The sequence below is a fragment of the Acomys russatus genome, chromosome 9 (assembly GCF_903995435.1).
Source record: "Acomys russatus chromosome 9, mAcoRus1.1, whole genome shotgun sequence".
In the NCBI taxonomy this organism is placed as follows: Eukaryota; Metazoa; Chordata; class Mammalia; order Rodentia; family Muridae; genus Acomys; species Acomys russatus.
Genome location: NC_067145.1, coordinates 10,036,910 through 10,181,088, shown reverse-complemented (window position 1 = coordinate 10,181,088; position 144,179 = coordinate 10,036,910).

The following is a 144,179-nucleotide window of genomic DNA, read 5'->3' as shown; positions in this document are numbered from 1 at the left end:
AGGGATAATTTGACTTCTTTCTTTCCCATTTGGATACCCTTAATCTCCTTTTGTTGTCTTATTGCTCTGGCTAGAACTTCGAGTACTATATTGAAGAGATGTGGAAAGAGTGGGCAGGCTTGCCTTGTTCCCGATTTTAGAGGAATTTCCTTCAGTGTCTCACCATTTACTTTGATTTTGGCTATTGGCTTGCTGTATACAGCCTTTGTTATGTTGAGGAAAGTGCCTTGTATCCCCGATCTCTCCAAAACTTTAAACATGAATGGGTGTTGGATTTTATCAAATGCTTTCTCTGCATCTAAGAAGATGATCATGTGGTTTTCTATTTTCAGTTTGTTTATATGGTGGATTACATTGATGGATTTCCATATATTAAACCATCCCTGCATGCCTGAAATGAAGCCTACCTGGTCATGGTGAATGATATCTTTGAAGTGTTCTTGTATTCGTTTTGCAAGTATTTTAGTGAGTATTTTTGCATCAATATAGTACTTATCTTACTTGATTGCTAATATATCATTATGGTTTTTAGGCACATAGTGGGTACATTAGACAGTAAGTTTATTTATAGCACATTAAATTAACAATCTATCACAACAAGAATATATTAAATCATAACATATGACCAAGGTGCCAGGACATTCTCAATATCACAAATAAATCTGAAGACATTTTGCTCGCTAACAAATAATGACAGAGACAAGAGCTAAAATAAGTGATACCCTACTTTGCTCTCTGTGTAAACTTATTTGCAGTGCATTCTTATTAAAATAATACTTCTGTCTTCCTCTTTCATGAACTTCCAGTGAACCTCTCAAACTCATTTCAAATGTCATTTCCTCCGGGAAAGAATATTTTGATTGTTCTAGACAAAGTTAATTATCCTTTTAGTACTTATGTGCACCAGCTAATAGTGTCTCTAAACACACTTACAACAGCCACTTGCTTGCTATATGTTAAGGAGAAAATTTACATACCATTTACCTTTTTATACTTTCCCCCTTATAAAGCTATACTCAACACAGGCTTGTTGAATTAATATACAGAATACAAGTAGAAGAATTAGTTCCATTTTAAAGCATGAATTATGTATTAGATACCATGTAAAAGAGCAAAAAAAGATTTAATTATCAACAATTTTGAAAATTATTGTTATTTAGAAGCCTTCAGTTTTGTGCTTCTGGACAGCAACATTTTTAAATGTGGTTATCATTGGTGTCTTCTTATGTTAAACTCTGGATTACTCTTTTAATCCCAAAGTCATCATTGAATAGGGCTCATTTACATGCCGTTGTTTGTATATTCCAAGAATTCCATGTTCTCCATTGTACTGTGCTCACTCCATATCATCATATTAACAACTATTCCTTAAATTACACTTACAATTATCTGAAGAATATATTTTTTTTCTCTTTTATGATATCAATTTTTTGTTAATAAAAGGAGGCCATGAACATATTCAGTGTTTTACATATTGTGAATGATTAAGGATTTATAGGAGAAAAATGGGTTCTCCAATAACCACATTTTATGGGTACCGCTCTTGGTTTCCTCATATTTTAGCTGGGTATCTGTTTACAGTGTACTTTCCAATAAAGTCATGAAAGCTAAAATTTAAATGAAATGAGCAACCTAGTTAATGTCACATAACACCATGCTAAATATATGTTTCTATAGTTTTATGGTCTTAATTTACAAAGTGATTTAAAAATTTTTTATTAATTTATTCACATTACAACTCAATTGTTCTCCCATCACTCATATCGTCCCGTTCCTTTTATCCTCCCACCCTCACCCTCTTACCCTCCCTTAGGTCCATTTCTGAGGAGAGATCTTCTCCCCCATTTATGGTTACTGGCTAACAAGTCTCATCTTGGTAGTCTGCCTATTTTTTCTTTAATGCCACCAGGGCTCCCCACCAAGGTGAGGTCATCAAATATGGGGCATCAGAGCTCATGTCAGAGTTAGTTCCTGCTCTCCTCATAACTATGGAGGATGTCCTGTCCATTGGCTAGATCAGAGTAGGGGTTCGGTGTTTACTTTTTGTATTGTTCTTGGTTAGTGCAACAGTTTGAGCAGACACCCCTGGGCCCTGATCCACCCATTACGATGTTCTTCTTATATGTTTCTAAGATCCTCTGGATCCTTCTATTTCCCCATCTCTTATAGTTCTCTTCTTAGAGTAACACAATTACTCTATGGATTACTATGCAGCTATAAAAAAAATAAGGAAATACAAAGTGATTTTAGGTTATTGTTCTTAATCATTGTATTTGCTAATAATTCCTACATTTTATACTTTTATGTTTATCATATTCCTTTTGAGGCAGGCAACACCTAGGGCCTTCATTTAGTAAGAGACTATAGCTATAGGACCCAGAAGAACATGCATGGCATATACTCACTAATAAGCAGATATTAGCTATATAATACAGAATATTTATACTATGATCCACACATCTAAAGAAGCTAAGTAACAAGGAGGACCCTATGGAGGATGCTTAATTCTCATTCAGAAGGAAAAATAGAATAGACCCTGAAAGCATTTGAAGAGAGGGAACAAGACAGTAGCCTACCAAAGATGTCCTCTGAAAGTCTCTACCCCATAAGGGATTCAAGCAGGTGCTGAGACTCATAGCCAAACTTTTGTCGGAGCACAGGGATACTCAAGGAAGAGTCAGGCACAGGAGGGGACAGGAGAGCATAGGAGCTTCACCAGAAGACCAATAAAGGCAAAAAACCTGGGTCCAAGGTGTTCTGCAGAGGATGACGCACCAACAAATGACCATACATGAAGAGAACCTACCTCCCCTGCTCAGATGTAGCCAATAGGCAGCTCAGTCTCCATGTAGGATCAGTAGTAATGGGAGCAGGGGCTTTATCCAATATGGACTCTGTTGCCTCCTCTTAGATCACCTCCCCTTCCCAGGCCACAAATGAGACTTGATAGGCAAGGACCAGTTAGTAGGGAGAGGGAGGGCTCCCCTTTTTTGAGGACTAGGGGAGGGACATGGTGGAGGAAGGGAGGGAGGGTGGTTCCAGGATGAGACTAGGGAGAGGACTAAGATTGGGATGTAAAGCAAATATTTTTTTGAATAAATTTAAATTAAAAACAAGAGAGAGACTACAACACTAACACTACAAAGGATCTCCAGGCAATGCTTCTAGGTACAGAATTCTTGCTGAAGGGGAAGCAGCCAAGGTCAATGGAATAAAGACCTTGGTGCTTCTTCCTTCATGGGCCCATGGAGATCACATTTGAGGTTCTGGAGAAAAGACCTGCCTCATACTGAAACGTAAAAGAAAAGAATTCTCATCTCTAGTACTTCGGATAAAATTAGAAATGAAACCATGGACCTCACACTTGCTGTAAAAAGACAAATCTTCATTTTCCTTTAGGCCCACAGGGTATATTTTGCTTGAACTGTACTTATAATGCCTACTGTTAAATATTTATATGGCCCTCTAATTATCTTATGAAAAAGTACAGTGACATATTTATAATCTATGAGCAAGTAGTATCATCCTGTGAAATAAAAACAAAGTGTAATTATATTCAAGAATGCCAGCAGAGTCATCTGGATCTGATGTGCCTTGTGGCAGCCTCATGTGATACATCCTATGTGAGGCTTAGTCAGTGCTGTAAGCACTCTTGGCCACACAGAGCTAAAATATGTTATGGAAATGAAAGTCACTACTCTTTATGTGCCATACCACTGCTGACCCTGGGCTAGAAGGAGTGGGGAATCTACATGGTTGCTGAATAATGATGGTTTCTTCTTTAGTTATCAAGGGTAGTTAACTTCAAATAACCAAGTTAGAAACTGGGTCATGGTCAGTTCTTACTAGAGAAATAACTACCATTGCCCTAACTAATAATAAAAATTCATAACAAATAACACTATGAAAATATACCTAAGAGAAGTTATGAAGTCATGAAGAACACACACACACACACACACACACACACACACACACACACACACACTCACACACACACCTGTCAGAGTGGCAAGCATGGCCACTACTTGTAGTGAACTAAATACAAGAAGGATTTTCAGATCCATGGACAGAGAAGCATGTGTATAGATTTCTAATTACATAAGTTTATGTATCTGCATGTCATTTCTCTAGTACTCCCTATAGGCAAATCTTGAAGTGCCAAAGCAGGGAAGCACACAGAATGCACCCACAAGTCTGTCTGCTTTGCACAGTGTAAACACTGCCCATTGTGGGGTAGAGAAATTTCCATGGACTGATGCTTGGGGTTTTTGCTACCACAAGAGATTTTTCACCCAAATTATAATTCTATGAATAAATACAAAAATTCTCTGGTATGTATTTCTAAGCTTTAAAAATAAGTGTCTAAACAGGATTTTACACATGCAGTGACGCTAAACGTTAAAGGATTCAGCGCAGTAGAGTTGATTGAAGAGTCTTGTTGACATTATAAGCATGTGAGGAAAGGTCTGTGTAGACTTGTGCAGATGAATAAACACTGAAGATGATGGTGAGATGCAAAATAACATGTACACAGTTATACCACTGGTGACCAGCAAGCTTAGAAATAATAATAAGACACTGTGATTTCAGAAGATTCCACGAGTTTTTGTATTGAAAGCTTCATAACCACACACTCCTTTTTTTCTTTTGCCCTAAACTGTATATCGGCTACACTGAAGACGACTATTATTTTTTTTATTTTTTGGATTTAGTTCAGAGCTTGTAGAATAATGAAAAGCAACATGTGATCTAAATCAGAGAACAGAAGCTGAAAACTGAAATTTGCAGACAATGTTGCTTAGTCATTGAACACAAGATGTGGTGGGCTAGGAGTTTTTCAAGATGACAATGGACTAGTGTCTGAAATGTGGATGCCTGTAGGAGGAAGATTTTCTTATTTAAATATATACAACTATATTTATTCTAGTTTTCTTGTCTAAAATCCTACCAAGCTGAAATATTTTCAATGTATAAAATGATATTTAAGAGCAAGTCCAAAATAACAGAGGTTGGAATTCCATTGTCAGCCAAGAAGATTTGTTTGTGTTATAAAATAAAGGAGGAAAAGAGAAGTAAAGTATATCCACTAATATTCACATGGAGGATTATTTCTCTGTGCTATAAAATATAAGAGGCATATTCAGCGCATTAACTATTATAATTAATTACAAAGCAATATTCAGTTCATTATTATGTAAATAGTAATGACTACAATACTACTGTGTTGAGGGCACAGGATCTCTGCTTGACTCATCTTTTCTCTTTATCCTATTGGGAAGCTCCTTGAGGCAAAAGTATTTGTCTCAAGGCTGTAGAATGTTTCTCTTTACAAATAACAATCATTCCCTTGGTATTTATGAGAAAATTGTAAAAATATTTCCTTTTAAACTATTTGGTACTTATGGAAACCAGGAATCAACATTGTTCTCTCATCTCTCTTCCCTCTGCTCCCACCATACCTGCCATGAAAAAACACAAAAAGGCAACAAAACTCCAAAATAATCTCCCACTTTTTCCAAAGGGAATCACACCATTTTTTTTTAACATGGAAGATTTGCTATTTTTGATATAGACATCAGGATTCCCTCAAGAAAAGGAGCTTGCTCTTTATCCACAAACCAATAGTGATTAGTGAATCCTAACACTAGGGTGTGCTAGAATGTTCTAGATAACTGATACTGTAAAATACAGCAATAGATGATTTCTACTTTTGGGAATTCTAAATCAGATGTTTAGAGTAAAATATGAGAATCAATATTTTGTATTTTTCAGATAATTTCAAAGTCCACCCAAGGTTTGGAATCACAGCAAAATAGTTACTCAGAGGAATTCCTTCTTGCTTTCTCTTTTTTTCCTTTAAACGTATTTTGCGTTTGTCTGCTCAATGCTTCTGTCCAGAGAGAATCCAGCAACTACTTCAACTACTGCACTTGGTCCACGGGCTGTGCTCTGTAGTTCCAGCAAGTAGATTTGAGGCCATCCAAAGACCGCAAATTCTTTCTTTCTTATGTCTATGACCACACCATACACCACGGGTGGCCCCTTTGAGCGAATAAGAACAAAATGAAGCAGCTTCCAGAAAACAAGTTCACAGGCCCTTGGTAATATAGTGTTCCTGTTGAGTTTAAGTTTAAGGAACTGAGGATTTAGCAGAGAAGATCTCAACCTGTCAGTTGTCACCCCTTTAAGGATCAAATGACACTTTCACAGGGGTCACCTGAGACCATCAGAAGCCACTGATATCTATTTACGTTATGATTCATAATGCTAGCAAAATTACAGTTATGAAGTCACAGGAAAATGATTGTAGGGTTGTGAATCACCACAACAAAAGGAATCATATTAAAACTTCTTAACTTTAGGAAGGTTGAGAATTGCTGAATTAAATGAAGAACTTAATAGCTTCTCTCTGACAGGCTGGAGCCTACAACAGGCTTCTTGGTTGGGTGAGTGTGACTCTAACTGAGACTCCTAGCAGCAGGTTCCACTCCTGAAGCAGATACCCTCTAACTAGACATGGCTCCTAATGAAAGGAGGGGAACACCAGTCCTCCTACAAGAAATTCCACCCAAAACTTAACCGGCCTACAAGATGTACAGTGGCAAAAATAAAGCAAAGATTGAGGAAATGTCCAACCAATGCCTGACCCAACCAGAGAGCCACATTATGGAAGACAAACAATTCCAGACACTATTTTTTATTTTAAGTAAAAAGAATTTAATAGCCTCCTGTGGTGGTTTGAATGAGCTGTCCCACTATTAAGTCTCAGGCATTTAAAGTAGGTGGCAGGTGGCTTTTATGGGAAGAATAAGAGACATGGCTTTGCCTGAGAAATAGGAATTATGTCTTCAAGGGCAGCCTTTGAGATTTCAAAGGATCCATAGAGTTTTGACTTCCTTCTTTCACTACCTCTTGCTTACCTTGTGAGATGTGAGCTCTTAATGTTTCTACTGTTTTTTTTCTTTGCTGTCATGCACTTTACACCTCTGTAACCCCTAAGCCATATTAAGCACCTTCTTTTTAAGTTGCTTGGTCATGATGTTGTAAGGAAGCAATAGAAAATTAACTGATACACCCTCTAATTGGAGGACTAAAGTAGATTTCTTTTTATATATTTTTTTTACTTTTTTATTAATTTATTCAGATTACATCTCAATTGTTATGCCCTCACTTGTATTCTCTTGTTCCTCCCTCCCTCCTGCTTTCACCCTATTCCCTTCCCCTAGGTCTGTGACTGAGGGGGACCTCCTCCCCCATTATATAGTCATAAGCTATCAAGTCTCATCTTGGTATCCTGTTTATTCTTTCTTTGAGTTCAACCAGGCCTCCCCACCAAGGGGAAGTGGTCAAGTATCGGGCACCAGAGTTCATGTCAGAGTTAGCCCCCGCTCGACACACAACTGTGAAGAATGTCCTGTCCATTGGCTAGATCAGAGTTGGGGTTCAATGTTTACTACTTGTATTGACCTTGTTTAGTGCAATAGTTTGAGAAGACCCCCTTGGGCGCCAATCCACCCTTCATGAAGGATCCAGAGGGTCCTAAAGTAGACTTCTTCAGGAAAGCTTTGAATCAGACGAAAGCATAAGATATCAGGCCCCTTCTGTTATCATAACTTTGCTCTGTGAAGCCTCCTTGTTCAGATAGGCATGTCCTTCATAGTTTTACATTGTTTGCCCAAGCATTACAGTCCCTTAGAAACTGTAGAGAACCCTACAGAAACTGTAGAAAGAAAAGAGTTGTTTCTATCTGGTATTCCTCCCTCCAGTCCCAGTATTCCTTTGCTCAAATTTGACCCCTATGGTCAGGCTCTATCCATACACTTTGACTAGGATAGCCTGAATACTGTTGCCTGGAGCTGTCTCACATGAATCTACACTGACTTTATCATTACCAAATGGAATACTACTTTGTGTGTGTGAGTGTTTATTATATTTCTTTCTTAACATATATATTTATATTATTATACATAAATAAAATAAACTACATACAGCAGAAAGAATTATGAAACAATCAGGAACTATATACATTTTACATTCATAGTGATTTGGCCATTTGTATTTGACAAACTTGAAGTAAACTTCTTTCCTGTCTTGGTGAATCTAAAATTCTGAATGGAAATCAATATCTATCATATCACATCTCTATCAACTTAAAACATCTATCTAGGCGTAACAACTTAAGTTCTAACGAGTTAAGATTAATTGTAAGAGTAAACCATCTGGTCTTCAACCCCATCAGAACTTTGAGAAGGAAAAGAATCTTAATTACCTGAGTGAACCAGAAGTACAGGTTAGCTGCTTCCAAAACGAAAGAAAAAAAAATGGCAGGGACAGTTTACTGCCTGAAAAATCATCCAAAACTCTTTATACCATTGGAGCACCGTCTTCAGCCTTCTGGCCCAATATATTAACAGACCTATTTACACGGCAGGAACTACTGAGGATTTGCTTACCCTGTGTCAGCAGAGTGTGGCCATCAGCTCTGCCTGCATCCAAGCTTGCCCATTTTTAGGCAGAATTCTGTCTGTGGCAGAAACGAGGACATTTTCCCCAATGGCTAGTTTGTCACACTTAAAGCTATCTCCATAACACGGTTCTTTGATGCTCATCATCTTCTTCGGGGTAGGTTTGGTGTCTGGTATTGCAGGCTGTTTAGGATAATTAAGTAATACAAGCTGATTGTTAGTTGATCAAAGCATGGTCATGACAATTACTAGTCTATTTTTATCCAAGAATATATATTCTAGGTCTAACAGATAGTATGACTGTATAGACATATAAAGTCAAGTAGTTAAAGAAGGGCCTTCAAAAGCCTCAGAGAGCTACAGAATATGGCATTTAAAGCTGTTTTTCTTATCCTGAAGATTCTTTGACAAACCCAAATTTTTATGCATGATATAAGCAAGTACATGGCTACTGAGCTTCAACTAAAACTTAAATCTGTTTAATTTTTATAACAGATATATTGGGATTAAGTAGGTTAGAAACCATTTCTTTGTGTTTATATATACCAAGGAAACATGTAAATTTCTTTCAATAAATATATTAACACATTTTAGTAAAGCATTCAGGTTTTCATAACCTATTTTTATATGCCTGATTTTGAGTATTATTTTACATTAAACAAACTTTTAAGTTTACTTTAAACTTATTTTGCTTTACTTGTTTTAGGATTAACTTGAACACCAAATACAGATTATATAATGGGAGAAAAATTTGTCTTTTTGTCTCTGTAAGTGAATTACATTTATACTGAGTACAGCTAAAAACATAGTTCTGATAACATTAAGTAATTTGATCATGTATGATTGACCATTAACTTCTATATCTTAATTACCTTTAACAGGTTAGAGTAGTTAAAAACTTTCTCATAAAATTAAATTTTTTACAATTTTAATACCAGTTAAATTTGAGCATTGAAAATATAATAATTGAATTAAAGACCCTTTCGTATGAAAATAAACTTTAAACCATAAAAATAGAAATTTCAAGTGGATATAGCTTTTTAAGATTGGGGTACTCCTGACTATTTACTATTAGAACTCCATCTGGTTTGGCCCTGTGCAGGATATCATAGTCTCTGTGAATTTATATGTGTCAATAGTGCTGTGCCTGAAAGACAGTATTTTCTTGATATTGCACTTACCCTCTGGCTATTATAATCTAACTGGCTTCTCTTCCATGGAGTTTTCTGAGTCTTGAGGCTTGATAAAGTCATCTCATTTGCAACAGAATGTTCCAAGGACTCTCATTCTTCATATTGTGTGTCGCTGTCTTCCTTCCAATATATCTCAGGGAGGAACTTTTCTGGTGATGACTTAGTGAGACACTGAACTTTATTAAGAGGAATGTAAAACACACATAAAGGCAGGTCCCAATCCAGGCAGCAGATGACCAACACAAAAAGAACTCAAAGAGATTTAGTCTGTCTCACTGTGCTTTGTTTGCATGTTTTAGTTTTCTAACTCAGTGGCCTTTTGTTTATATTTTAGTTCTCAACAGTGGTTTTGTGTGTGTGTGTGTGTGTGTGTGTGTGTGTGTGTGTGTGTGTGCTCGCATGTGTGTGTGTGTATTTATGTGAGCATGCATTTTATGTGCTCCTTTTTCTTTGTCTGTTCATTTTGTTCTTTGCCTGTTGTTTTCGTAAAAGACTAAGAGGGATTTAAGTTGGAAAGGTGGGGAGAAGGAAGACTTGAGGGAGGGGAAACTATCACCAAAATATACAAAATATATTGTGAGAAAATTCAAATATACCACTCCTGGTCATATAAACAAAGGCTACTCAATCCTATCACAAGGACACTTGCTCAACCATTTTTGTTGCTGCATTATTCACAGTAGCTGAAAATTGGACCCAGCCTAGATGCCCACCAACAAAATAACAAACAAAGAAAATGCAATGCCTTTACTCAATGGAGTATTTTATTAGTAAGATATTTAAAAATGGAATCATGAAAATTTCAGGCAGATGGAAGAAATTAGAAAAAATTCATCCTGAGTAACTAAGCCCAGAGAAAGAAAGACAAATATGGCATGTATTAATTTATATTTAGATTTTAAGCATTAAGTATATGATAATCAAGATGCACTCCATAGGACCTAGAGAGATTTTGTATAAAGAGAGGTCTGTGGGGAACATTTGGGTATCCCTGGGATGGAGAAATAGAATCAATTTTGGGGGTAGATTGGAGACATGGGTGTGACAAGAATGAGAAGATCAGTTATGAAGGAGGTGAGATGGCTTGAAAGATAGAATGCAGGGAGCAACAGCTATAACTGAAGGGCATTTGAGGGATGTGTGTTAACCTAGTGTCTTGAAAACGTTCTAAAATATAGGTGATCCTAATGAAGTCTACAAATACTGAGGGGCAAGCAGAGTCCCAACTGCTCATCTCTTTTAACCAAACACAGTTTCTAGTATAGAGACTTTTATATTCAATTGAGTGATAACCAACAAGGTCACAAAAAATTCCCCAAACAAGACACACTGATGCCAAAACAATATTGCTCTCCAAAAACTGATGACAATGCCCCATTACTGAAGACAACACCTGTGCAATTTATGGAGCACAAAGATGTGAAGTTGGTGCTGACATATAATTTTCACCCCCATGTTCTAATGTCTTTTGTTTTTAAGGTACTCTGCAGGCTACCAAAAGAAAAATGTAAGCCCCACACTATTAAACTTTTTGACAAATAGTGCTGTTCTTACTGCATAATATTGTCAGACAATGATAGTACAAAGCTTATGGCAGTAACCAAGCAACATCTGATTTGAATTCAGCTCCACTAGGTTAGACCCATACATGACTCTGCTTGGGTAAACAAGAAACAGAGACTAGATAACACAGAGATCTAAAATAAAATAAAATATGGCTGGTCTAAAAAAAAAGCAAGAAGTGATAAAATGATTCCTAATGATAGTCCTCTATACTAAAACTCAGTGCCTAATTCAACCATCATCGGAGATGATTCTTCCTGCTGCCAATAAGAACATATGTGGTAACTCAGAACCAGACATTAGAATGAGAGAGAGGATAGAGTGAGAGGATGTGTGGAGAGAGGGGAAGAGAGACAGAGAGAGAGAAAGAGAGAGAGAGAGACAGACAGAGAGACAGAGACAGAGACAGAGAGAGAGAGAGACAGAGAGACAGAGAGACAGAGACAGAGAGACAGAGACAGAGACAGAAAGACAGAGAGACAGAGAGAGAGACAGAGACAGAAACAGAGAGAAACAGAGAGAGATTTTCAACACAGAACTCTAAAATGAGATGTCTCCATTGAATCCCTCCCCTTGGAGCTCAGAGAGCCACATGGAAGGGGAAGATGAATGATTTTTAAGACCCAACGGGAATGAAGAACACTAGGAGAGCAGGACCCTCTAAATCAACTGAGCAAAGTTCATATGACCATACAGAGAATGAATCAGCAGGCACAAGAGCTGAACAGGTTTACAACAGTTCCTCTAGGTGTATATTATAGCTTTCAGATTAGTATTTTTTTATTAATTTATTCTTGTTACATCTCAATGTTTATCCCATCCCTTGTATCCTCCCATTCTTCCCTCCCTCCCATTTTCCCATTATTCCCCGCCCCTATGACTGGTCCTGAGGGGGATTACCTACCCCTGTATATGCTCATAGGGTATCAAGTCTCTTCTTGGCAACCTGCTGTCCTTCCTCTGAGTGCCACCAGGTCTCCCCCTCCAGGGGACACGGTCAAATGTGAGGCACCAGAGTACGTGAGAAAGACATATCCCACTCTCCACTCACATGTGGAGAATGTTCTGACCATTGGCTAGATTAGATTAGTAATTTTTAAGATTATATTTTTGCTATTCTCCCATACTTCTTTCATCTAGAGTCCCAATACAATGTCCTCCCCTTTGTCCCAGTTGCCTGGTAAGTGAAGACTTTCATGGGGCATGCCCCTTGGGCTAGTATGCAGAACATTCTCTACAGTTGAGTGGAGAGTGAGGTATGACTCTCACATGAACTTTGGTGCCTCATATTTGACCATGTCCCCTGAAGGGGGAGACCTGGTGACACTCAGAGGAAGGATAGCAGCTCACCAAGAAGAGACTTGATACCCTATGAGCATATACCGGGGGGAGGAAATCCCTCTAAGGAACTGTCATAGGGGAGGGGAATAAGGGGAAAATGGAAGGGAGGGAAGAATGGGAGGATACAAGGGATGGGATAACCATTGAGATGTAACAAGAATAAATTAATAAAAAATTTAAAAAGAAGATTATATTTTTGCCTACACATTTATATAATTACACATAAGTAGAAAAATTACATATAGCAGGAAGAACCATGAAACAATCAGAGGTCATATGAATGTTACATTCAATGTATCTTAGTTAATTGCATTTGGCAACCATGTAGAGAACATCTTTCCTATCATATCTCATCTGTGCCAACCTAAAACCTCTATCTAGACCTAAAAGCATCTTAACCTCTAAACAGCTAAGGTTAATTATAAGACTATAAAATATTTGGTCTTCAACCCCATCAGAGACATGAGAAGGAATGAAACTCAATTACTTGAGTGAACCAGAAGTGCAGGTTAGCAGCTTCCCAAATGAGAAGGAAAAAAAAATGAGAGACAGTTTGCTGCATGATCAGTCACCCAAATCTCTATTACCATTGGAGCACCATCTTCAAGCTTCTGACCCAATATAGCTGGCAAACATGTTTGTGATGCAGGAAGTATTGAGAACTTGCTTACTCTGTCTTGGCAGACTTTGGTTGTCAACTCTGCCTGTATCAAAGCTTTCCCATTTTTAGGCAGGATTCTGTTTGTGGCAGAAAAGAGGATGTTCTGCCCAGTGGCTGGTTTGCCACTTTGAAACCATCTCCATAAGGAGAATCTTTGATGCTCATCATCTTCTTTGTGATAGGCTGGATGATGTCAGAAGTTAACCTGCCTTTTCAAAGAAACGTTATGATATTAAAAGCTTCTTAAATGTTATATTCTGTAGGCCTCTAAGGATTTGAAGACCTTATCTAACTATTTAATCTTATCTATCTATAGAATCATATCTATCAGTTAAACCTAGAGTGTATATTCTTTTGATTAAAAATAGACTGTTAGTTGACATGACCATAATTTGATCAACTAACAATTGGCTTGTATTACTTAATTATCCTAATCTGCCTGCAATAGCACTTTCCAGGTATTAGAAGTAAGCTTTTTATTATAACTGAGTTGTACTGGTTCAATACCTCAAATTAGAGTAGAAATAAATATATTGTGTGTGGATAATAGTCTTAAATATAAATTCTGTATCAATGTACCAAAGTTAATCTAGTATTCTTATGTGTCTCCTGAGTGTGAAAATGAGTGTGCCTCTAATTTTGTGCTTTCTTTGGGGCGTTTTTCTTCTTTGGATTTGCTTTATCCAAATTAAATATTATTGTTTTTGTTTTACTTTATTATATTTTATTTTCTTATGTTTTATTGTCATCTCTTAGACGCTAGTTCTCTGCTAATGAGCGACAGAAAGAAGTTGATTTGGACGGGAAAGGAGGCAGGAAGAAACTGGAAGGAGGAGAAGGAAGGGAAAGTAAAACCGGTATATACTGTATGAGAAAGGAACATATTTTCAATGAAAGGGAAGGAGAATATTCACACATATTAAAAAATAATCAAAGAAAAACAAGATCATCTATTTGAGAGTGAAGTGAGTTCATGTGAGATGTTGGAGGGAGGGGACATTAACTAGATTTTAATAAAAATAAATTACTAAAATGAAAAAATAAAAGTATTTAAATATATAAATATGTTTATATTTTAAAATGCTTAAATATATTTAAAATGTATCATTATGGTCTTAATATCTAAAGGTACATGATATTTTTGAATTCCTGATATTTGACAATTTTCCCTGTTTATTATTAAGTTGATTGTACTAACCATTATTGAACTACACTTGTTATTCCAATCAGTGAATTATATGGGGGAGCCTGGAGTTTTAGTAATGAGGTATAATCTACTTTGGTTTATGTTTTAAGTTATCAATCCCTATTCTCCATGTAATGTTTTCCTTATAACTTGACTATAATCTCCTGTAATTTAACCATTTTAAGATTCAAACTTAAATCAATAATAATTTCTTTTTATGTTCTAATTAGATATAAAAATACTTTAATTGCCAGTTAGTAGCATTCCACAACAATGCTGCTGATCATTCATTGCCATGCACTGTGTTATATAATATACATTGTAATTTCATTTATAACATCTTACTTACTTGGTTTATCATAATGTTATGAAGTAAGTTCATTATCTTAATAAATTAATTATTGTCTTCTCATTTAATTGCACTGTAATGATAATATTATCACATGTGTTTTGATGTCACATTCCAGGGTATAAATGAATTCTGTTTTCATAAGTAATCCATGAGTTTTAAAAAAAATACTGAATTCTCTTGCATTTTAATACTATGTTTATATGATTCAACAGTATTTTCTTTACCATTTGTGTTGGCTCCTTTTATCTCTAGGAGTTATCAGTATTTTAGTTGTAATCTGTATACATGTTTTTGTGGTTGCTTCTATTTTTATTTTTTAGCTAAAACATGACAATTTCAGTTTAAGTCTGGCTCACTCCACTAGTAGCTAGCATCTATTATCATTTTCCTTTGTTGATAGCTTATCAGACAGTTGAACTTAAATTGTCTTATAGGTGGAGCACTATTTCACTTGCAAGATCTTGCCTTTTATTTTTATGTCATATTGATTTCACATTTTCTGTTTTGGTTGGCTTCCTTTTATTGATTTTGATTACACTTTATTGTTCTTCATGAATCTGAAGTTACTGCCATTCAGATATTCTAACACTCTCTACTAGCACTTTGAATTTTTGTGCTTACTTTTGTACATGATTTCTAAATTCTTAATGAATGGTTCTATTTTAAGTACATTCTTTTTCTGAAATAGTCACAAAATTATCCTATTCAGTGTATTATATTTGGAGTATTTTATTAGTTCAATTTTATCAATTGTGCGCTATGAATTATATAGACTTCTCTATGTTATGTGATGTATAATCACATCCCTTATTATGATTATGATCCCATATACAATCTTTGAATACTACTATTAGTGGTTTTCATGAATTAGCCTGACTTGAGTTTTTCTAAGCACCCCCGAGTTTGTTTATTTAGCTCATTTCTCCTCAATGTTTTTTTTGTGTATGTTGTATGAAATCCAGAAATCAGTGAGACCCATTTCTTGAATAGCTTATTTTCTCTTATCCACCAGAAATAATAGTTGAGGGATGGTCTGATTTATTTTGATACTGATTATTGCTTCTTGTCTCTTCTTAATAAAAAGCCACCCCACTGGGGCAGGGCAAAAGAGATAGATGGGGCTAGGAGACAGAGGAATTCTGAAAAGAAGAAAGACTACCCCAAAGAGAAAGGAGAGAGATCTGAGGAGTAGAGGGAGGCCGCCATGGCTTAGATGAAGGAGAAGCACATGGCCGGCATGGATGGAGAATCCGGCCCAGAAGAAGAACATTAAGAAGTATTTGGGATTATGGATTGGGGTAGCTTGATAAAAGTTATTAAAACAGATGGCATGGGATTGAAGCAGGGATCCTATGCCTGCCCCACTTTGGTAGGTAGTTTAGAGGATTGATATATGCTCTACCCCAGGTTAACTAAGGCTATTTTAAAATATAACAGGAATCTGTGTCTTGATGGATTGATAGCCGGGCCTACTGGTAATACAAATAAAACAGATAGATTAAAAACAATAAGTGGCACCCAACCTCGGGCCCAGTGGGTTCTGTAATTTGTAATGGTATGAGGGAAGATTCAAAATTCAAATATACAAAAATGTTGTTCCAGAGTATCAACAAAATCACAACTACTGTATATACACAAATATATATATATATATATATATATATATATATATATATATATATATATATATATATATACATACATATATGCATCAGGTATCAAATACATAACCCTGTCCTTTTGTATTTAATAACCTTGATTAATTATGGTCAAATTCTTTCTCTCTCTCTCTCATGTGTAATGCCTGTTCACATGTGTCCCCAACACAAGTCACATAGATATACTTGCTTCAGCAAGGCAAGGCAGAAAGCCACAGACTAATGGAGCTAGTATAATACAGAGGGCCATAGGATCTGTTATAATCAAACATCTCTATTAAAATTTGTTTTGAATATTTATTTTAATTCTATTTCTCATCTTATATCAGCTCCCCAATTAATTTTGTTTAACCATTTGTTTGTTGTTGTTTTTTGTTTATATTTTATTTTCCTGGGGGCTGATCTCAGGCCCTAAAGCATTATAGGTACAAGATTTATGCCTGATCTCATAAGTGGATCAGGTAAGCTATTCATCACAATTACCTATTATCTACTACTAGATTAAATCTTATCTTCAATTAATTAATGATATTAGAGATACTCATCTTTATTGTGTATTTTATAACTATAGTGTCTGAGCTACATGAATGCATTTCTATGCTATCTTTTAAAATAGTTTTTGCTTTTATGCTGTTTATTCTTTGTATTTTTACCTTCAAATTTTTATTTTATTATGAGTAACTTTTTGGATTCATATCCCAACTTAAGGCTACTGTTTATTTTCATTTATTTTCTATAGGTGTAAAACCTTTTTATTTCCATTAACATGGATTTTATTCCCACATTTTAAGAACCAATCCAATCAACTTCGATTAGTTTAAACACTGATGCAGAGCACCCATAGTCTTAAGGCTTAATGTAGTGGATAACCCCTAATGCTATCATACCCTCACAAGAAGAACATGCTTGAAATCTTCTTGGCTTCATTTTGTTTGTGAGAAGTAAACACTTTGATATCTTTAGCAAAAGTAGATAATAATTTATTTATTTCATGGCTATAATAGGATAAAAATCCCTTTCTTAACCTATTATCCCTAATTCAAATTCTGCCTCACATCATGAAACGTGGCAGCTAGCTTTGTCTGTCTAAAGCAGGAGACTGACTCTGCAGACTCCATGAAAGAAGGGTCATATTCTCAGCTGTCTTATCTATGATAATTTTGCCATGAATTGAAACCCGACCCCAAACAAAGGATTTTGATTTTCAAGTACAAAATCAAAAAACACTTAAACTTCTGTTTTTCTTTTTGTTATATTTGAACCCTTTTTGGCCTAATTTTGTTACCAGATACAGGATAGAAGGAGCAATGTACCACAGCCCATCAGAAGGGAGGTAGAATAACATGAATGAGAGTAAAGTTGAAGTCTTGCTCACTATCTTCTCCTGCATAATTTTGGTTTTGATTTAGATAGAGAATAACCAGATTTTTTTCTAGAAGACTGTCACTGTGCATGCAGATCATCTCTATTAGGTACTTCTTCTAACATTCTATTGCTGTGACAATCACCATAACTAAGGCAGCGGAGAGGAGGATTAGGTTTATTTCAGTGAACAAGTTACAATCCATCCTTGAAAGATAGGTGCAGGAATTTAAGTAGGAACTTGAAACAAACACCATGGAAAAGCAATGCTTCCTGGCTCACGTACCGGCTTATGCCTAATAGGTTTGGGGCAATTCTACCAGAAAATCTGAAGAATAGACTCATTTCCCCTATTTGTTTTGAAAACATTTGACTCATCATCTGGAAGACAAACCAGATGTCGGTCATATCATTCCTGGCCAGGAAAAAGAACAATCCAAGAACAAGAGTTGAGTATAGCCCACGTTACATATCCAGGGCCTGGAGACTGACACCCATCAGCTGGGGTCTACATCCTTGAGATTGCATGTTCTCCCAAATATCAACACTAGCTAGTGCGTAACTGTTAGTATATAGAACTGTTTAGAACATTTCAGATTCAAACCACAGCTTTACACTTGGGTCATTAATCTCCTGCTCCTCTCTTAATACAAAATTATTGAATATAACTTCAAATTCTTAATACTTCTAACTCTTGAAAGTAAGCTTTGATATTAAGTGTAAATTCCTTCTTTATTTTTTTAGGAAATGAAGTTTAATATTCCTTCCATTCTGATATGGAAAACACATAAAAAACAAAGGTTGAACTCAATATCTGCACATGTCCAAATTCTGTTTTGAACATCCAGTAGAAGGCTATTACTGTAGTCATGTTAACTCCCAGCTAAGATGCCCGAATTAATCATGAATTTCAACAATGTACACTAATTGCCATAAGTTTATGACTTTCATTAATATATTTGTGTTTTCTTCTTTTTTAAAATTTTTTGCCAAGACAGGGTAAACAAGTCTTCAATAGCTCCTGCTTCACAAATATGTCTGTCAGATATCCTGGGCCAGAAGGCTAAAGATGATGCTCCAACGTTATAGTGACTATTGAGGTAGCAAACTGTCTCTGTCATCTTCTCATTTGGAAAGCTACTACCCTGCGCTCCTGGCATACTCAGGTAATCAAGTTTATTCTTTCTCAATTTTCTGACAGAGTTGAGCATCAGGTACAATTAAGTTTAGTTGTTTAGGGCTAATATGTTTTTAGGTCTAGGTAGAAGTTTTAAGTTGATAATGACAAGATGTGATGAAGATCGATTTACACTCAGAATTTTAGACACACCAAGATAGGAAAGATGTTTTCTTCAAGGGTGTCAAAAACAAATAGCCAAAACACTAAGATTGTAACATTTACATAATTCCTGATAGTCTCATGGTTCTTCTTGCTATATGTAGTTTATTGTATATAGTAATAATATAAATGTATATATTAAAATAAAAATATTTAATACAAAATGAAAGACTACAACTTTAAATGCTTTATTTAAAAAAGATTAGTATAACATATTTTTATTCTCATGAAGATTGTTACAAAGATAAAGAAAATTTTAATACAAACAAAATATGGATTCAGTTACTATCCTGATTTATTTGGGGAGAATTTCTTTAAACCATTATGGTCTTAAGAATTTCTTTCTTTCTTCCTTTCTTCCTTCCTTCCTTCCTTTCTTTCTTTTTTTGAGACAGGAATTTTCTGTGTAGCCTTGGCTGTCCTTGACTTACTTTGTGCGACAGGATGGCTTTAAATTCTTAGAGATTTGCCTGCCTCTGCCTCCCCTATTGTTGTGAGCTATTTCTTCCAGGTGTTCTTAATAATTTCAATGCAGACAAATCATATCACATGATTTATTATTTATCTATATCTGTGAAAACTTCAACTCAAGCTTTGTATAGAGGAATGTTGACATCAGTGATTTATTCATTTCTCAATATTTTAGTCTGTTAGCAATCAAATCTTTATCCATTTTCTTCAAGTTTCAGACAGAAAACCGTACCAGGTTATTTTCTATCTATGTGTTTACAATTTTTAATCTACCTATTTACAATTATGGTTTATGTCAGGCTACTGAAGTATCACATGTTAATGTGTGTGTATGAATTTATCTCTTTCAATTGGCAGATATACTAATTAGAACTGTTATAAGAAATTTCTATTGACCAGGTGCTTTCAACAAGCAGGAGTTATTTCTCTCAATTCTGGACATTGCAAGGCTAAGTTCAGTGTGCTATAAAGACCAGAGTCTATTGATTATCTGCTCATATCTACCAAGTGATTGTCCTCTTACTATGTCGTCACATTGAAAAGCCAAGCATTAAGAAGCAAGTGCTATTCAAACAGAGAAAGTGGAATATCTTTGAGTATCATGGAGGCTTTCTCACCTAAAGTTAGCATTACTCAGGTGACTAGGGTCCCAGATGATCAAAAGTCTTCAAAGCATCCCAGGTCAGCATCTTCCAGGTGTATTCACTCTCCAACATGAAGAATGGATTTAAACAAAAACAAAATTGGAGTGTTTTGTAAGGAGTTTTTCTATAGAAAAGAACTTAGGCAGGGAAGCATCAGAGATCCTATACACCTGGAGAAGATACTAAGAAAAATTGCCACAAAGAGTAACTTTTTAAAGGTTAATGAAACTATTGGCTAGAAGCTTGAAAATGTGAGCTGCTCAGTGTATTTGATCCACTGACTAGATGTTCATGTATCTTATCATCCCATTATTTGGACTGAAATTTCAGATATGTCTTCAAGTGCCAATAAATATCTAATCATATACACCATCCTTGCTGCTGATTGGGTTGCAATTAAGAGTAGATGAAAGCCAGACTGTTGTTTAAGAGCTGTGAGTTGTATGGAAGAGATGCGGGATGGAAGGAGAGCAGTGTGTCAGAAGCTCCGCAAGGAGACTATCAAGGCTGGTGGATCTGGACCCATGGGGGTCCTGCACAAACTGATTCACCAACCAAAGACATTGCAAGCAGAGAAACTAGACCATCTGTGCAACAGACAGCTCATTATTCACATGCAGAAGGGGAGGGGAGACCAGAGGACTGCCTCTCACATAAAATCTGGTGCCTGCAGTTTGATCACTGGAGAGGCTCTGTTGGAACACAGAGGAAGGGGATGCAGGCTATCCAGATGAGTCCGGATAGGCTGTGGTCAGATAGTGGAGGAGGAGCACCCCACCTGTTAAAGGTCCAGGGGAAAGGAATTGGGTGAAAGAGCAAGGGGAATGCAATCAGCATGTAATATAAATAAATTATAATAAAAAATTTGTATAAAAATAATAGAAGAAAGAAGAGACCAGAACATGACTCAGCACCCCTAAACCTTTCTTTTGTTTTGGTCTAATGCCAGGAGAGAATTGCCAGCGAATGGAAATAGGACATTTCTGGCTCTCTGTAAAGACGTACTTTAAGAATTGAAACTGCTCCTTTGGCACCATAGTCTCTGCCAAACTAAAGGGCTTGTTTTACTTTTCTCTTGTTATTAGTTTTATGTTGTTTAACAGCCGTTAAGATCATTATAAGAACTGCACTGAAACAGCCTACCTTGCCCCATGAGTAATGCTATTCTGTTAGGGGAGTCAGAATATGAATTTTTGTTGACACAACAATCACCAATCATGCAGCTTGTGAGAGTAGGATTTTAGTCATAATACTAATAAAAAAAGAATTGTATCACCCCTGAACATAATCTTGGCACTCACTCTCAAAATCTAAAAGTGTGCTAACTTTGTCCTATTAGATGCTGAATTCTATAAAGAAATCAATGTGTTGGTTTTCTCTTGAGTTCTATTTTTGCCCATTTAGTCTGGGAATCAGTTCAGTTTTATAATTATAATGTTATGATATAATGGTCCTGTATTCTTACTCTGCAGGAATTCATTCAGAGCTTGGACCATTTTGTGCTTCCTTACTGACATCCCTTTAGTGTAGCCACCTTTGTGAATTGAGCACAGAACAGCAGGATGCTGGCCTTGCTTCAAATTCATATCAATGCTGCCTGCCAGGTAGACAGTATGCAATCACACATTGTGCTGAATCTTGTGGTATTATTAAATTATAATATATAAAAACATTGGATTCTGTCTTTCTTTCATATCACAAACTCATAACATTTTCTTTAAGGCAATATTGCAGGAGATGTAATTAATAACAAAAATTTCCCAACTAAAATTTTTCTGAACAAAGATATGAGAAAAGGAAAACGCTTTTATTATTGAATAAGCCTCATATCAAAATGTGGTGTGCATCCCAGGAAAAAGTAATTCCAACCTTGTGTAGCAAGCAGGAACAACCTAATCTGCCCATAAATAATAACCCTAAAGATAGAGGACCGATAATATCAAATCTCACATACACTGCTTTTCAGATACAAGAGGCCGACAGAGTGACCCTGAGACTTAACCAATTATCTTCACATAGGAAAAGAAAATCATGTCTTATTTTTATTATAGAAACCTTTGTGACTAGATCCAGGTTTTTCATAAGCAATTTTCCTCCTACACACAGAAAAGACAAAGCTAGGGGACCTATCTCCTTTGATGCTTACATTTCAATGGATGGCTTCAGGTTGTTGTAATAGATGTCTCAGGGTCAAAAGGCAGGCCCAAAAAATGTAATATTCATGTTATGTTTTCACATATATGATATCAGAGAACAAGTGAGCTTATATTACACTATACTAAATACTGACAATAAAAGATAGATATTTCTCTAATATTTAATAATGAAAATCTTTTGATTTCTATTTTTATTTGTCATATAAAGTAGTATGATGGGTCCTTTGAATTTTCAACTTGGAAAAAAAAGTAGAATCACATATAAAGAGAGTCTCAGTTGAAAACTGCTTAGATAGGTTAACTTGTGGGCATGCCAGTGTAGAATTATGTTGATTCTAGTAATATATTTGGGAAGATCCAGACCACTGGGACTGATACATTTCCTAATTAGATTATTCTATGCTGTCAATGTATAAATAGAGAACTTATTATGATTGAAAATTCATGAATTTTTCTCTCTATTCTTGGCTATGGATATAATGTGGTCGTATGATAGCTACTTCAAGTCCTTGCCTTAATTTTCCTTCAGGAATGTGTTGTAATCTGGTATTGTAGATTTTTTTGTCAGAAAGAGAAACTAAAACAGAAATTAGTAATGGCCATGTGGCTTTTAGGATATGGAACATTTTGTGGGAATAACATGGAAGTATTTTGGTGTACTGGACTGGAAAATAATCCATTAAATGCTGGAAGCACAGATTCTCGGGACCACCTTCTGGGAGCTTGGAAAACAGGAGCATTGAGAGAGATGCACATAAGTACATAAGGTTTTCAGAGAAGCATGGATTCCTTTATAATTGGGCTAAAGGCCCTTGGTGTGGTAATTAAGAAGAGACTTGATACCCTATGAGAATATATAGGGGGACGTAATCCCCCTCAGGAACAGTCATAGGGGAGGGGAATAATGGGAAAATGTGGGGGGGGGAGGAATGGGAGGATACAAGGGATGGGATAAACATTGAGATGTAACAAGAATAAATTAATAAAAAAAAAATTTAAAAAAAAAAAAAAAAAAAAAAAAAAAAAAGACTTCCCTTTGCGAATGTCATGAAAACCTGAGGAAAGTTAAATGTAAAGATAACAGATCATGTACTGTGTAGTTTTATGTCAAAATGACACAAGCTAAAGTTATCTTAAAGAAGGGAAACTCAACTAAAAAAAATTCCTTCATAATAGCTGGCCTCAGGGCTTTTCTTAACTAGTGATTGATGGGCAAGAACCCAGGCCTTTGTGGGCTGTTGGTCCTGGTTTGTACAAGAAAGCAGGCTGAGTAAGATATGGCCACCAAAGCAATAAACAGCACCCCTCCATGGCCTCTGCATCAGTTCCTGCCTCTAGGTTCCTGCCCTGATTGAGTTCCATTCCTGACTTTCTCCCATGATGGACTATGATGTATAAGTGTAAGTCAAGTAAATTCTTTGCTCCCTAGCATGCTTTTTATCAGGTTATTTCATCACAGCAGTAGAAACACTAAGTAATCCAGACTTCTTTGTTTGACAAAAGAAATTTCTGGATTGGAGGTCAATCAGGGTGATGGCACTATGCAGCAGGCACCAACAAAATGCTTTCTCAAGGTTAGCACAGAGACTCTGATCACTGTGTGCTTCAGGTTGCTAAACCTCAAAGCAGAAGTTGTCACAGCTATAACCTTTATCCATGCAACACAGATTTTAGAGGCATGAAAGTTAAGTAGTTGCATGAATGTTGTCATGGAACTTGAAGAAGCAAAAATTCAGTGGTACTGATGCAGAATAGAGGACAAGGGAGAGGAAAAAAGGGCCCTCTCCCTCATCTCAACTTGATTTCTCAAGTGATGCATTTTAACAAAGCAGTCTAGATTATTAACCCATGATTTGTCTTAGCCATATTTCTACCCTACCCCATGTAATCAGTTAAGCTTTCAATTTCACCGATTTAAGAAAACAAATGTAGAATGTCAAGTTATTTAAATAAGATAAACCTAAAACTTGTATTAAATCACTTAAATGCAGTTGAATCACTTAGGTGCTTTCTTCTTACACTTTCTCCTCAAGCACGACTTTCATATGTCATGAACAATACACTCACTAACTGCCTCACTCCAGCTCTTCTGGAATTCTCATTTGCAATCTAACTTGTGAGTCCCCACAGAGGCTGCAAACAGACTCCTTACGCTCTGAGAGGAGCCTCAAATATCACAGCCAGCAAAAGAGCTGCTTTCTACACAGCTAATAACAGTGCTCCCCAGTCCAATTTAGAACACCCATGAACCATGGAAGACAATTTAGTGACACGCGTTTGGAAATTTGAAATCAGATATCTGGAAGCAAGGCATGGGCGATGAGTTAGTGGCTAGTTGCACTAGTTGGATAAGGGTGCTGACCCGAATTGAATGCTGTCAGCCAGTGTTCTGTTGCTGTGAAGAGATGCCATGACCATAGCAACTCAAATAAAGGAACATATTTATTTGGAGCTTGCTTACAATTTCATAGGTTTAGTCTATTTTCATCATGGCAATGAGAATGGTGATGGTGAAGTAGCTGAAACTTTTACCTCTGGATTCACAGCAAGCAGGGTGATATGGGGGAGGGAACGAGGGAGGGAGGGAGGGAGAGAGAGAGATGCTGCCTGGATTGAGCTTTTGAAACATTAAAGGGCAGCCCAGTGACTCACTTCCTCCATAAGGCCACATCTACTCCAACAAAGTCTCACCTCTTAATCTCAATAGTGTTGCTACCTGATGACCAAACATTCAAATATATAAGACTATGAAGTCACATTATGTTTCCAACCATCAAATTCCCAGAACCCAGAGTGGAGAGAAAGAAAGAACTAATTTAGAAACTTGTCCTCTGACTTCCACACATGACATGGCATATGCACTTCCTTGCCTAGATCTCTCTCTCTCTCTCTCTCTCTCTCTCTCTCTCTCTCTCTCTCTCTCTCTCTCTCTCTCTCTCTCTCTGTGTGTGTGTGTGTGTGGTGTGTGTGTGTGTGTGGTGTGTGGTATGTGTGTGTGTCTGTGTCTGTCTGTCTGTCTGTCTCTCTCTCTCTCTCACACACACACCTACATACACACAAATAGGCACACATAGGTATATCACATACATATTAAATACAGATAAACAGACACACTCTTACACACACAAATATCATATATAAATACAGATGAACATATGAGAAAGTACACACATCATACAAATATACATAGAGACACATAAGCACACATAGGTACATCATATCCACATTAAACACAGCACAACACAGATATCACATATAGACATGAGTGTACATATACAATACACACAAAACATATTTTTATAAAAATAAAATGTTAAATGAATGATATGGGAGACTGCTGACTTTACAGGCCAAAGAAGCTCAAATGCTAATTTTCAGGATCATGAAGAGAAGGGTATGTCAGTCCCCAAAAAATAAAATAAAACAGAAATTCCTTTCACCCCTTTGTTCCTTCTTTATTTCCTGTCAAATCTGGTGTTACCTATTGATGTTTAAGACACATCTCCTTCAATCAGCCTGCCAACTCTAATACAATATGTGTAGAAAAGAAGCGGCTTTCACTTCAGACTGCTCTCAAGAGAAAGTCAAGACCAAGCTCCATTTTTTTCCCCAAAAGAGCAAAAATCAACTTCTACCAATATGAGAAGAAAAGAACTTCTCTATTCAAGCTTCTAGATGACACAGACCTCTGTCCTGCCCACTTACTGGATTTAAGGCATTACTACAGAAGTGATACTGTTATAACTACTAGTTTGTGGTAATCCATCATATACCATAACACAATTAAAGCATGTACTTAATAAAATAATTTTTCATCATGATTGATTGACTGAAATGATATTAGCACATTTTAAAAATATATTGTCATAAAATATTGATGGTGATCATAAAAACATATATGTAATGTTCAGTGTTCTTTAAGATTCATTTGTTAGCTTTACAAAGAATATGTAAAAGTCAGTAGTAAATATATTTTCCTGAGCTGTAATATAACTAGGTACATCAACAGTTAGAAAAATAATTTAAGTAGGAGTTGAGAGATTCTCAAATTCTCAAAAGCCTCTAAAATTATATTGATTAATAATTAATAGTTTCTTCAGTTTTATAATTAAAGTTGACATTTAGTATAATTTTTCAGAAGTATCATTCTTGAGTATATAGGATTTAAATGTATGTAATCATTTAATTTGCATTATGTGATTTATATAATTTCACCTTTCCTCTTATAACAATAATTTCAAAAATAAAGAAATGATATCTAAATTATAACTGCTTTAACTTATCTATGGTTTCATGTTTCATTTATTATTATTTTTTTTTGCTTTTTAAAAATGAAAGATATTTTAAAATTCTGTTTTATTATTTTATTTTTAATTAGATGTATGTGTGTCTGTGTGTGGGTATGTATACTTGTCTCCCTGCATGTGTGTGCATGTGTTTTTCTGTATATGTGTGAGTATGTGTGTGTGTATGTGTATGTGTGTGTATGTAGATGTGTGTGTGTGTGTGTGTGTGTGTGTGTGTGTGTATCTATGTGTGGGTCTGTGTACATGGCTGTAAATTTCAGCGGAGATTTATCAGGTCATCAAGCTGTGGAGGTACATGTGGCTGTGAGCAAGTCCATGTGGATACTGGAAACTGTACATTCATCAAGAACAGAAAGGACTTTTAACCACTTAGACATCACTCCAGTCAATGTCTTACTATTTACTTTAATACTGTCGCAAGTTTATCAAAAACATATAAACGGATAGAAATATTTTACTTAATGTAATTTTGACTCTATGATTTGATTGGGTTCTAATAAACCTGAAAATCATCTGAATAAAAATATTTAAAGCATTGTTTCTATATCATTATAGATTTTTTAAAAGTATTTTAAAGTAAAACCTTCAATTATGTGAGATATTTATTACAGACTTGACTACGTATATGTGGGGAGACCAATTTAGGCAAGAGTAAAAAAACTTGTAATATATATTCATTAGAAATTGCCATGATATTATACAATATACATGTTGTATAAAGGTTGTAAAATATTCAGGAGACTTGAATAATTAATAGATGAATTGTATTCTAAGTCTTAATTTGTGTTTTCCTATGCTTTCTTTTTTTATACATGCGTCTAGCCCACCTCAAACTATTTTCTTTTTAGGGTCATGGGTTCAATGACTATGGCATTGTTGAAACTAGGTAAACAATTTAAAAGTCTACTATATTTAGAGATACTAGAAAAGAAGAAACTGGGGCAATGTCATAGTCTTATAGCAATATACAATTATTCTGGAGAGAAAAATACACCGCTATATTAAGAAGACAATGGATATTTTTCCAAATCTAAACATACATATATCGATATACATATTGTATTAAACATTGTCTCACATTGTAGAAATGCTTTCGTCCTTTGAATGGTTTTATCAATGCTGGTTTACATAAAATAAATGTTTATTAATTAGAAAATCAATTTTATTTTTTAATTATAGGTATGCATCATATTGACATGGGTAAAGAATGAAATAAACTAAGATTGCATATAAATAAAGGTGGCACCCTGAGTTTTTATTAAAATATAAAGGATGAATGATTAGTAATCTGAATGAACAACATAATATTACTAATAACAGAGGATTACCTTAATAGAACATTATTATTTTAAATACATACTTAAGTTTAATTAAAACTGTCATTTTATGTCAATATTTATAATTTGGAATTTGGGAATTTTTACTTTAAACCAGTATACATCTTTAAGTTTCTATTTATACAGCTTTCCACTGCATAATTAAGCTTCCTGGTTTTATTTTTATTAATTTATTTATTTATTCACTTTACATCCCAATCTTAGCCTTCTCTCTCCTCTCCTCCAAGTCCCACCCTCTTTTCCTCTTCTCCATAATCCACTTCCACTACTGTTCAGATAGGGGTCTTCCAGCTTTATTCTTATCTTTCCCTTTTTATTATTATGAAAAAAAATTTGTTTCAAATTAAGACAAGGTTTATTTAATCTCTCTATCTTAAATTTCCATACACTATATTTTGATCACACTCTTTCCCTGATCCTGAGTCCTCTTAAATGCACACACACACACACACACACACACACACACACACACACACACACACACACACACACACAAATAAAATAAAATAAAGCATACAGAAAACAACATGGAGTCTGTTTTGTGTTAGCCAACTACTCCTAAGAAGAAAGCCTGTCTTGGAGTATGGCTGATATCTATTGTGTTGCCCACCAGCAGAAACCTGATTTTCTCTATTTTAGCAACTATCAATTTCAAATAGATTTCAGCTTTATCTACTGCATATATCACAGAATTTTGAAGATACGAGTGTCATGAAGACATCATTGTTAGAGTTGAGTGCCCAAAGTTCCATAAACTCTGCAAATTTTCCAGAGTACATACTCTGTAAATTACCATCTAAAGTAAGAAAAATTTCTCTAATGAGAGTTCATCAATACCATGATCTATGGGTGTAGCAATATGTCACTATGAGTCATTTTATTGCTATGTGTATTCAGAAGAATTCCAGAAATAAGTTTCCCCTGAGACGCATAGCCTATTTGTTTTTAAGCTCTTGGCCTCGTTAACAGTATCAGGTGTGGGTTCTATTTCATGGAGTCAGCCCTAACTCCAAGCCAACAATGGTTGGTAACTCCCAGAGTATTTGTGTTGTTATTGCATCAGCATATGTTTTGGACAAGTTGCTATTATAGCTCTCAATATTGATAATTTAGGAATGACTAAAATATCCTTTATATAATATAATGTAAGTAATTTTAGGAAGTACCTGAAGCACTTATAGAAGAATTCTGGAAATTTTTATAAGAAACAGTTATGGATTGAGCTTTAAAGTATCATAAAATTTATTCAGACAAATGACATACAAGGCTTTTGTTTGGCAGTGCGGCGTTCAGAACGTAAAACAAAAGAGTAAAATTCTATATAGGGTACTTCTGTATTATCAGAGTACACATTTCCAGAGAAAGTATCAGGATACTGAACATAATGTTCAAGGAACAGATGTTTCAAAAATGTAGAGTGCAGTCCTGTAAATATCTGCAAAATCGTTCATAGTGGGGGAAGACATTTTAGCATAGGCTTACACAACTAGGTAATGATATTACACAACTATGTAATAATATTAGCTTCTTTTCATATATATAAGATTTTTGTCTCAAAATTTCTCTGAAAATCTGTGTCCAAAATAATCAGCACAAGGAGGATTCATATAATGATTTATTCTTTCTACATACCAGCATCATTTCAAACCCTATGCCAAGAGCCACTTTCTGTAAAGCCGGAAATATATATTGCATGAATATATGTGGAGTTATCAAACAATAGAAATAGATGCAAGGAGAGTAGCAACATGAGAAAAATAAAAGTAATAACATCCTAGTGGGAAGGAAAGATTGTGGGATGATTGTGTTTGCTGGCTAAATAAATGAGATTGTTTGGAATAGCATGAATGTGGGCTTTCTATAGGTGTTATTTTCTGTAACTTCACCAGGACATCTACAAATATTCTTATATTTTTTCCAGGAGGCTAAAATATTGTTATCCCAGCAAAGTCCATTCATACAAACTTAAATATGGCTCATAGTTTTTTCATTATTTGACCCTCTGTGGTCTTGTAATTTAAATAAATACTTACGCCACAAAACTTACTCAAAAATTAACTCTCAACACCTGAAATAAATAAAAACACTGTTTCTCTAGGACCTTAGATTATAGAAGCTGTGAAAATAAAGGTTTAGGCATTATCCAGGGTAATTCATACCAATAAAGCAATGGAGCCTTTTGAAGAGTTCTGGTACACTATTGGACTTGTATCTAAGTGAAGGCTTTCTCCTTATGGATGCAGACATGATGATGGAAAAAAGCTGCATAATTAGAAGGACAGGTTGGAAGAGGTTTAAGTGGACTGTTGATCTCTGGGAGTTGAAAAGTTACACTATATGGAATAACTAAGGAGTAAATGCAAATGATTGTTTGCTTTTCCCTTTGTTAATGGCATGCAGAAAGTCTATCTGCCTTCCCTACAGAGGAACCTGTGCTCATCTACCACTTCCTATGTGGTAGCCAGTATAGTCTACTACTTAAAAGAGAAAATTGTTAGGAAAAATTAAATATAACCACAAACAGATTTCTAGCATAAAGCACTGTTGCTGACATTTGCCTAATGAGGAAAATTCCCCTTGCTTTATTGCCTGCACCACTGAAATCCATGCTCTAAGAAGACCAGCTGCCGCTTTATACATAATAGCCAGAACATGGAAACAGCCTAAGTGTCCCTCAGTAGAAGAATGGACTAAGAAACTGTGGTACATTTACACTATGGAATATTACTCAGCTATTAAAAACAAAGAATTCCCGAAATTTGTGGACAAATGGATTGATCTAGAAATTATCATAATGAGGGAGTTAACCCATAAGCAAAAAGAGACAAACGGTATATACTCACTTACATCAAAACACTAGTCCAAGGGATACGTACCATGAAAAACTTTACTTTCCAAGAAAGTGGGTCGGAGGAGAGGACATCCTATTGAGACTTTAGGCAAGAGTAGCATGGAAGAATAGGGAAATAGTAGGACCCACAGGGTCCTGGAAACCTACAAGAAGAACTTTATGACAGGCAGATCTGGGTCCTGTGGTCCTCCTCAAACTAAGGCACCAGCCAAGGAGAATATAGGCATTAAACTTCGAACCCCTACCAAGACCTAGCCGACGATCATGGTATTCTCCACCGTTGAGTGGAGAGTGAGATCTGACTCTAACACGAACCCTGGTGCCCCTTTTCTGACCATGTCCCCTGGACGGGGAGGCCTGGCGGCACTCAGAGGAAGGATAGCAAGTTACCAAGAAGAGACTCGATATTCTAAAAGCATATATAGGGGGAGGAGGTCTCCCATAATCACAGACATAGGGGAGGGGAGAAGGGGGGGAAGTGGGAGGGAGGGAATAATGGGAGGAAACAGGGGAAGGGTTAACAATCGAGATGTAATATGAATAAATTAATAAAAAAAGAAAATAAAAGAAATAGTTTTAAAAATTAAAAAAAAAAAAAGAAGAAGAAGAAGAAGAAGAAGAAGAAGAAGAAGAAGACCAGCTACCAATGATCAAATAGAATGCAGTGGCTTCATGGATTGCTTCAGGAGCCAGATGCCGTTGATGGATAGGGACACTCATATGTAATGTATGGGAACAGAGAGAATACATTTTTATTTCTTAACAAATCAAGTAAGCCTAAAAGAATTACAAATACTGTTACATAGCTGCCACATCTTACAAATGAAAGAACAGTATTAAAATATGTATGCTCTTTACAAAGCCTGCTGGTTGTGAATCATTCCCTTCAGAAGCAGCCACATGCTCCATTAGGGAGCACAGTGGGAAAGTTGTTGCTGTATATGTAGTTATTTTTCAACACATCATCCACACAATGCAATGGAAGTACTATTTTGATTTGTACCTAAGACTTGTTTCATTCACCAACTTTTACGAAATTGAGACAATGTGATTAACATCCTGATGCACTAGAGATGGTTGGCCTGAGTAAATAATAGCACGAAGACAAAGATTGTACTGAGGGACAGATTGTTATTTACTACTTGTAAATGCTGCTGAGAAAAGAGTAGAAATTAATGTTCTTCCACATTGTCATTCAGGCACCTGGATGAACAGCATGGTGTCAGGTTAAAATGTGCATCCAGCACAGATAACGTATAATCCTTTAAATTTACTCCTTGTAGATATTTATCTTTTCTTTTCAACACTTAATCACTGTCATCTTGTGAATCCTTTTCCCCCATCTTAGGTCAGTCTTCAAATATAGGTGCAGTAAACCATTATACTTTCCTCAAGCTTAAAGCATACAAATTGAAAAAGGAGGTTTACTTCACTATATTAATTTATTCCTAAAAATCACATATTTATTACTGTAAATACTAGAAATGATTATTTTAAAAAGAATAATCATCTATTTAAAGTATTAATCCTTTTTTGAAAGTAAAAGAAAATTTGTGTGAATTGAGGAGTTCCTTTATATACTATCAGATCTTAAATAAGAAAATAAAATATGTAGGGTGAATACATACAAAGAAAGCACTTTTTTGTAATCTTTGGAGAATTGGGAGCTTTGTGACATATTAAAGTTTTATGCAAAAGGATTGTGATCTTTCAGACATATTCCCTTGAGTCTTGTGCAATCATATCAAATTGTCAACATGTTGACTTCATGACTGCGTTATACATACAAAGCATTTCTATTTGTAACTTAAATGTTAACATATTAAAAGTATCTCATATAGTGCATTTCAATAAAAATTTGACTTTCTATTGTATGGATAAACAAAAATACAGTATTAAAAACGTATGTTAGATGGACTGGATGATGTTTACCATAAAATATAGGTTCATAAAAAAAATCATTTAAAGTATTTATCTTTAAAATAATAATTAATAAAGTTTTTTATTACAAAAATATTTCTGGAATTAGAGTTGAAAATGACTAAAACTAGTCTTTACAAAATTTAGAGAAACAATAAGCATTCATTTATGAACAAAAGTATGTTGGGCAATCATTAGTTACTATGTTTCCAGAAAGAGAAATAAAGAGGTATTTCCTTCTTTTTTTATTGATTTATTCAGATTACATCTCAAATTGTTACCCCATCCCTTGAATCTTCCCATTCCTCCCTCCCTCCCACTTTCACCCTATTCCCTTCCCCTACATCTTTGACCAAGAGAGAATGCCTCCCCCATTATATGGTCACAGCCTATCATGTTTCATCTTGGTAACTTGTTTATCCTTCCTCTGAGTGCCACCAGGCCTCCTCACAAAGGGGAAGTACTCAAATATGGGGCACCAGAGTTAATGTCAGAGCCAGTATCTGCTCTCCACTCAACTATGGAGAATGCCCTGTCCATTGGCTAGATCTGAGTAGGGGTTCAATGTTTATTGCAGGTATTGTCCTTCCTTGGTTGGTGCAATAGTTAGAGCAGAACCCCTGGGCCCAGATTCGTACATCACAATGTTCTTCTTGTACCTTTCTAGGACCCTCTGGATCCTTATATTTCTGCATTCTCCCATACTTCTCTTACCTAGAGGCCCAATAGGATGTCCTCACATCTATCCCATTCTCCTGGTAAGGGAAGACTTTCATGGGACATGCCTCTTGTGCTAGTATCCAATTAGAAGTGAGTATATACCATGTGAGTCTTCCTGTTTCTGGATTAACTCATTCATTATGACCATTTCTAGTTCCATCCATTTGTCCATAAATTTTGTGATTTCCTTGTTTTTAATAGCTGAGTAGTATTCCATAGTGCAAATGTACCACAGTTTCATTATACGTTCTTCAACTGAGGGACACTTAGGTTGTTTCCACATTCTAGCTATTATGAATAAGGCCTCTATGAACATTGTTGAACATAAGTCCTTGTTGTGTGGTGGAGCATCTTCTGGGTGTGTTCCAAGAAGTGGAATAGCCCAGTTTTCTGAGATAGTGCCAGAAACATTTCCAATGTGGTTGTACAAGTTTGCATTCCTACCAGCAATGAAGGAGTATTCCCCTTTCTCCACATCCTCACCTCACTTGAGTTTTAGATCTTAGCGATTCTGATGGGAGTAAGATGGAATCTCAGAGTCCTTTTGGTTTGCATTTCTCTGATGACTACAGACGTTGAGCGTATAAGTGTTTCTCAGCCATTTGATATTCCTCTGTTGAGAATTCTCTCTTCAATTCTGAGCCCCATTTCTTAATTGGGTTATTGGGGTCGGTGGTGTTTAGTTTCTTGAGTTCTTTATATATTTTGGATATTAGACCTTTGTCAGATGTAGGGTTGGTGAAGAACTTTTCCCAGTCTGTAGGCTGTCACTTTGTTCTCTTGACAATATCTTCTGCCTTACCGAAGCTCCTCAGTCTCATGAGGTCCCATTTGTTAATTGTTGACCTTAAAGCCTGAGCTGTTACTCTTCTGCTCAGGAAGTTGTCTTCTATGCCAATGTGTTCCAGGCTCTTCCCTACTTTTTCTTCTAACTGATTTAGTGTCTCCGGTTTTATGTTGAGATCTTTAATCAGCTTGACCTGAGTTTTGTGTATGGTGATAAGTATGGACTATTTGCATATGTCTGCGGACATCCAGTTAACCAGCACCACCTGTTGAAGGTGCTATCCTTTTTCAATTGAATAGATTTGACTTTTTTGTCAAAAATCAAATGACCATATATGTGTTGGTTCATTTCTGTGTCCTCAATTTGATTCCATTAAGCAAGTAGCCTATTGCTGTGCCAGTACCTTGCTGTATTAATTACTGCTACTGTATAGTATAGCTTGAGATCAGGTATGGAAATCCCCTTGGAGAATCTTTTATTGTACAGGATTTTTTTTAGCTATTCTGGGTTTTTTGTTTTTCCATATGAAGTTCAGAATTGATCTCCCAATGTCTTTGAAAACTTGTGTAGGTATTTTGATAGGGATTGCATTCAATCTATAATTTGCTTTTGGTAAGATGGCCATTTTTAATATGTTAATTCTCCTGATCTATTAACAAGGGAGATCCTTCCATCTTCTACTAACATTCTCAATCTCTTTATTTAGAGATTTGAGTTTTTTTCAAACAAGTCCTTTACTTGCTTGGATAGAGTTACTTCTATATATTTTATATTGCTTGTGGCTATCGTAATGGCTGTATTTTGCCAAATTTCTTTCTCTGTGTGGTTGTCTTTTGTATGTAGGAAGGATACAGGCCTTTTTGAGTTAATTTTGTATCCAGCTAATTTGCTAAAGGTGTTTATCAGCTGTAGGAGTTCTCTGCTGGAATTTTGGGGGTCACTTACGTACACTATCATGTCATCTGCCAATAGGGATAATTTGACTTCCTCCTTTCCCATTTGGATCCTCTTGATCTCCTTCTGTTGTCTTATTGCTCTGGCTAGAACTTCATGCACTACATTGAAGAGATATGGATAGAGTGGGCAGCCTTGCTTGGTCCATGATTTCACAGGAATTTCTTTGAGTATTTCTTCGTTTAATTTGATTTTGCTCATGATGTGTTGTATATAGCCTTTATTATGTTGAGATATGTGCCTTATATCCCTGATCTCTCCAAAACTTTAAGCATGAATGGGTGTTGGATTTTATCAAATGCTATTTCTACATCCAAGGAGATGATCAGGTCATTTTTTTCTTTTAGATTGTTTATATGGTGGATTACATTGATGGATTTACATATGTTAAACTATCCCTGCATGCCAGAAATGAAGCCTTACCTGGTCATGATGAATGATATCTTTGATGTGTCTTGTATATGGTTTGAGAGTTATTTTATTGAGTATTTTTCATCAATGTTTATAAGAAAAATTGGTCTGAAATGCTCTTTATTTTGTCTTTGTGAGGTTTAGATATCAAAGTGACTGTGGCCTCATAGAATGAATTTGGTAATGGTCCATCCATTTCTATCTTTTGCAGTAGATTGAAGAGTATCAGTATTAGCTTCTCTTTGAAGGTGTGGTAGAATTCTGTGCTGAAACCATCAGGGCCTGGGCTTTTTTTGCTTGGGAGACTATCAATGATTGCTTCTGTTTCTGTAGGGGAACTGGGACTATTTAGTTTATCTGTTCTTGATTCAATTTTGGCAAGTGTACTTGATCAAGAAAATTGTCCATTTCTCTTAGATTTTCTAAATTTGTGGTATATATGCCTTTGAAGTAGTATATTAAATTTCTTTGTATTTTGTTTATTTGGATAGTGTTTCTTTGCCTTTAATTTAATTTGGCTAATGATTTATCTATCTTGTTGGTCTTCTCAAACAACCAGCTCCTGGTTTAGTTGATTCTCTCAATTGTCCTCTTTGTTTCTAAGTCATTAATTTCGGCCCTGAGATTAATTACTTCCAGACGTCTCTTCTTCTTGGGTATTTCTGCTTCTTTTTCTTCTAGGGCTTCCATATGTGTCGTTAAGTTGCTTATATGGGATGTTTCCAATTTTTTTATAGTCACTTAATGCTATGAATTTTCCTGTTAGCACTGTTTCCCATGTGTCCCAAAAATTTGGGTATGTTGTTCCTTCATTTTCATCGAATTTCAGGAAGTCCTTAATATCTTTATTTCTTCTGTGACCCAGGTGTGATTAAGTTGGGAGTTGTTTATTTTCCATGTATGTGTAGACTTTTTTTTCTTTCTGTCCTTGTTGAAGTCCAGCCTTAGACCGTAGTGATCTCATAGGATACACGGTATTTTTTCAATCTTCTTATATCTTTTGAGGCTTGCTTTGTGACCTTCTAGATGATCAATTTTGGAGAAGGTTCCTTGGGGTGCTGAGAAGAAGGTATAATCCTTTATGTTTGGGTGAAATTTTCTGTAGATACCTGTTAAATTCATTTGATTCATAACATTGGTTAACGACAGTATTTCTCAGCTTAGTTTCTACTTCGATGACCTATCCTTCAGTGAAAGTGGGGTGTGGAAGTCTCCCTCTATTAATGTGTGGGAACTGTTGTGTGGTTTAAGCTTTGTTAATAGTTCTCTTACAAATGTGGGAGCCTTTGTATTGGGAACATAGATGTTGAGGATTGTTATGTCATCTTCATTGAGTTTACCTTTGATAAGTATAAAGTGTAAGTCCTTGTCCCTTTTGATTAATTTTGGTTGAAAATCTATTTTATTAGATATTAAAATGATATGCCAGCTTGCTTCCTCTGAACATTAGCTTGGAAATTTTTTCTAGCCTTTTACCCTGAGGTAAGGTCTGTCCTTGTGGGTGAGATGTGTTTCTTGAATGCAGAAGAATGTCGGATCTTGCTTATGCATTCATTTAGTTAGTCTTTTTATTGGAGAATTGAGATCATTGATGGTAAGAGATATAATGACCACTGACTGTTAAGTCCCTTAATTTTTTATGTTTGTTACAGCAGAGAGTTTGTGTGGTTGTGTTTTTGTGATGGTGTAGGTATCTATTTCTTGTATAGTTTTTGTTGGAGCTTGTCCCTTTGAGATGGAGTTTTTCTTCTAGTACCTTCTGTAAAGCTGGATTTGTGGATAGGTACTGTTTGAATTTCGCTTTGTCATGGAATATTTTGTTTTCTCCATCAGTGGTTATTGGTAGTTTAACTGGGTATAGTAATCTGGTCTGGCATCTGTTGTCTCTTAGGGTTTGCAGGACCTCTGTCCAGGCCCTTCTGGTTTTTATGGTCTCTGCTGAGAACTGTAATTCTGACAGTTTTGCCATTGTATGTTACTTTTTCTCTTGCCACTTTTAATATTTTCTTTGTCCTGTATATTTTGTGTTTTTATTATTATGTGGCAGGAAGATTTTCTTTTCTGGTCTATTCTACCTGGTGTTCTGTAGGCCTCTTGTATGTTTATATGCATCTCTTTGTTTACATTGGGGAAATTTTCTTCTTTGATTTGTTGAAGATATTTTCTGGGTATTGGAGTCAGGTGTCTTCTTTTTCTTAAACACCTATTATTCTCAGGTTTCATCTTTACATGGTGTCCTTGATTTCTTATATGTTTTATGTAAGAAATTTTTCAGGTTTAGCATTTTCTTTGATGGTTGCTTCGAGTTCTGTGATTGTATCTTCTGGTCCCAAGATTCAATCCTCCACTTTTTGGATTCTTTTAGAGAAGCTCATCTATGTGTTGCTGGCTTTCTTCTCTAAGGCCTCTCATTCCTGTCTTTTTTTAAATTTTCCTTTCTGTTCCTTTATCATGCTTTCCATCTTCATAAATTGAACTGTTTTATTGATTTCTTTCATGTGGTTGTTTGTACCTCACTTTTTAAAAAAGGAACAAACTTAAATGTGTTGGCAGTGGGTGTTATTCTGGGAGAAGTTAGGACAGTGCAAAATATATTATATCAAAGTATTAAAGAATTAAAAAACATGATTTAGACCATGTCATAAAAGGCTCACTAACTCAACTTAGTTCTGCTCACATGCACATCAGCAGGAGCCATGCAGAACAGCAGAAGCATCTTACCAGTAGTCAAACTCTAAGAGAAGAATGATTTTTATTTCCCAACTATCTAGGGCCAATATGCCTTTAGTTAGGTATAGGCTTCACCAGTTCCAATCTCATTTATGCTGGAAATTTGTCTATCTTTGTGCTGGACAGATGTAGTACAGGTTATAACATCTGAATATTCCTTTTGTCAGCTTACAAATTATAAAACATATCATTTTACATAAAAGGTAACATATTGATATATAATGTAACACATACACACACACATTCTCTTTTTATAACCCAAATATTTAGTTCAAGTTCAAAATTCACAAGTCTAAGAAATCCCATGTTCATGATACTTTCCTTTGAAGTATTTACTTTGTTGAAAAGTCAAATAAGTTACATAAATATAAAAGTCATTAAAAAGAAAATAATCATGCCTCACGAGGTCTAAAGCAGTCTTTACTGGGACCCTGTAAATACACATAACCAGAAGGAAAATCAGCCTTTATTTAATATTTATATTGTATGCTAGTTCATATTAACCTAGACTCTGAGAAACCTAGAAAATCTAACTCTAAGATAGCAAATAGCCTAGGCTTCCTAGTTTCTACCCTTTTTATTCTATTCAAAAAATTAACTGTCTTTAATTTAAAACAAAAATGTGTGTCAAATTCAATGACTCTTAAAATGAATCCTTGATAGTCATCAGAAGTCATCACTGTCCCAATTTCTGTGACAAGTGAAAGTGAGATATCAGATATCACCCTTGATGGGATCACTTTTTAACTAGAAATATGGTCTTCTGTACAGGTTTGAATAAGAACAAAAATTGGCTCAGTTCAATAAGAATCCCTCAAGATTGCCCTCAAAGATCACTTCATCTTTTTATTACCATCCCTCATTGAGTCAGAGTTCCTGAAAAATGAAAGATCTAGATGTCTGTACATTGAAATATAATTATGATACCTAATTGAAACTGTAAATATTAATAGATTGATGTTGTTTTTTTATTAGTATGTACAGCACAAAAGATATGATTGGATTCAATCTCTATCTCTCACCTTCTTGATCCCTGTCAGATTATATAATGTAAGAGAGCACTTTCCCTATGCTAGTTGTTTTTGCATAGAGTTGTGATAAATTCTTATTCACTATGAATGTCATAGTCTATGTCACTTTCTGTGATAGTCCAAATAAACTAAACTGCAATATTAAATAGAATAAGGCACAATGGCATGGCAAACAACAAGAAAACATGATTGAACAACAATAAAAATAAGAATAGATGGAAAAAAACACTTATTCCACCTGTGTTCCTTTTCCTTTGTCCTCTACCAGTTATGCCATCACATACCAGCTCATATAAAGAAAATTTATTGGACTATATTGCAGCCTATTTGGAAAATAAATATTGTCTATAGATCATATCTATTGAGAAAAAATCTTACCAACAATTACTAATGGGTATGTAGAAATTCTGTCAATATCCAGCCAACAAAGATAACAACTTCATAAGAACTTAAATCTATACTATCTAATGATGTCCTCTTAAATGTATGACTCACAAGACCTGTAATGTGATAAATCTGCATAGTTTTAATAGTCATAATTTTGTTCATAATGTGGCATAGAGAACTGGTTAATGTATAACACGGTCTTTGTTCAGCTCATTGAGTCAAATGCTAAAAACATCAACAACAACCAACCAACCAAACAAACAAACAAAAGCCTCCTTTATAGCCCAGAGAGATATGTGAGTGACAAAAGAAATTAAGAAATCAGAAAGGGAAGAAACAGTGACAACTTTTGCCTTACAGTAAGTAGCACAGTGCTTGGCTTTAAAGGGTCATTCATTAGAATTTGTGAGGAGTGAAGAGCCTTCTCAGGCACTGTGGAAGAAGAGTGTCATGATAACAGGTCACAGGAGAGCCAACAACCATCAGGAGTGCAGTCTCTCCCTGGCTTTCTGTTGGAAGTGTGATTGCTCATTCTTACGCCTGAGATTGGCATAACAGGACACCATGACATTATCCTTGATCCAATATTCAACTTCCAGAACATCTTTTTTTTTCCAAAAACGTTAGTGTTCCAAAGGTATTTGTTCTAACAATAACAACAACAACAACAACAACATATTGCACAACATATAATAACATTCCTGTTTTTTAGACCAATAATCTTGCTGAATAATCAAATATGATGTTTTAGGTTGTAAATTTTAATTAAATGACTTAATCATTAAGATGTATATCCCAAATACTAAGCAATGGCACAATGAAACAGAGAGAATTGTATGTTATGAATATTAAGTATTAAAAAAGAATTAAGAATGGGAAATTATTAGAAGCACATATAAGTGTTAAGAGAACTTTTTTAAAAACTTGAAAAATCTCTAAATTTAAAAAATTCATTTAAAAGGCTAAATCTAATAAATATATTAATCTATAATTACAACTTTCCTATTACAAACATGAGAAAACATGAAATTTTAAAATCACCTATAAAGCTTGAGAGTGAAAATCAATGGGAGCCTGGAGAACATAAACTATCCCAGTCAGAACTGATTGTGTGTGTCAAAGTGATAACTCTGTCCTGAAATGCAGTGGAGCAGGTTCTTGAATCACTCTTAGGAACTGTAGAAATTGCTCAAGGAAATTTAATGAAAAATCTTTGAGAAACCATAGAATATGAGGTGTAATTGGTATTCTCAGGAAACATGCAAAGGAACTACATGGTAAGAGTTGGCCAGACCTGGAAACAACATAGATGTCCCTCAGTTGAAGAATGGATAAAGAAACTGTGGTACATTCACACTATGGCATAAAAACAAGGAAATCCTTATATTTGCCGGCAAATGAATGGAACTGGAGATGATCATTCTGAGTGAGTTACACAGACCCAGAAAGACTCACATGGCATATATTCACTTATAATTAGACACTAGACCAACAGAGATATCCCATGGAAGTCTTCATTTAGCCAGAGTTTGAGATGGGTACTGGGACTTCCTATTGGGACTATAGCTGGGAGAGGTAAAGAAGAAAGTAGAAATAGAAGGATCCAGAGGGTCCTAGAAACCTACAAGAAGACAGTAAGGCTGGAGGATCTGGACCCCAGCGGATCACCTCAAATTATGGTACCAACAAAGGACAATGCATGCAGTAAACCTAGAACTCCTATCCAGATCTAGCCAATGAACAGCACAATCTCTACAATTGTGCAGAGAGCCAGGACTGACTCTGACATGAACTCTGGTGCCACCTATTTGATCACTTCCCCTTAGTGGTGAGACATGGTGACACTCAGAGGAAGAGTAATCAGGCTACCAAGAAGAGACCTGATAGGCCATGATCTTATAGTGGGGGACAATGTCTCTTCTGTCACAGACCTAGTGGAGGAGAATGAATGAAAGGGAGCGAGGGGGAATTGGAAGACACAAGTAAGAGGATAACAAATAAGATGTAATCTGAATAAATTACTTAAATATAAAAAGAGCTGGGGAACAAGTATGAGAGCCTTTGATTAGGGGAACAATAGAGATGTGAGGAATATATCTCAAAAAGCTGGGCATCAAGAATGGCAATTTTAAAAAATAAGGATGCTGACAAAGCTTTTAAAAGTTTATGGGAATTTATTATCTGAGAAATACTGACTGAAGTATTTTTATAATCTTGATAATTTAAGAAATTATAAGAAATATTACTTGACTCTAGTAAAGTTAAAAAAGTAACTACATAATAGACATAATAGGAATAAATCAAAATCATTACATCATAGAGATACTTGCATTGCCATATTTATTGTAACAGTATTTACAGTATTGAAACTCTCAGTGACAACATAAAACAGTGAAGCCATTATAGAAATTGGTATGGGGCTCCCTCAACAAATTAAATATAGGCCTACTATGTGATCCATCTATAAAATAACTAGATATACAGGATTTTAAGCCAATACATCACAGAGAAAGCACAATACAAACAGTTCCCAAATCATCGACATGACCTTCTAAGGTTGATGAACGTGAAAAAATAAATACAGTAGCATATATTTACTTCTTTTATTGAATCATATAAAGATATTTACTGTGACATATACCATATGAATCATGATGAAGTGAAACAGTAAAATACCATACATTTGATTCTTAATATTATCTGGTTCTGAAATGTTGGTATGCTAGTTTTACTTATTATGCAATTTTAATATGAGTAGTTATTTTCTGGATTGAGAGATTTAAGCCTAATGAAATCTTTTTGAGTAAAGAAATCCCAAATGCAAGCCATATACTGTTCAATACTGTGGAACTTTGACAAGATTTTTTGTCTGTTACTTGTAAATCTGAAAGATAGAAGCAAAACTGTGTTTCAAAACTAATTGAAAAAATCAAAATACCTCTGAGAATGAAAAATGAATACTACCAAAAGTCAACCAAACTAAATGAATTAAAAAAAAAAACAAAAACAAAAACAAAGTAATTCTCTCCAGATGTCAGAGGCAGAAGCTATTCACTCCATGGGCACCAGGCTAAAGCCCTGAACATATATAGTAGTTCTCCAACATACATAACTCTGTAACATTTTTGTTTAGCATTTTCATTTTTAATTGATCTGTATTCTTTATTCTTTTTCTCTATTGTCTCTCTCAATTCTTTTCTGTCTAAGATGTACATGGGTGATGAAAATAGAATGAATTAAATGTTCATAAGGACATAAGGGCAAACTTAAGCTGATATATTAGGAGTGAAAGGTTAACAAACTACCCTACTTGCACTAAAACATAAGAAAAGCTCTCTATTGTGCACAAATGCTAGAACAAGTTGCCTAGAATACAAATGATAAGAAACAAAGTTTTTCTTATATGTCTTAAAATCAGATTGTATAAGGTCAAAGTGGAAGTATTTTTGTTTTAGTTCTGGTGAGGGTTGCCTTCTTGGCTTATTTTTTATTAACAGCTCTCTTCACTTTCATTTATGTCATCAGTCAGGAAAAAAGCATAAATTCCCATTGGTAAGATCAATCAGTGGAGAAAAACTACTTTGAACTTACACTATCACGGAAAATACAGATAGAGAGCAGTGTGCCAAACAGGGCGCGCTAGTCCTGAAACCTTGACTCAGGGAAATGAGGGAATGAAGAAAGGACAGGCACATAAATGGGAAAGCCAGGGGTATGTGTGGTGTACATACTCTGATATTCTTAAAGAAACTATGGTTAGAAACCTGGAACCCTAGAGTGGTAATTGCCTACCAAGTTAACAAGTCTCACATGAGGTGTCTGTTCACAAATAGTCTAAGACTGTAAAAAGTACAAGAGGGAAAATCTAGCTGTTAATTTTGTACACACTTGGACCCTGGAAGAAGGTTTTGCGATTCATCAATGCTTCACTAGGAAAAAGCTTTGTGATGAGCATAGGACTAAGGCTATGGGCTCCTTGACCTGTCCCTGCCCATAACAATGATACTCATTCACTAAAGTAGTCACTGAATTGGGATTTCCTATGCTATATACCAAGCAGGAATGTTGAGAATACTGAAGATCAGAACGATTTATATTCAAGTGGACCAACAATTGGTCATAACCAACATTTCAATAAGAGCACACACACATATTCATTTATACACACATATTCATATAAAGCACCAAAAGAAAATAGGCAAGAGAAGAGAATTAGGTTGATGTACAGGAAACTTTTAAAAATATTTTTATTATGGTATAATAAAAGATGTCCCAGAATTATGTGTACAACCTACTATCTACAGATTGTGAGAATCTCTTTTTTAATGACTTCTAGTAATAAACTGATAATAATAATGTCATTTACAGGTCGAATTGTAATACTATACATTCCTTCAATAGTGTACATTCTCTTTGCTGACTAAAATGAAATATTTCCTCATGAGAAAAATCTCTGTTACAAGAAATATCACTTTATGTCATTATCCTGTTTGAAACTAATAGCCTCAATTGAAGACATCAACAGGAATCAGATGTTGTCAATAGCAATAGAAGTATACTTAGGGAAAGAAGTGTGTCTCCCAAGGCATCAGAAAGACCTAGTCCAGTGAAGGGTGCTTTGGCCCAGGATTTTGATGGATACTGAAGCACAGAACACACTTCACTGTATTCTGTATCCTTGTCATTGTATCCTTGACCCACATCAAATGTAAGAAATTGATTCTGAGATTTTATACCAGTGACGTGGTCATAGTTCATAAAATCCAAAGTATAACTAATAGTGCACCTTCCCCTGACGTACAATGTAAAATACAATGAATATTAAATGTAAATCACATAATTGAAAAGATATTTCTCAGAGGTAGCATGTTTTCAATATATCAACCTGCTAAGGCTGCCATTCTTTTAGTGTACTAAAGTCAGAAACAAGAAACAGTTGTTTTTTGTTTTATTATTGTTATTATTATTATTATTATTATTATTATTATTATTATTATTAATTTACATTAAATCTTTATTGTTATCCCCTCACTCTTATGTTCCAATTCTCACCCTCTTTCTCTCTTCTTCCCTATTCTCCTCCCCTAGACCTCTGACATGGGGGCTGGGGGACACCCTCCTACCTCACCATCCGGCCACAGCATATCAGGTCTCATCAGGACAGCCTGCATTCTTATCCTCTGTGTGCCAGCAAGCAATCCAGCCAATAGGGCAGTGATGAAATCATGGGCACCAGAGTACATGTCAGAAGTTTAGTTGCAGTCCCCATCTCCCTGTTGAATCAGCGGTCCATATGCTACATCTGAACAGGGGACCTAAACTGATGAATCAACCATGGACAATGCATGCAGAGAAACAGTTGTTTTTCTAAATAAATGACTCCCTCTCTCTCCCTTTCCCCCCTCCTTCTCCCACTCCCTCCATCTCTCCTTCTCTCTCTCTCTGTCTCTCTCTCTCTCTGTCTCTCCGTGTGTGTGTGTGTCGGTGTGTGTGTGTGTGTGTGTGTGTGTGTGTGTGTGTTCAGGGAGTGAGAAAGAGATGACCTAATGTAATACGTAAATAAGTCCTCAGAGCAAATTTTAGACTTTTTAAAATAAATTCATTCTGATCATAAATGACAATTTTAGCAATGTCCAAGAATTCCAGCCTGCTCTTTCTACAGCTTGTCATATGATTTTGGAGTATGTTGGCTAATTCTACACAACCATTTAAACCAACTCCCCATAATAGCTATTAACTCTTTCTTAAAGAAAGATATGAAGCAGAAAAAATAATTTCCGTTAGAGGAAGTTAGTGAATTATTCCAATATTGAATAGCCAACTCCAAGGTGACTTGATATTTTCAAAACATTGAAAAAGAAATTTTTTTGTTTGTTTTTTGTTTATTTGTTAAAATTTGCTAACTTCTTCTAAGTACCAACAAATATATAAAAAAAAAAAAAAAAAAAACCAAAACTGTAATTTCAATTCTATTTTTAAATATTACCTAAGTAATCAGCAAAACATTTGTAAATTAAAAGAAACAATATTTGAAGAAATAATACATGTATAAATAAATTATGATCCTAAACAAATTAAAATCCAGTAACTTAAGAAGAAAGAAGCCAGTAAACAATTATCCAAAATTAAAGTTAAATTCTTCTGTTCAAATTTTTAAAAAAATAATTTGAAAATTCAAATTGATAAATAACTTCAGCTGTTATAAAACTGATGGATACTTGTATGGAAGTAAACTAAAGTTTGGCTTTTAACCAACGGATAGTATAAACAATATTTTAAGGTGCATAAATGATACAAATGATAGGGCAAGATGTAAGAATCTACATTATAAATTTAAAAAAATATGAAGGTATACTTGCAATATTAGTGCAGTATAATAATCTTTATTTAGATCATACAAAAGTAAAATATTATACATTGCATGCTGTATAATTTTTTAGAGGTCGCAGTATATTGGTCTGGTGGAACTAGAATTCACTAAAAAGACCAGGCTTGAACCAAATTCAGAAAGGTCTGTGTGCCTCTGCTTCTTAGTCCTGTTACTGCCTCTTACTCTTGTTATTGAAATTAAAGGTGTGCACCACCACATACAGTTTCATAAATATTATATCTATTAAATTTGTTATATTTATAACACAGGAAGAAAATACTTGTAGTGTACATATCTGATAGTTATTCTTAATAGTCAACAATGTGAAAATAAATCACATAAAATATCACAGGAATTGAACATACACCTCTCAAAATGAGGTATTAAATCTCCATGCCAACGTGAAAATAAAAGTTACCATTTAGTTCATGACAACATTTTAATTTGAAATTCTACTGATCCCTTTGAGTAGCTAAATATAGACACACAGACCATATCAAATATCTCATACATATGTATTGTACATAACTATTCAAATATGTGTATTCAAAGCACTATACTCTTAATGAAAAGAAGGAACACACATTTGTTATCCACATGTTAATCATATGTATATACATTATTGTTATCTACCTAGTAATTAGAAATGAAATGATGAAAGAGCTATTTAGAAGTACAAGAATATTTATTTAACTCTAGTTAAATATTTAACTCTAATAGATGAAAAAGTTTCTTTTCACATAAAGCTCTGGAAATTTTAGTGTACAGTATTAAAAGAAGTAAATAAGTGTTGGCCTTGGTCAAGAGAAGATGTGTATATAGCCTATTGTTATATGAAGAACATTTTAAGACCCTGGAAACTGACTGTTGTAGCTTTGACTGCAAATTTTTATACACCTGCTGGCTTTTTAAATAATGCAATATAATATGACATATTTTTCACAGAAATTATACTTCAGAAAGACCAGGAAAATAAAAATGAAAGTGTATCATTCTTATTTCTCTTCCTTGGTACAGAGAACGCCACATTCCAGCTAAAGATAATGAACAATATTTAATGGTTATTGTTCAATATATAACAGTTTCTGTAAAGAACAAAGTCATTATTTCTTTTTCTTTTACTTTGCTATGTATGAGTGTGCGTATGTGTTTCACAACCAGTATGGCAGACCTATGGAAGTCAGAGCACAATACACATTGGTTGTTTCTCTTTTAAACATGTGAGTTCTTCAGATACAACCAGGTCATCAGTTCTTAGGGGCAAGCACCTTTAAATGCTTAAACGCGTCACTGGCACTTCACAATTCATTTCTTACTTTTTAAACCACCTAAAATTTCTGATCATTGCATTTTATCAAATGGAATGTGAATCCATACATTAAATGCCGTTCTTCCTTTGATGTAAAATGCTTTCATTTACAAAAGCAATTTCACATTAGAAGGTTAGGAAAAGTCCACAAACAGTGGTGCTGCCAGCAACACTTTGGACAAGAAAGTAAAACATATTCCCTAAACACTTGTCCATTCCAGTGAAAATAAATTGCTGTCTTACAGTAATGGAAGTATTCCAGTGTAATTAACCTGATACCAGATGGAGAGCTGCTTTACCCAAGAGACTCATCACAAGTTTCTCCTGCTGAAATATAGCCACTTAGCAGTGGAGAGAGTCATGAAAGACATGACAATAAATCCATTCTCTTGCATTTCTCCTCTACTTCCACCCACACTTTTATGTCTGTGTGGTAGATGGGCCATTGTAGGTGGAGATGGGAGATACAGATTCAGACAAAGTCCTTTTGTGTACCACACATGACACTATAGTGAATGTCTTTTTATGAACATTCACACAGGAAATTCATGATCTTGTAGTTTTTGTACATCTTTTTTTTCTACTAACATACAATATATAATATATTATCAACATATAACATATAATACGTGAGGCAAAAAAAAGAATAGCAATATACAATTTAAGTTTTTATCATTGTGAAGCAAAAGTTGAATAAAATAGTCTTAAATTTGCATCAATCAAAAGTCTCTCCTTTCCTTCCCCCTTTTTTCTTAAGATTAGATGGGATAGAAAGATAAGAGAGAAAGAAAGAAGAAAGAAATCTCCAAGTGAAACTTTTATTAATTATAACTTGAGAAGTTAGGCTGCATCATTCTCTTTCAGAGGAGCATATTTATGTCCATATTATTATTTTTCCCCTGTGTCATACAGAAACATTGTTGACAAAGGCCCATGCTACAAGGGAAAACCTATCTTCCCATCAGATTGATTTCAGGCATGGTAGAAAGCAGTAATGATTCTTCACAGTGGATGTTTTTAATAAGTGTTTTAATTACACATTCATAATTAATCCTTCAGAAAAACTGGAAGAGATTCTTTATAAGAGTATATAATTGAGGCAAGTGTTAAAAATCCGGTTATCTCTCTTTGCAGATCGTGTCCTAATACATCTCTATTACCCTGGCAGGAATGAAAAGTAAATATGGGAATGATAGCATGATATTAAACCAGTATTCATAACTCATCGTGCTAGTCAAATAAATTATATATACACACACATATATAATCTTTATTATAACAGTTTTAAAACAAAGATGTTTGTGAGCAAGTTTGTCAAAATTAAATAAACATGCAAAACTTCAAGTGACGTGGTTAGATTATGAATTTATCCTTCTTCTCTTTCTTAGCATATGATTACACATTCTAAGCATGCTTGAATATAGCACAGATATGTGATTAATTCAGGTCAGTGGTTGAGGACAAATGTCACTAGAGTCACCTCCAGGACAGAGAAGAAATTTTAATTTCTGAAGCACAAATGTTAATAGTTGCTTAATGAATTTTGATTTCCCAGAGGGGATGATCTGCCATTAATAGCATGGCTCTAGGAAATCTATTCACTTAAAAAGCTTTATTCACATGGCAAGAAGCTCTACTCTTTGATTTTTCATCATCATCTCTGTCTGGGACAGTTCTGTTCAAGAGAGTTTTCTGTCATGATACAATTGCTATATTTTGCGCTGTCTTATAAAGGGTAGCTATTAAAGTTTGGTTGCTTTTAAACATTTGGAATGTAACTAATAAGACTAAGGAAGTGAAATTTAAATATAACATAATATAAATTATGTAAGCAGGACCAAGAAAGTATCTTGTTAGATTAAATCAATATTCTTCACAAGCCTGCCACCCGAGTTCAAGTTGCCATACAACCTACAGGCATGTATGCTCTCCTCCACAAGATTATAGAATTAAAAAATATAAATATAGCTGTTCTTTTCATATGCGAACACACAAACCTAGTTCACAACTTGTTTCCATGAGCATCATTTTTTTTCATGAACCACCTTACCTGGAAAATTACTCCTTCCCTTTATCCTTCCTTTCACCAACCTGCCTCTAATTGAAAATCCACAGGTATCGTGTAGGCCATAGCCCAAGAATGTTCTTTATTCCTGAAACATGCTTTTTATATGTCTCTTCCTCCCCTTACCCTCCCAGTGGTCCTCCTACCTTTAGCTATTTTTACACACTCAGCACCATGATAGATTTGCTGGCCTCAAAGTTGCATGCATTGAGAGCCACCTTTGACTGGTGAGATGCTAATTTTATTTTTTACTCTTTATTTTTTCCATCTCCTACTCTCTGTATGTACCCAAATGCCTATCTCAAGAACCACAGTTTGAGAGCCCTCTTTCCATGGTCACAGTATACAGTTCAACCAACAGCTTTATCTGGTCTAGGTCAGGTGATACAGTAAAGGCCAGGTTATCACATCAAACAAACAACAAAAGAAAGACACATCCAGATCAAGTTACAAAACCATAACAAGATGAATAAAATCACTATACCTTCCATCAAACATACTAGTCCTACAGCTGAATTCTTAACTGAGAACTAACAAGATAAATAATTTTTATTAAGTTTGTTTTTTTTTAAGTTATTCGCCTACATCCCAACTGTAGCCCCTCCCTTCCCTTGTCTTCTCTGGGTCCCAACCTCACTTCTTCTTCCCCTGCTCTTTGCTTCCCCTGGTCTTCAGAAAGGGAGAGCCTTCCTCCCCTCCCATTTGGCTCCAGCCTATCAAGTCCCATTAATGTTGCCTGCATTTTCTTCCTCTATGAGCTGGCATGGCCTCCCAGCCAGAGGGAATTGAACAATGAGTGAGCAACAGGATCCATGTGACAGGCAGTCCCTATTCCTTGTATTATGGGGCTCACATGGAGACTGTGATGCCTGTAGACCACATCTGAGCAGGAGGCATCACAGAAAATTGGGAATAGTGATAATTCATAGCAGCTTTATTCTTAATAGCCAGAATCTGGATACAATCTAGATGTCCCTCAACAGAAGAATGGATGAAGAAATTCTGATACATTTACACAATGGAATATTACTCAGCTATTAAAAACAAGGAAATCTTAAAATTTGCAGGCAAATAGATGGAGCTAGAAAAGATCATCCTATGTGAGGCACCTCAGTCCCAGAAAGACACACATTGTGTATACTCACTTATAAACTGATATTGGTCACATTTAACAGGATAACCACAGCACAATCCACAGACCTAAAGACACTAAATAACAAAGATGACCCTAGGGAGAATGCTTAATGCTCATTCAGATGGGCAACTAGATTAGATCTCAGAAGTGCTTGAAGAGAAGCAACAGATGGGAGCCTACAATAGAGGTCTTCTGAAGGACTCCACCCAGCAATGGATCAAAGCAGATGCTGAGACTCACAGCTGAACCTCAGGGAGTCTAATGGAAGTGTTGAGGCATAGAAAGACCTGAAGAGGACAGAAGCTCCACAAGGAGAAAAACTGAGCCAACGATCTGAACCTAGGAATACCTGTAGAGAGTGATGCACCAAACAAGGCCAACACATGGAGAGGACATGAACAAATATTTTTTTTTAATCTGAGGAATTTAAAGAAGATATGAGGAAAACATAAATTTTTAGTTAATAACAATAAATATGTGAAGGATGTCCAAGTCAAAACAAAATATACACTTGAATGAAATGACAGTTTTAATTCAGAATTTGAAAATTGGATTCAATAAAGAGGTAGAAATAGTGAAGAGAACACAAACTGAAATAAGGATGTAATTGAGAAATATAACATTCCAGTGAGAAATCACAGTGACTATCTGGCTAGTAGAATGGACTAAGCAAAAAAACATATTACTGGGATTCAAAGACAAAGTAGAGAATCTAAAATAGATATGAATATAAATTCTCTTTATAAGCACAGGAAAATAATATGCAGGAAATGACGGACATGATATAATATAAAATTTTCCAGTTATTGGCTAGTTAAAGGAGAAATATTCAAGGTTAAAAAAAAAAACATAGAAAAAAAATCTCCAAGCTAAAAAAAGACATTCTTATACACAAATAAAACTTCAACTAGGCAAGACCAAAAAGAAATACCTCCTGGCATAATAAACAGAATAAAGAAAAGTATGAAAAGCTACAAGAAAAACACACTGTTCCAAAGTAAAGGAAAACACATCAGAATAATAGCTGATTCCTCAATAAAAACCTATATAAACAAAAGCAGACTAGAGGAATAGATTCCAAGTTTTAAGACCATAACTGCCAATCTCGACAACTATACAAGCAAAAGTATCTTCTGTAGTTGAAAAAGAGAGAAAAAAAAATCCACCAACCTAAAAGCCTTAAAAATCCCAACAAAAGGAACACAAATATCACTAAAAGAATAAGAAAAATACTTCAAACTAATGACATGAATAAGTAAAATGAAAAGACTTGAGAAATAAAATGCAAGCAGAATTATATATAAATGAGTAAAAAAATCTCCATTAAAATGACTGTAATCTACATATACCTTTTAATAATAATTTAAATATTAGCAATTTTAAGCCCATAGTTAAAAGACACAGCATATCAGGACATCTTTTTTTTTTTTTTTTTATTTATTCTTGTTACATCTCAATGTTTATCCCATCCTTAGTATCCTCCCATTCCTCCCCCCCCCATTCCCCCTTATTCCCATCCCCTATGACTGTTCCTGAGGGGGATCACCTCCCCCTATATATTCTCATAGGGTATCAAGTCTCTTCTTGGCTACCTGCTGTCCTTCCTCTGAGTGCCACCAGGTCTCCCCCTCCAGGGGACATGGTCAAATGTGAGGCACCATAGTATGTGAGAAAGTCATATCACACCTCTCCACTGAACTGTGGAGAATATTCTGACCATTGGCTAGATCTGGGAAGGGGTTTAAAGTTTACCTCCTGTATTGTCCTTGGCTGGTGCCTTAGTTTGAGCAGGACCCCTGGGCCCAAATCTGCCTATCATAATGTTCTACTTGTAGATTTCTAGGACCCTCTGTATCCTTTTATTTTGCTATTCTCCCATGCGTCTCTCATTTAGAGTCCCAATAGGATGCCTTCCCCTCTGTCCCAGTTTCCTGGTAAGTGAAGGCTTTCGTAGGACATGCCCCTTGGGCTAGTATGCAGATATAAGTGAGTATATACCATTTGATTCTTTCTGCTTCTGGGTTAACTCACTCATTATGATCATTTCTAGCTCAATCCATTTATCCACAAATTTCGGGAATTCCTTGTTTTTAATAGCTGAGTAGTATTCCATAGTGATATGTACCACAGTTTCTTTATCCACTCTTCTACTGAGGGACACTTAGGCTGTTTCCATGTTCTGGCTATTATGAATAAGGCTGCTATGAACATGGTTGAGTAAAGTTTCTTGTTGTGTGCTGGAGCATCTTCTGGGTATATTCCAAGGAGTGGAATAGATGGGTCTTGAGGAAGCACTATTCCCATTTTTCTGAGATAGCACCAGATAGATTGCCAAAGTGGCTGTACTAGTTTGCATTCCCACCAGCAATGAAGGAGTGTTCCTCTCTCCCCCATCCTCGCCAGCATGTGGTGTCGCTTGAGTTTTTGATCTTAGCCATTCTGATGGGTGTAAGATGGAATCTCAGAGTTGTTTTGATTTGCATTTCCCTGATGACTAAGGAGGTTGAGCATTTCTTTAAGTGTTTCTCAGCCATTTGATATTCCTCTGTTGAGAATTCTCTGTTTAGTTCCAAGCCCCATTTCTCAATTGGGTTATTCGGTTTGGTGGTGTTTAATTTCTTGAGTTCTTTATATATTTTGGATTAGACCTTTGTCAGATGTAGGGTTGGTGAAGATTTTTTCCCAGTCTGTAGGCTGTCGCTTTGTTCTCTTGACAGTGTCTCCTGCCTTACAGAAGCTTCTCAGCCTCATGAGGTCCCATTTATTAATGGTTGCCATTAAGCCTGGGCCGTTGGTGTTCTGTTCAGGAAGTTGTCTCCTGTGCCAATATGTTCCAGGCTCTTTCCCACTTTTTCCTCTAAGTGGCTTAGTGTCTCTGGTTTTATGTTGAGGTCTTTAATCCACTTGGATTTGAGTTTTGCAAGGTGACAAATATGGGTCCAGTTTCATTTTTTTACACAGGGACCTCCAGTTAGACCAGCACACATTTGTTGAAGATGCTATCCTTTTTCCATTGAATGGATTTGGCTTCTTTGTCAAAAATCAAGTGACCATATGTGTGTGGATTCATATCTGGGTCTTCGATTCGATTCCACTGATCAACCAGCCTGTTGCTGTGCCAGTACCATGCTGTTTTAATTACTATTGCTTAAAATACTAAATAAAATACTTGCAAAACGAATACAGGAGCACATCAAAGATATCATTCATCATGACCAAGTAGGCTTCATTCCAGGCATGCAGGGATGGTTTAATATACGGAAATCCATCAATGTAATCCATCATAAAACAAACTGAAATAAAAAACCACATGATTATCTCCTTGGATGCAGAGAAAGCATTTGATAAAATTCAACACACCCATTCATGTTTAAAGTTTTAGAGAGATCGGGGATACAAGGCACTTTCCTCAAATAATAAAGGCTAATACAGCAAGCCAATAGCCAAAATCAAAGTAAATGGTGAGATACTCAAGGAAATTCTCTCAAATCGGGAACAAGGCAAGGCTGCCCACTCTCTCCTATCTCTTCAATATAGTACTCGAAGTTCTAGCCAGAGCAAAAGACAACAAAAGGAGATCAAGGGGATCCAAAGGGAAAGGAGGAAGTCAAATATCCCTCTTTGCAGATGATATGATAGTGTACATAAGTGACCCTCAAAACTCCACACAGAGAACTCCTAAAGCTGATAAACACCTTCAGCAAATTGGCTGGATACAAAATTAACTCAAAAAAGTCTGTAGCCTTCCTATACACAAATGACAAGCTTGCAGAGGAAGAAATTAGGAAAACCACACCCCTTCACATTAGCCACAAGCAATATAAATATCTAGGAGTTACCCTAACTAAGCAGTGAAGGACTTGTATGAAAAAAATTTCAAAACTCTGAAGAAAGAGATTGAAGATGACCTGAGAAGATGGCGTGATCTTCCTTGCTCATGGATCGGGAGAATTAACATAGTAAAAATGGCCATCCTACCAAAAGCAATCTATAGATTCAATGCAATCCCTATCAAAATAACTACACAATTTTTTAAAGACATTGAAAGTTCAATTCTGAACTTCATATGGAAAAACAAAAAACCAGAATAGCTAAAACAATCTTGTACAATAAAAGATGCTCCGGAGGAATCTCCACCTGATCTCAAACTGTACTATAAAGCAATAGTACTTAAAACAGCATGGTACTGGCACAGCAACAGGCTGGTTGATCAGTGGAATCGAATCGAAGACCCAGATGAATCCACACACATATGGTCACTTGATTTTTGACAAAGAAGCCAAATCCATTCAATGGAAAAGGATAGCATCTTCAACAAATGGTGCTGGTCTAACTGGAGGTCTATGTGTAAAAAAATGAAACTGGACCCATATTTGTCACCTTGCACAAAACTCAAATCCAAGTGGATTAAAGACCTCAACATAAAACCAGAGACACTAACTCACTTAGAAAAAAGTGGGAAAGAGCCTGGAACATATTGGCACAGGAGACAACTTCCTGAACGAACACCAACGGCCCAGGCCTTAATGTCAACCATTAATAAATGGGACCTCATGAGGCTGAGAAGCTTCTGTAAGGCAGGAGACACTGTCAAGAGAACAAAGCGACAGCCTACAGACTGGGAAAAAATCTTCACCAACCCTACATCTGACAAAGGTCTAATATCCAAAATATAAAGAACTCAAGAAATTAAACACCACCAAACCGAATAACCCAATTGAGAAATGGGGCTTGGAACTAAACAGAGAATTCTCACAGAGGAGTATCAAATGGCTGAGAAACACTTAAAGAAATGCTCAACCTCCTTAGTCATCAGGGAAATGCAAATCAAAACAACTCTGAGATTCCATCTTACACCCATCAGAATGGCTAAGATCAAAAATTCAAGCGACACCACATGCTGGCGAGGATGTGGGGAGAGAGGAACACTCCTTCATTGCTGGTGGGAATGCAAACTAGTACAGCCACTTTGGAAATCTATCTGGTGCTATCTCAGAAAAATGGGAATAGGGCTTCCTCAAGACCCAGCTATTCCACTCCTGGAATATACCCAGAAGATGCTCCAGCACACAACAAGAAAATTTGCTCAACCATGTTCATAGCAGCCTTATTCATAATAGCCAGAACATGGAAACAGCCTAAGTGTCCCTCAGTAGAAGAGTGGATAAGAAACTGTGGTACATATACACTATGGAATACTACTCAGCTATTAAAAACAAGGAATTCCCGAAATTTGTGGATAAATGGATTGAGCTAGAAATGATCATAATGAGTGAGTTAACCCAGAAGCAGAAAGAATCAAATGGTAATACTCACTTATATCTGCATACTAGCCCAAGGGGCATGTCCCACGAAAGCCTTCACTTACCAGGAAACTGGGACAGAGGGGAAGGCATCCTATTGGGACTCTAAATGAGAGACGCATGGGAGAACAGCAAAATAAAAGGATCCAGAGGGTCCTAGAAATCTACAAGTAGAACAATGATAGGCAGATTTGGGCCCAGGGGTCCCGCTCAAACTAAGGCACCAGCCAAGGACAATACAGGAGGTAAACTTTAAACCCCTTCCCAGATCTAGCCAATGGTCAGAATATTCTCCACAGTTGAGTGGAGAGTGTGATACGACTTTCTCACATACTCTGGTGCCTCACATTTGACCATGTCCCCTGGAGGGGGACCTGGTGGCACTCAGAGGAAGGACAGCAAGTAGCCAAGAAGAGACTTGATACCCTATGAGAATATATAGGGGGACGTAATCCCCCTCAGGAACAGTCATAGGGGAGGGGAATAAGGGGAAAATGGGGGGGGGGAGGAATGGGAGGATACAAGGGATGGGATAAACATTGAGATGTAACAAGAATAAATTAATAAAAAAAAAAAAAAAAGAAAAAAAAAATAATTACTATTGCTTTATAGTACAGTTTGAGATCAAGTATGGAGATTCCTCCGGAGCACCTTTTATTGTACAAGATTGTTTTAGATATTCTGGGTTTTTTGTTTTTCCATATGAAGTTCAGAATTGAACTTTCAATGTCTTTAAAAAATTGTGTAGTTATTTGATAGGGATTGCATTGAATCTGTAGATTGCTTTTGGTAGGATGGCCATTTTTACTATGTTAATTCTCCCGATCCATGAGCAAGGAAGATCACGCCATCTTCTCAGGTCATCTTCAATCTCTTTCTTCAGAGTTTTGAAATTTTTTTCATACAAGTCCTTCACTTGCTTAGTTAGGGTAACTCCTAGATATTTATATTGCTTGTGGCTAATGTGAAGGGTGTGGTTTTCCTAATTTCTTCCTCTGCAAGCTTGTCATTTGTGTATAGGAAGGCTACAGACTTTTTTGAGTTAATTTTGTATCCAGCCAATTTGCTGAAGGAGCTTTAGGAGTTCTCTGGTGGAATTTTGAGGGTCACTTATGTACACTATCATATCATCTGCAAATAGGGATAATTTGACTGCCTCCTTTCCCATTTGGATACCCTTGATCTCCTTTTGTTGTCTTATTGCTCTGGCTAGAACTTCGAGTACTATATTGCCTTGTTCCCGATTTGAGAGGAATTTCCTTGAGTATCTCACCATTACTTTGATTTTGGCTATTGTCTTGCTGTATAGCCTTTATTATGTTGAGGAAAGTGCCTTGTATCCCCGATCTCTCTAAAACTTTAAACATGAATGGGTGTTGAATTTTATCAAATGCTTTCTCTGCACCCAAGGAGATGATCATGTGGTTTTTTATTTTCAGTTTGTTTATATGGTGGATTACATTGATGGATTTCCGTATTTAAAACATCCCTGCATGCCTGGAATGAAGCCTACTTGGTCATGGTGAATGATATCTTTGATGTGTTCCTGTATTCGTTTTGCAAGTATTTTATTTAGTATTTTTGCATCTATGTTCATAAGAGAAATTGTCTGAAATTCTCTTTCTTGTTGAATCTTTGTGAGGTTTAGGTATCAATGAGACTATGGCCTCATAGAATGAATTTGGTAATTTTCCATCCATTTCTATCTTTTGGAGTAGCTTGAAGAGTATCGGTATTAGCTCGCCCTTGAAGGTCTGGTAGAATTCTGCACTGAAACCATCTGGCCCTGGGCTTTTTTTGGTTGGGAGTCCATCGATGATTGCTTCTATTTCTGTAGGGGAAATGGGACTATTTAGCTTGTTTATCTGTTCTTCATTCAACTTGGCAAGTGAAATTGATCAAGAAAATCGTCCATTTCCCTTGATTTTCAAATTTTGTGGCGTATATGCCTTCAAAGTAGGATCTTATGATTCTTTGAATTTCTTCAGTGTCTGTTGTTATGTCTCCCATTTCATTTCTGATTTTGTTGATTTCAATACTGTCTCTCTGCCTTTAGTTAGTTTGGCTAATGGTCTGTCTATCTTGTTGATTTTCTCAAAGAACCAGCTTTTGGTTTTGTTGATTCTTTGGACTGTTTTCTTAGTTTCTAATTTGTTAATTTCAGCCCTGAGTTTGATTATTTCCAGCCTTCTACTCCTCTTGGGTGTTTCTGCTTCTTTTTTCTCTAGGGCTTCCAGTTGTGTTGTTAAGATGCTTATGCGATGTTTCCAATTTCTTTTTAAAGGCACTCAGTGCTATGATTTTTCCTCTTAGCACTGCTTTCAATGTATCCCACAAATTTGGGTATGTTGTTTCTTCTTCATTTCATTGAATTTCAGAAACTCCTTGATTTCTTTCATTATTCTTCTTCCCTGACCCAGGTGTCATTTAGCAGAGAGTTGTTTAGTTTTCACGTACATGTAGGCTTTTTGTTATTTCTGTTGTTGTTGAATGCAGCCTAAGAGCATGGTGATCTGATAGGATACAAGGTATTATTTCAATCCTCTTGTATCTATTGAGGCTTGCTTTGTGACCTACGATGTGATCAATTTTGGAGAAGGTTCCATGGGGTGCAGAGAAGAAGGTGTATTCTTTCTTGTTTGGGTGAAAGGTTCTATAGATATCTATTAGATCCATTTGGCCCATGGTATTTATGATGTTATTTCTCGGCTTAGTTTCGTTTCAATGACTTATCCTTCAGTGAGAGTGGGGTGTTGAAGTCTCCCACTACTATTGTGTGGGGATCGATGTGTGGTTTAAGCTTTTTTAGGATATCTTTTACAAATGTGGGTGCCCTTGTATTGGGAGCATAGATGTTCAGAATTGTGATGTCAGGTTGACTTTACCTTTGATGAGTATGAAGTGTCCTTCCTCATCCCTTTTGATTAATTTTGGTTGAAAGTCTATTTTGTTCGATACTAAAATGGCTATGCCTGCTTGTTTCTTGTGACCATTTGCTTGGAATATTTTTTCCAACCTTTTACCCTGAGGTAATGCCTTTCATTATGGGTGAAATGTGTTTCTTGGATGCAGAAGAATGTTGGATCTTGTTTATGCATCCATTCAGTTAATCTGTGTCTTTTTATTTGAGAATTGAGGCCATTGATGTTGAGAGATATTAATGACCAGTGACTGTTAAGAGTCTTAATTTTGATGTTGTTTCCGGTCGAGCGTTTGTGTAGTTGTGTTTTTGCCATTGGATAGTTATCTATTTCCTGGGTAGTTTTGGTTGTAGCTTGACCCTTTGTGATGGAGTTTTCCTTCTAGTACCTTCTGTAAAGCAGGATTTGTGGATAGGTACTGTTTGAATTTGTTTTTGTCATGGAATATTTTGTTTTCTCCATCAATGGTTATAATTTTGCTGGGTAAAGTAGTCTGGTCTGGCATCTGTGGTCTCTTAGGGTTTGCAGGATCTCTGTCCAGGCCCTTCTGGCTTTTATGGTCTCTCCTGAGAAGTAAGGTCTAATTCTGATAGGTTTATCATTAAATGTTATTTGGCCCTTTTCCCTAGCAGCTTTTAATATTTTTTCTTTGTTCTGCATGTTTTGTGTTTTGATTATTATGTGGCGGGCAGGTTTTCTTTTCTGGTCAATTCTATTTGGTGTTCTGTAGGCCTCCTCTTGTATGTTTATAGGCATTTCTTTCTTTAGATTGGGGAAATTTTCTTCTATGATGTTGAGAATAGTTTCTGGGCCTGGAGTCTGATGTCTTCTCTTTCTTCAATGCCTATTATCCTCAGATTTCTTCTTTTCATGGTGTCCTTAATTTCTTGGATGTTTTGTGTCAGTAGTTTCCAGATTTGGCATTTTCTTTAATGGTTGATTCAATATCTGTGATTGTATCTTCTAGCCCTGAGATTCGTTCTTCCATCTCTTGGATTCTATTAGAAAAGCTCACCTCTGTGTTGCTCGCCTTCTTCTCTGAGGTCTCATGTTCTCGTTTTTCTTCTGTCTGTGTGTTTATCATTGAATCCATTTTCATTTTCAGATCTTGAACTGATTTTTTTATATCTTTCATCTGATTTTTTGTATATTCCTGAGTTTCTTCCATTGCCTCTTTATAGGTCTTCAGAGCTTGAACCGTTTTAGTTATTTCTTTCATCTGGTTGTTTGCATTTTCCTGCAATTTTTCCAGTTCGACTCTATGTGCTTCTTTTATGTCTCTCACCTGTTTGTCTGCATCTTCCTGCATTTGATTACGAATTTTATTTGTTTCCTCCATTATCATCCTCATTACTAAGGATTTGAGGTCATTTTCTTGTATTTCCGTTGTATTTGAGTTCTCTGGGTTGTTTTCTTTGGGATAGCTGGGAACTGGAGACGCCATGTTGTTTTGGTTTCTTTGCGTATGCTTTTTCGTTGTGCTTTAGACATCTTTCCGTCTTTGTTTTTGTTGGGTAGCTTCCAGAGTTGGATGGAGGGTGTCTGACGATAGATTCACTTGTTTTCTCACTATTTCCCTAGGCTGCGAGCTCAAAGCTTCACTGGTGTGGATATTAGGAGGTTAGCCCTGTTGTTCTGGTCTCTCACAGCCAGTGATCTTCAGCCCCCCTGTGCTGTGGATCCTGCAATTGTTCTGGGTCTCAGAATGAGCGTTGGGTCAGGCCAAGGTATCCACAGCCTTCTGTGTTCCCTGCCAAGTCCAGCCAGGAGCACTGGGACCGAACCACGGGCTGAACTCAGCTAGATTCTCAGGGCCTGAACCGTCTGCCAAGCTCAGCTAGGGATTCTGGGCCCAAAATGCACACAGGGTCCAGCCAGAATTTTTGGGCTGGGACTACGCACCAAGCTCCGCTAGGGCCTTTTGGCCCAAAGTGCGTGCTGTGGTCAGTTATTGACTCAGGGCCCGAACTGACCACCAATCTCAGCCAGGAATTCTGGATTCAAACTGCACACTGTGTCCAACCAGAGTCTTAGAGCTGGTGGAACTGAGTGCTCAGCCAAGCCTGCGCCACAGCAGGAGAACTGCGGCTGCTCTGAGTTAGCGCCAATGGTGGAACCAAGTGCTCTGCCCAGACTGTGTCACTGCAGGGGAGCTACCACTGAGCTGAGGTGCTGCCTAGTGTGGAGCAGCGGGCTCAACTAAGCCTGCGCCACAGCAGGGAAGCTATGGCCGAAGCTGAGTTAGTGCCTCGGGTAGAATTGCTTGCTGGGCTGGGCCAGTACCCGGGACTCTGGGGCCGAACTGTCTGCCGAGTCTAGTCTGGGTCCAAAGGCTCCACGCGACCCAAATCCTGCCCCGAGTCCCCTCTCCAGCAGCAACTCCCACCAGCCACCACACCAATCACCTCCACCGGAAGGTTATGAGCTGCAAACCTCAGCCACCGCTGCTGGTGCTGCTGGTGCTGCTGGCTCTGCCGCTGCTGCTCCGATCAGAGAAAATCCACGCTCCTCCTGTGTGCAGGGGCATGCAGGTCCTCCGCACCCTGATCCCTCCAAACCGTGGAGCACTCCCGCTGCCGTGATGTTCGGACCTCGGTGTTCCTGGCTCAGAAATATGTGCAAATCCCTGAATTGTTCACTGGAGCCTCCAAACATGGTCCACACTGCTCGCCGCCATCTTGGATCCTCTGCCGCCATCTTGGATCCTCAGGACATCTTAAGAAATAAAATCTATCTATTTGTTTTTTACAAGAAATCAAGCTTAAAAGATAGGTACCAGTTTAAAATAAAGAATGTAAAATGTTTTTAGGATACAAATTAAAACACACCTAATACTAGGATACTTCAATGTTTTATTTTATATAATAGATATGTTTTCTGGATAAAAAAGTAAGCAGAGAATCATCATAATTAAATAATATCATATATCAAATGGAGCTAACAGATGGAGCTAACATGATATCTACTTAAAGATAAATAATGTGCACTCTACCTAACAGGACATGGAAACTTCTCTAAAACATACATATGCTAGAATATAATGCAAACTATTACAGAAGCAGATAAATTGAAATAACCCAAAGTATTGTTAAGTGATCATTATGCAAGTAATTTTAAATCAACAGGAAATAAAACTCTACTAAAAGTACAAACTCATTAATGAATGATGAATGAATCACAAAGGGAATCAAATATTTCAGGAACTAAATTAAAAGAAAAAGACAACAAAGCAAAACCTCTGGGACAAATTAAATCAATTCTAAGATTGATGTTTGCAGCCCTAAGTGCCTACAGTAAGTTGTGTATACCTTTAATCCCAGCATTCAGGAGGCAGAGGCAGGTGGATCTCTGTGAGTTTGAGGCCAGATAAAGTGAGTCCAGGACAGCCAAGGTTACACAGAAAAACTCTGTCTCGAAAAACCAAATTAATAATAATAATAATAATAATAATAATAATAATAATAATAATAATAAAAAATAAAAATAATAAGAGAGAAAGAAAAGAATAGAAAAAAAGAAAAAATGCCTTTAATCCAAGCACTCTGGATATAGAGGCAGGTTGAATTCAGCCAGCCTGGTTTACAAAGATAGTTCCAACACAGAGATACCCTGTCTCTAAACAAAACAATAACAGCAAAAATTCAGTCAGGCAGAGGATTTCATGATTTCATTATATAACTCAAAAATACAAAACACAGGAATAAATGAACCCAAAACCAGCAGACAGCAAATAAATAATAATAGTAATAATAATAATAATAATAATAATGATGATGATGATGATGATGATGCCAGATATTAGTGAAATAGAAATGAAGAAAACAATACAAAGAAAATATGACCCTAAGAGCTGGTCATTGAGAAGAGAAACAATATTAACTGAGCAGTTTCTCAATTGAAAAAAGGAAAGACATCCACAAAATTAGATAAATTTCTCAATTCACACAAACTACCAAAGTTAGCCAATAGGAGACCAACAACCTAAGAAAATCCCTAACAGGGGATCAGATTCAGACAACAGTAAGAAGTATTCTGACTAGAAATAGGCCAGTTCCATAGGATTCTATCAGACTTTCAAGGAAGAATGACAAAACCTTCTTGAGATGAAAAAGAAAGAGAATAATCACTTCCTAACTTACATTATAAGCCAGTATGTCACTGATGCCCAAGCCTGTAAGCATTTCCATCACTTCCCCCAGAGAGACTGCCTTTCTAGGCTACAAGGGAGAGCAGGATCAGTCCTGATAACCTTGGGTGGATGGGTAGAGAGACTTCCTTTTTCTGAGGACTAGGAGAGGAGGGATAGGGAGAAGGAAAGGGAGGGACTGGGAGATGAGAAAGGATGGGGCCATGACCAGGATATAAAGTTAATAGATTAATTAATTAAAGGAAAAATGCACATACTAAAATAACTGCTGGAGGTATTACCATCTCCAACCACAAACTGTACTACAAACTATAACAATAACGACAGTATGGCACTAGTACAAGAAACAGACACATTAATCAGTGGAATCAAACTGCAGACCTAGCATAAATTAATACTCCGATGGACACCTGATTATTGATAAAGAAACCAGAAACACAAACTTGCGAAGAAGCGTCTTCAACAAATGGTGCTGGACAAACCAGATAGTTCCCTGTAGAAGAATGAAAATAGATCCACACATAACACTTTGCACAAAAGTCAACTCCAAATGGATCAACGACCTAGTCACATGACCTAATACACTGACCCTGATACAAGAGAAAATGGAAATAGTCTTGAACTCCTTGGCAGAGGAAAAGACGTTCATTGGCACAGGAAAACACTTTTTAAAAGACTACCAATAGCACTGGCATTTTTCTGAGAACAAGTGGAAGAGGGATGGGGGAAGAGAGTGGGAGGGAGGAAACAGGAGGAGAGCAGGGAGGGTGCTTAAATTGGGTTATAAAGTGAATATATAAATTACAATAGTAAAACAAGAAAAATAGACACACATACATACAATAAGTAGAACCTCATGAAATTGAAAAGATTTTGTATGGCAAAGGACAGTGTCAAAATAACAAAGCTACACTCTACCCACAGTATTGGAAAATATTTTTAACAATTGCACATTTGATAGAAGGCTAATATTCAAATCACATAAAGAACAAACAGTCTTAGATAGTAATAACACAAATAAACCAATTAAAACCGAGTTACAAATGTAGCTAAAGAATTTTAAAAGATGTGACTCAGCAGGGTATGGGGGTACATGCCTTTAATCCCAGCACTTGGGGGGCAGAGGCAGGCATATCGCTGTGAGTTTGAGGCCAGCCTCATCTACACAGTGAGTCCAGAACAGCCAAAGCTATACAGAGAAATCCTGTTTCAAAAATGAAGAAGAAGAAGAAGAAGAAGAAGAAGAAGAAGAAGAAGAAGAAGAAGAAGAAGAAGAAGAAGAGGAGGAGGAGGAGGAGGAGGAGGAGGAGGAGGAGGAGGAGGAAGAAGAAATGTTCAACATTGTTATTCTATAAAATGGAACTAACCTCAAAGACCTGAACAGATGAAATAATAACAAAATGTGGTACATACATACAATGTGGTCTTATTAGGCCATAAAGAAAATAGAATCATGACATTTGCAAGAAAATGAATGGACCTAGAATATGTTTCATTGAGTGCAGTTACCTAGGCCCAGAAAAGCCAAATACTGTAGTTTTTTCTTATGTGCCTGCCTCCAAATCTTCAGATGTAGCAAAAAAAAAAAAAAAAAAAAAAAAAAAAAAATATGGAGTAACCACAGAAACTAGCAAAGTAAAATAAAATAAAATAAAATAAAAGGCAGGGCAGGAAGGTCATGTCTAGGGAGGATATAGGTTAAAAATTGGGAAAAAGAAAGCTGGGGAGAGGTCTTCAACTGAGGAGGACTAAGGAAGGTCAATATAGGAAAAAGAAGAATGAAAGACAAATAACACAGTCCAATTACTTCTCAATTAATTTTATTTGTATATACCAAAAATTTGTTGAATGAAGTTATGGCCTTTTGGCTGACAATGCTTTTATATTCAGCTTTTCTTTAGACTAAGATGTTGAATCCCATAGTGGCTGTACAGGTTTGCACTCCCACCAACAGTGGAGGAGTGTTCCCCTTACTCCACATCCTTGCCAGTGTAAGCTGTCACTTCTGTTGTAGATCTTAGCCATCTGACATGTGTAAGATTGAATCTCAAAGTAGTTTTCATTTGCATTGCACTGATGGCTAAAGATGTTGAACATATCTTTAAATTTTTCTCAGACACTTGAGATCCATCTATTGAGAATTCAAGGTTTAGAGCTGCATCTATTTCTTATTTATTTGCTTTTTTGATATCTAGTTCCTTGAATTTTCATATGTTTTAGAACTTAGTCCTTTCTTAGATGTGGAATTAGTAAAAGCATTTTATTATTATGTAGGGTGCCACTTTGTTCAATTGTTAGTGCCCTTTGGTTTACAGGGGCTTTTCACTTTCACCATGTCCCATTGATAATGATTGATCTTAGTGCTTGTGTTATCTGTATTCTGTTTAGAAAGTCATCTCACATGCCAATACATTCAAGGTTAGTCTGCAATTTCTCTTCTATCAGGTGCAGTGTGTCTGGTTGTATGTTGAGTTCTTTGATCAACTTAGACTTACGTTATGTGCAGAATGATAAATATGGATCTATTTGCATTCTTCTATGGGCAAACATCCAGTTTCTTCAGCATCATTTGTTGAATAGGCTGGGTTTTCTTTTTTCAAAGATTGAAGTTTTTTTCATACAAATCTTTCACTTGAGTGTTTAGAGTTATCTCAAGATACTTTATGCTTTTTCATGGTATTGTGAAAGGTTTGGATTCATGATTTCTTTCTCTGTCTATTTGTTGTTGATATACAGCAGGGTTACTTATTCTTTTACTTGTTATAAATTTCCATCCAGCCACTATGATAAAAGTGTTTATCAAATGTAGGAGTTTCCTGGTGTAACTTTAAGAGGCCCTTATGTATACTGTCATATCATCTGCAAATAATGCTACTTTGATTTTTCCCTTCCAGTTTGTAACCTCTGATCTCTGTCAGTAGTCTTAGTGATCTACGTAAGACTTCAAGTACTATATTGAGTATAAATGGAAGGAGTTGACAATCTTGTCCTTTTTCAGTTTTTAGTGTATTTAGTTTGAGTTTCTCTCCATTAAATTTTATGTTGTCTATAGGTTTGCTGTAAATTTGTCATTATTATGTTTAGGCATGTCTCTTGAATCCTTACTCTCTCCAGTATATTTTCATCCTGAACGGGTGTTGGATATTGTCATAGGCCTTTTGTTCACTTAATAAGATGATCATGTAGATTTTCTCTTTCAGGTTGTTTGTATACTGGTTTTTAGTTAGTGATTTTTATATATTAAGCAATGCTCACATCTCTAAGATGAAGCGTATTTGATTGATGGATGATCTTTTTCATTTGTTCTTTGATTCGGTTTGCAACTGTTTTATTGAGTATTTTTACAACTATGTTCATATGAAATTGTAATTCTTTTCTTTGTTAAGTCTCTTATGTGGTTTAGTGCCCATGAAGGCCTGGAGAGGGCATTGGATCCCTGGAGCTAGAGTTATGAGTAGTTATGCCCCCTAACATGGGTGCTGGGATCTGAACGCCAGTCTCCTGGAAGAGCAGCAAGTGTTTTAATCTCTGAGCCATCTCTTTAGTCTAAAGTAGAGTATTCCTAACATAGAAGTCTGCGATATGGTTCCCCTGAGGGGAGAACATCACACTTACTCTTGGTGCCTGCCACCAAACCTGACAACTTAAGTTCAATCCCTGGGGAGAAGCATCTCCAAACATCTTCTACAAATTGTCCTGTGACCTCCACATGTGTGCTCCTGCACTTACATGTGCCCACACATTTGAGCGTGTGTGTGTGTGTGTATGTGTGTGTGTGTGTGTGTGTGTGTGTGTGTGTGTGTGTGTGTGCATGCGCATAATCTGATTATGTGGTTTAATCTCTGATCTTATGATGAGAGTCAATGTATCTCAACACCCAGTTTTAGCACTCTTGGCCATATACCAAGCAGACACTCATTCATAAGAGCACATGCTTAACCATGTTCACTGAAGCTTTATTTATAATAGCCTGAAATTGGAAACAACCTAGGTTTCCATCAACAGAATAGTGGATAAAGAAAATGTGATATAATGACTGTGGGCACCTGCTGCTGACAACAACATTCACACAGAGTTGTTGCTTTCACTGAGCCTTCACTCTATGCTCTATTTTATTTTGTGTCACAATGTACTCTGTAGGCTACTGAAAAAAAAACCAGGACACTAACCCAGCAATAAAATCACTGACTTCTAGTCTATCCTACCTGTAAAATATGCTAGACAATGGTGACACAGGACTTGTTGGAGTAGCAAACAAGTATGTACTTTCAATTAAGGCCCACTCCAGGTGAATGAACCCATACACCACACTGCTTAATAACAAAGAACCAGAGACAAGATAGACCATAGATTTAGGGTAAACCAAAACACTACAGATATACAATAATTATCAACAAAATAACTCCTCATGATATTCTGCTACACTCGTAGATCAGTGCATTATCCAGTCATTGAGATACTTCCTTTAGCACCAGATGGTAACAGATGCAAAGACCCACAGCCAGATTTTATGTGGAGAGAGAGACTAAATTTGAGATCTCCATCAAAGCCTTCCCTACACAGCTCAGGGATTCCCACAGAAAAGGGGGCAAAAAGATTGTAGGAAGGGATGAAGGGTATCAGGAGAACAAAGAACTCTAAATCAACTGATCAAGGTGCATATGAGGTTATAGAGACTGGAGCAGAAAAAACAGGGCCTACTTGGATCTACACCAGGTCCTCTGAGTATATATTAGAATGATTAGCTAAATATTTCTATGTGTCTCCTGACTGTGAGAGCAAGTGGGTCTCTGGATTTTTTTTTTTTTTTAATTTCTCTTGGGACACTTTTCCTGCTGTTTGGTTGCTGAATCTGACTTGAAAATGAAATTTTTTGCTTTATATCATTATATATATATATATATATATATATATATATATATATACACACACACACACACACACACACACACACACACACACACACACACACACACACACACATACATACACATTCTAATGGAATACAAAGGGGACCAAGTCTTGAAAAGAAAACAGGTAGGGAGGAACTACGACAAGAAGAGAAAGGGGAAACTATAATAAGGATATATATTGAGGAGAAAAGAATCTACTTCATTGTTTTTTTAATGGATGTTGAATAACTTCAACATTCAACATTTTTTTTTCATGACCACTGTAAACAAGGCAGAAAGGAGTTGATATGCACAGAGATGTTAGAAAAGTGCCCTGCATCCAAATAGTGCATGATCCATCTGGTACAAGGCCAGATAATACTTACAATAGGAACGCAGTTAGGCCAGCTGTCCTAGATCCAAGACTTACACATACAGGGTAACCTATCAGCTGTTGACAAAATAACTACATACAATCTGTTGAACTGACTCAGAACCATCAAAGTGACTCCAAACAACTTGATTGGTCATGATAATGCCTAGGAGATTAATTGTTTTTATTTACGATTCTAACCATTGAGGTTGTCTGTTAATAGAAGAAAATAAACAAAATAATATTTTGTTATTGACACAACTCAAAAGTTGAGGATTTGCTACTGTGTGAATGTATAAATCTCATGTGTTATAGTTAATTACATCTATTACTTTAAGAAGTAGATTTCATTCCATGGTATAATTTCAATCTTTTCTAGATTCTTAAAGACCATTCAGGTGGTAATAAGCTGAGAAAAAAAAAACTGAGTAAGTGAAGAGGGAAAATTATGGTTGCTAGGTATTTTAATTATGTTTTTAATATTATACATGAGAATATTTACAAAATAACCACCCATCCCATCTCTTATTCCATCAATCACTGAGTCTCTACATCCTATTGAACTCATAATCTCTTTTAAAACTATTACGGATGCACACACACACACACATACACAGACACAAGTCTACTTAGGGTTGCATTATTATATTTTTTATAGTCAACCACTTTGGATTGAACAATCTATCAAGGGAGTTCATATCTAAAGAAAAATGACTTTTGCCTCTTGCAGCATCTACTGGTTGCCCTTAGCTTTTCATTTGTGGTGGGTCTTTGTGAAATTTCTTATGTTTTATCTTGTCTTGCCCTTAGGTATGTTTTATTTAACTAACCATGATATTGAGCTTTCATGAGTGTAGCATCACTGTCACATCTAGAAGATTATATCTGTGTCTCATAATAGATGCCCAGGTCTCAAGGCTCTTACAGTCTTTCTATCTCTTCTTAAGTGATCTTTCTTGAGGCTTGGGTGAAGGGGCTCTAGTGTAGATGCACCAGTGGAGGCTGTTGATCCCCACAATTGCTTATTCTGTTTTTTTTTTTTCAAGAAATTGGAAATTTCTGAAGCCTCTGATTAGTGTAAAATGAAGTTTGGTTTGTGAGTAGTGACAACTGAAGTCATCTATGAGTATAAGGGTAAAATAATTAGAATATAATTAGAAGCTACCAGGATGTGAGGAAATGGCAAGAAAAAGTTTTGTTCTAGAGTTTATGAACCTAGGTTTATAGTACCAGGCATGAATTATCTCATGGATAGTCAGTATTGTCTTCATATACAATCCTCGAGGTTACATCCAAAATAAAATTGCCATTATTTCATCGTTAAGATGTTTTTTTCTCACTGGTATGCTTGTATGTCATATAGTAGGGTAGGACTGCTGATTGATCTCAGCATCTTCTCTTCAGATGAGAGCTAGTCCTCAGGGAGGAATCTTCCAGAATGCTCCAGATCACATACAAATACCATGCAAACACACACACATGCACACACATGCACACACATGCACACGCATACAGACACACACACACACATGCATGAGAGAGCACATAGTTAAAAGAAGTAAACAGAATTCATTTCTGAGAATAACTTGGACACATAATCACTCAAGCTCCACTGTTTGTGACTATATAATCTGAACATCAAAGTCTCTTCTATCAGGAGGTCAGGTCAAGATACAGGTTGAGTTGAGCATGGGCAGTTACAAGATCCAGCTTTAAAGTTCCACAGGTAATTTTCACTCACATACATCAGTCCACTTAGTCATATGGACACACCTTGCTTCAAAGTGATGAGGGCAGCTCTCAAAATCATCCTCAAAGGCTTCCTGCTTTAAAAGACTATTCTGCTCTTCAATGCTTTAAAGTTTACTACAACATCAAAGTATTCAGTAGACACCGATGAGAAGGAGAGGAGTCTGCAGAAACAAGGTAAAGTGGTTTTCATGTTCACTCTTTTTCATGGCTGGTGACACTACTCAACTTGGGACACCTGCAGTCTCTGCTGAGAACAGCTGCAGTTCAGTCCCACTGTGGGCACCAGTGTCCATATTAGCATAGTGTCAAGACTGTAGATAGGCAGCACCTCTGCCTTTCTTCAGAAAGAACAGCAGTTCTCAACCAGAAGGTCGCGACTTTTGTGTGGATCCTTTCACAGGGATCACCTAAGACAATCAGGACAGAGACATTTACAATATGCTTCATAACAGTAACAAAATTACAGTTATGAGACAACATCAAAATTAATTTTATGGCTGGGGTCACCAAACATGAGGGACTGTATTGTAGGTTTGCAGCATTAGGAAGGTAGAAAACCACTGAGTGAGTGAGAAGTTTTATTGGTGTGAATAACAGAGTCTGCCCATATCACTTATCAACCTTGGAAAATACTATATATTGTGCCTTAAGTCACAGTGGGAATTTTATACTTTTGTGTTTTAATAAGTTAGGATGTGGAGATGGACCATCTAGATATTTGTTCTCTGCCCATCTGCTGAATCACATAGCTATTTTCTGTGTCATCTGTTATGTCTCAATATTTCAACACATACCTTTAGTTAGGCACCTCACAAAATTTCAGAAGGAAAATGTGTCCTTTTATCTTTGTTAGAAAACTTACAGCCAGAAATTTCTCCATCAGTGAACCAACTAAACAAACAAAATCTCCAGACATTCTTGATTCCAAGTCTGCTTCTTACAGTAGTTGTCAAAAGCTCAGATGAATCTTTGGGAATCATTTTGTTTGCATATTGAAAATGCCTCCCATGAATATGTGCACTGAACATTTTTATATTTTAATTTCACCTCAACAGAAATACTTTGAGTTTTATTAAGGACAGTCCCATAATGTGAATATTTCTACTCAAGCATGATATTTGAGAAGAAATAATCCTTAAAACTTGAATTGAGAATGGGTGGTTTTCTTCCATAAGCCATATTGGAAAAAAATCGACTGAACCTTAAATTTGTATCATGTATTTTATAAAACTGTACTGCAAATAAAAGAATCAAAACCATGCATTTTTTGAGAGAAAACAAGGTGATAATATTTATTTTGCTTACCAGGTTTTCTAATGAAGTTTATTGCATAATGATTGCTTATTTAGGCAACAAAAATCTCCATTATAATATATGTTATAATGTATCAAATTATTTTTTGTGTTTGTAATTAACCTGACATAAATTTGGTAGATATACTTTTAGAATATTCTGCTATAAAGCTACCTTTAGTACTTAGCTAAACAAGACCAGGATAACATCTTGAGTGTCAAACTCACATGAAATAAATTAAAAAATCATTTTGAAACATTAGAAATCTGAAGTGAGAAAAATACTGTAAGAAGGAAAGAAATAGGAGACAGTATAGAGGAGGAAGAGAGAAGAAAAAAGGAGAAAATGGGAGAAATGCATAGAAATGTGTACAGAAAAGGTAAATATCTACTTTATTTCAATACCTAGCTCAAAGGATTATATCTCTTCTTCCCATTTTTTCAAAGAAGTTTAAGGATGTAATTCTGTTTTCTCCACTTGGTCTTTACTAAAAGAAACAAAGTGATCACACATTACTGTCCACAAAAATCTAATGACAGTAAAACAATGAAGCTTAAAAACACATATTTGTCTTGGGTAAGTTATCTTTGACCTTTTAAGGGAATAATCTGAAAGCTCGGTGGGAAGTTTTTGAATGTCTATAAACTAGAAATGATTTGATTTGTCAGAGACAGTTCTCATCTTGAATGTGACTGCACTGCTTTATGTTTTGAACAGTAAATCTTGAAAACATCCCATGTTTCAAAGAACTGTAAAACCATGCTCTGAAGATTATAAATCAGACAGGTAGAACATAGTTTCCACTCCAATCCTGTCAGTTTGATTTAAAAATACTTGAAATGTGCTCATCTCCCTTTTGGCATCAAAAGAAGACAGAAAACTTTAATAGAGTCCCAACAGAAAAACAGAAACAGGTACATACCGCCTTTTCTTTTACTTAATTGTTCCATTTCTGCACAAATTCCTATATGAAAATAGACTCAACCTCACAGACAGGATAGGGCACCACGCTTGTGAATAAAGTAGATGGTGGACACAAACACAATGGAAAACAGAAGCCCAAGTGGCTCCTTATGTAAGAAATTTTGTACCATTGAAAACTGAATTAGCAACATTAGCATTGCAGGTGACTATTACCTTCCTAAGACTATGATCATAATGTGTTATGAAACAGATAGCATTTAATATGTAAAAAAAATTATCCTATCCTAACTCTACATGGAAGACTTAAAAACGTAAAGTCTTGGCCATAGTTCCTGTCTGACTTGGGAAGTATAGGCTTGCTCTTCTTAAATGAACCTGCTGTGGTAGTCCACAGTCTTCAGTGGCATTAGTTTTGAGATACCTACTTCACACCCAATACATGTCATCACAAGTGATTCACACATTATGTGAAGGTTCATTTTGTCTTCCTCTGAAACATGTGCCCTTTCATATATATATATATATATATATATATATATATATATATATATATATATATATATATATATATATAAAGTCGTAAAAGGTTTATCTAAGCCATTAGGTAAAAAACTTCTATTCACCAGTGTGATTCATCTGAATTGTATCTGCCACAACATCAGATGCATTGAAATCTAAACCTCTTTCTGTGGTTTAAAGATTTAGGATGCCAATGCACTTTTCTTTACAAGACGATTAACCCAAACAGCATCTGAAGTTATTTCTCATTTTAATTGAATATACATTCTTCTCTCATAGAGCATCAATATTTTCCCTTAACCAGCCTTGCAAAAGAATTTTCTAAAACCTATTAAGAATTTTAAGGAATCCTTTTTTGTCATTTGCTTAAATTATTATTAAGAATTAATATGCAGCATAGAAACTTAAAATATATAAATTATAATGAACTAGATAATCATCTATATATGTAAGCATTGTAGTGATAATGATTTTCTGTGTATTTATAGAAGCATAAAATAATTCTGTATATCAGTTTGTACCTATACAATAATGCAAAACAGTATATACTCTCTTGGGTAACATACATATCTCTGTTTGACTTCAAGATTTATCTTTAATATTTCAACTTATTCTGAGCTCAAGAACTGCTATCATCCTTCATCAACATAGTCTTGCAATTTAGAGCTCTTTCTTAAATATCCAATTGTACACTTGTCCTCCTGTAATTCATCTCAAATTTGTTACATGATTTTTTTAAAGAATATGAAGCCATTATGTTTTAAAACACCCCACAAACATAATATTCCATTCTACATAAAAAGAAATTCCCTCATGTTGTCTACCTTACATAGACCCATCAGTGCTTTGTTGATTGCTTCATTAACTAACACACATACACAAACACACACCATATATATAAAACCATTAATGGGACACTGGAGAACTAATGCTACTGTTTTGCCTGACCCACCCGCTGTTATATATTTCTCAATACTTGGGAGCATCTCAGCACTGTGGATACTGCATCTCCATCTGCCAAATCAAACTATCCTCAGTATAGTTTGTAGCAAAGGAATAATATACAATGCCTAATATTAGGAAATGATAGGTCACCCATAGTATCTGTTTAAACTATTTTATCTGTGGTTGTTTTCCATTTATTTCCCCCATGAACCATTGAACTGGGTTTAAAGCATGCTAGAAACTCACTAGCACAGCATTTGGCTCTTTATCAAGCTTTTCCCCTATAAACACTGACTCAAAAGTCTTTTCTCATTTGTCTTCAAGTTACACAAATAGACTAATTTGCCTTCTTTGTCTCTCATTCCCATTTGATTGCTTTAGAACTGTATGAGACTCCTTCACATGGCAGCCTACATCATCAACTTCTATTATAAAGTTCCCATCTCACCATGGAGCTCAGCAATGTTTTAGGCTGCTACTAATCACAAGGATTCTGCTAGATCAACTTCTTCCTAAATTTCCCATGAACAAATTTCTATTTGGCTCATTAAACTGGTTAGCAAGCACTGCCTCTCTCAAGCCTGATTCTTTCAGTAAAGATCTGTTCTTCTGTCCTATTCTAGTTCTTAATATCTTTGGGACCCTTAGACAATGATAACCAAAGTGGAAGAGTGGTTAGTTTTCCTCCTTCCAGGTCAATTCCTTCCTATTGATTCAGCCTTTTGGTGTGGAGCCATGGTTCCTCTGGATCTTCCTGGCAGCTCACTCCAGCCTTCCCTTCTAGGCCAGTCTCATTCCTTTGCTACTCTAAAGACCAGTATTACCCTTCTCCTCCAAGAACTACAGATGCCACACTAGGTGACTATTCAGGTAATGGGCATTCATTATCCATCCTGTCCTCTATTTTGGTCTCTCCAAACTTACTCTTCATCCTGTTGCAGTCTGCACACTGGAGCTCCTTCTCCCAGCACATATACATCTACTAGGAACTAGGCCCTTTGTTGTGGACACATATACCTGCCCTCCCTTCAATTCTTATTGATATCCCCTTTCAACTGTGCTATGACCAGAGAAACTTTGAAGCTTTCAGCCCTAATGGTTATAGCTTAATCAAAACCATCACTGCAGTGCTCATTTATCTGTCCAGAAAAGGAGGTAAAGCAGTGTAAGCTCCAGAAGTTGTGGATTACTCCAAAGAAAATAGCATGTACAGACATAACTGGACAGATACACAGAGGAACACACAGACTGCGACATCATGCGTAAAACCTGCTCAGGATCAGAGAAAAAGTTTCAGACGAGGAAGTGGACACAAAGTCCCAACTCTAAACAAGAAGCAATCAAAATTGTTACCTACTAGGAAAGGGAAAGATCAGTTTTCTCCAACAGAGTGTTACAGAGTATATCAACTACTCACCAGGTCAGGCCCCAAGCCTATAAGTCTTTTATGAACTTAAAATGATTCAGCATATTGTGTAGACTTTTTTTGTTCACTTTGTCATTTGTGTGTGCATAGCATTGGTTTTCTTTTCTTTAGTTTCTTTTCTCATTTTTTAATTCTTTTTTGCAGCATGAGACATAAAGTTGTGTGAATAGGGTGGTGGGGATGATTGGGGAGGATTTGGGGAGCAGAAATAATATGGTCAAATATATTATATGAAAAAGTTAATTAAAAAGGGGCATGATGATTGGTTTAAGCCAGTCCAATAAAAACTTATTTTCTTCATTTTGTCTTAGATTATGAAGCCTTTATCTGAATAACAGGTAAGCAGTTATATTACCCAGTAATCCTGCATCAGTGAAATATAGATTAAGGCCCCATAACCCTGTTCCCACAGTTTTACAATCATGCTATGAGAGGTTCTGCATTTTATGTTCAAACATCCCCAATACAAGCAGCTCAGATAAAGAACATTATGTAATGACCAAAGTTTCTTGTACTGGCTCATTTTTGAGGTCCTTGTGTGCACCATGACTTCTTGAGTAATTTTTCTTCTACTTGTACTAAGGGTTAGACCTAATGTATTTTACCTAAATTTTACCTTGATCTCTCATTTTTCATGGTTTGATTTTTTATTATATTTCAATTTTGGGGTTGATCCCAGAATAGGCTTTTTACTGGAGATCTAATTTGTATTCTTTTACTTTTAACTCCTGAGAGTTGTATGAAATACCAAGCCAATACTTCCTCCTAGTCCCTTTTTCCTATTTCTCCTGATAAGACTGTGGCAAGTGTAGAGGACAGAATGTTCACCTCTTTTTCTCATTATTTTTTTCTTGTGTGGGCAAGTTCTTCTTAAAGGCAACCTGCATACCTTACTGCTCACAGTATGGCCAGCCACATAGTAACCACAACAGCTTTTTTATATTTTTGTCATATACAATTTTATTTTTAAAACACAGAAGTAAGTTCTCTAGCTCCTATGCAGTTAGGGAAAATCCTTGCATTCATGAGGTAGAGCCTATTCTACAAGTCAGCCTGCCACTGTATGCCATATAAAGAAATGCAATCACCATATTACCCATGAGAGTATTTTATCCTCAGACTTTTTAATCTTGTTTTCTTGGCATAGTACCACCCACAGTAAGGAAAATGCAAAAACTACTAATACAAAGAGGCACACTCTCTCATTTCACATTAAGGAATTTATTCATATCAGGATTTTCAGAGGGGACACTGTACCCTCAGAAGCAACAACTTCAGATGCATGTCTTATGACCCATTTCATACAATTTCATCTTCCGAACTTATCTTTCATTTTCTTGTTCCCTGATGAATGTCAAATATGTTGTATGACAATTCTTGGAAAGAAACTATACCCCAGATGTCACTCACACTCAAAAGCAAGTCCACTCAATTTATCTTGGTGAACCATGAGTTTGTTGGGGTTGCTTAAGAGAAGGGAGGAAGGCAGCTTTCAAGAGTATAGTTACCTCGGTCTCAACTATAGACTCATCATTAAACTGACCACCACAGAAAAAAAGAACCTAAAAACATAAAATAAAAAACAAAAATTTTAAAAAGCTGTATTTATGGAGCTTCTCTGATTTTGAAAGACATTTTGCCAAGGCATCTCTCTGTAACCTGTAGGTCCTTACTTCTTTTTTAAACTTAAGAAAAGGCATTTGAATGCAGAAATTTTCTCGGCTCCTTGTATCTTTTTAGTTTCAGAGGAAATGGGTTAAAAAATGACTAGAGTGAAAATAGTAAAGTAATTGTATTACTTGCATGAAGCTATTTGCAATTCTATTTTTTCTATGGTCAAATGTCAGTGTGTTTGTGTGTGTGTGTGTGTGTGTGTGTGTGTGTGTGTGTGTGTGTGTGTGCATGTGCACATGTCTGCATGTGTGTTTGAATATGTATGTGGAAATTTGTAATTTATCATGTTATCCATGTTGTGATATAAATGTATTACCATAATATATGTTACAGTAATAAAGCCCCCACCATTGTTAAATATATTACCAGTGTACCAAACTCTAGCTTGTTAAAACAAAGATTTTGTTGCGGTTGGCTATAGCATACTTAGAGGAACATAGAGGAGCATAAGTGAGTAAAATGTAGCTGCATAGCTGAAAATTTCACCCTAACATGGGAAATGATTCACAGAAGTTAATTTTACATACTTTTCTTGGCAAGGCCAATAACCATTGATCATAATGGTTCCCTTACACGGTTTCCCTGTCCCAGAAGAGAGGTGAATTAGCACTGCTGCTGATGCACATGGCTGAATTAGTCCACAATTCTACTTATATATCTAAGCAATAAAAAAATTCTGTAAATCATATTTCCTGATGATGGTTTCACTCATGGCATGGTCTTAGCAAGAAGTAAACAGCCATTTGTGCCACAGAAATCTCCCAAGACACATGGGCAGATTTTCTGGAATCATTATGAAACCTGGTGGGAACATTGATGGGCCAGTGACATCCTAACACCGATCAGGTGCCAGCAAGAGGCAGTAGCCAGTTTCCATAATGTGCATAATCAATTACTGTGACACCTGCACTGAGGGCAGTAGATGGCGGGATCACTCCAAAGAGTGGAGTAAAAGTTAGAGTTCATTTTGCACTTCTAAATTCTCTACAAAGGGGAAGGTATATCTCCAGAAAAATGTGAAGCAGGTCCAGAATAAAATCACCTGACAGAGGTCCATTTTTTTCACTTCCTAAATTGTCCAGTGACATTGGTTGTCCCCTTTCTTTAGAATGAACATGGTCAGTTCATCCATTGTGAAAGAATTTTGAAAACAGAAATGACACATTTCATTGCTTGTGACATGTGTTCCACCTAACTTCTTATATTTTGATAGATTGATGTCATTGTAGCCATACTTATGATTAGTTTTTTTCTCAAGGATTCCATCTCTTCTGAAGGTACATAATACAATATATTCATCTGTCTTTTTATCATATGCAGTATCTTAATAATTATTTCACTTCATTAAAAGATTAATGCTATTTTTATATAACTTCAACCTTAAAGTTCATTTCACATTGTATTTGTTCACACTTTATGCAAATGTCAGTGATATATATATACATACATATATTCAAGATATATTTCTGAAGTCATAAACATAATGCTTGAGGTTACACAATAATTTTCCACTCAGGACACAAAAGTAAATAGGTAAGCATTGAACTTAAAATCTAAATTGTCAACACTATTCTGTTTAAAAATGAACAACAAGAATATAAACTGGATTTGTATAATTCAACTTTTCCTAATTAAGGTTCAATTGACTCAGTGATTTATTTTCTAGTAATTAACACTCCGTAAGTTAATTGGGGAATCACTAGTGGAAAATTCTGAGGCCAATATATTCTTAACCTCTTTTAAAAAATATTTTATTAATTTATTCCTATTACATCTCAATTATTAGCCCATCTTCCCATTCCTCCCTCCCTCCAGCTTTCCCTCTACTCCCCTCCCCTATGTCTGTGACTGAGAAGGACTTCCTCCTTATGTAAATGTTTCCATAATTGTGATATTGCATATATATGGCTTTTCTTAAAATAAAGATGTAATCTATCCATGCAGACCTCTATATAAATTCTAAGGGATATGAGTTCCTAATAAATAGAGGATTAGTTGAGGAAATTAATGAGAAAATAATAAGAAAACATTTGTGGAAGGTATAAAATTAATCTTCCTAACATCTAGGAGTCCTTTTCATACTATCATTATTAACATTTGGTACTAGATCATTCTTTATGTGGGAATATATCTTAAGTGTCACAGATATTTCTGCTCATTTTCTGGTGCTTTAAAATAGATGTCACTAACCTAACTCCTCCCCTTCAAGGTGAAATAGCTAAAATTGTCTCCAGGCACTTCAAAGTCCTTTAGAGCGCATATTCTGCCCATCTACCAGCAATGAGGAATTATTTCTATATGGTGTACTATTTTAAAGTATTTATGTTTTTAAGAATATACTATAATTTCTTTCATAAGTGAAATATGATCGATTGTAGATACATCAAAGTCCCATTTGTCTTCACTTTCTTTTTTTTTTTCCTACTATGCTATTAGTTTTAGCCTTAGTCCCATATTTTAAAGGTTACAAAATATAAGGCCTTTATGATTCACTGTATGTTGCTCTAAATTTAATTTTCCTTTCTCAACCTGTTTTATTTCCAAAACTTTTTATAAAATGTTACTCTTTTGTATTTTTGCTTTAAATAATATTCAGTGTTTTTAGTACAGAGAATTACAAAGAAAACATTTAAAGTGGCTTACAAATCACCATTCATATAACTTTATTGATACAAAGAAATGATTTCACATGACTAGAAATTTAAATAGCACAGAAAAGATCACAAAGTAAAGCAAAATTTTCATCTATACAATATCTTACTGTCTTTTGCCAGAGAACTTCTCTTTCTGAGAAACAAATAATTTTAACATATATGGAAGGAGGCCTATGGAAACTTCTCAGTGGGTCAATAACACCTGGTGGTTATGGCATCCTGACTATAAGGCCAATATTCTGAAGCTTGAGACAGGATCAGTAAAATAAGCTGGATAACTAGATTATCTGAGTTAGTGAGCTCTGGGTTCAACAGATTCTGCCTCTATACTTAAGGAAGAGAGGTATGAGGAACACTTCAATGTCAACCATATGCCCATACACATGCAAACACACACACACACACAAACACACACACACACACACACCTGCATACCACACCAATATGAACACACACAATAATTTGGAGACCACCTTTATTAGAGTTAAGTGTGTTATGTGATGTGTTTGTGTGTGTATGTGTGTGTGTGTGTGTGTGTGTGTAAATGCATTCTAATATAGAGAATAAAAAGAGTAGAAAAATTATTAAACTAAAGTAAAATCAGAATTAAACAAGTTTCAAGTCTTTGTAAAACATTTGTATTGTAGTTAGCAAGGGAAGATTTGAAAAGGGATGGTACCTGGAATAGAATTGTTATTTAGAGAAGATAATTTGACAAGAATGTGTAGGATGGATTAGAAAAGTAAGAAAATGAAGACAGGAGCACCAATTAGGGAGCTAAACAATAGTCCTGTAGAGAGTTAATGAGGCTTCAAGGGAAATCATTGCCCTTGTAGAGAAAAACAGGTTAATATAGACTTCTGACTTTTGCCAGCACAGACAGGGACAGCTATGAGCGATCTGGCCTTTGAATGCTGAGGTTCTTAATTTATATTAACGAGTTTTATTTTTAAATATACAATAATATTTGTGCAGATTTGCACTGGAGTGAAAATTTAATGTGTAATTACAATGCTAGTTTAGAAAGTGAAGAAAGTTTAAGAGTCGTTGTGGCAGAGAACCCCGCAGACTGGGAGAAAGACAAGAGCTTCCAATTTCTCTGGGAATCCAAGTCACATGGGAAAAAAACAAAACAAAATCAACAGCAAAACTCAAGAAATAACAACAGCAAACCTAAGCTTATTTAAACCATTCTAAAAGTTCTGACGTAGTACTTCTGAAGTGGTTTCGTAACACATCTTTATTTTTTGATGCTCATGTGATACTTACTAAAGTTGAGATAACATCACTCTGAACTATATGTGGCCAAGAGGAAAACTGGCAAGAGAGGATGGGTAGATGTGTGAAATTGGGTCAGTCTGTTTCTCAGAATATCATCTGCCCTGTCCTCCTGTGTGATTTGTTTGTCCTTGCTTACATTGCTCTCTAATTCCCTGACTATTGCTTAGAAACATGAGCTTCTGATGAGTTTTTCAATTTTGTTCTTCAGAAACTGGAAGTTCTTGTCTTACAAGTCTTTTACTTGTTTGGTTAGGGCTGTTATTTGTGGCTATTGTGAAGGGTCTCGTTTCCCTAGTTTCATTCTCGGTCCACTCATCATTTATAGCCTAGCATAGCTGTCCTCTAGGGGCCTCCACCCAATGGCAGATTGAACCAGATGCTGAGACCCAGAGCCATAAGTAGCCTATGGGTAGCTTCCTCTTCACATGGATCCCCTAAAAAGAGAAAAAGAGAAAAAAGCTGTTCCCTGCTTTTCAGTCACTTCCCCCTGGCCACTTCCTCTCGCAGCCACAGGGGAGGACAATGATCTCAGTCCTGATTCTACATGGTGTGCTGGGGTGGGTTGGTACACAGCTGGGTGTCCCTCTTATCTGAGAATTAGGGAGAAAGAACTGATGACCAGAAGGAGTTGAGGGAGGGCCAGAGATCATGATAAAAAAGAATGAATAAAAGAAAAATTAAAACAAAAGAAACGTGAGCGTCACATTTCTGTGGATGTCTACAGGATCAGGCATGTAGTTATTCATGTATCATATTACCATTTTGGAAAATATGTTTTACATGAGAGTATTTCCAAAATCTATAATAAGGATATATACTTTTGTTTGACTTCTTTTAAATATTTTACTAGAACTGATGCTGAAAGCTATATCAGCTATGGTCTGTTTGAATAATATCTAAATCTTTGCATTTCACTAAGTGGAATTTTCAGGTTAGTGTTTTTCTTTATTGGTGAGTAATATGTCATATTAATAAACCATATATTTTAAATTGATTATTCAGCTGTTGGGCACACTATTCCCTAAGTATAATTATTATGAATAAATTGCTAAAATATTTATAAAAATCTGTTTACATAGAGAAATTTTAATCCAACAACATGGATGCTCCGCAAAGGGATCACATCCAAAGACCTAGGTCTGTGTAATCTGGCGGGAATGTAGATATGCCACACACCTTTATCCTGGCTGGAATACACACCTCTAACTTCTTGGCTGAACTACAGACATGCCCTTAAAATAAATCTTTTATCCCAAACAATAACTTCTAATTGAGCAGCAAAGTGACAAATCAGAGAAAGATTGGCAGAATAGGATATACCTAACTCTTATGAGAACAGTACTTGAAAGAGAAGCTACTTAAGAAAGGACATGAAGACTTTCATGTCCCACGAAGGTCTTTGCTTACTAGGAGATTGGGATAGATGTGAGGACATACTACTGAGACTCTAGTTAAGAGGAATTTGGAGATGGGGAAATAGAAGGACCCAGAGGGTCCTAGAAACCTACAAGAAGAACATCATGATGAGTGGATCAAGGCCCGGGGGGTCTGCTCAAACTATTGCACTAACCAAGGACAATACAATAGCAAACATAGAACCCCTACTTTGATCTACCCAATGGACAGGACATTCTCCAGCCATGTGGAGAGCAAGGACTGACTTTGACATGACCTCTGGTGCTCCATATTTGACTACCTCCCCTTGTTGGGGAGGTCTGCTGGCACTAAAAGAAAGAATAAGAAGCAGGATACCAAGATGAGACTTAATACCCTATGACCATATAGTGGGGGAGGAGGTCCCCCTCAGTCATAGAACTAGGGGAGGGCAATAGGGTGAAAGCAGGAGGGAGGATACAAGTGATGGGTTAACAATTGAGTTGTAAACTGAATAAATTAATAAAATTTAAAAAAAGAGAGGGCATGGAGAGGCAATTGAGTTCTGAGAATTTGACTTGGGAGTCTGTTGAGAGACGGTGTCGAGAGTTTAGTTCCTCATAGTTCATAGGGTGGAAGAACAGTTTGTGGAGTTCAGAGGTTCTTTACCTGGACAATATTACGGAATTGGATTGCAGAAGAACAACCTAGACACAAGTGAAGACAGAGTAAACCAGAGAATGAGAAGGAGCCCGCAGATTAGAACAGAATGCTAGCCTTAGTTTGAGGCTAAGCAGAACAGTTCAGTCAGAAGCTTAGAGAACCAGTTTGAATCAGTCAACTTGGAGAGAAGTTTTGAGCTAGACCAGCTGAGTTGAACTAGCCAGCCAGAGTTCACAAAGAGCTAGAAAGGCTAAGCTTATACAGCAGTCAGCCTCTGAGACTACAATTACACCAGGAAAATAAAGCATTAAAGTTTATATATGTACATATATATGTACACACACACACACACACACACACACACACACACACACACACATATACTTATTTTGTCATATAAGAAATGAGTTTTGCCACCAGGTCTCCCCCTCCAGGGGACATGGTCAAATATGAGGCACCAGAGTACGTGAGAAAGTCATATCCCACTCTCCACTCAACTGTGGAGAATGTTCTGTCCATTGGCTAGATCTGGGTAGGGGTTTAAAGTTTACCGCCTGTACTGTCTTTGGCTGGTGCCTTAGTTTGAGAGGGACCCCTGGGTCCAAAATAGCTTATCATAATGTTCTACTTGTAGGTTTCTAGGACCCTCTGGATAGCAGATTACCAAGGAGAAACTTGATACCCTATGAGTATATACAGGGGGAGGAAATCCCCCTCAGGAACAGTCATAGGGGAGGGGAATAAGGGGAAAATGGGAGAGAGGGAAGAATGGGAGGATACAAGGAATGGGATAAACATTGAGATGTAACAAGAATAAATTTAAAAAAATTCACTTAAAAAAAAGAAATGAGTTTTTATTTCTGTCATGTTTAAAATGACTCATACATCATCTGATTTGATATGAATGTGTTTTAATATATTTAGCTATTATTTTCATTCATTTTGGTAGAATTTATGCATAGAAAAAAAACAAAAACATCCAGCCTAATAGTATGAAATACAATGTTTCCTACTTATATTTAACAGGTATTTCAGAGGCAGAGTAAACTTTTCATACACAACATCAGTGTAGATATTAAAAGCATGTAAAAATACCAATTACTGTTGATATCCGCACTAAAAATTGTCTTTAGAAAACATCAATAAAACTAAAATTTGTAGAGGGGACCTTTAAGTAGCAAGAAGACAAGTATCAAGTTTAAGCCTGAAGACTCACTCTGGATTTTATTTTGGGAGAGAATTCCTGGGATTGATTTCATGTGAAGAAATTAAATAAAACTCAGTTTTGTTTTAGCATTCTGCACTGGTGACAGCATTGTAGTATTAAATGGAGGAAGGCCAAGATAGAGAGCAAGGATTCAGGAATGCAGCAACATTGAAAGGGTAGCTGACGTGTCTGAAACAATTGCATAAGTAGATGAAACTGCTCTCAATCACTATCTAAAACAAGACAAAACAAAATTCCTAAAGATTTGCTATATAAAGTTAAGTTTATTGTATCCTAGTAATTTTCTGAAATGTGGGGTTTTATGTGTCATCTTTTTTTTTTAATGAATTTTATGATTCAAAATTGAAGCACTGAAACAAACTTGAGGGTGAATGGGAGAATTTTGAAATGAAAGGGGTTCTAATTCCAGTGAAAACATCCATTAGCACTGGATGAGAGAGTGTCACAAAAAAGAAGACTCAAAATGACTAAGGAGAGATAAATTAGTGAATTAAAAACTATGATAACTGGGATGTAACAGAGTTCAGTATGCAGTTCCCTATATTTAAGCCATGGCATTGAAGTTACAGAAGGAGCATATTTGTGAGCTGCTTCTGTGTGAGCATCTGTGCTATTGCCCGCCGGAGCAGCTAAGCTATTTCTCCAGTCACTTTCTGGACCAGGTCATATACAGTTCATGTGAAAGATGTGCACATTCACCACCAGAACAACAAACTATCTTATCTCTGAAGACATACAAACACAAAAGAGAACTTGAACAATAAGACCATAATCTGTTTGCCTAGTTTTCACTAGTGGGGCCTAGTCTGTCTGTGTGATTGTCCAGTCTTTGTTAAACAAAATAAAAGTATATACAGTTCTACCTTTTAGTGTTGTCTGTTCTGGAATTGAACATCTTAGGCAATATAAACTGATTTTTAAAAATTAATCTTTCTTTGTTATAAGAAAAATGATTTATATGATAAGTTATTGTTAGATTTATGAAGAAAATCACTATAGGTTAAATGTAAGACTAGGGTGTAACTCAGCATATGACTGTTTGGTAATAAAGTGAATAAAATAAACTATATTTCATCTAAAATGACTCTGTAAGATAAATGTTACAGGTGGGCAGGGTGGTGGACACCTTTAATCACAGCACTCAATGAGGCTGAGGTATGTGGGTCACTGTGAGTTCTAGGCCAGCCTGGTCTACAAAGTGAGTCTAGGACAGCCAAACCCACATGAAGAAACTCTACTTGAAAAACAAAGAAACAAACAAAAAAGGGAAAACAAAGACAAGTGTCACTAGTAGAATGAAGAATGGGAGTAAGTATAAGGAAGGTCAACAAATGGAAGAAATTTAAATATGACTAGATTGTAATGATTTATGCTGAGTAAAAAGAGCATAGATTTGAAATAAGATATTTATTATAGTAAATAGGGATTGATTAAATTAAGCTCTAATTTTTCTGGGGTCTTAGATCTCCAGTTCTCAAAATGTTATGCACAACAGCATATGGAACATCTCCTTGGACATATTTTGAAAATACTGTAATTACAACACTATATTTTCTTTAAAATTTAAATTGAGTTAAACTATGTTTCATTGAGTAATTTTCTTAGTCAATAAAACTTAGAGGCCCCAAATTAGTGAAAAAGGGTCTAATGTCGGGCATACCACAAAAAATGATGTGGAATAAGCCCAGAAATTTCCCTACCAGGTTCAATATCATTATTTTGAAGATGACTCAAGAACAGAAATGTGAAAATTGAGAAAACTGATAAACATTTCCACTATGGTCTTACCCCATGAGAAGATGGATCATTCAGTTCACTGGCCATCAAAATAACATTTACAAACCCAAGACTGTCTTGCTCTGACTTCAAAAGGCTATCATTTTGAAATCTGTATGATTTTTATACAACAGTTTTCAATTATTATTTGCAAAGGCAGCCAACTGGGAATTTATCTTAACAAAATTTGCAGATCCTGTGATGTGGAAGAAACTGTGTGCCTTGTCTCCACCTGTCTCTAAAGCCTACTATCTTGATATTTATAAGAACTCTGCTTTGTAACGGTCTGCTTCATGATACATACTAATTTGTATGAGTCGAGAGATCACACGGGGTTTAGATTCTGGTTGTGAGACAGAATAATTGCAACACATGTGGCTTCCTTGAGGTAAATTGCTTGTAGTTATGCAGGCTCATGACAATTCTTGTTAATAGTACTGTGTTATCTCTCCACTACAGAGCCACTAATGTTTCACCACAGAAATTGCATGCAACAGAGCCATTATTTACTTTATTAAATACTGTGCCAGATTTAAATTATTTTGGAGATACGTTTATTCACTACATGAAATACTATGATAATACAAATTTTAAAATATTTTTAAAGTAGCTTGGAAACTTTCTATTGTAAAGTGAACAATATTTATTGGCTTTTTGATGGCAAATTATTTGCATTCTTGTTTATTTAACGAGCCAGAAGTATTAATACATCTCCCTCAAATGAAGCACTTTCTAATAATTTTGGATAAGTGCTTTCAATGGTTAGGATTTGCCATTTACTTTAGATGCTTTATTGCCCTATGTTTTACAAGTGATGAAAGTAGTAAACTTGAATTTTATTGAGAAAAACCTTTGAAATTGATCACCTTACTAATCTACATAATCAGATGTTATCTATCTTTGTTGTTACAGTTTGTGTCTCTGTTCTCAAAATCTGAGAATCAAGAAAATCACTTAAATTATCTGGTTAATATATTATGCCTAGCACAGACATTTCAGCCAAAGAACTGTTTAGTGATAACATTATGGTTAATTAGTAAATTATTGTTTCACCTAAAATTGATACATTAGATTGCAGCCTAAATAATAACACTTGCATGATTCTTTCTGTACTAATCATTTTTATAACACATGTTACTACAATTATTACTTCCATAATAACTTTGTAACCAATTAAATATAATCAATGGAATATGCCCATCATTATGCATAGGTTTTTGATAACTAAGATTGTTCTAGAATCAAAATTGTGTATTTTATAATGAGATAAATTGACTCATTGGACAAAGAAGAAGAAAAGTCCTGGATTTTTGTCCTTATTGTCCTTTACTCTTGTTAATGAGTGCATCTTCCTGTTGCTACATCAGCTGCTGATTCTGTCAGTAGCATTTTCAGGCGTCCAAAGCAAACTGAAGATTCCACTAATGACTTCATTGATGTTGTATACAGGTTCTTCGGACTTCTGAACTGTGCTGACAACCAGTAGTTCAGAGGAATGTTCCAGACCTTCACAGGGAGATATGGACTTTGGGATTAAACAATCATTGGATTTGTATTACCTGGAATCTCTGTTGTGATGCAGACTTTGTCATATAACCCTGACCATATGTAACCATGTATAATAAAGCCAATTAATATAAAAATTAAACCTACTCAAATCACTTAAGGACAAGAACTATGAGAATGAGAATTACAAGCATAGGTACGTATACAACAAAGAAGAAGTATAAGAAAGTGTGGTTAAATGAATAATTTTGGAAAAAAGAAACTTAAGAAAAATAAACTGTAGTTTAAAAATAAAAAATACAAAACTAATAATGTTCCTAGACACTCTCATTTCTTAGGGATATTTGTAAATGTTTTACAGATTTATTGACTGTTCGGTTTCCCTTTATAGACTTTAGCTTGAATTTGAATGTATAATGAAGCAAAAGGAAACATGTAAACAGTTTAGGAGAACACATGGAATCAATGCTAATTAAAAAGATTATGGTGTGTTTGTATTACAAGAAATGATTCAGTTGTCTGGGACAAACATAGCATTGCACAGTAACTGCAAAGAGTATTAATGTCTATTTGTTTATCATTAGTTTTTGATGGTAGTTAAAAACAATGACTAGCCCATATGGCTCCAATGTAGTGTGTGAGTTACATTTCATAATTTTCATCTTAGGCTAGTTGTTTAATACCTTCATATTTTATTCTAACAAATAGTTGTTGCAATAATTAATATTGGTCATATACTTGACAAACTCTACAATCACCTACGAGACATATGCCTGGGCATACTTTTAAAGCATAATCTAATTATTTTCCGACCTAGAAACACCTGTGGAAGATTGTCTAAGTTAGATAAATTGGAAAAAAAAAGTCCATGTTGACTCTGGGAAATGCCATTCCAATGGGTTTGCCTTCTTTACTAAATAAAAGAAAGACAGAGAAGACACTGAGATCTAACATTCAGCATTCCTTGCTTTGTTGTGAATGCAGTGTCATGAGTCTCCTCAGGGACCTGATGCTGTGATTTAACAATGGTGTGCAGTATCCATGAGCAATATAGGCTGAAGTAGAGGCATCCACGTTCCAATAACTTACTTCTAGTCAGCTCTCTTGTACAGCAAGAACACACCTAATTAGCACAGTTTTGGAAGGTGTTATGTCACAAAACATGAATTTACATAAATTACTGCAATATAATTTATAATAGGTCAAGTTCAACTCAAGCAACTTTTTAAAAATTTTTATTTTATTAATTTATTCATATTACATCTTAATGGTTATCCCCTCCCTTGTATCATCCCAATCGTCCCTCCCTCCCATTTTCCCCTTACTCCCCTCCCCTATGACTGTGACTGAAGGGGACTTCCTCACCCTGTGTATGCTCATAGGGTGTCAAGTCTCTTCTTGGTAGCCTGCTATCCTTCCTCTGAGTGTCACCAGGTCTCCTCATTCAGGGGACGTGGTCAAATATGAGGCACCAGAGTACTTGTGAAAGTCAGTCTCCCCTCTCCACTCAACTGTGGAGAATGTCCTGTCCATTGGCTATATCTGGGTAGGGGTTGGAAATTTACGGCCTGTATTGTCCTTGGCTGGTGCCATAGTTTGAGCGAGACCCCTGGGCCTAAATCTGCCTATCATAATTTTCTTCTTGTAGGTTTCTAGGATCCTCTGGATCTTTCAACTTTACCATTCTCCCATGTTTCTCTCATCTAGAGTCCCAATAGGGTGTCTTCCCCTCTGTCCCAGTTTCTTGGTTAGTGAAGACTTTCATGGGACATGCCCCTTGGGCTAGTATGCAGATATAAGTGAGTATATACCATTTAACTCTTTCTGCTTCTGGGTTAACTCATTCATTATGATCATTTCTAGTTCAATCCATTTGTCCACAAATTTTGGGAATTCCTTGTTTTTAGTAGCTGAGTAGTATTCCATGATGTAAATGTATCACAGTTTCTTTATCCATTCTTCTACTGAGGGACACTTAGGCTGTTTCCATGTTCTGGCTGTTATAAATAAGGCTGCTAGGAACATGGTTGAGCAAATTTTCAATCCCAACTCAAGCAACTTTTATGTGAGATTATTACACATCAGGGCTTTGATAGGCATTAACATGGTGTACGTTAACAAAGAGGCATGTTTCCTATGTAGTTGCAGAAAAATGATTGTAATATATGTAAAAATATTATATATCATACAAAATAATGAAACCACACAAAATAAGACTATTGATATGTATAAAAAGCAGAATAGAGAGGCTCAGAAGGAGAGTTTCCTGATTGAGATCTTGCGTTAATCACCTGAATTATTTAATATGTGTCACCATGTCTGGCTTTATGCCTTGTCTTTTACTTTCCTTTGTCTCTAAGCAGTATTTCTAGACAACCTGAGAGTGTGTGTTTTTATTCATCCTAATAAAACTAGTTTGGGTTACCATCATTCATGATTCAATACCGCCCAATTTGTTGCTATCTTAGCCAATACTTTGACACTAGTATACTAGCCATGTACCGTCCTTTATCAGGGGTATCTTTGGTAAAAATAATCAAGATGATATTTCACAAGCTGTGGTTGTAATTTAACATTTATAGCATTTATCCTTAATATTTAGCTGTTATTTATAAGAATTATATATATAATATATGTGTTTCTTATATTTTACAGTTTTGTTTGCTATCATCTATAGTATCAATTTGACAAACTTAATTATAGTTATTTAAAATTACATTTAGAATGCAATTTATAGTTATCTTTGAGGAAAGTGGTTTGAAATAGGTTTCTTTCCAAGTGCAATGATATTATGATGTGTATTACTCCTGAAGTGACAGTCTGTGCCTTTCTCTATCTGTACCTTCTCGCATCTCCATCTTTATCTCCATCTATCTCTAAACAACCAACCACCACTACTGCTTTTGCTGTGACTATGAACTCATACTTGTCCACTCTTTATTTAGAGTGTTGTCCTCTCTTCTAAGGAAATTTAGTCATAGTGCCAAAACTTTTACTGAAATTGAGCACATCTTCACATAACTCCTACTTTCTATATTTATTCTTCTCTGTTCTTTGCATTATTGGCTTATGTAAGTACGGCTTTCTCAGAGGATCTCTCCATGTTTTAGGAGAGTAGTACAAATTGGGTGAGATTCTAATACTAAAGGCTGAGGCTTCCCGAGTTCTCAGAAATGGAGTAGTAGATTTGCCTGGAATCACCAGAGGAATTCAGCAGCTCTGTGGTTATCACAAAAAATTGTAAGATCCACTGTGTTATTTTACATGTTTTATTTCAAACAGTATTTCTGTACTTGCATAATAGAAAAATGTTATCCTGTGAACATGATTATGAATTTCATTATATGTAAGTATTTACTATTTTTTGCACATTATTAGAGCTTTATGGACTTAAATAATATACTCTTCAAAGCTTTAACATTATGAAATTTATATAGATGTAATCAAATTCTTTTAGCGTATTTGCCTCATTTTAAAGCATATTTTCAGTAATTGAGTCAATTATACCTAATCATATGCACTTTTTGTTGTTTAAATACTACTGCCTATTTTCCAGATAAATTAGTTAACATTTCTATTTGTATTTCTGCTTCAGTGCACTTTTAATTTTACCTAAAATTCTGTGTAGGGCTGAAAATGTTTTAATACATTTTTTATCTGACATAGTCATAAAATCTGCTCTAATTCCTGAGGATTTAAAACACCCTTAGTGCAATATATTTGTGTGCTTTATCTCCTCCTCTAGAGCTACTGCACTTATGAAACTCAACAAATAATTCATGTTTGCATCTGACAGGATCACCACTATAAAGTGAATTATCTTTAAGATGGAAAGTCTGTAATACGAAGAAGAATCTTGGAAGATCAGAAGTGAATGACTTATAAGTATGTAAGTTCCAGCTAAACTGGGATACCTTGATGTTTATATAAACTCATTCTGAAAGGACAAAGAAAGAAATATTATTCTGTCATTATAATAACTGTAGTTTAGACAAATAAGTAGTAAATATTAGTAAAAAATAGAAAATAATGAAGAATTAAAATATCTGAAAACATAGTGCTTAATCTATGAAATAAAGTAGTTGTCACAATATATGTAAAAATTGCTTAGAAGAGTGTGAGGGACACAATACAGTGGTATGGAATGGTTTGTTCTTAACTGTGAATTACTTCTCATCAAGTTACATTCTGGTATTCCTTAAGATTAAGGTGCATGTGTTTAGTTATTTCATGACAACAGCAAACTGGTTGTTATTTATTCACTCTATTAAAGCTTTAGCAACCTCTGAGGCAAATGGCTTCACACAGTCTTTCCAAGATATAGTTGTAAATAGAATGAGGGATTTGTAAGAACAAATCATACACTCTTTTATTAGATTATCTGGGATAATTGCTCAGCCTATAAACAAAACAATGACCTTGACTTTGTAGAATTATCAAAATGTGTGTATGTGCCCTATTCCTGAGAAATGTTGAATAAACCTAGAGGAAATTTGAAACAAAAGACAACAGTCTTAAGGTTTAAGCCTCCCACTGAGGTGATTCAGTGGTCTTTGGAAGTCAAATTGTATAAGCAACAATTGAGTGCTAGGTTTCCTAGTATGGACATGTTTGTTTCTGGGTTGTGGTTGACAAGTATTCCTTGAATACTCTGCTTAGAATTATAATTCAAACACTGCGTTTGATAGTTTTATGCTTATAATTTGGTATGATTTTTTTGTACAAAATCATTCCCCAGCAGATCAAATGTCTACATAAGAGTCCCTTGAATAAAAGTAAAAGTATGCTATGTAGTAGCAAAGGTGAAATATAATCTGAGAGTCTAAACAGATGTAAACATTCTTCAATAGTCCTATAATCTCAAGAAATAGCCCAGCTATAAATGAGAGTCTAGCTTTTGAAGGCAGTAAACTCTGTGATTATCATTTATGACATCACTTTGGGCATTATTCTCATTTCACCTTATGCTTCTGAGAACTCTAGATATCTACCTCTTCCCCAAGAGTTACTTTGAATTGTTGAGTGCTCCTTAAAGATGACAGTACAGTCTACAGATTCATTTTCCACTCTCATTGTTCCTTTAGAAAGCCCAGATTGCTGAACTGTTTGATGCATTTTTGTAATATTCCATTGCATCACAAAAGACGTGAGTTTTTTCATTTTATTAGCCTAATCATTATATTCAACCCCTACCCAGATCTGGCCAATGGTCAGAATATTCTCCACAGTTGAGTAGAGAGTGGGATATGACTTTCTCACGTACTCTGGTGCCGCACATTGAACCATGTGCCCTGGAGGGGGAGAACAGTCATAGGGGAGGGGAATAATGGGAAAATGGGAGGGAGGGAAGAATGGGAGGATACAAGGGATGGGATGAACATTGAGATGTAACAAGAATAAATTAATAAAGAAATTTATAAAAAAAAAGAATGCTAAACAGAAATGTGAATTTATTGACTCTGACATGAACTCTGGTGTCCTCTATTTGGCCACTTCCACTTGGTGGGGAGGCCTAGTGGCACTCAGAGTAAGAGGAAGCAGGCTACCAGGATGAGACCTGATGGGCTGTGATCATATGGTGGTGGAGGAGGTCCCCTTCTGTCACAGCCCTATGGAAGTAGAATGGATGAAAGAGAGAGGATGAGGGCAATGTGAAAATACAAGTGAGGGGATAACAATTGGGATATAATCTAAATAAGTTATCTAAAATAAAAATGTTTAAAAATAAAAAAGTAATGTCAACCATTTATATAAAAACTAACAAATGTAAATATCATTAATAAATGTAAATACCATTAAGCAAAGAAATGTTTTTTTCTATACTTTTAGATCATTTAGGTCAGATTTTTTTTAAAAAGTCTTTCTTCTGGGAAGATAAGCTAAGAAGGTGTGTCTACACTAAAATGGGCTTTGCTCTGAAAAGTTCTTAGTGAGAAGAAAGTATGGAAGTGACACATTGGGCTTTTTTTCTTATCTGGGAATTATAATAAAGAACAAATTATGTATTTTGGGGTCACTTTCTGACTCTGTCAGCTGAATTCTGAGATGAAGGACTCAACCAGTAGCCAGGACACATGGTCCTGCATTGCTAGTTTTTTCACTATATACAGCAGTGTGTGACCAGGTCAATAAGAATAAATTTAAGTTCAAGAAGAGATACTGAAAGGACATGAAGTAATCTGTATTTCTTAATCATAATCTTAATTTGATGTATATTTTCATTCATGAATTTTGTTTCATGATAATTATTGTCATGGGACATTTGAAAGTAATTAAATATTTTCATATGTATTTTGGATAATCTGTCTTTCTATACCTTCAATTTAATTAATTAAATAAACATTTAGTGTCTATTGTGTTTATGCCAATGCATACGTTTTACTTACAAAGGACAACAATGAAATAATGCTAATAAATTAAATGTAGTCTGTAAGTTACCAAAAGTAATATTTTTCAAAAACTCTTCAAACATTTTCAATTTTTTATAATAAATTTACAAAAGGAAAAATTATAGGAAGAGAGATTGCATGTTAGTTTTGAGACAGCAAACTTACGATACTACGAGTCAGTATATGAGCCAACCTCATCAGGATATCTTAATTACTGAGACCTGAATAGTGTGGTTTCTCTCTCTCTCTCTCTCTCTCTCTCTCTCTCTCTCTCTCTCTCTCTCTCTCTCTCTCTCTCTCTCTGTCTCTGTAAGTGTGTGTGTGTGTGTGTGTGTGTGTGTGTGTGTGTGTGTGTGTGTGTGCGCTGGGCTTCACTGAAGTTTTAGGAATTTTCTGCATGCTGTATTTTATTGCCTGGGTCTAGGATGAATAATAAAGTTTTGTGATCAGTTAACAGGCATAACTTTGTTTGAGCCCTTATAAATGTTTGAAAATGAGCTCAGGAGACATAGGAACTGCACAGATTTAAAAGCACAGAGAGTAACTTGATTATGGATCTTGATAACATCTTAGATTTTATGATGTACTTATTTTATGTATGTAAGTGTTTCATCATCATGTGTATATGTGTGCAATGTGCATAACTTGTGCCTATTGAGGTAAGCAGAGGGCAACAGATCTGGTTTTGCACCTGGTTTAAACCATGGCTTTGGTGCTGGGTCCACAGCCCTGAGCCTCTGTGAGAATGATTGTTCTATTTTTTATTACTCTCTTCTGTCCTCTTTTAATGAAAAATTTGAAAATTTAATAAGCAATAATGAATATAATTTTAGATAAAGTATATCAATATGTTCTATTGGCATATATCACCATTTTAAATTATTAAATATTAAAAGCCATGTTTCATTATAATGAAGATGCATCCATATAATTATCTACAAAGAATTTTAGATTCTGGATGCAGCAGAGTCAATTCAAATACTATTAAAAAATAGAAGCTTTTGAATTTAAACATTAGACTCAAACTTACTTCTTCCCTTTATGAACTAATGTGTTTATGCATATTTTAGGAATGATATTGCTTTTTGAATAACTGAAATGCCACATTAACAATTTTAAAAAACCAACTCAATTATAGATGCATAAGTTCATTTTGGGATAGATTATGAGTGGGAAAATGTCATCCTGTCCTTCATCAATTGCTTTTACCTAGCTTCCCGTGGTGCACACCTGTGGCTTGTTGGCAATGCACTTGCTCCTCAGGACTAATAAGCACTCTGTCACTTAGGAGTGAATCACCTCAGAGTTCTCTATCACAGGTGTTTCTGTAATTGTAGTATATTGGAAACATGTAGCACTACATGTCTTTCAGGCTTCTGCTTCTACCTGCTGGTAAAATCCGCTGTCCCTTTAGCAACACAGTTATAATGGAAATGTTGGTAAAGGTCAAGTATGGATTCATTTCATTGATTTTCAATAAACGAAGAGACATATACTTTTACACCTGTGACATTTAGTAACACGCAGTGTTATTTTTGTAAGTTGTTATTTTTATGTAGCCAATCAAGTTTCCTTGAAGCTTTAAAGAATATCAGATTTATTTAAAGGCTATGATAATTACTTTATCACATTTATAGAGATTTTGCAGGTCATTTATCCCATGTGCGAATTTATACATATATCATTTTAATACATTTATATATGTGTTTTCAGGTACATTTAATCTTAATTTTTAAACTATAAAATGATTTTTATGATATATACAACATAATAGGTATGTGTAAGTTTAATTTAAAAGGTAATACTTTACAAGAATTAGTTATTCTAAAACAAAAAAATTAACTAAATTAATACTTGTAGTTATCTCAAAATGTTATTTTTATTTAACTTTTTAATTTTAATATTTTAGAATCCCATGAATGTATATAATGTATTTAATCAAATCCACTCTCCACATGTTTTTTAGCTCCTTCTAGCCACCTTCAGCTTCTCCCAATCTCATGTCCTTTTTTCACAACTCTCTGAGCTGAGTGTATCCATCAGTGTCAGTCCAGGCATGGGTGTAGTGCTAGCTGTTGAAGGGAGCATGGTCAACCAAGAGCCATTTCCTTAAAGAACACTTCCTCCCTTGACACAGAGAGTCTTCAACTGTCATTGACTCGGCTGCAGGGAACACTTCATGACTGTTTTCCCAATCTATGTTGAAATTATGACTGGTTTGATCTCGTGAGGATCTAATTTGAATTTACTATTTGGAAATTTTTGTAGGAGTACAGTAATTATGTTCCTAAATTTTGCCTGGTTTTAGATTATTTTCTGTTTCATAGTTTGAGAGTTTCAAACACTCATATGATGAATTTGTCATTTTTACCGCACTACATTCCTGCTCTTATACCCTCTCTCTACTGCTAAAATTCGTCTACCTAACAGTCTCCATACTAAAGGCCCTTTTGTGTGTTCGACTCACTTGGTTTAATTGCAAATTTTCTTCAACTATGAGTGTGTTCCAAGTAATCCACTGAATCAAGGTAGAAAGACCACATCTATGCCACTTCAGATGTTGGCACCCCCCAAAGAAAATTACTTAATTGAAAATGGGTCCTCCAAAATCCTTCCTAAAACATTCTGAAGTTTTTATGGTCCCAATCTTGTATAGATCTTGTGCAATAACCACAGCGCCAATGAGTTCATAAGTGCAGCAATATGTTTATTTAAATGTATGTTTGATGCCCATAGCCCCATCCTTTTGCTATTGCATTCCTTCCGCTTCCTTTTCCGGGATATGCCTAGAGCTGGGGGGCAGGGGGAGACACAGCTGTCTTATTTAGGGCCTTCAACTCCACTATAGCTTGACTGGCAGTTTTAACAGTTATGGAGTTTGGTATTAATCAATACCAGTTTATCAAGAAGCATCTATGATAAAAGCTAGCTCAGAACCTGAATTTTCTAGATCCATATCTGCTGTGGTCTATTTTGTGCTCCCACAACTTCAGTAATACATTTTATAGTTTAAAATTACAACAAAAATGTTATGCTACAAAGAGGTATGGACTTTGAGGAGAGTGTTTTTGTTATTTCTCAAAGGTAAGTATGCCCTCATAAGTAGGGTTAGGGCTGTTATACACGGGCTCGAGTTAAGCCATGTATGTTCTCCACCTTGTAAGACACCGAATCATTGTTTGCTTGAACACTATAAGCTTGTGTGTTGAATGTCTGGTTTCAAATTGGTAGCAATTTGAACAATTCTGGAGCCTTTAGGGGGCAGAAATTTCCTGGAGAATGTAAATCAATAGATTGTGTCCTAATTACCACCATAACAATAGGACATTTCTTTTCATATCTCTGCTTTAGGCCTGCCCTGGTGTTATCAGCTGGTGCTACATACTTTTGCTGCCATAATGTTCTATTCAAGTACAAGATTCTGAAATGACAATTCCTGAACCTTTGACACCATGAACTAAAATAAATTATTCCTATCTTAGGTAGTTTCTGTTAGGTATTTTCCCCCAAAAGATGGCAAAAGTATTCAGTGTATGGAATAATTATCTGATTGCTAAAAATTAGAAGAAGAAACTCATGGAAATGCACGCATGCCTTTTGTAGCAGCTCAGACTCCAAAAACCTAAGAAAATTTTTTCATTATTTGTAAACCACTTGGGGATGTCTATTATATTATCCAAGCCCAAGACTGTCAATATAATTAGTTGGATATAGTACTTAAATTGTCTACTATTAAATAACAAATGTGTTGGCTATCACATCAATACCTTTTGATCTTGTTTGCTTTTAATAGCATGTATGTCTTTAATTTTATAACAAATATTCTATCAATCAAGTACTGTGTGGCATCATGATTACAATAATTGCAACAAAATAGTATAAAAGCTTAAAAAATAGCCACTTTACCAACTTTAAATATTGAATTGTTAAGGCTCAACCTGGTCCTTGAAATAGTAACTCTTATATTCAGGTTTTCATTCACTTTGGCTAAAGAACACCTTACAGTCGATAAACAAGCTCCACATAGAAATTGTGAGAGTCAGGGCAAGTCAAATGGTAATTGAAGACAGAGTTCTCAAGTGTCTTCTTCGGGCTCTCAGAATTGTCTCTTTTTATAATTCCTATGCTTTTGTAGTCATTCTTGCTGCTATTGTTGCCCCTCACAACTAGATATGCATTAGTACATTCAAACAAATAACTTGCACTGTGATATGGTGTTGTCCAGGAAGTACTTCACAAGAAGGTGGGAAATTCAATAGTATCATAAAAGAAAATGAACAAGCACCATAAAGCGAACGACAGTCATAAAAATAATACAGCAATCCTTTCCTTCTTTTCTTATTCCCCTATACAAGAAGAAAAGTCACCAGCATAACTTCTTAGTGCATTCTAAATATTAATTCTCATACGCACAAATAAGTGTAGCTTTTCTTTGCAACAGCTGGAGAAGACCATTACAGAAAAGCACAGCTGTTGAAGTGCAGAGATCAACTGAATGGGTGAAGCCCAGGCCCATTAAGTATATCTACAACACAGCTAGTGATCCTAAGGCACAGAGAATATCAGGGAAGAACAGACACTGTAAGAGCCACAGGACCAGAAAAACTGCTGTGAGATTGTGTCTCCTAGAAATGACATGGAATTTTCACCCATGATATGATAACATTATGATATTATGACATTATGGCTATCTAAATTAGGACCTGAACAAAGACAACACAAGAGACATGCTAGTTTCTAAGAGAGTAAACGCACAAGGCCCCACCCCTAGACAAAGAGGTATAGGCAACTAATAACTACTGAGAGAGAGGTGGTTAATCTTTCCCAAGGATGTGCTTTAATTATTTGTTGAGTATTAATGGTCAGGTATGAATTTATACAGAAATAAACAGCATTAAATGGACCTAACAAATTCTATTTCTGTAACAATAATAAAGAAAAGGGGTCATCAACACTGCAGTGAGTGAGGGAGCCATGGGAAGGGTTAGATAAAGGGAATTTGAGTATTGGAAAAACTAGGGGTAGGAAAGGGGAAACGATGTAATTATAATTTACTGAAAAGTTATACAATTTAGAATGAATTCACCATAAGAAAACAAGGTATAGAGCTGTAGCTACCTATACTGGTTTCACACAAAACTGGTCTTATCTATCATCAATCATGGAAGAGTCTCCTGAGGCTTTGAACTATTGGCCAGTGATAGATAGCAGAAAAAAGTGAATCACTCTCTTTAACTGTATATCGAATGCTAAGCCCACCAGTCTTCAACATGTAGCTCCAAATAATGGTCCCTGGTAATCCCAGCTGATAGCAAAACAATGCTAATAACATGAGTGTAAGAAAGATTTATCAGAAAGATAGAAGTTGGAAAGGAAGAAAGGAGGTTGGGTTGGGGTGTCCATGGTATACATGCTCTTTATGTGCACAAATGTTATATATGTTAAATATGATACACAAATATGTATATATGTGTCTATATTTATAAAAATAACAAATAAACTTAAATCAAATTTTTAAAGAGGATAGTATATATTCTTTTTTGTTTTAATTTATTCTTGTTACTTCTCAATGGCTATCCCATCCCTTGTTTCCTCCCATTCTTCCCTCCCTCCCCTTTTCCCCTTATTCCCCTCCCCTGTGACTGTTCCTGGGGGGGATTACCTCCCCCTGTATATGCTCATAAGTGTCCCTCAGTAGAAGAATGGATAAAGAAACTGTGGTACATATACGCTATGGAATACTACTCAGCTATTAAAAACAAGGAATTCCCGGAATTTGTGGATAAATGGATTGAGCTAGAAATGATCATAATGAGTGAGTTAACCCAGAAGCAGAAAGAGTCAAATGGTATATACTCACTTATATCTGCATACTAGCCCAAAGGGCATGTCCCACGAAAGCCTTCACTTACCAGGAAACTGGGACAGAGGGGAGGACATCCTATTGGGACTCTAGATGAGAGAAGCATGGGAGAATGGCAAAGTAGAAGGATCCAGAGAGTCCTAGAAACATACAAGTAGAACATTATGATAGGCAGATTTGGGCGCAGGGCTCCCACTCAAACTAAGGCACCAGCCAAGGACTTACAGGCAGTAAACTTTAAACCCCTACCCAGATCAAGCCAATGGTCAGAACATTCTCCACAGTTGAGTGGAGAGTGGGATATGACTTTCTCGCGTACTCTGGTGCCTCACATTTGACCATGTCCCCTGGAGGGGGAGACCTGGTGGCACTCAGAGGAAGGACAGCAGGTTACGGAGTATAGTATATATTCTAACAGTGATATCTTTGTGGTATTATTTTAAATGATGTAACACTTTATAAGTGAGGGGAAGCAAAGTTGCCCAGAAATAAATGGATAATGTGAACAAAATACAGTAAGTTAATAAGGTATGTTATACTCATCTTTAATGTGTTTGTATATATTTATACACGTGCATGCACGTGTATGTATGTATATATACAATAATTTTCCATGCTCAAACAGAAAAACTGAAGATCATTGCTCTGGAAGAATACTTTTTATCCCCTAGCTACGAATTACTTCATCTCTAGGTTCTTTTTATATTTATTTCTCTATTAAAATATATCATCTTAAATTTGCATCTGTCAGTCTCTTATGTTTCTGAGTGAATTTAAGAAAATAAATATAGTTCCCAAAGAGTTCTGCTCTCGAGCATTTAAATAATGAAGTAAGTTGACTTCTTACCAAGAAGCTAGACAGGAACAACACTGTAGGATGAAAAGCAGTTATTAAAGAGCTATGTGGTGAGCTTTTTTAATAAGTGGGAAAGAGGAACTCAGGAATTCATTTGCAAAGTAGTGGAGTGAAGTCCTAGTGGATCCTTCTAAGAACGATGAGTTCTCACATACCACTTTGTTTTTCCCTCCCAGCAGTCTCAGTGCATTCCTTCTTTCACGTATAACTTGCAGTCATCTTCTTCTATGGTTTTTGGGCAGCTGTATATCCACTCCAGCTTTCCAGGTATTTTTTTCCACTGTCATTGCTCATAGCGTGTCTACTGGAGGATTCGCAGAATTTATATGCCCTCTCTAAATTAGTGGTTCTCAGTCTTTGTAATTCTGTGCCCATTACTACAGTTCTTCATGTGGTGGTGTCCTCCAAATATATAATTGTTTTCATTCTTACTTTATAACTCTAACTTTTTTCTGTTATTAATCATACTGCTAATATCTGGTATGCAGGATATTTGATATGTGAGCCCTTTGAAAGAGTCATTCAACCCCTGAAGGAGTCATGATCTACAGGCTGAGAATCACTGCTCTAAATCCTACTTATACCTTACACTTTTCTTCCTTTCATCTTATTCGGGTACTGAGGTCTACTATTTATAAAATTCCCTCCTGTGCAGGATTCTCTAAGCCTTGTCTATGCCATTTGTCTTAACATTGACCAACGTCACTGCAGTTTCATCACAGGCACCATGCAACTGAGTAACAAGTCTTGTGCCTTTTTTTTTTCCTGAAGGACTGAGAAGTGAGCAAAACTTTTAAGATATACTAACTATTTAATTTTAAGTGTTTCTTTCTGAGTTCCATATCATACTTCCAACATCAGTTATTTTCCCCAAATTAAATACCTCTCTTTTCCTTTTACTAAAGAAAGCCTTCAACACGTTTGGTAATATTTATTAAATGAGAATAGGATTGTCTCTTACATGTAAATATTTGTGATATCTTCCCTTATCTTACTTTTTCTGACAGTTTTAATATGCTATGTTAGATATGTCTCCATTAAAACTGAACCTGAAGTTGGAATAAATTGTTAGTATTATTCAGTCAGATACACCAGTTTGGGTAAGTTTCTTTGCATGAAATGATTGGAAACAAACCAATCTCTTTGTTGATGTTTTATATGTATATATTCTAAATAATATATATAATATTTAATAAGACATGTATATGCTTAATATATTACATGTTTATTATATGTTAAATGCCATGTATGTTATATGTTCTTGTGTAATATAAATATATAACATATAGTATAAAATATATACATAATACATGTATAATACACAATATATGTGTGTTGCATATATATATAATACACATATGCAATATACATACTATATAATATGTTATGTTATATCTAATATATACATACATATATATGTTTTATACTATTACTTCCAATGTTCTATTCTGGTTTTGTTTGGGATTATTTATTTAGTATTATTTTGGATTAACCTTTAGCCACTGTGCTTACAGGATCCATAATTTGTTTATCCATTGCATATTTAAATCAAGCAATAAACTCATTACTTATAATTCAGAACAATGACCAGAATTCAGAAGTGAATCTTTTTATTTTCATTGTGTTATAGGAAAACATGAACCTCAAGCTCAGTGAAGCAAATTCTTACATACTCTGTCACACTTAGTACATATATTCACTCTTTTATGGAAATAAAATATCATTGGCTAATGCCTATGATACTCGAGTCCATATTATAGCAAAAAGTTTTTAAAAATCTCTGTTAAATTATCCTAAGCACCAGCCGTACTTTCAGGACTGTATGACCTTAGTCGACACAAGGAACATATATGGAGAAATGCCTTTAGAGATAAAAAAGAATGTTCATTGATGGCAAATGTTTTAATTATGTCTCTTTAGTGGCAAAATTAACATTTACATGTTTAAATGAAGTTCTTGTTGATGAGATGAAATACAGTGCTTTCTAGAACACTACATGCAATCAGTTGGATTCAGGGCAGACATTTTTTTAACCCAATATTAATATATTTTTGGAAACTAGTAAGAAAATCTCAGATGTCTCCATATATGGCACTGATAACATACTGTATGGTCTTCACAGTGAGCTTAGCAGATGGTTCATAAATGAGATTTTGACTGTCAAAAAATCCTTAATTGGTACTTCCTTCTTGACTGATTTAACTGCTGAAACAATTAAGGCAGCCTTTCCTTTCTATCTTACAGTTTCTATAAAGTGATTTATTGCCACAAACAGTTTTTAGTGTGAAAAGTTTTCTAATATATTTGATGAATTGGGCCTAGGAAACGCATCTCTCTCAAACTACCATTGTTAGGATCAATGGGGAGTGATGTAAGGCTTGGAGGAAAGTGTGCTCTCTGGGACTGTGCAGTTGTTTGGCTTGATGAGTATTCCTGGCTATGCAGGTCAGTTAATCCCTGGATAGTTTATAGGAAGAAAAACTTGCATCAGGAGAGAGAAACATACAGGAACAAAGATGAACTGAAATCCATTTCTAATTCAAGCAATCCCCACTCTTTGCTTCATTGCTACATTGTGCATTTTATCAAACTAAACACACACATCTCCATTATCTCCAAAGTACACCTAAATCTTAAGTGGGAGTCATTTGTAACTTGAATGCAACTTTTGATACAAATATATGGGAGTGGAAAATAAGATCCAGTTTCAGAAAGCATGTAAGAATATAGGCAGCTTTTGGTATATTATCAATATTTCCTATGTCTTGCTTTGAAACTTTCTGCCTATTTGTAGATTATTTATACTCTTGTAAATGTAACTTTCTTACCTGAATGTTTAATCTTCAGTTTTAGAAAAAAATCAATATATTATTCCAAAATGAGCATTTTACTCTATAACATTGCTGTTGAACATATAAAGAAAAGCCAACAAAAAGCATATAACTAAATGAATTTTATAGGTTATTTAACATATCCCTCAAGATGAGCAATTGGTATTTATGTAATATTGTATTTCCCTATTTAAGTGAGCTTAATATCCTTGTCTTTAGTCTCCCTTATTCTTTCTTACAAATTCTTAATTGTACAGACTACTTACAGACTAGAAGAAATCAAATTAAATTTATATCTAATTCTAAAAATATGACAATGTCTCTTTTCTTCAGTAGTATAGAGTAATTTTGGGTCATATATAATATATAATGTTATATTATTTCATATTATATTACATGTATTATATTTAACAGAATATACATTTAAAAATCTAATATACATATTAGATTTACACCTGGTGCAGTGGACAAAGATCCACGATAACTATGACTTAAAATTTCATCTGAATGAATGTGTACATAATCAGCAAAGTATTTGAAGAATAAATTACAAGGTTATGGATGTACCTTGGGCAAATATGCTGATAGAGACCTTTTAATGATTCTAAAGAAAACAAGGTGACATTGGTTTTATTGGAAAGAAATATATTAACCTCTAGTGCTTAAAAGATACAGAGAAATTACAGGATTTTAAAGGAAAAATCTAGTTCTTCTTGCCACATTAAATAACCATTGAGAAATAAGTGTTCCTTTTAAATGGAATTGAAATGCAGAGTGCTATTATTTGTGCCAAAATATATAGAAAAGAATAGAGGAAACATTGAAATATTTCAAATGTCTAACAAATCTCATAACCTACACATACAAAATTTTAGGTTTAAATACTACAAAGTGAAAATCTAGGAAAGTTTTTTTTTTAATTTTTTTGAAATTTTTTTATTAATTTGTTAATATTACATCCCATTGGTTGTCCCATTCCTTCTATCCTCCCATTCCTCCCTCCCTCCCATTTTCCCCCTATTCTCCTCACCTATGACTGTGACTGAGGGGCACTTCCTCCCCCTGTATATGCTCATAGGGTATCACGTCTCTTCTTGGTAGCCTGCTATCCTTCCTCTGAGTGCCACCAGGTCTCCCCATCCAGGGATCACAAGGATTTCCCAAAATTTGTGGACAAATAGATTGAACTAGAAATGATCATAATGAGTGAGTTAACCCAGAAGCAAAAAGAGTCAAATGGTATATACTCACTTTTATCTGCATACTAGCCCAAGGGTCATGTCCCACAAAAGCCTTCACTTACCAGGAAACTGGGACAGAGGGGAGGACATCCTATTGGGACTCTAGATGATAGAAGCATGGGAGAATGGCAAAGTAGAAGGATCCAGAGGGTCCTAGAAACCTACAAGGAAAGTTTTTAAAAATTAATTTATTTATTCACTTACATCCTAATCACAGCCTCCCAACCTTCTCCCTGTTACATCTTTTCACACACACCCCATTCTCCCCTCCCCTTCTCTGATGTGCCAACCTGCCCTGGTACATCTCCTACTGATGCCAGACAAGGCAGCCCAACTAGGGAAAAGGGATCAAACAGAGTCAAAACAGACCCTACTCCAATTGTTTTTGACCCACATGGTGACTAAACTGCACATCTGCTAAATATGTGTAGAGAAGCTAGGTCTAGCCCATGCACACTCTTTGGTTTGTGGTTCAGTCTCTGTGATGCTCCATGGTACATGGGCTCAGGTTAGTTGACTCCGTAGGTCTTTTGTGGAGTTCTTGACCCCTCTGTCTCCCTCAAGTCTCCTCCCCCCACACTTCCTCAAATTTTCATAAGCTCTGCCTATTGCTTGGCTGTGGGTCTCTGTATCTGTTTCCATCAGCCGCTGGATAAGGCCTCTCAAAAGACAGTTATGCCAGGTGCCTGTCTACAAGCATAGAAGAGTATCGTTAATAGTGACAGTGGTTAGTTTTCTTCTATGGGGTGGGTCTCAAGTTGGTCCAATTATTGGTTGTTCATTCCCTAATGTTAATATTGAATTATTATTTGATATTACTTCTTAACCAGCTTTATAGACAAATAACCACACAGAGAGACTAGGATATATTCTATTAGCCTATAGCAAAATGATACACAATAATTACAACATCCTAAAACTCCATGCTAGTATAGTTTCTTTCTATTGTGATTTCCCACTCTATTCTTATGTTTTACTCATACCCTATGTCCAACTCATTCCTCTTGATCTTTCCTGGTCTTCTCCTTGTGGTTCCATCCTGTCCTTCCTCCTTTTTCTCCTCCTCTCACTCAGCAGGATGTCCTACCCTATTTTCTGTTATTGTTTAACATAGGCTAATTGGTTTTTATTGGCAATACAAAGAAAAAATGGTGACAAGATAACACAAACAAGATAGGGGATACTTCGAATAAACGTCATGATGCAATATCCTGATTGAAACCAGATAGTGGGGTAGAAACATCAGCATTTGAATAAACAAGTATAAACTGTACACCACCCACAAGAACATTATACCAACTGCTTCAATCTGTGTACCATATTTATCTCTGCATTTCTTGTAGGCAGTGCAAATTTGGGGTTGAAGGTTATATTTATGGGTTGGTATTTTCCTCCCTCCACTGGAAATCCTGCCTGAAGTGGCCCCTTCAGGTTCCATATCCCCCACTGGCTGTTTGAAGTCTCAGCTAGGACTACCACATAGACTCACAGGAGTCTCCTGGAGAAGTTTTTCATTAATATTTTTTTTATGTTTATTTTTGAATGTGTATATTTATATTATTACACATGAATAAAATAAACTACATACAGCAGGAAGAACCACAACACAATCAGAAATTATATAAATGTTACGTTCATAGTGATTTGCCTATTTTTATTTGGCATACATGAAGGAAACATCTTTTCTCACTTGTTTGGTCTAAATTTCTAAATGAAGATCAATATCTATCATATATCATCTCTATTAACTTAAAACATCTATTTAGATCTAAAAATTTCTTAAAACCTAACCTACTAAGCTTGATAGAAAGACTAAGCTATCTTGTTTCAGCCCTCATCAGAGATTTGGGAGGAAAAAAATTAAATATCCAAGTGACCCAGAAGTGCACGTTAGCAGCCTCCAAAATGAAAAAATGATAGAGACAACTTACTTCCTAAATAATCATCCACCACTCTCTATAATGTTGGAGCATCAACATTAAAGGCCATTCTTAGTACGGCATAAGGAAGATTTGCAGATATCTTACTTCTGCTCATATACTGAGCAGAGAACCAGCCTTAATTGCTCTGTACATCCTGCATACTCCATTCAATCACAATCGTAGAATTGTATAGTACTTGGGAGAAATTATGTTTTCATAACAAAAGAACTGGACGCTGATGCTAGATCAGACCTGACAGGATTCATTCCTCTCAGCAAGCAGGATGCTGTCATCCTTCATCCTCCATGTTCCAGCCCCACACTCCTCAGTTGCTGTTACCTATGAGAACAGGACAGCTTCCAGGACAGTGTTGTAGAAGCTTCTGATCCCAATTGGTCCGGTATTTCAGACTGTCCCACAAAGACTCCTATTAAGTCTGGAATTTCACAACATTTGGAAAATGGATCAGAAATGCTATCCCTGGTTTATTTAAGCATTTTTCCCAATATTTTTTGGGGGGAGCCCTCTTCAAATATATTATTCACCCTAAATCCGCTGAAGAAATCCTAAGAGACTGACATCCCATTTACTCTAAGGAGGTTTGGATAGGTTTCTGTTTACTACTCTCTTGGTCTACAGATGCTTATTTTCATTGGGAGTTGCCTATAAGTATCAATGGTCTGTTACAGAAAGGAAACAACATTTGAAACAGAGACATCTCTCTTTTCCTTTATCTTTCTTTTGTAGGTAAGGAGATAGGAACTGAAAGGAGAGAAAAGGGGGTATAGAAATAAAGAGGATGAATAGAACAAAAGGTAGACTACTGAATCTACTCCTCATCACAAGGCCTTAATTGGTACTCATAAATAAAGCAATTTTTAATTCAATGCTATTGAATTTTGTATATTCATGCAAATAATGGTCATGTCAAAAACTAGTCTAAATTTATCACAAGAATACATAATCTAGGTCTTATAGATAGATACAAAAGGTAAAATAGTTATATATGGTCTTCAAAAGCCTCAGAGACCTAGAGAATATGGCATTTTAAGATGTTTTTATTATTCTAAATATTCTTTGACAACAAGACAAAGTAACTCCTGGCATCATCCTCCCTGCCTCAAATGTTCTGTTTCTTTATCCCAGAAAACCCTTGATTATTTTTTCACATTTTAAAATATTTCATTTAGGTGTTCTAATATTGAAGCAAAATTTTTTCAACTTTGTTACTGTATTGTATTCATTTTCACATAAAGATAGTAGCATGTAACGTCATATTTTTGGCAATCTGACAATATCAGGGAATTATGAGGAATGTTGAAAGCAAATTTCTACTTTATTTGCTTGCTAAGAAGATGTACTCCAAATAATGGTACCATCTTATAAAAAAATATATAGAATGGAAATGTTACTAAAATCTTAATACAATAAGAATAATACAATAATTTAGATCAATTCATGGGCCAAAAACCCCACAAAAGCAATTTGTGATGGCTCACAGATGTATAATCTCAGTTCTTGGGACTGTGAGACAGTGTAAGCTCATGTTTGAAATACCATAGGATAACTATAGGCTGGGTATAGTTAGAGACGTAGTCTTAAGAAAGAAGAGATATAGGTTAGGGAGGGATGGAGAGAGAAGGAGGGAAAGAAGGAAGGCAAAAGAAAGAATGAAAGAAGCAAAGATTCAAAATATATACAATGTTATTCTTCTTATAAATGTCATGCATGTGGCTAAAACCAACTGTATTATATCAAAACACAAAAGTAGGAAGGTAAACAATAGTTCTAAGGTTTTCTTCATTAATTTTCTGAGAAAAAACATATTTCTCATTTTTATTACCAAAGCTATCTGTATGACACAGAAAATTCTGCGTCTTGCAATATTTACAGATGCTCAAGCTGGCTGCCATAGGTTTTATTATGATGGTAAGAGGCTGCTCAAACAATTGATGTCTTAGAATTTACTACAAATAGCAATACTGAGCCAAGCATGGTGGCACACACCTGTAGTCCCAGCACTCAGTAGGCAGAGGCAGATAGATCACTATGAGTTTGAGACCAACCTGGTCTAAAAAGCAAGTCTAGGAGAGCCAAGATAAGACAGTGAAACCCTGTCTTGGAAAACTAAATCAAAAAAACAAAAACAAAAACAAAAAAATAGCAGTATCGTCAGAATCAGAATTCATTAATGGTAAATAGCCAATTAAACAGGAAATTATTAGATCTTTGGCAGCTATTGTGGAAACACTTCACTGATGTATTTTCACATATTAAAAATCATCCACTTTAATGACCCTCTTCTATGTTGTTTGCAACCAAAACAAGAAAATAGGAAAATGCAAACAGAAATGAACATTTACAGAGTTTTGTTTTACTCAAACACAAATTAAAACGTGCCTTCCCATATGTACACACTAAAGACATGGATATGAACATTACAGAACATAAAGACAGAATACTGAGGACAGCAGGCATAAGGATGCTTGTGGGATCTTAAAAGGCTGTGCCAACGTTTGCCTTAGTAGAGTACGTAATGAAAATGTGGAAGTCCAAGGGTTACAAAGAAAATAAAACTTAACTTTGAACATTATTTATGAATAAGAAAGGAGGAGAAAAAAGGTGATAACACAAGTTTATTCTTCAGTGACCTAGCCTGAAAATGAGCATTTATGTGGTGCTTCAGTTGTTCTATATATTGTCTATAGTGAGTAACTACAAGGTGAGGTGTTGAAAGTAGCTGCCTGGACATGTACTATAGCATTACATTTTTAACATGCAATTATTAAAGTGTTTAAAGGTAGGTTTAAGAATAATTAGAGTCTATTAACATTTCATGATTATTCTTATTGAGAGGACCCTTGTGAAAAGGATGTTTGGTCTTCCATGTAGTGCCAATTGGGATACAGGATTAGCATAATAAGTTGGGAAGAGAGAATCCAATGGACAGAGAAATACAGAAGATCCTGAAACACTTCAAAGAACATCAGCCTTTGCTAGGGGTAGAGAAGGGAAATATGCTCACTGAAATGCACTTTTACATTTTGTGTTTGATCTTCATGATAAACAAAACATTCAGGCAGTGTCTGAATTTATAATTGTCGACTGCTGCCAATTTAAAATATATATACTAGTAAGGAAAATAGATAAACTCTGTTCCAGGAATCCTTTATATTTTTAACATAGGTACAATGTAGTCATTACTATTCCCCATTCACAGTACTCATCATAAATCTGAAATTGGGTTTGTAGCAAGTTTATGCTTTGTCTATGACAATCCTCATTCTGGATGAAAGCCTTGGAGCGAAAAATAGATGTATGTGGCTTTGTATTCATTGGTGTAGTCACCTATAATTACATAAACAAATCTGCTCTCTGCCTTCTTTTGCTCATGTTGGTTTCATGAAAGGATAATTCCAATTTCTACTTTAATCTTGTTTCAGATCCACATCACTGATTTATCTTTGGAAATGTAGAGTTCTAAGTTTCATGGTTGAATCCTCTCTCCGGAATTTCTACTCACTGTTGCAAAACAACTTGCAGAGGTTGTGTGACCATCTGACCAGTTTCCTGAGCTCTGAGAGTGTATCTTTGACTTTGTGCTGCTGAGTCCCCACCATGACTCCAGGTGGCACTATTGGACAGAAATCAGGATGCTTCTCTTAGCAGCAATGATAAAAGAGACCCAGTGATTATAGTTCCATATCAACAAAGCAATACGCTCCCACAGTCTGTATTAAGTTACCTTTTATAACCCATGAATTCCAAGGCAATATGCACTCCTATAATCTATCTCCCAAGTGAATAAATCATGATCATATATTAAGCTTGCCATAGAGCTCTGGGTAGGCTTGAGGAGGACTTGACCAAACACAAATACAAAAAAAATTATAGCATATTTATTCATCACCCATATAGTATGAATGATTGTCATTCTCCCTTATAACTCCATCCTTACATTCCCCAACCTATTTATTAATATTATTAGAATCTCCATGTACATTATTCTAATAACATTTTATTTACATCAATTAATTCAATTTAACTTTCCTGAAACAAGACCCCTATAACATACTTACAACTTTCTTAATTCTTTTATCTCTAGGATGTCTTCCCCCACTAACAGAATTTCTACCAAACAAATTATCATCACAGAACTTCTAAAAAAACAACAGTACAATCCTAGCAAGCCTAGCAGCCCTAATAGCCCTTCTAAATTTATCTTTTATACACACTTAATTTACTCCACCTCAGTTAACTATTTTTCCAACAAACTCCAAACTATAAGACCAACACATGAACCTCAAAACCAAGCCCCTACTACCATCCCTAATTATCTTAAGCACACTCGAATTTCCTTTAACACCTCTACTCATTTTAAAAGAAGTTTAAGATATAACTCCAAGAGCCTTCAGAGTTCTCAGAAAATTCATAGTTTAATTTTTGGTAAGGACTGTAAGATTTCATCTTACGTCTATTGAATGCAAATCAGTCACTTAAATTAATTAAATACTCAACTGGATTGGCAGGATTTACACCTATGAAAATCTATTTAACAGCTATATACCCTACTTTCTGGCTTCAATCTAATTCTACTGCCTTTCAGAAAGGGGGCTGGAGAAGCCTTAGTAGAGAGTTGCTCTACACCTTTGAATTTCCAGTTTGATGGGACTTTCACCTTAAAGCTTGGTAAAAAGAGGCCTTAAATTCTGTGCTCACTCAGATTTACAATCTAATGCTTACTCAGTCGTTTTGCCTATGTTCATTAATCGTTGACTATTCTAAACAAACCATAAAGACACCAGAACCCTCTACCTAATTTTTGATGCTTGAGAAGGCATAATAGGCACATCCTTGAGTATGTTCATTCAAGCTGAACCAGACCAACCCGGGGCGAAATTAGGTGATGACCAAATTTACAATATAATTGTAACTGCCCACGCATTTGTCATAATTTTCTTTATAGTAATACCTATGATAATTGAAGGCTTCAGAAACTGATGAGTACCACTAATAATTTGAGCATCCAATATAGCATTTCCACAAATAAATAATATAAGCCTTTGACTACTACCCCCCTCATTTCTAGCAAATACTGTAGCATCAGTAGATGTAACTATTTTCTCTTTACATTTAGTTGGTGTGTCATCTATCTTAGGGGCAATCAACTTCATTACCATCATTATTCATAAAAAAACCACATGCTATGACAATATCACTCATCTTATTTGTTTGATTCATATTAATTAGAGCTGTACTTCTACAGCTATCCCCCCTCTCCATGTACTAGCCAAGGAATCTCTAGACTACTAACTGACCAAAACCTAAAAACACGCCCCTTTGATCATGCTGAAGATGGTGATCCTATCTTCCACCAACATTTATTCTGATTCTTTGGTCACCCAGAAGTTTATATTCTTATCCTACCAGGATTTGGAATTGTTTTACACATTGCCACCTATTATTCAGGAAAAAAAAAAAAAGAACCATATGGATATATAGATACACTTTGAGCTATAATATCTATTGGTTTTCTATAATTTAACCACACTATGAAGCTTAGAGTGTTAACCTTTTAAGTTAAAATTAGAGATCATTCTTCTTCATAGTGATATGCCACAATTAGATACATCTACACGATGTATTTCCCACCCTATCCTAAACTATCATGCTTTTTATTCTGTTTCAATTAAAAATTTCTACACGAAGTTTTCCTAACACACCATCCCTAAGAACATTAACATCATTAACAAAGGAAAACCCTTGGGAATCGCAATGACTGAAAATCTATTTGCCCTTTTGATTACTCCCACGTTAATAGGAACTACCAGCAGTCATCATTATTATTATACTTCCCTCAATATTATTCCCTTCTTCAAAATGTCTAATTAACAACTGACTACTCTCATTTCAACAATGATTAGTTAAAACTATTATAAAACAAGTAATATTAACCCATACTCCAAAAGGAAGAAACTGATCCCTAATAATTATTTCCCTTATTGTATTTATTGCATCAGCAAATCTTCTAGACCGTCTCCCTCACACATCTACACCAGCTACCCACCTTTCAATAAACTTAAGTATAGCTATCCCACTATGAGCAGAAGCAGTGATTATAGGCTTCTGTCATAAAATAAAAGACTCACAAGCTCATTTCCTTGCCCAAGGAACCCCTTTTTCACTCATTTCCATACTTATTATTATTGAAACTATTAGCCTATTTATTCAACCTACAGCTCTAGCAGTTTGTCTAGCAGCCGATATTACCACTGGCCATCTACTTATACACCTAACCGGTGGAGCAACCTTAGTATCAATAAATATTAACCCACCAACTGCTACAATAACATTTATTAGTCTAGTCTTATTTACTATACCTGAATTTCCCATAGCATTAATTCAAGCTTATGTTTTTCCTCTTCTAGTCAGCCTCTTTTTACATGATAACACATAATGACCCACCAAACTCATGCCTACCACATAGCTGACACAAGCTCATGGCCACTAACAGGAGGTTTCTCTGCCCTCTGCCTAACGTAGTAATATGATTTCACTATAATTACATTATTCTTCTATCAATAGGGCTATTATAAATATCCTAACCATATATCAATGATGATGTGATATCACTTGTGAAGGAAACTACCAAGGCCGTCATACTCCTATGGTTAAAAATGGATTTTGCTATGGAATAATTTTCCTTTTCATATGAGAAGTTCTTTTTTTCTGATCCATAGACCACTCCAGTCTTGTACCAACACGTGATTTAAGAGGCTTCTGACCACCAATAGGAATATCACCCCTAAAATCTCTAAAAGTCTAATTCCTAAACACATCAGTCCTAATGGCCTCAAGTGTCTCAATTACATGAGCTCGACGCAGATAATAAAAGGTAAATGAAAACAGATATATCAAGTCCTATTAATTGAAATCACATTAGGATTATAGTTTACTACCCTTCAAGCCTCAGAATAGTTCAAAACACCCTTTTCCTATCTCAGATGGAATTTATGGCTCAACGTTCTTCATAGCAACAGCATTTCATGGCCTCCACATAATTACTGGATCAACATTTATCATTGTTTGCCTTCTATAACAACTAAAATTTCACTTGACATCAAAGGTCACTTCATATTCGAAGCCACAAGATGATATTGACACTTTGTGGATGCAGTCTGATTATTCCTATATGTACCAATCTATTTATGAGACTCATACTGTCTTGGCATAATAAATACACCTAACATCCAACTTGTTAGATCTGGTTCTACCCAGAAGAAAGTAATTAATCTATTTATAGCTATCATTGTAAACACCACCTTATCATTTCTTATCTGTATCTCATTCTGAATACCCCGTTAATATTTTTACAAAAAAAGTAAACTCTTATGAATGTAGGTTGACCTCGTAGACTTGGCCTGCTTCCCCTTTTCCATATTTTTTTTTCTTGTAGCCACTACTTTCTTTATTTTCCCTAGAAATATGGCTTCCATTTCCCCTCCTGTGAGCCATTCAATCACTCAATATTTATACAATAGTATTTTACACATTTATCTTAGTATCAATTCTTTCCATAGGTCTAGCCTATGGATGAACACAAAAGGGTCTAGAATGAACAGAATAGTTATGGTAATTAGTTTAACAAAAATTAATGATTTTGACTCATTCAATTATGATCTATTTCATAATTACCAAAGGATACCTATTTATCTTAATTTAACCCTAGCCTTTTCCCTATGCCTATTAGGCACTCTCATATTTTGATCCCATTTAATATCTACACTTTTATGCCTAGAAGATATAATACTCTATCTATTCATTATAACTTCCACCTCTACTCTAAACTCCACTTCAATAATTTCCTTCCCCACCCCTATCAAAATTTTAGTATTTGCAGCTTGCAAAGCAGCTTTAGGATTAGATCTACTAGTCAAAGTCTCAAACACTTCAAAACCTTAACACTCTACAATGCTAAAAATTATCTTCCTTTCACTCATACCTCTTCCCCTAACTTGATTATCAAAAAACAAAATAATCTGAATTAAGATAAACTCATATAGCTTCTTAATTTTCCTTATTAGCCTTAACATTACTATGACAAAACAAGAAAACCAATTTAAGATTTTCTTCTATATTATTCTCTGACCCCCTTTCTTTCTCACTAATTATTCTCAGAAATTGACTTCTTCCATAATCATATAAAAAAGAAAAACTTTTCCACAAAAACTTTACACTTTCGTATTAATTCTCCTTCAAATTCTCTTAAGTATAACATTCTCAGCAATTGAACTAATTATATTTTATATTATATTTGAACCTACCCTTATTCCAACACCCATTACTCAGTGAAGAAATCAAACAGAATGATTAAACATTGGACTATTACTTCTTACTCTACACTATAATGTAGAATAACTGAATATAGTAATGTCCAGATTCAGGGAATGTGACCATCTCTAGAAGAGTTATGCAGATTAATGATATGTTATTACATATTCCCTTAAAAGGGTCTTCTGAACTCCCTCAATCTTTCTATTTCTTTTTCTTTCTCATTTTCTCCTTGAGATACTTTAAATAAGATATCAAATTCCTCGATTATTTTTTACTATCTTATTCTTTGTGTGTACAGTCAAAACAGGATGACATGATCTCTAACTTTATCTACTAGATATTACAAGAATGTTCCACATCTCAAATCATACAAAAATTTGATTATATAATAATGAAATTGAATTCGTTTTGGTTTTGGCATTTCATATAATGTACTTAAAATATTTAGATGTGTTGATAAGAAACTCTCAGTATGAAAATACCAAGAAATCAGAAGTACAATGAGACAATCAAGAACAACCAAAACACTTTGGTTTTAACAAAGAATCCTGGGATGTGTTCTGTGATAAAAATGGACACATGTCAGAGTTTGGGATATACCTTAGCACTAGAAATTTTGCCTCCACATAACAAGGCAGTTGTTCAGACTGCCACACTGGACAGAAAAAGAAGCAAGCAAGCAAGCAAAAACAAACAAAAAATAACAAGCAGAGAGAGAAAGAATAGATCTAATTTTTTCAATATTTTCTTTATCTGAGTCATTCATTCATACAACTAAAATAAATGTCTCGACTGAGTTAACATGTGTTGTGAGCTGGAATGCAAAGCCAAAATTCCAATGTTACTCCAAATTTGCAGGAATAGTTAATTTCATGACCTTTCCAATCAGACATTATACAACATCTTCTATAGAAAAATTAAAAGTTATTTTAAAGTACTGATTTAAGCACATTGCCCTTTCAACTGTTGTTGATGGGATAAGTATAATTCCCTTTTATTAGTCATACTTATGAGTTTAGATGCTAATTTTGATTCTGTTACTTATGGTACCCACAGATTTTAAGGTAAGAGTTCAAATCAACAGAAATGTCTCATTTTGAAAACCACTTTATTTGCTCAAAGTGTAATCTTATAGTCCCAGATATGTTGAACCAATGTAGCCATTAAGAGAAAAGAAATATCTAACTGTACTTTAATTTGACAAATTATTAGTCTCAAAGTTAATTAAGTATACACAAACATGAAACTAGTAATACACTCCCTATTACATTATTTATACTACTATAAAATCTAAAAGTTACTAATTAAATATAAACAACATTGAAATATTCATAAGTTAGGTCATAAATCAACATAATATAACATGATGAGTTGGCAATTTGCTGAAAGTAAATCATCATTTAAAAGATACACAGAATGTCTACTATAGCTTGGGCTTTGACACTCCAGTATGTGGGGTGTGACAACTCCATCCCTGGATCATTTTTAGTTTTATTTTCTAAATGTTCTGAAATTAAAGCTCCATGACTGTGCTGTAAGGTCCAGGGTCTTTATTTAACAAGAAAAGGTTATTTGCTTATTTTGTCACCCCATTATTTTGTCATTAACCCAAATCCATTAAAAAGTAAAATAATTTGTTGACTCAATGGATAATAAACACCTAAGCAAATCTACTTAGAAAACTCAGTATTAAATCAGCCGTTATAGTTGTAATTATGTAGATATACAGTAGTCATTGAATTGTTTGAACTTATAATCATAATAAATAAATATAACAAATTGGTCTGATAATAACTAATAATATGAAGAGTAAAAAGAGTGAGGAGAATAAAAGGAGGAAATAGAAGACTAGAAGAAGGAAAGTGACAGACTTAGGACATTCAGGAATATGTGCCTTCCTGAAAGACATATATTTTGACTTGTGTACATTTGTGACAAAAATATGATATGCTGTATTATGTTATGTACTACTTCTAGTCAACCTGTTTGAAAGGCAGTTTGTAAATGGTAAAACTGTTTTGACAACTGCAGACACATAACTTAAATCTCTCCAATGTAAATGGCCAGGATAAGAACTCAACTATACAATGAAGTTCAAGGGTATTGATGAAGGAATACAAAACAAAATGCCCATATAAATTCTGTAATCATTAGCTTCTGTCAACTATGAATGAAGATTAGCAGTTAATAGTAAATGGAAGAAATACCAGACATCAGACTGAAATAAATCAAGGAAGAAGGAGCCTAAAGGTTGTTTATCGCATATTTCTAAACCCTTCATAATAGCCCATATTCTGAAGTCTTTAAAACATTGTAATGCCCATAAAAGGTTTAAATCAATGTTTTGAGAATTATATCTCACATTAACTTTTAGCTAAGCTTTTTTTTTTATAGTTACTGGGGAGTAAACAACTCAATGGTAGCTTGATGGAATTCAAGTTATATCATTTTATAACCCTTCATAATATTATATCCTTGTGAAATGTAAACAATGATTCTTTAATCATTTGTTCCAGTTAACTAGTATATGTGTGTGTATTTACATACAATTGCATATATATACAATATATGTGTCTATCTTCATTTTATATATATATATATATATATATATATATATATATATATAATCTTCATTTTAGTCATAATCACAAAGCATACTCATTCTTGATTGCATCCTTCTCATCTATTAAGAGTTTTAAATCCACAGGGCTCAAAAGCCTATTATGAAAGCAAAAGGATCTGACTTCAGATCCACAACTCAAGTCAAAAAGCTGAGTGTCGCTTTGCACCCCTAAAACCACAGTCCTGGTGTATGGATACTTGACCTCCTACAAAATGGTAGACACCATGTAGCGTGAGATACAGTCTAAAAAATGAGGTCCAGAGTGATATTAAAGGAAAGATGTCAACCTCTTCTTGGTCCTGCAAATTGTAGGATTGGGTACATACATTTGCTACACGCATGTTCATATAACACACAAAAATAGTTTAAAAATTTGTCTTCAACTCTTTATCACATGAAAAATTATAATGCAACAAGGAACAAAATAGCTTATTAGGTGACACTGGCAACAATGGGATTTGTTAGTAATTTTTTTTCATAAATGAAGACAGAGATAGGAGGAAAAACCAAGACCTCATACATCTGTATTTTTTCTCCCAAATGAATAAATTATATCCTTTTAAAAAGTATTTTATAGTAAATACTTTTAAGTGTTTATAGTATATTGGGTCATGCCTTATGAAGATCTCTTTTCTATGTGCCAAATTAACACTGAACATAAAGCAAATAGCCTTGTTCAGGCATATTTTTTTGAAGTAACTATTTTTATGTGTCATAATTCACTTATGTGTTTACACATTCACAGGAACATGCTGCCTTACTATAAAAATATATATGAAAAGGAAATACTTTACTATTCTTTTGGCATTGACTAAAACTGGAAGTTACAATGGAAAAGATTCCCCTTATTGGCTATTGAGTATAAAATTACACACACAAAGCACATATAAAATTGTGGTTTAAAAATGAAGAGCATCACATTGTTTGTGAATAAAGAGAGAAAACTGATTTTTAAGATTATATGAAATTTTTCCAGATGGGTTATTTCATTATGTTTCTTGAAGATACAATGTAATAATTACTAATGCTATAATAATGACAGATCAGGTAGAAAGCAATAATTACGGGTAAAACATCTTCATTATTAAAAATCCTGCTTCAGATTCATTCTACTGAAGGAATACTAATATTGGCAGTAGCAGAAAAAAAATGTTGTTTTTCCAAAAGGATGTTTGGAGGAATTTCATACATGAGAATGAAGTACTTGTATCATTTGCACCTCCTCTCCTTACTAATCTACCTTTTTCCTTTCCTATTTTCTTTTAGATTCACTACCTCTTCTCTGCAATTACTGTTATACACACATATTACACACACACACACACACACACACACACACACACACACACACACGTGCTTAGGGCTGACTTAAAAGAAGGCTCATCCTTGAAGAAAGCCAGTTTTCCTTTCCTCAGCAACCATTGACTATCTGCTCCTGCTAACATGCTAACATAAGGATGGGGCCCTTCAAATTACTGATACCTTGGTTGGTTTCGTAGATTGAGCAAACCTCCAGGGTCCAGATCCACCAGCATTGATAGTCTTCTTGAGGGTATCTAGGACCCTCTGGATCCTTCTATTTCCCCATTCTCTGATACCTTTCTCACCTGGAGTACCAAGAGAAAGTCCCATCATCTATACCATTCTCCTGCTAAGTGAAGACTTTCAGGGGAAATCCCTGTTGTGCTAGTGTCCAATTGTAAGTGTATCTTATACCATGTGTATCTTTCTGGGTCTGAGTTAACTCACCCAGGATGATCATTTCTAGTTCCATCCATTTGCCTGAAATTTTCCTTGTTTTTAATAGCTGAGTAGTATTCCGTAGTGTAAATGTACCACAATTTCTTTATCCATTCTTCAACTGAGGGAATTCTGGGACAATGCATGCAGTAAAACTAGAACACCTATTCAGATCTAGCCAATATACGGCACATTCTCCACAGTTGTGTGGAGAGCATCGACTGATTCTGGTATGAACTCAAGTGCCCTCTATTTGACCAATTCCCTTTCATGGGGAGGCTTGGTGACACTCAGAGGAAGGGGAAGCAGGTTACTAGGAGGAGACCTGATAATCTGTGATCATATGGTGGGGGAGGAGGTCCCCTTATGTCACAGTCGTAGGGGAAGGGAAAAGATTGGAAAAGGGACGGAGGGGGAACCAGAAGATATAAGTGAGGGGATAAAAATTCAGATATAATCTGAATAAATTATTTTAAAAATTTCCCCTGGTGTCGTCATTGTATTGGTCTTATTTAGGCAACCATATTGTTGAGTTTTCATGAGTGCAGCATTTCTGCAATTAGGAAGTCAAAATTTAAATTGCTGTGAGATTTTTACCTTACCCTTATTATCACGATTATCAAGAAAACTAGTGACAAATAAAAGCGTTGGCTAGAAATAAAGAAAGGGAAATCCTAAAAGACTTAGTTGTCTTCATGGTAAGATATGGTTTATAAATGCTGTTGTTACTATGGCAAATAGTGAGATAACGCCAATATTTCTAAATTTTTAGGAGAATTGATGATCCATAGTTGAGGTTTCATCCTCATGAAGAAATAAATATATAGAGAATCTGTTTGTGCATAGGTAGTTATCAGGTTATTCATCTATATATTATATCTCAGCATGGAATCAGTGACAGATAAAAGTATACCAACTGTGTCTGATATATTATGGGCTGCTAGAAATAGACCTAAAAAGAAATATTACTATGTAGATGTTCAGAAAAGGACTAGTTTCCTCATACTGAATGCTGATTAGAGGGGGTAAATGAATAAATTAATGTTGAATGTTTTAATAGCACAATGAGATTTTTATAATATGCTCACTCTCCCACACTGAGGCCAGACGGGGCAGCCCAATTAGGAGAATGGGATCTAAAGGCAGGCATCAGAATCTAACAGGGCCCCTACTGTAGTTCTTGGGGGATCCATATGAAGACCAAGCTGCTCATCTGCTACATATGTGCAAGGGTCTAGTACAGGACCATGTACGATATTTGGTTGATGGCTAAATCTCTGTTAGCCCCCATGGGCCCAGGTTAATTGACTCTTTAGGTTTTCTTGTAGAGATATTGACCTCTCTGGCTCCCTCAATAGTTCCTCCAACTCTGACATAAGAGTCCCCAAGCTTTGTCTAACACTTGGGTCTCTGCATTTGTTTCTATCAGCTGCTGGGTGAAACCTCTTAAAGAAGTAATGCTAGGCCCCTGTCTACAAGCATGGCAGAGTAAGACAAATCGTGTCAGGGATGGATTCTCTCCCATTGGATGGGTCTCAGGTAAAGCCAATCTTTGGTTGGCCATTCCCTTGATCATTGCTCCACCATTGTCACTGCACATCTTGTTGTCAGGCCAAATTTTGGGCCAAAGGTTTTGTGGCTGGGTTGGTGTTATTATCCATCTACTGGAAGCCCTGCAAGGCTACAGGAAATGTTCAATTCAGGGTCCATATCACCTGCTGAATTAGGAAGACCCTCATAGGTTTCCTCTGGCCTTTTCTATACCAGGCCTCTGGCAGGTCCCAGAGATGCTCCCCATCTCCGATTTCCAATCTCTCCTTGGCCTCTCTCTCCTTGGCTCTCTCTACTCCTAAAACCCTATCCTTTTCACCTCCCCATTACCTCTCCTACACAGTTACCTTCTTCCATCCATCTCTGATGCTTTATATCCCCTTCTGAGTACCTCAAGACCCAGGTATACCACCTCTGGGTAATACACCAAAAATGTTTAATTGTTCCACAAGAACATTTGCTGCATTATGTTCATAGCACCTTTTTTCATAATAGCCAGAAACTGGAAATAACCTAGATGTTCCTCAACTGAAGAATGCATAAAGAAAATGTGGTACATTTGCACAATGGAATGCTATTCAGCTATTAAAAACAAGACACCTTGAATTTTGCAGGAAAATAGATGGAACTAGAAATTATCATGCTGAGTGAGGTAACCCAGACCCAGAAAGACACTCAAGGTATATACTCACTTATAAGTGGATAGCTGCCATACAGTACAAGAAAGCTCTGCTAGAATCCAAAGACACAAAGAAGCTAAATACCAAAGAAGGTTAAAAGGAGGATTCTTCGGTCTTGCTCAGAAGATGATTATTTTGATCAATGCATGACATAGAAAGGTATAGCCATCAATGCCACCCTTGAGCAGGAATCCTGTGTTATGTGAAGGAGAAAGTTGAGCATGCTACAAAGAGCAAGCAAGTAAGTAATCAGCATCGCGTATCCCTTTCTGATGGTCAATTCAGTTCATGCCTCCAGGTTCCTGCCTTGAGTTCTTGCCTTTGCTTCCTTTAGTGGATGTTAACCTAAAAGCATAATGAACCTTTTTTTGTCTGTTACTTTTTGCCCATGATTTTTATCATAGCATTAGAAACCAAGCCAGGATGGAAAGCTAGCAGTTAGTGTGATTAGGAGGATTCAGGCATTGATACAGGACATCTTCATGGACTAGAAGACAAAAACGGTGAGAGAAAATCCTTTTAGAAATGTGATGCTAGTAAGTGTTCCTCATTTGTTTCTTTTTTATTTAATTTATTGAGATTATAATTCAATTGTTATCCCATCTCTTGTATCCTCCTCTTCCTCCTTCCCTCCTGCTTTCACCCTATTCCCATCACCTAGGTCTATGACCAAGGAGGACTTCCTCCCCCTCTATATGGTCATAAGCTATCAAGTCTCATCTTGGTAGCCTGCTTATTCTTTCTTTGAGTGCCATCAGGCCTCCCCACCATGAGAAGGTGGTCAAATATGGGGCACCAGAGTTCATAGCAGAGTCAGTTCCCACTTTCCACATAACTGTGGAGAATATCTTCACCATTGGCTAGATCAGAGGAGGTGTGAGGTGTTAACTACTTGTATTGTACTTGGTTAGGGCAATAGTTTGAGCAGACACCCCTGGGCCATGATCCACCCATCACTATGTTCTTCTTGTAGGTTTCTATGGCACTCTGGATCCTTCTATTTCCCCATCTCCTATATTTCTCTTACCTAGAGTACTAGTGGGATGTCCTCACATCTATCCCAATCTCCAGGTAAGCGAAGACTTTCATGGGACATGCCTTTTGGACTACAGCCCACTATAAGTGGGTATATACCATGTGAGTCTTTGTGCTTCTGGGTTAACTCACTTAGTATTATCATTCCTAGTTTCATTCATTTGTCCACAAACTTTGGGAATTCCTTGTTTTTAAAAGTTGAGTAGTATTCCACAGTGTAAATGTACCACAGTTTCTTTATCCAGTCTTCAACTGAAGGGTATTTAGGCTGTTTCCAGGTTCTGGCTATTATGAATAAGGCTGCTATGAACATAGTAGAGCATATGTCCTTCTTGTGTGGTGGAGCGTTTTCTGGGTATATACCAAGGAGTGGAATAGCTAGGTCTTGAGGAATCCCTATTCACCTTCTTCTGAGAAAGTGCCAGATAGATTTCCAAAGTGGTTGTATAAGTTTGCACAACCACCAGCAATGAATGGATGTTCCTCTTTCTCCACATCCTAGCCAGCATGCAGTGTTACTTGAATTTTTGATCTTAGCCAGTCTGATGGGTTTCAGGTAGAATCTCAGAGTCGTTTTGATTTGCATTTCTCTGATGACTAAAGATGTTGAGTATTTCTTTAAGTGTTTCTCAGCCATTTGATAGTCACTATTGAGAATTCTCTGTTTAATTCTGAGGCCCATTTCTCAATTGGGTCATTTGGTTTGGTGGTGTTTAATTTCTTGAATTCTTTATATATTTTGCATATTAGACCTTTGTCAGATGTAGGGTTGATGAAGAACTTTTCCCAGTCTGTAGGCTGTCACTTTGCTCTGTCGACAGTAGCTCCTGCCTTACAGAAGTTTCTCAGTCTCATGAGGTCCCACTTATTAATTGTTGACCTAAAGGCCTGAGCTGTTGATGTTCTGTTCAGGATGTTGTCTCCTGTGCCAATGTGTCCTAGGCTCTTCCCTACTTCTTCTTCTAACCGATTTAGTGTCTCTCATTTTATGTTGAGTTCTTTAATCCACTTGGACTTGAGTTTTGTGCATGGTAACAAATATGGGTCTAATTGCATTTTTCTACATGTTGAGCAGCACCATTTGTTGAAGATGCTATTCTTTTTCCATTGAATAGATTTGGCTCTTTTTTCAAAAATCAAGTGAGTATATATGTATGGATTAATTTCTGGGTCTTTGATTCAATCACATTGATCAACCAGCCTATTGCTATGCCAATACCATGCAGTTTTAATTACTATTGTTGTATAGTGCAGTTTGAGATCGGGTATGGACATTCCTTCTGAGGATCTTTCATTGTATATGATTGTTTTAGCTAGTCTGTTTTTTTTTCATATGAAGTTGAGAATTGATATTTGAATATCTTTAAAAACTTGTGTAGATATTTTGATAAAGATTGCATTGAATCTGTAAATTGATTTTGGTAAGATGGGCATATTTCCTGTTAAGTCTCCCTATCCATGAACAAGGGAGATTCTTCCATCTTCTCATGTCATCTTCAACATCTTTCTTCAGAGAGTTGAAGTTTTTTTCAAACAAGTCTTTCACTTGTTTGATTAGAGTTACTCCTAGATATTTTATATTGCTTGTGGCTATGTTAAATGGTGTAGTTTTCCTAATTTCTTCTTCTGCCTGATTGTCATTTGTATATAGAAAGTCCACTGACTTTTTTGAGTTAATTTTGTACCCAGCCAATTTGCTGAAGATGTTTTTCAGCTGTAGGAGTTCTCTGGTGGAATTTTGGGTGTCACTTATGTACACTATCATATCATCTGTAAATAGGGATAATTTGACTTCCTCCTTTCCCATTTGGATCCCTTTGATTTCCTTCTGTTTTCTTATTGCTCTGGCTAGAACTTCAAGAACTATATTAAAATGATATGGAGAAAGTGGGCAGCCTTGTCTGGTCCCCAATTTTAGAGGAATTTCCTTGAGTATCTCCCCATTTAATTTGATGTTGGCTATTGGCTTGCTATATATAGCCTTTATTATGTTGATGTACGTGCCTTTTATTCCCGATCTCTCTAAAAGTTTAAACATAAATGGGTGTTGGATTTTGCCAAATGCTTTTCTGCATCTAAGGAGATGATCACATGGTTTTTTTCTTTCAGTTTGTTTATATGGTGGATTACATTCATGGATTTCTGTATATTAAACTATCTCTGCCACCTGTTTGACTGTGTCTTCCTGGATTTGATTAAGAATTTTATTCCTTTCCTTTGTTATTATCTTCATTACTAAGGATTTGAAATCATTTTCTTGTATGTTAATTGTGTTTGAGTTCTCAAGGTTGCTTTCTTTGGGATAGCTGAGATCTGGAGATGCCGAGTTGTTTTGGTTTTTGTTGTTTGCATTCTTAAGCTGTCCTTTAGTCATCTTGCTATCTCTGATATTGGGTGATATCATCTGGTGTCCTTCACTGGTTGTTGAGTGTGGATAGTTGGTGAGTGATTATAGGTCACATGCTCTTGTCTTGGGGATCAGGGAGTTCTTCCCTGGAACCAGCAGGTGACCTAGAGTCTGATCCAGGAGACTTTGCTCTACACCTTATGCACCTGACTAGGTCAGCAGAGGTAGAGTTATGACTGATCCAGTTCATACTACTGAGGAGATTCAAATCAGCTGTGTTGGAAGCCACTGTTTAATTTTCTGTCCTGACCTCTCAGGGCAGTCCAGCCTCTCCCAAGGATGTCGGAGATCCCACTGGGACTTGAGGACTGGCCAGGCCAGGTTTTAACTGCCCATTTGTCCAGACCCAGACTACTGTGTCTTGCAGCCACATTCCTGGCCAGACCACTGTAGATAACAGACCAGTCTAGCTTGCGTGCCTTTGGCAGTTCAGTCCCTTTGAGTTGTGGCTGCAATTCAGACCCCTTTCCAGACCACTCAGGGCAGTCCAGCTTATCCCACAAGAGTGGAAGTCCCTGCTGGGCTGTGGGGATTGTGGCTTTATCTGCCCAATTGTATAGGCCCAGACTGCTGTGGGCCCCCAGGCAGGTTCCTGCCAGGATCAGTCTAGATAGAGGACCAGTCTAGATTGCTCATCTCTCACGGTTCAGTCCCACTGAGGTGTGGCTGCAAATCAGACACCTTTCCAGACCTCAAGCAGTCCAGCTTCTCCCATGAGTGTGGGAGTCCCTGCTAGGCCATGGGAATTATCCTGGTCAGGTTCTATCAGCCCAGATTTGCAGGCTCGTTCTGCTGAGGCTGGCTGCCTGGCTCCGGCGGGACCCGCCCAGACTGTGCAGGCTGTTGTGGGCACCGTGGGCTTCCCTGTGGCCTTCAGAGCTCCCCATGGACTGGGTGGGTGGGTGGGAGTGTCTGAGGACGTTTATACTTGTTTCCCTGACACTTCCCCATGCCAGAAGCTCCTGTGTTCCACCACTGCACACACTGTGCCTGGGCTATAGAGTCCAGCTGCAGTTGACAGGTGGGTTCCATTCCAAAGCCTGGAGAATGGTTCAGGTCCTCCATGGGCTGTTGTTTGACCTAGGCCCAAGCCCACCTGTGGTCTGAACTGTGCGGGACCCCACTCACCTAATGTGCTCCAGTTCTTGCAGTCTGAGGCTCCCAGTCTGGTCTCTGGTCTCTGGTCTCTGTCCAGTAAATCAGATACAGTGTGTGATAGGTGCTGCCATCTTGGAACTCCAGTTTGGCTTCTCCTCATTTGTTTCTTAATGAAGTAAATGTAAATGGTATGGCTTCAGCTAAATTGCCTATTTTTCAATATATTTTCATTATTAAAGTTCTATGGTCTAGATAGACACTCTGGGTTGATAGAAATGAGAGGTTATTGATATTGATTTACATTCAGAATCTTAGACTCACAAAGATTATAAAGATGTTTTCTTCAAGGTTGCCAAATACAAATAGACAAAACATTATGAATGTAACATTAATGTAATTCCTGATTGTTTTGTGGTTCTTCTTGCTATATGTAGTTTATTTTATATATGTGTAATATTATAAATGTATATATAAAAATAAAATGTTTGAAATTTTAAAAAGATCATGAATATATATCTTGAGCACATACGTGATATTGTTGCAAGGAAAGCATGCATACAGATATGAATGACAAGATCGATTAATTTCTAAAGTAATCCCTTTATTATTTTATTGGGCCTACTTAATGTGAAGATGAAAATAGTGCAGTTTAGTAGTTTTTTTTTAGGCACCAATAGTTACAAATAATATTCCCAGAGCACCAAAATATAACTGAGGTTTGAATGGCTTTAATTATTGTTTTGTCCAGTGTAAAAATAGATTAATAGAAAAATTACCATGACAACTGTAACACTAGAGGAAATAGCTGTGATTAAGATGTTGGACTAGAAGGCAGGCAATCTTCATGGGTGAGAGACAAATCATGTTCATTCACAAGTTACACATAATAAGAGACCATTTACTGAGTTTTAAAAGATTATTAGTTTCTGTATTTACATTTGTTTTGTGTTATTATCATGAATTAAATTTTGCTTTATAACAAACCATCAAGAGAATAAGTCCAATACCTCTACAATAACCTTATAAGATGGCCTATGCACTGTGGTTTTAGCAGCAATTCTGCCATATCGTCCAGTAAAAGAAATGATGCAATTCAAACATATTCTATCCAATAAAAAATATGGCCCTGGACAATGTTTCAGTGGCTAAGAGTACTGACTACTCTTCCAGTGAATCCGGTGTGAGTTCCCAGTACAAACATGGTGGCTGGCAACCATCTGGAATTCCAGTCTCAGGTCATCTTCTGCCCTCTTCTGCCCTCGCTAAACACTGCATGTTCTAACACACATGCAGGCAACACACTTATATACATAAAATAAAATTAAATTTAAATAAAATAATTGCAATATGTTAGTGGTGGCTATCATAGTAGTGAGGAATATTGTCTTGATTAAACACATAAAAGATAACTATTACAACATCAAATTGTTTCATTGTCACACTAAAGAAGAGAAATTCAACACTTTTCTTGGATGAATATGACCCAAAACAAGCTCATTTTTTACTTCTCCACTTCTCTTGCAATGTCTTTTTTCTGTACCTGTTAAAGAGCTTTGTTCTATAATTATTGAACAGAACAGAAAACATCACATGGATGAAGGAATGAGGTACACTTTATGGAAATCTTTAATAGAGTTTCACAGGTTTTAAGATGTTTACTCCAAAGCCTGAAAACACTCAGTACTACAAACATACCACTATTAAGTTCTGTCTATAAATGCTGTTTTCGATGTTTTTTAAATTTTTTATATGTTTTTTATTTTGTTCACTTTACATCTCAATTGTAGCCCTCTCTGTCATTACTTCAATATCTCACCATCCCTCCTTAATACCCTCTCCATCTCCCCTCCACTCCTCAGAAAGGAGGGCACTCCTCCCCTAATATCTGACCTCAGTCTCTCAAGTCTCATCTGTACTACCTACATCCTCCCTATTTTCAATGTTAAAAATTGCATGTGGTTGTTTTTCAGCATGTTTTCTGATTTCAGCAAATGATAACTATAGCACACAGTACATATTTGATAATTGGCAGTAGTTATTTAGGGTTCATTCTAGAAAGCAGTGATGATTATTTTCATATTGTAACAAGTGACTACAAATGTATTACCCTGATACCACAACAAACAAATCAAGTGTTGTTTAAGTCAGAGGGCTGATAGAGTTCTCATTAGGCTAAATTCAGGAGATGAGCAAGACTGATTCAACCGTAATTACAGTACAGGATATTTCTTTGCCTTAACTACTCTTTTGCTTGTTGCGTTTACATTTCAGAAACATGGTGGAAGGAGATTTCCATATCTGACCTGCATCCTCTCATTTCCATATGCATACCCTTCATGATGCCTGCAGCCATCCCATAAACTAAAAACATGCAATAATGTAACTTTAATTTTAAAAATTGATGCAATAAACTTCATAATTAAAATATTAATGTCTTGAATGTACATTTACTATTTAGTTTAATGCCATTGATACATGTTTTCAATTTTAAAAGTCAAAGATTTTTTTCTTCCCATATCGTCACTTGTTCTGTTGGTGTATCCATACAAGATTTTAGTAGTGGTAATACATACTAACTGTCATTTGGCAAGTTGAATATGACAAATAAAAAAAAAGTGTGCTGAAATGTTCTAGTATTGAGTTTGTTTCCTAGTGATCTGTCGTCATTAGTCTTAAGTTGTTTTAAACTTAATTGTGTTTATAAACTAAAAAAATTAAGCTATGTTAATTAATGTAACAGATTAAGTATGACATAAGTTTTCAAATGAATCATATTATTAGAACTTTGATTCATGAGGTGTGCAAGCTCTACATAAGATAACAGAACAATGTTGGTTACTTCAGATTATCAGAACATGTGTTAGGTGGTGGTGGTGGTTTGTGTGTGTGTGTGTGTGTGTGTGTGTGTGAGAGAGAGAGAGAGAGAGAGAGAGAGAGAGAGAGAGAGAGAGAGAGAGAGAGAGAGAGAGAGAGAGAGACAGAGAGAGAAAGAGAGAGAGAGTGAGAGAGAGAGAGAAATCAGGAGGGCATGAGTATTAACAAGAAATACTCAGTCTCATTTTATACTTTACTTGTCTTCAACAACATTTTCTCTTAATAAATAAGTACTTCCTGCGATATGCTCACTTTTGCTCCTTTACACAAAACATATTTTTTCCAGCATCATGGTGAGAAGCAAAATAGTATTAGTTGAAATAATGAATTGTGTTCCCCTTAGAGAATGAGAGGCCAAGCAGGACAAACTCTTTTTTTGTACTATGTCATCTCCTGTGATAGTTTTAAGAATCTGAGTATGTTGTACTACAAATTTCACCTGACAGCACAGCACTGAGGTGACATATGGCCAAAGCATATGCATGGCTACAACTTGACCTTGAACTGAATGAAAGTTGACAATAACGATGAATGCTGTTTACAGCCACATAGGTAGTAAGCAATTTCACTAAAATTAGATCTACTTATTATTCACGGAAGTTAATCATGGACTTTTTCAAAACACATGTTTTTCATAATAAAGCTTAAATGATTTATGTAGTTCTCATAGGTAATTAATCCTTGTGAAACAAAGTTAATTTTTGCCTTTAATTATCCATTTATAGCTTAGCTCTCTGCTATTCAGAATATCGTTTCTCAGAACCAATGTATTAATAATGTTTATATTCTCAACATTTTATATTAGAGTCAAGCAATGTTCAATTCATCTACCACAACTTAATAATAATATTGTTCAACAAATAATAGCTCTTATCATAGCTAATTATTATCAAATAAAGCAGTCTATTAGTAAATGTACTTAGAATAGCCAAGTCATAGTAATTATATAAAATTGGATAATTTTCTTATTACAAATGAGACATTTGATTGAACTCTCAAATTTTACACGAAATAATAAATATTTCATTACATATATTCTACCCCCAACATATGTTGCCATGTGTATGAAATATTGATGTTTTATAATTTATAAAACTTTAGATATGATCAGAAATTCATCATATTTACAACTAAAATACAGAGACATTTTGATCTGGCACAGACTTACATACATAATCTTGATTCTGTCACGTGTTTACTATCATCAGTATGTAAGGTCACTTAATTACCAGTGCCTTCTCAATGTTCTACATTTTGAATCAATTACTGAAATGTTAAAACATTTATACTGGTTGTTTGCAGAATGCATTGCAACTGCTGTTTCTTTCATAGGATTTCTTCTGTAGGAATCATGTAATATAAGTTCATTTTGTTGACGTATGAGCCAAGTTTGTGGTTTAAATATAATCAGCCATTCACTTGTGAGTTCACAGTATTAACTACAAAATTCTTGCTTTGCATCCCTCTTTCCCAGTGTTAATGAAAATTCACACTTTCTGCGACCAAAAATATATCTAAATTATATATACATTATAAAAAATATGTCACACCTAAGTAAGTACCTTCGATAAAAGTGTAGTTGTTGCCTTTTCTTTTATTGTAGATTTCAACCCCCATTTTGTGCTATCCTAGGAGTGAGAGAAAGAGAGAGAGGGTAGGGGCTGGGAAGTAAAACCCAAAACACTATGGATATAGAAGAAGAAAGTAAAAATGTAGTCAGAGGGAAAATAAGAAGTAATAAAAGCTATGCCTATAACAAAGGCACGGGTTTCACATAAATGTATGTTTCATAATGACATTGCTTTGTATATCTTATATATGCTAACAAAAATAATTCTATCAGTCAATGAACTTGTGTTGTCACATTGTTAGTTTCAAAAAATGTTGCTTCTTATATTTGATAGAATTCAGGGTTTTTTAAAAATTGAGTATCTTGTGCATGGTTATGTGACAAGTGATTGTTGAAGCAGCTTCTCATACCCTAGTGATTCAGTCCTGTGTTTACTACCAATAACACATGCTACCTCTTCAATTAAAATGTGTTTACATTTGTTTCTTGAGTATTCTAATAAAACATTGGTGACAAAAGTTATGATATATAAAGCAGTGCGTAACCTCTCAGTGAAACAGATATGAAAGTTCAGCTATACATGGTACATTAGTGACATAAGACAGCTGTTTAAAATTAGCATGGCTGTGAAATGTAGATATCTGTGTAAAATGAAAGACAAAATCTTACGTTGTGTGTTCTTCACTGAGTGACTCCTGATATTAGTATCATGTCTGCGTTCATAATTTTTCAAGCACAATTTAGCAATGGGATGACAGTATGAAATATACACCCCTCTACAATATTAATTACATCAGACTTCACCTGATATATTATGAATTGTGGCATCTAGTTTTATTATAAGTATTGCTAAAATTTTTAGATGTAAACAAATTGAAAAATGGAATGGGACAAAGAAGGCATTCTGGAGTTGAGCAGTGATACATAGAGACACATCGGATGCATAATAAAGCAGGTTGCTAGATAAAGACTTTGACAAGTAATAACCAGAGGACAGATGAGAGATAGCTCACCAGCATGCCAGGTTCAGTTCTTGGTGAAAAGACAAATGAAGTAGACAGAACCACTGGAAACACACGCTTAAGTTGAAATCCCATGAGTAGACTATGGCTTCTTTGGGCATCCCTGCCTGATGCAGTTCAGACATATATACTTTAGAATTCAGAAAGAATCTAAATTCTGAAAAGTAAAACAAAATTTCAGTTTATTTTTTATCACAAGTCTGCTTCACCAGAAAGAACTGTTAGGGAAATGCATTTGGCTATAGGCAAGGAGAAAGTCTATAAGAACAGTGAGTTCCCTCACTTTGACTATCCATTCTGTGGTTTTTTTTTTTTTTTTATCCATAAGTCAATCATTTAATACCTCTGATTATTACATTTATAAATAAATGTTTGGCAAGTGTTATCACACATTTGCTTTTATATAATAAATCTACTACTGTTCAGGATTAATGCATGTTTAACACATTTTAAACTATGATTTTAGTGAAAATAAACCAACTGAAGATTTTTTGGTACCAACCCTATTAGCTGGATTTTTTGGAGATGAGTGTTGTAAGTAATGCATACTATCTAAATTTTCTTTTCATGTACATTAAAGTAAAAAGCCAAAAATCAAAAGAAAAACTGTGAACCATTTTTTTAAAAGTCTGAACATATACTGCTTAAAATACTGATAGTTTCTGGACTTACAGATATGCATAAAAATACTGTAAATATGCATTTGAATTGCTGACATATATTAAGAATCTCTATTTTCTTTAATTCCACAGTTAAATTGTTTTGGGAGGTTGAATAAAACCTATATTTATCATATGCAAATGAAAGAGGAAGGTTGAGAGGTAGCTAGGAGAAGATTAAAATAGATGGAAAAGTAGAGTAGATACAATTTCTTAACTTGCCTATACAAAGTTTAACTTGACATTAATACCCCATGTATCCATTAGGTTTTGCTAAGCAACTAAAATAAATGACCACTCCTTAATGGTGTGCTTAGAATAAATATGTATTGGAGAAAATGAAGGCATATAGAAACATAAGAACAGTTCACAAAACATAAAGTAGAAGTGGAAGATCTATCCTGAATGGAGCCAGTTGCAGTTTCATAGACCATTTCTTTAGTTTAAATAAGTTCCAGAAAACTAAATCATATTTCGAAAGTTCCTCAGCTGCTCAAAGTGAATACTTAGATACTATTTACTTACCCATATTCCATAGGCTTTGAAACCAAATAGGTTCTTCTTCAAACATTAAAGGCTCCAGTGATGGGCTGTGTTGTTTGCTTTCTAAAAATTGGAGGTTAAATGAATCAGACAGCTAATGGAGCCTAAATTCTCCAGAGGTGGGTACTCCCTGGGAGCTTACAACCAAAGATGATGCAAGGAATTCCATTCTCAGAGCCCATTAAAATGGCTTAATTTAAATTATTGCTCTTCACTTTGTAAGAATTCTTTTGATCAAAAGTAAGAAAACGTGAAGTGTTTCACAAGCTTTATACTGTATCCTTGAGGAAAATTCTCTCAGTCCGCTTAATATCCAGATTTGACACCTGGTCCACATTGAGGTGTGGGATCAATATCACATTAGTTACACCCATAAATAAGTGATTGTTTATTTACTCACAGGCATACATAAACCTTTGTAATTAAACTTTACTCCCCACTGGCATAGCTACATTAATTATAGTACAACAATGAGCAGAGTCAGGTGTCTTATAATGCCACAGTATAGTATTGACATTTATGGCCTAAAATTCTCAAGTCAATACTGTTTATACAATCTTACTTCACCTTTCTCTCTAGTGTAGGTTAAGAATTTAATGACATCCTTAAGAGATTTTCAATAATTTCATCTCTCCAAATGAGTATTCTTAAAGCTAATTATTCATATAGATTTCAAAAAACTGTTCAAACTGATTAATACTTATTAATGTTGATTTATAGCAAAGATTCCTTTCCTTCTTATTTGGATAAAGATATTTCAAAGGTAACAAATATTATTAATCCCTGGTTTCTATTGCACCACAACCCAAGGCTAACATGTCATAGAAATGTTTAAGCCTTCCTTCCCAAACCATATTCATGTTATTCTTGCATAGTGTATAATTCATGTGTTAATTGTCTACAGTAAAAACTGAATAACAACTGAAGGAGTAAAAGTAAGAGTTTAGGGATATTTTAATATGTAAGTTACTTAATCACAGGCTAATATTTTATAATATATTTTTGTCTTACTAAGAAATACATTCAAATTATTTGTCAATAACAATGGTAAACAAGTTTCTCTCTCCCCAAGTCCATTCTAAACAAGAAAATAAAAGACCCATTACTAATGGAAAGGTATGAGGAAAAGTGAATGTTAATTAGTTGACTTGGCACTTTGACTAAATGATTTTATGGAACAATTAATTATTTATTCAAAAAACAGGGAAGGAATATTTACAGCCTTGTCATAATGGTTCAACCTGTTTTTTTTTTTTCATTATTTTACTCTAACAAGATGTGAAAGTCACATTTACTCAATAGAAACATGGCTTTGAATGTTGAATTCTTATCACTTCTCAGGTTGCTAATATGAGAATTTTTCTTTCAATGTTGGCCAGCAGTGGTGGCAGATCACAACCATCTATGTGGAAAACATGGGGAAGAACAATGGAGAATCCTGTGTAAGCATAAAGTATAGCTGATGTTCCAAATACATTAATACTCTTTATGTTTTTTCATGAGTTTATCAGTACATAAGCCCTTTGTGAATGGAATGAAATCTACATGTCTCCAGGTGTCAATACCAAGAGCTCCTGAATACTACATGGGCAAACAATGTAGTAACTCTATAAATCAAATAAAGTATCTAAGAAAAACATGGGCTGTAACCTGAGGTGGAGCATTTGAACAGTAACTTTCAATAAGACTATGTTTTCTGATATGGGTGTTTGGATGTGGGTATTTTGGAATGATGGTAAAGCCAACTATAAACTAATGGGTGTCTTAAAGTAAGTTGATTATTTCTAACTAGTTTCTAAGAACAAGGTAGCAGCACGTTGCATTTGTGATGTCTCCTTTTCTGGCATAGCATAAAACGCCATCTCATGTTCCCTCATTACATTTCCTAGGTATCCTTCTATAATGAAAATATAAGATTTCTTATGTGAAGGACACTAACCCAATTCAACCAAGCTCAACAGTATAACATCCCTTAAACCAGAAACACCACAGAGGCCTTTTATACACACAATTGCATAAGGCAGAGCTGTGATATAGAAAACTGGGAGGATTATAAACATTGAGTCCATAACAGGAACCACATAGATTCTATAAAGACAAAGAACACGCATGTGGTTGGACGAAATTAGGATAAAGTGCTTGTCCTTAATTATTGAGTTTATTCTTTGGGAGATTTGAAATATCTAATTATGTTTGGAGGATTTTGAGAACCCACTTAATCTCAGAAAACCACATTCCCTATATATCAAATTCTTACACTAAGCCAAATTGAAGATTAAGTAAATGCAACTCAGCATAACAGTACAAATATTAGATATCCCCAAATAAACTTTTATTTTAATCTGCTCTGACTCCTTCAGTCAGCTTATATCAATGCACATTTTCATATGGCTTTAAGCCACTGCTGTGATTTTTTTTCTAATATTATAAAATGGATGAATCAGTGACTGAGGCAAGCCAAAATAATTTCTAAATTGCATGAGGGATCTTAGTAAAAAAAATACCTAAAAGGGTAAATTATTGGAAATTGCAGCATGGCCATAGAATCCAGGAGCTACTCAAGTATACGAGGAAGATTTTAAAGCAAATTGCAGAGAAAATGTAAATCACTATAAAACCATAATCCCGAGCTACAATGATCAAAATCAAAGGTGGCACCAGTTCAAGATTATGCAGGTAGCTGTTGGATTGTATTCTTGCAAAAAATATTTTTATGTAAAGTGCTCTATTTATACACAGTTGTGAATCAGATCAGCTCTTGTGTGGCTGCAGGAATAAATCTATCAAACTGTAGGCAACAGAGTCCCAGAGTCCGTGGCAGGGACAGTGCCTGCTCCCCTTACAGGGGAACCACTATGGATACTGAGTTGCCTATTGGCTGTATCTGAGCAGAGGTCCTAGATTCTCTCGTTGCATGGTCCTTTTTGGTGTTATCAGTCTCCGCCAGGCCCCCTGGGCCCATGGCTCTGTTTGCTCTGTTGGTCTTCTTGTGGAGCCCCAGTCCTTTTAGGATCCTTCTATATCCCCCTACTCCTCCATAAGATGCCCTGCCCTTTGCTCAAAGTTTGTGAGACTCGGCTTCTGCTGGCTGGACTCTTTCAGAGAGCCTCTATGAATACAGAATGTACCTTCGACCTGGTGTCCTTTGGAATTAACTCCATTGTAAGAAATAAGGCATGGTTCTTAAAGCACAACTCTAGCTTTTTTTTTTATTCCAATTCTGTGAAACACTAAGAATGCCTAAGCAATATGTGAAATGTTATTTGCTATAACATGATCGCTAATATGATATAAAAAATAAACACAAAAATATAGTCATAGTTTTTCTTCTTTTTTTAGTTGCATCAGAGGTTCTGATAGTGAACATGCCCATTTTCTCTGTGCTAATAACACAGTTTGTCACTTAGACACAAGCACATTATTACTTAGTTTTCTTGTCATAATTACCTCACAGTGGATTGCTTTGGAGAGCTTGGAATGCAGGCATTATGATCTAAGAAATCTTACAAAAGCAGACTAGAAAAGGCTATTTACAACATGAGAAAGGGAGTTATTATCATTGGGCTTAATAGAGTGTCTGCTGGAAGTAGAAAACTGATTCATGTTTCTTGTCTTCGTAGCTCTATCGTCAGACTAAGGCGTGTGACTGTTTGCTTTGTTTTCATGTTTGGTGTGGGAGTGGATGTGGTTAATCACACATTGAACTCAATGGTATTATTTATAGGCAGAAAAGAAATGGAATATTACATTAAGTATTGAGGTAACTAACCAGAAAATTATTGCTTTAGACTCTGAGATCACCATTTCTAGATAATTTAAAATGTTTGTAGAAAAAAAAAATAAATGTACAACATTGGAGATTTTGATTCTTTACTTGATTCACAGTGACCACATTTTATTGTTTATGGCTTGAAAAAATGTGTGCCCTGTCATAATTTTTGAAGTAAACAATAAGACACTTTTAATTTGCTATCTCATTTCCCCCCAGGAACTGAAATGTCCTCCAAAGATATTATTCTGCACTCGTCATTATTATTTTGTCTGCCATGTAGAGATGCCAAATGCTCAATAAGGGGGAAACTTTCACAACTCAAGGCTTTTTTTGTTGTTGTTGTTTTCTTACCAAAACTCTAGCTAAAATATTGGCTGAAATAATGGGTTGACTGTACCACCACACTATACTTATTTTTGAAATAAATTCTTGAAATGTAAAACTTGGCATAAAGTGGCATAATTTTTATCATAAGATTTGTTTTCAAGTAGCCTAAGGGTGAAAAAAAATGGACCATGAGTTTCATAATGTTTGTGATTCAATGTACCATCTGGTCAAAACAGAAATATAAAACCCTAATCTTTAGCGAAAAAGTTATTTAATTGCTGTGATGCAGTTGTCTAGCAATGTAGTTCTTATTATTTAAGTTTTATGAATGCATTATTGTCATATTTTTCAGGTTACCATCATATTCACAAATTCTAAATTAATGGACTATATTAGATGCAAGCTATACTCAATTTTAAATTAAGAAAGGATTGAGGTTAGGAGGAAAAAAGTATATTCAGAGATTGTATAAATTGGGAGATATATATAAAACATTTTTTGAAAACTTTATGAGTCAATTGGGGTAAGACACATTTTTTCAGTGAACACTAGTTTTCTGACTTGTAAGGTAAAGAATTCTGATATTCAGTTACTATTGGAGCTTCAGTGCTAAGAATGGGTTTGGCCTTGTCACTGAATCTACACTATAGCATGTGGTTGACCAGTCTGATTTCTGGTGGACTACACACCATGGAAAACATACTGCTCATCTTCTTTTGTTGTCCTATTCAAGACGGTAAGCATGTATGTTTGGTGGCATCTAAAGACTTTTTACAGATTACACAAAGCAATAAAGCTTTCTCTAAATTACAAAAAAAAAAAAAAAACATCCTTCAATTGGCTCCTCTCCTACTCACTCCTTTCTTCTTTCTGAAGAAAGGAAGTTGAACAGATGTTTTTCTCTCATGTTAAATCCCAAGAGTGTTTTACATTTTTGTTAATGAGGAAGCATACTTTTCACAGTGAACGCTAACTCAAATACTTGAGGCATATTAGCCCCAAAGACATATTATTTAGGCTTCATGAAGAATAGAATAAGTGCATTTTTAGCCTCAGGAAAAGAAGTGCATTCTTTCAAGTGGAATAGTTTATTGACCCATAATTTAAGCCCATAGCAAATGTATAGTGATGAAAAGTATTTTATTAATTAGGTGATATAAAGTAAACTTCAGATTTATCTTACCAGTAAATTCAATATTTGATACATAGTTTGTGAGATGTATATTATGATGAAATTATTAATTTTATCTCATTCTTAATGCTCAGGAATAGACTTAGTATTTGTGAGAAAAATAGCATTTTAAAAGTTCATTCTATTTGGAGAAATTGTACAAGTAGATAAATAGAACTAATACATATTAATCACACATGAAATTAAATATTTAATGTGTTTTATTAATTCTTGCTTTTTGCTTATGTGTATTCTATTAAGTAATTTTTTAAAAGTTGACAAGGAAACATTTTTTCAATGAAACAAACCCCAAACATCACATTATTTAATTTTTCAAACTAGCCAATGCTGGCAATTAAAATGAGGATACTAAAATTATAAAAAGAAGAGCATTGCATTCTAAGTAAAATGTTTCTAACTTTGATTCTCATGAAACATAATCCTTTCTGTGGTTCTACAGAGGGGCTTTTTAGTTGATTTTAAGAGTTTTTTTTCAAGGTTGCCAAATACAAAAAGCCTTAACACTATGAATGTAACATTAAATAATTCCTGATTGTTTCATCGTTGGTTCTTCTTGCTGTATGTAGTTTATTATATACATGTGTAATCATACACATGTATATGTAAAAAAATAATAAAAAGAAAAGGAAAAGAATACAATGATATTATTAAATCTATATTTTTAGTGAGTAAACTATTTGTATCCTAAGAATACTTATTAGGACTGTTTGAGTTTACCTTTTCCCACATTTATAGTATACTATCAAGAAAGTGTATGGTTCTACCGGGTAGGCTACCATCATAGGGTTCACCATAGCACTAGTAAAGATATCACATTATTGATTTCATTTCCTTTGCATTAAATATTAAGATAATTCACAATTTAAACTTTTATCTCTGACTAATTAAAAGTAGTTTTGGATAGTTATGTGCCTCTAATTGTTTGCTAGAAGAGAGATCTAGGCTAAGAGTCAAAGACACAATTTAATATTTGCCTATAATCTTTAAAATCAATAAGGGCAGATGTATATGTTAAATGTGATGAGCATGGAAATATTCAACATTTCATAAAAAGCACCATTGGAGAGCAATCTTGAGGCAAAACAAAAAACAAAAACAAAGAAAAAACCTGCATTATTTCTAGACACTTTGTACTGTTCATTTCTTTCGTTTCTTCCTTTAAAATTAGGACTATTTTCTTCATGCACTCAGCTCTAAAAATCACGTTTATGCAGATATCTTAGAAAAGTAAGTTCATTTTTAGTCTTTTAATAATTTCTCTCAGATGAGGACTTGCATTTACTAGATTATTTTCAGGATATTTTGAGTATAACTCATATAGATCATTTCTTTTGTTATCATGTATTTGATCATATCCATCCCTTTTTTTCAACCCTGTAGCCCTACCTACTCCTTCTATTTTCTGTTTTATCACCCCTTTAACCTAATTTACTTTTCTCTCCCTCTCTGTATAAATATGAATATATTTATTTATATGGTTTTATACATCTATAAAGAGGATACTTATATGAAAATACAAAAATAACATTTTTTACTCCTAGTGTGTTTCACATTATAAAATGTACAATCACACATAATTTTACAAATTATATAGTTTTGGTCCTTTTATGGCTGACTTAATTTCATTTTGAATATATGACATATAGTTTTCTATTCATCTACATATGTACACATATATATTATTTAAACAGGAATATGTGTGTGTGTGTGTGTCTTTAATAAATTCCAATGTTTTAAAGTGATTAAAAAGTGAAGAGTCCAAACTATATCTCAAAGTTACTCTCACTTTTTACTGGGCTTAGTGGCATATGCCTTTACTAGCAGCACTTAGGAGGCAGAGGCAGCTGGATCTCTGTGAGTTCAAGGCCAGGTTGGTCTACAATGCAAGTCCAGGACAGCCAGGAATACAAGACTACAAAAGAAACTCTGTCTCTAAAACAAACAAACAAACCAACAAACAAACAAACTAAAACCAGTTTATATTGGTTTAAATCAAGCACTGAGTTAAGTAAATATTTTATTTATTTATTTTTCACTGCCTTTTCTCCTTTCTCAGAATTCTGTATTTTTCTGAATGGTAATTAGCTTTTCTACAGTAAAATAAATAAAAAAATAATAATTGAAATTTTAAAAGAATATGAATTTGAGAAACAGCAAAGAGGCATATATGGGAAGGTGTGTTTGGAGAATATATTATTTTATGGAGAGTGATATAATTATTCTACAAAATCAAATAATAAAAGAAACAATTAAAATGCTTTGGCACCAATGAATGAAGTTACTTTTTATTAATCAAAGAAACAGAACTGACTGTATCAGGGTACTTAGAATTCAAATTAGCAATATACAGCCTCAGAACCTTACTTAACCTGGCAGATTTTAATTACCAAATAAAACCATCCAAAGCTCTCAATTTTCAGAAAGAAATTTCATTTGTTCATTCCTTAACAATGTTAAGTAAGTGATGGTGATATTAATTTTATGAAAATATAAAAATAAGATAAGCAACTATTAATATTTTAATGATAGATTCGTGAACATACTTAAACTCTCCTTAAAATAATGTGACCTGCACTTTCCAATTCAAACTGCAATAAAAATATGTAAATAATTCTATGCACCTATGACATTGTGAGCAATTTTTATTAAAATCTATATTTATTTTTATAAACCAATAAATACATCTCAATGTAATCTACAGAAAATACATAAATAATCTTCTCATGAAGAATAAAATGGGTTCTATATACTCAGCTAAATTTAAAAAACTGAAATTGTATGTGTATCAAAAATTTTAAGGATGCTCCTTTGAGAGAACATCTCATAGACAAATTCAAGGGGCATTGGCCTTCAAAATGACACTCAAGATTGTAGGCAACTCTAAAATACATTTTAAATCATATCTGTTGCCTAAAACTTGAGAGCTTTTCTTTGGTTTAGTGTTTCCAATTGCAACTTTAAAACCTAAGTTTCCTACTACCCAACTCATAGTTTACTAGGTTGTCCATGTGGCCAAACCCAAGTGTAAGTATTTCAAAGTAATGATTCACTTAGTATACTAAATTTATTGTTTTTCTATTTTCATCTACACCTTGTAGGTAGTCAACCCTTTGGTTCAGTTAATTAGTATTTGTCTTCTTCTTTGGTGTTGTCTTCTTAATTTCGATGTCTGGCCTGCAATGAGAATGCCTAAGCTTCTTCTTCTTCTTTTTTTTTTTTTTTTTTTTTTTTTTTTTTATAACTTAATCTTGTTACATCTCAATGTTTATCCCATCCTTTGTATCCTCCCATTCCTCCCCCCCCCCATTTTCCCATTATTTCCCTCCCCTATGACTGTTCCTGAGGGGGATTACCTCCCCCTGTATATTCTCATAGGGTATCAAGTCTCTTCTTGGCTACCTGCTGTCCTTCCTCTGAGTGCCATCAGGTCTCCCCCTCCAGGGGACATGGTCAAATGTGAGGCACCATAGTACGTGAGAAAGTCATATCACACTCTCCACTCAACTGTGGAGAATATTCTGACCATTGGCTAGATCTGGGAAGGGGTTTAAAGTTTACCTCCTGTATTTTCCTTGGCTGGTGCCTTAGTTTGAGCAGGACCCCTGGGCCCAAATCTGCCTATCATATTGTTCTACTTGTAGATTTCTAGGACCCTCTGTATCCTTTTATTTTGCTATTCTCCCATGCATCTCTCATTTAGAGTCCCAATAGGATGACCTCCCCTCTGTCCCAGTTTCCTGGTAAGTGAAGGCTTTCGTGGGGCATGCCCCTTGGGTTAAAAACAAGGAATTCCCGAAATTTGTGGATAAATGGATTGAGCTAGAAATGATCATAATGAGTGAGTTAACCCAGAAGCAGAAAGAATCAAATGGTATATACTCACTTATATGCCTAAGCTTCTTAGATCATCTATTTAACTGTTTCTGTCTATGGTTATTAAACTGTTACAACTCAGCAAGGGGATTTACCACAAGGTACATTAATTTTTTCTTTCTTTCTTTATCACTTTACAGCCTGAGCCCAGGCAACTCCCTCCTCTCTCCCTCAGTCCCACCCTCATGTTCCTCCTACAACACCCCATTTTCTTTTCAGAAAAAGGAAGCCCCCAACAGGTACCAACAAACCCTGGCATCTCACGTTGCAGCAGTAATAAGCACATCTTCTCCCACTCAGGCTACGAGACAGCCCAGCTAAGGGAATGGGATTCAAAGGCAGACAACAGAGTCAAAGACAGTTAAGGAACCCACGTGTTGTCCAGGATGTACGTCTGCTACATATGTGTAGAGGGTCCACATCTACCTCTTTGATTATTTTTTCAGTCTCTGTGAACTCTCATCTGCCCAGGTTAATTGACTTTTTACGTCTTCTTGTGCTGTCCTTGTCTCCTCCAAGTCCCATTATACTTTCTTCCATTATTACATGACATTTTCCAAGCTCAGCCTATTGCTTGGCTGTCTGTCTCTGCATCTGTTTCTATTAGCTGCTAAATGAAGCCTCCTAGAAGACAATTACACTAGGGTCCTGTTTACAAGTATATTAAAGTATCATTAATAGTAGAAAGGGTTGGCTCTCTCCCTTTATAGATATAAATTACCACTATTAAATCAAGATCAGGTAAACAACCTGATATATAACCCTTAAGGAAACAGAAGAAATCATAAAAGGTCTTCCAATAAAACGAAGCTCAAAGATAGGTGGTTTTAGTGAAGAATTCTACCAGACCTTCAAAGAACAGCTGATCCCTATTCTTCTCAAACTATTCCACTAAATAGAAACAGAAGGAACATTGCCAAACTCATTCTGTGAGGCCTCAGTCCCTCTGATTCCTAAACCACACATAGACACAACAAAGAAAAAGAATTTCAGAGCAATTTCTCTTATGAACATTCAGGCAAAAATACTCAATAAAATACTAAAAGGAAAATCAAAGAACACATCAGAAAAAAGTCATCTATCATGATCAAGTAGGCCTCATCCCAGGAATGTAGAGATGATTCAACATATAAAAATACATCAATATGGGGGAGTTTCAAGATGGCGGCATGCAGTATACACTGTATCTGATCTACTGCGGGGAGACCAGGGACTTGAATGGAGCTACAGACTGATGGATCTAGAGAACTGTAGGTGAGTGGGGTCCCACACACTGCAGACACTAGTGAGCCTGGGTCCAGGTTTAGCAACAGCCTGGAGGTCCTGAACCCACTCTCCCAAGGCTCCAACAGAAACCACCTGTCTGCTGCAGATGGCCTATAAAGCACAAATTCAGTGTGTGGGGCAGTGGTACACTGCAGCTCCTGGCAGGAGGAAGTCTCAGGGCAACAGGTGAAACTTCCTTTGGATCCCTTCACCTGCCCCATGCCAAATTGTGGAAGGTCCCAGGCCTGAGTGGAAACACAGGCACCTAAAACAGCTAGAGCATGTGTGCAGCTCTCAGGACCAAAAGAGGCCCAAATTAGACCCAGACACAAGAGACTGAGCCCGCAAACATTGAGCAGTTAGAAGCCAGCTGGGACTATCCCCACAGGCCCAGTAAGATCTCCCACGCTCTCAGGAGAGGCTGGACACCACTGTGGTGTCTAGGTGCTGAGCTAAAAGGTGACTAGAGCTCTGAGGGTCTGACATGGGAGAGGTCGTGGCTACTATGGTGTGGGAAGTGCAGGCACCTTGGAGCAGGTGGTCTGAAACAGTCCAGTCTCTGGGCCACACACTCTCCAACAGACAGATCATAACTGGATCAGGTTCCACAGACAAAACAGGATCTCCCACACTCTCAGGAGAGGCTGGATACTCCTGCTGTGTCTACATGCTGAGCTAAAAGTTGACCACAGCTCAGAGGATCTGACCCAGGTGAGGGCTTGGCTACAAGGTGCCAGGAAGGGAAGGTAGCTGGGACCAACCTTCCCTACCAGAGTGCTCCAACTTTGTTCTGGGTCCCAAAACAGCTGATCTGAATCACAGCAGTAAAGTGAAAGAGTCCATACAGAAACCTACTTCTGCTGACTCAGTCTGGAGTGGAAGGTGTAGAGCAAAGTTTCCAGGAGTTGAAGCCAGGTAACCTGCCTGTTCCAGAGAAGAACTCCCTGATACCCACAGGCAAGGGCAGACTACCTATAACCATTCACCAACTGTCCACTCCCTAAGACCAGTGAAAGACACCAGAAGCTACCTCCCAACATCAGAGACACCAAAATGACCAAAGGACAGCGTAAGAATGCAAACAAAAACCAAAACAGTTCGGTATCTCCACATCCCAGCTATCACAATGAAAGCAAACCTGAGAACCCAAAC